The sequence below is a fragment of the Lampetra fluviatilis genome, chromosome 37 (assembly GCF_964198595.1).
Source record: "Lampetra fluviatilis chromosome 37, kcLamFluv1.1, whole genome shotgun sequence".
Classification (NCBI taxonomy): domain Eukaryota; kingdom Metazoa; phylum Chordata; class Hyperoartia; order Petromyzontiformes; family Petromyzontidae; genus Lampetra; species Lampetra fluviatilis.
In genome coordinates, this window is record NC_136311.1 from 12,017,331 (window position 1) to 12,159,375 (window position 142,045).

The window sequence follows — 142,045 nt, forward strand, 5'->3', positions numbered from 1 at the left end:
CCGGCGATGACGCCGGTGGAGAACGACGCCAACGGGAGCGGCGGGGACGGCGGCGGCAGGGACGCGGCTGGCCGAGACGGGAACGGGGCCGGCCTCGCGATACTGGAGCACGAGTGAGGATGCGCACGCCGGTCGGTGGGGTTGCAGTTAGCGCACCGCGCTAGGAACCCGGCGACTCGAGTTCGATTCCCGCTCACGGCCACGATCGTCTGAATCGGTCCTGGGCCTCCCCGACATCGACTCGGCTTTCATAGCTGTTACTCGCTAACAGAACTCGGCCCTGTTTAAGCTGTATGGGGGATCCTTGTCTTCATGGTAGTCGTGAGGGTGCTGCATATATGAACCCTCTGCTGCACGTTCGATTGCTGGCTACAGCTGATATCAGTGGCAACTAGAGTAGGCGAAGTATGGTCGAATAGCCCCCACGATCCGCGCGGCTTGGGGACAGCCCTCATCTAGTAACGGTGGTTGAACTGCTCTTTCTGTTAAGTTTGTTGTCCTTGGGGTGCGCTAAGCCAGGAGACGCGACCGTCGGCCCAGCTGTCAGCCTCTTGTCTTTCACCTTGGCAGCCACCTCAGTGTTGGTGTGAACGTTGAACTTCTTTCGTACCGTACGTAGCCACCCGTGCCAATCGGTGAGTGGGCGTCTCCGTGTCACGCCTCCACAGCGTCGTGCTCTGCCTGGGCGACCTCAACTTCCGCATCGCCGACCACGGCCTTCGCTTCACGCGCGACTCCATCGACAACGGCCGCCTCCACCTCCTGTGGGGCAAGGACGAGGCGCGTGGCCTCCTGAACATCATCGCCATCAACCACATCGACAATATCCCCCTCATCACGCCACCATCGCCACTGCCATCAACCACATGACCAATATCCCTCTCGTCACACCACCATCGTCAACACAACCGTCACCAACATCACCAAATACACCACGACATGTGAGGTGGGGAGGGGTGAGGGAGGGGCAGCAGGAGCTTACAGTCGAAAGTGTGACGGAACAAACAGCAGATTGAACGACACGGCTCGGCTTGCAAACGACGAGTGGTGAGGCTACAAGACGCGGCAGCCAGGCAAACAGACTCGCCAAAAAAATACGCAATGTAGAATAAAAAAAACACAAAAATACAACGTAATGATGAAGCAAAGGAGATGTAAACCGAAAATAAATTGTAATTTTACAACAAACGTCATAACGAATCGTCAATTTAATTAATGTGTATATATATATGCTCTCCCCTTTGCAGCTGAACATATCCAAGGCTAACGAGGCGTTCTTGCGCGACTTTCAAGAGGGGCCGCTCTCCTTCCCCCCCACGTACAAGTTCGACCAGGGGACCAACACCTACGACACCAGGTGGGACCGAACCGCGTGTTGCAGGGCAGCAGTCCGTGTCCCGTGGGGCTCGCAGATCCACCTCCCTCCCGCCCGGGGAACACCACGACTGGCCATTCTCATCCCCCTCGGTCAATCGATCGGTCGGTCGATCTGTTTGTTACGTGACAATGTCGCCCTCAAAAAAGTAGGCATCGATGTACATCACGGCAGAACGGGAACGGTACAGGGGGCATATCATACCCATCACGACCTCGGCGGCATCCCAAGGGTACGGTGAATCGGGGCGACCACCCCGGGCCCCGCGATTTGGGGGGCCCCGCGATTTGTGGGGCCCCGCGCTTCGATGTCACAGTGTCAGATGGAATACTTCCGGTTTAGTGTGAAGAAGTTGGGGGGGGGAGACCAGCACGGTGAGATTTTCCCCGGGCCCCTCACCGCCCCTATGGACGGCCCTGCCCTCGGTTTTAAAGCTGGGGTCACGTCTAGGCCATTGGTGCGTAACTAACCACTTGGCGTCAGTGGAACACGTATCGTTGTTTTTACAACGGGGCTGCTGCCACCCTGGTGTAGTAGTTGAGCGCCACGAGACTTGCAATCCGGACTCCATCTCCTGATGCGGCAGTTTAAACAATGGGGGGCGAGTTGATATAATCCCCCGCCCACCATGGCCTCTTGTCCACCCAGTAGCAGCCATATAAAGGAGCACGTCATGGTTAGTCGATCTCGCGCGGTGAGCTCGTGTGCGGGTTACTTCTGGCCATCGTGGGCCTCATCGGAGCTCCCTCTTTCAGAGGCCCCTTCCACCAGCAGCGGCACGAGCACGCAGTTGTAGGGCTGCACCTTTGCCTTTTCGCTCTAATTTCGTTTTCTTTTGCGCGCAATCGGTAGCGGCAAGCAGCGCAAACCCGCGTGGACCGACCGCGTGCTGTGGCGGGTCAAGGGTGACTCCCGCAACGCCCCGGGGCCAGAGGGCGAGGGGAGGGGGGCGGGCGCCGTTGAGGACCGGGGCGACGGCGCGGCCGCCCCCTCGGCCCGAGTGAAGCTGCTCTCCTACACGAGTCACATGGATTGCAACGTCAGCGACCACAAACCCGTCGCCGCCGAGTTCCTAATCCAGGTGACGGAGTCGCGTGCCAGCTGCCGGGTGTCTCGCTGGTAGGGTACAGGGGTACAGCGCCGCTTAACCGACTCGCTGGGGGAGCACGTGTCTCGCTGGTAGGGTACAGGGGTACAGCGCCGCTTAACCGACTCGCTGGGGGAGCGCGTGTCTCGCTGGTAAGGTACAGGGGTACAGCGCCGCTTAACCGACTTGCTGGGGGGCGCGTGTCTCGCTGGTAGGGTACAGGGGTACAGCGCCGCTTAACCGACTCGCTGGGGGGCGCGTGTCTCGCTTGTAGGGTACAGGGGTACAGCGCCGCTTAACCGACTCGCTGGGGGGCGCGTGTCTCGCTGGTAGGGTACAGGGGTACAGCGCCGCTTAACCGACTCGCTGGGGGGCGCGTGTCTCGCTTCGCGAGCGAGATACCTTCCGAGTTGAATGTGTGTATGTTGAACTTCTTTCGCACCGTACATAGCCAACTGTGCCAATCGGAGGTGCGGGGGAAGGACAACAAACGAAGCACAAAAAGCAGCTCTAAAGAAATGCGTTTTAAAATTAGATTTAAAAGTGCAAAGCTCCAGTGGCTTCCTAATATCGAATCGAAGAGCGCTCCAGATGGTCGCAAAAGCGCGTCTGAAAGCACGCGACGCAGTGACCACCGCCTTTGTTCGAGGTACATTTCAGCCCCAACATTCTCCACTCTTGAACGACTTTTCTCTGTGAGAAGTACAAATTATGATTTTAAAATAAAGTAATAAAACGTCAAATGTAACACCACATGTGAAGAACCGCAGTGTTTGCAGGTACCTGTCCTCAGCATCTGCAGTTCACACTCGTTAAGTGAAACGACCCAGTATCAACGAGTAGCTGGGCCATGCACCAAAGACCGTGAAATACAAACTATGGACCATAAAGTGAACCACGAGGAGGTGGGGCCGCCAAAGATCCCCTGTGTAGCCTTAACAAATTTGCGGCAAGTGCTCTTTGCGAGCACCTATGAAGACTGGCACGGCACACGAGGGGGTTGGTGGCCAGCACCACGCCGCGGCTGCCTTTGTCTCCCTACTGGTCAAATATAAAGCGCTAACTTCCTTTTAAACCTGAGACAACGCTCAATGCACTTTATAAGTTCACAAATAACGTAATTTGTAAGTGTAGGCCATCGTGTTCTGGCATCACCCTCATCGCCCCCTACTGCAAACACCTGGCAGGACCCTGCTGCAAACAGAGCCATGAGACTCGCGGAGGCTGTCCCGTGTACACACGCTTAGTAGTATTAGCATCAGAACATCATCAGCAGGCCAATGCACAAATCTCCTTCGTGAATGGAATATTAAAGACACAAGCCACAGTAGTGCGATCGTGGCCATCCAACCCAAACTATGGACCGTATAGTAAGCCCATCGAGATGCACGGAGACACACAGACACACACAGACACACACAGACACAGAGAGACTTATAGAGACAGAGACACATTGAAGACAAGCCACAGTGCTAGCGTGGCCATCCAACCCAAACTATGGACTGTATAGTAAACCCACAGAGACACAGAGAGACTTAGAGAGACACAGAGAGTCACATTGAAGACAAGCCACAGTGCTAGCGTGGCCGTGCAACGCGCACCGTGGGGCCGGCAGAGGACACTGCTGCGACGGTTGCCGTAACCACGTGCGGTGGCTGCTGTGCGGTGCAGCTGGAGGGAGAGGTGGACGCCGAGGGCCCGGTGAGCGTGGAGGCGATCGGGGAGTGGAGCGCAGCGCGGGATGCCAAGCTCTCGCTCCATGTGCAGCCGGGCTTTCCCACAAACCCCTGGGACTGGATCGGGCTCTATGCTGTACGCGCACGCACGCACCCACGCTTTCGCCGATAAGACATCGGTGTGAGTGCCGCCACATTGCCTTTCAATGGGTGTTTTTACATTTGTGTATTGTTGTAAGCCACACGTCAGGGGCCCGCTGTGTAACACATGTTCACGTGTGTTACACATGTAACACACGTGTAACACACATGTTAACGTGTGCTCGTGTTTGTATGTCTGGTGTGTGGGGAGCGGCCCGCGGGCCTTGCAGTAAATAACAACGACCTACACACACGAAAAGGCCCCCGTGTAGTCTTACAGGCTGCTGAGTGAGCACCTATGTCAGCTGGCACGGCACACGAGGGTGACAAACAACAAACCCGGCCGCCTTTGTCTCCCTAGTGGCGATGTTTACACACATGACTGGGTACTCGTTTGAGGCCGAGTCGACCTAGGAGGGGGAGACCCACGACGCGTTAACCGCTCCACTATCACTCCCCATGACGCGCGCGTTGACGCGTGTGTGCAGGTCGGCTGGCGTCACCCCAAGGACTACGTGTCGTACGTGTGGGCCCGTGACGAGGAACTCTGGAGCCTCTGCGATGACCGGCTGGTGAGAGCCCCCCCCTCCCCGCCCCCCCCCCTCCCCGCCACCCCCCCCCCTCCCCGCCCCCCCCCCGCCCCCCCGCCCCCCTCCCCCGCCCCCCCCACCCCGCCCCCCTCCCCCCAGAACTGATGGAGACGCAGGCTAGCTCTCTCCTCCCCCGTGGAGCGCGTGTCACTGTGTGTCGCCGTGTGTCACACTGAGTCACTGTGACTGCGTCACGGTGGCTGTCTGCGTTGCTTCAGGTTCGCTTCGACTCGGAGCTGATTCCACGCGATGGTGGCGAGCATGTGCTCGCGTTCTACAGCCGCAAGCACGGCATTGTGGGAATCAGCCGCCCCTTCACGGTGCGTAGCGCACTGGACACTGGGCTCGCATGGTCCTCGTGGTTTCGCAAAGTTCGTCCCGGTCGCCCAAAGATTTTCCGAAAACTGCAATTTTCTTCCAGTTTAACAGTTTCTGGCCTCTTGTTCGAGTGATGACGCGAAGGCTGGGGCCACCCGAGCAGCGATAATTGTGTGATTAATGCAAATTATTAGCACCCACTCTTTCAAATCCCCCCTTGTTATTTAATTCACTCTTATTCACTACCGTTCACTCTGTGGTGTGATGTCGTTCTTTGATTCATCCGATTGATCTCTCGCTGGTCTCCAAGTCTCTCATTCTGCTGCTCTCATTCACTCGCTTATCACATTAACCACAATTTCACTCCATGTCTTATTTGCTCGTTTCCTCATTCACTACCTCAATCCCTGTACCTGGTGTCTCATTCACAAAGTTCTAATTAACTCTATAATAGAGTTTTTTTGGGGTTAGATCGCATAAATATATAAATGTGTCGTGGTTAAAATCCGCCACCACCCGACACAGCCAACTAGTAAGGGTTGTCACGTAAACAGAACATGGCCAATTCATCACTCGTACAGCACTAGTGTGTAGTGTATAGTAGTGTAGTGGTATAGTAGTGTATAGTGTAGTGTATAGTGTAGTATACTAGTACAGCACTAACCGGTGTGTTGGAGAGCCAAGCCACAACATTCACAATTACAACCAGCTTGATCAGGCGACAGCCAGATTTGTAGAGAAGTCCACCTGTTTCGTTCCGTATATCGAGGCGTAGATGTGGTGACCACGCTTCTGCGCTCTTACACAATGTGGGGGGGGGGGGGAGGTTACTGAGGCAACGTACATTATGTTTTTCCTGTCTATTGTGTGTATTAAAATAGCCGTACCAATGGTAATCCCTATTGAAGTATGTTGCCCTTTGTAGGCATGCATTTAAATAATGTATTATATGATGATTCACTTCCACGCAGCACTAAGGCGGTAGCTATCCGAACGGTTAAAGTTATTTTATTTCTTTCCATTTCGATAGATTCTCTAATTAGTCTTGGCCAGTAGTAGCTATCATCTTCTTGGTTCTTTCGGTAAAGTCACGTAGAAGGGAAGTAATAAAATAATGTTTTATTTTTATTATTTTATTACTTCCCTTCTACGTGACTTTACCGAAAGAACCAAGAAGATGAATCCCTGCAGTCACGAAAGCTTTAAATCAGTAGTAGCTAGTTTTGCACAGAACTTCAACATCAAAATCAATCGAGTGTCCTTGTTGGCACGCGTGCTCTGCTACTGCTGACAGTTGTATTTGGGAGAATTAAATATTTAGCTGATGTTCTTTTAGTCTTGTGCTGATGATTCGTCCTGTTTACCCAACATAACATTTACCCAACATAACATTCTAATTTACTCTCTCATTCACCGGTGTTCTCTCAATCACACTCATTCACTCTGGTCAGTCATTCATTTGTTCACTATGCGATTATCATCATCTAGCAATCACTCTCTGAATGGGGTGTTTCACTCAATCTCATTGTCTCATTCACTCTCTCACTCAGGGTGCCACGATGGAGAGATGTTAACTACCTCGCCTGGTATACAGGAGGTCATGGATTTGATCCCGACCCTGACGCCTGCTGCTGCTGTATATTTAGAGTTTGCGTGTCTCTCTCCCCGTGGTTGCGTGGACTTTTCTCCGGGTTCTCCGGGTTTTCCCTGCACACTTAGAATCAACGTGCATTTCAGAGTATCTGGCTGCTCTACGTTTGCACGTGATAAGCCACTTGGTGGAAGCGCTATCATTTGTGATCGCCAGGTCACTTCTGCAAGAGAGCGACACAGCTGTGTGGCATAACGAACATTAGTAAATATTAACTCTCCCTTCTAACCCCCCACAGGTCTCCACCGCTCCCTTCTCCCCCCCCGACAGTCCCCCCCGCACCCCCACTGAGGACCGCTCCTCCTGGGGGAACGACTTCTGATGGCGCTCCTCGTTAACGGCTCCACTGACGAAGGGGCGGGAGATGACGAGGTGGGGGGGACGGTCATCGTCGGTGAAGTATGGGGATCGATGGTGAATCTACCGGTCTCCTCATCACAGGCCCGCACCTCCCTCCCCTCATCGCCCCGCCTCGTGAGCGACCATCCCACGTGCTTGATTGGAACCCGCGGTTCAACTTCGCTGCGGTTGCTACGCGGCTGCACTTTAGATCCATATTGGGGGGGGGGGGGGCTTTGCGTGCGGTGCTGTGTGTGTAATGTGCTGTGTGTGTGCTGTGTGTGTAATGTGCTATGTGCTGTGTGTGTGCTGTGTGTGTAATGTGCTGTGTGTGTAATGTGCTGTGTGTGTGCTGTGTGTGTGTGCTGTGTGTGTGTGCTGTGTGTGTGCTGTGTGTGATGTGTTGTGGTGTGCTGTGTGTGTGCTGTGTGTGTGATGTGTGATGTGTGTGTGGTGTGTTGTGTGTGCTGTGTGTGTGCTGTGTGTGTGATGTGTGTGTGTGATGTGTGTTGTGTGTGTGTGCTGTGTGTGTGTGCTGTGTGTGCTGTGTGTGCTGTGTGTGTGCTGTGTGTGTGATGTGGCGTGTGTGTGCTCGCTAATAACACTTGCCCCAACAGTGTGTGTGGGGAGCGGTAGTGTAGTGGTTAGTGCACTGCGCTACGAACCCGGCGACCCGAGTTCGATTGCCGCTCATGGCCACCACCAGTGACGAATATCTGAACCGGTCCTGGGGCTCCCCTAGGTCGACTCAGCCTCAAATGAGTACCTGGTAAGGTGTGTAAACATCGTCACTGGGGAGACAAAGGCGGCCGGGCGTGGTTTCTGGCCACCCACCCCCTCGTGTGCTGTGCCAGCCTTCATAGGTGCCAGCAGCCCCAACAGTCTGTTAAGGCTATATTGAGATATTTGTGTGTCTGTGTAGGTGTGTGTGCTGTGTAGGTGTGTGTGCTGTGTAGGTGTGTGTGCTGTGTAGGTGTGTGTGCTGTGTAGGTGTGTGTGCTGTGTAGGTGTGTGTGCTGTGTAGGTGTGTGTGCTATGGTGTGGACCGCTGTGTGTGGCGTGCAGTGGGGGGCTGACGTGGTGGTGGTGGTGGTGGTATGTGTGAGCCGCCGTGAAGTGTGGTGTGGGTTGTTAGGGTGTGGCACGGGGGTGTCGTGTGTTGTGACGTGGATTGTTTAGCGGGTGGAGTGACGTGTGGCGCGACTCGACAGGTTTGCGGAGTCGGTGGTGGGACGTCATGTGTGGTGTGTGGTGTGGGGGGTGGTGTGTGGTGTGGGGGGTGGTGTGTGGTGTGGGGGGTGGGGGTGGTGTGGGGGGTGGTGTGGGGGGTGGTGTGTGGTGTGGGGGGTGGTGTGGGGGGTGGTGTGGGGGGTGGTGTGTGGTGTGGGGGTGGTGTGGGGGGTGGTGTGTGGTGTGGGGGGTGGTGTGTGGTGTGGGGGGTGGTGTGTGGTGTGGGGGGTGGTGTGTGGTGTGGGGGGTGGTGTGTGATGTGGGGGGTGGTGTGGGGGGTGGTGTGGGGGGTGGTGTGTGGTGTGGGGGGTGGTGTGGTGTGGGGGGTGGTGTGTGGTGTGGGGGGTGGGGGTGGTGTGGGGGGTGGGGGTGGTGTGGGGGGTGGTGTGTGGTGTGGGGGGTGGTGTGGGGGGTGGTGTGTGGTGTGGGGGGTGGTGTGGGGGGTGGTGTGTGGTGTGGGGGGTGGTGTGGGGGGTGGTGTGGTGTGGGGGGTGGTGTGGTGTGGGGGGTGGTGTGGGGGGTGGTGTGTGGTGTGGGGGGTGGTGTGGGGGGTGGTGTGGGGGGTGGTGTGTGGTGTGGGGGGTGGTGTGGGGGTGGTGTGTGGTTAGGCTGAAACTAACACGTGGCATACGGTTCGGACCGTTGTGGTGGAATTATGTTGGTGCCACATAGAGTGCTCGTGTGTGTGTGGTGACGTGGGTGGTATGGAGAGCGGGCGTGTAGCGGTTTCGGGCGCTGCCCTGCGCTATGAACCCGGTGACCAGAGTTCGATTCCCGCTCACAGCCAACACCAGTGACAATTGTCTGAACTGGTCCTGGGCCTCCCCTAGGTCGCCTCTACCTCAAATGAGTTCCCGGTTTGGTGTGTAAGCATTACCACATGCGCAGGAGAGCCGGAACGCTTGGGATGGGACGGTCATCACGTCCGTCTACCTGTGTGTGTGCGGGTATCTGTCGAGGTGCTGGCCACCCACCTGGTATGCCGTGCCGACCTTCATCGGCATTGCTCGCAACAGCACTTGCCTCAGCAGTCTGTTCAAGCTGAGTGGGGGATCTTTGTGGTGGGTGGTGCAGCGTGCCGTGGTTTCGAGTGATGTGGTGTGACGTGGTGTGACATGGTGACGTGGTGTGACATGGTGACGTGGTGTGACATGGTGACGTGGGTTGCTAGGTTGAGTGTGGTGTGATATGACAAGCTCGGTTATGACCAGGTGATGTGTTTTGTGTGATTAGAAGCGTGGGGTGGCCACGTGCTCTGGGGTTGTGGCGCGGGTTGTGTGGTTATATGGTTGGTGCGGTTTGATACGTGGTGTGGTGATGATTGAAGTGGATTTAGTGTTGTTTGATGCGTGGTGTGCTGAGGATTGGGGTGGATTTGGTGTTGTTTGATGCGTGGTGTGATGATTGGGGTGGATTTGGCGTGGTTTGATGCGTGGTGTGGTGTGGATTGGTGGTGGGGTTGCAGTTGTGTGATGTGGCAGGGCCAGGTGTGACGTACCGAAGCTAACGATGTGCACTTCCATGACAATCATACGTTGTTGCTACACATGTTTCTCGCGCTCCCAGCACGGCACTGAGGAGTGACCAATGTACTAAGCTATTGTCCTTATTATGAATAAACAACATTATTACTCGACTGCCTGGTGATCGCTACATTATCAATGATAGCAAATCAATCGGCCTGTGCAGGTGCCACGTGGATCAATAGTTACGTCGCAGGATCGCGCGAGATGGTGACGGCGGCGGCGGCTTTGGGAGGAGGCCCTCATCCAGCAGTGGATTGACCGTCGCTGATACACTTTGTTGATGGTGAAGAGTGAACGTTGTTGATGGTGAAGAGTAGTAAACGTTCGTACCGCACTGCCTGCAGTCGAGTGAACTCTTCCGATCGTCGCGCACAGCCTGCTGTAAACTCCCGCGGGGAAATGAACCCAAGCTGTAACAAGAACTACACTACTAAGCTACACTACTTGTATTTGACCAGGCAAGGCCCACGGAGCCATGTAGTTCTTTTTCAGAAGCGACCCGCCCGCCGCAAATTACAAACCGAACCAAAGTGGCTCAGCGTGTGGCAATGTCCAGCAGCAACAGCAGTAGCCCGCCGCTCTGAGCCACTGACGTTGGTGCTAAACGTGCAGGGACCAGGAGATAAATCCATGGGGAGAACACGCAAACTCCACATGTAGAACAGCAGCAGCAGCAAGTGTCTGGGCCGGTAACGAACCCACGACCTGCGTACCAAGCGAGGTCGTCAACATCTCACCACCGCGGTGCCCGAGTCAGACCTTGAAGACCCTGTGCGGCTATCGCCAATCTCAATCGTTGCTGACGAAGGAGGTCAATTGGCCGAAACGTCATAACGTTTGGTCTCGGTGACGACATTCAAGACGAAATTCAACAAAGGCTCAGCCTCTTAAGCCTCACCTTACCATATTAATAAAAAGTGTGCCGTACTTGGCCCTTCCCCCTCTCCAACCATAATATATACTGAGTGGTAGCTCTTGTAATCTCTCATTTACTTGATACAGCTGTCGTGGCTGTGACGGTTTCACCCGTAGACGGAAGCTTGTGTTGCCTCCGAAACGTCGTGATTTTTATTTTATTTTACTTTTATTAATTTTTATGTTTTACCTACGTGACTTTACCGAAAAAACCTAAGAATATGAATCCTTGCAGTCACGAAAGCTTCAAATCTAGAATTCAAGAAATAGAACACCCTGGTAAAATAATCGAGACGACTGATGAGAGATTTTTACATTTTACTTACAAGTCGACAAAGGTCTCCCACCAACCCGAACGCAGTCGGTAGATCGTGGAGCTCTCTCCTGATCAACACAGTAGATCGTGGAGCTCTCTCCTGGTCAACACACTCAGTAGATCGTGGAGCTCTCTTCTGATCAACACACTCGGTAGATCGTGGAGCTCGCTCCTGATCAACACAGTCGGTAGATCGTGGAGCTCTCTCCTGATCAACACACTCAGTAGATCGTGGAGCTCTCTTCTGATCAACACACTCGGTAGATCGTGGAGCTCTCTCCTGATCAACACACTCAGTAGATCGTGGAGCTCTCTCCTGATCAACGCAGTCGGTAGATCGTGGAGCTCTCTCCTGATCTAACACAGTAGATCGTGGAGCTCTCTCCTGGTCAACACACTCGGTAGATCGTGGAGCTCTCTTCTGATCAACACACTCGGTAGATCGTGGAGCTCTCTCCTGATCAACACAGTCGGTAGATCGTGGAGCTCTCTCCTGATCAACACACTCAGTAGATCGTGGAGCTCTCTTCTGATCAACACACTCGGTAGATCGTGGAGCTCTCTCCTGATCAACACACTCAGTAGATCGTGGAGCTCTCTCCTGATCAACGCAGTCGGTAGATCGTGGAGCTCTCTCCTGATCAACACAGTAGATCGTGGAGCTCTCTCCTGGTCAACACACTCAGTAGATCGTGGAGCTCTCTTCTGATCAACACACTCGGTAGATCGTGGAGCTCTCTCCTGATCAACACAGTCGGTAGATCGTGGAGCTCTCTCCTGATCAACACACTCAGTAGATCGTGGAGCTCTCTTCTGATCAACACACTCGGTAGATCGTGGAGCTCTCTCCTGATCAACACACTCAGTAGATCGTGGAGCTCTCTTCTGATCAACACACTCGGTAGATCGTGGAGCTCTCTCCTGATCAACACAGTCGGTAGATCGTGGAGCTCTCTTCTGGTCAACACAGTAGATCGTGGAGCTCTCTCCTGGTCAACGCACTCAGTAGATTGTGGAGCTCTCTTCTGATCAACACACTCGGTAGATCGTGGAGCTCTCTCCTGATCAACACAGTAGACCGTGGAGCTCTCTCCTGGTCAACACAGTCGGTAGATCGTGGAGCTCTCTCCTGGTCAACGCACTCGGTAGATCGTGGAGCTCTCTCCTGATCAACACACTCGGTAGATTGTGGAGCTCTCTCCTGGTCAACACAGTAGATCGTGGAGCTCTCTCCTGGTGAACACACTCGGTAGATCGTGGAGCTCTCTCCTGGTCAACACAGTAGATCGTGGAGCTCTCTCCTGATCAACACACTCGGTAGATCGTGGAGCTCTCTCCTGATCAACACAGTTGGTAGATCGTGGAGCTCTCTTCTGATCAACACACTCGGTAGATCGTGGAGCTCTCTCCTGATCTACACAGTAGATCGTGGACCTCTCTCCTGGTCAACACAGTAGATCGTGGCGCTCTCTCCTGATCAACACACTCGGTAGATCGTGGAGCTCTCTCCTGATCAACACAGTAGATCGTGGAGCTCTCTCCTGGTCAACACAGTAGATCGTGGAGCTCTCTCCTGATCAACACACTCGGTAGATCGTGGAGCTCTCTCCTGATCAACACAGTAGATCGTGGACCTCTCTCCTGGTCAACACAGTAGATCGTGGAGCTCTCTCCTGATCAACACACTCGGTAGATCGTGGAGCTCTCTCCTGATCAACACAGTAGATCGTGGAGCTCTCTCCTGGTCAACACACTCGGTAGATCGTGGAGCTCTCTCCTGATCAACACAGTAGATCGTGAAGCTCTCTCCTGGTCAACACACTCGGTAGATCGTGGAGCTCTCTCCTGGTCAAGACACTCGGTAGATCGTGGAGCTCTCTCCTGGTCAACACAGTAGATCGTGGAGCTATCTCCTGGTCAACACAGTAGATCGTGGAGCTCTTTCCTGGTCAATACACTCGGTAGATCGTGGAGCTCTCTCCTGATCAACACAGTAGATCGTGGAGCTCTCTCCTGGTCAACACACTCGGTAGATCGTGGAGCTCTCTCCTGGTCAACACAGTAGATCGTGGCGCTCTCCCCTGATCAACACAGTAGATCATGGAGCTCTCTCCTGGTCAACACACTCGGTAGATCGTGGAGGTCTCTCCTGGTCAACACAGTAGATCGTGGAGCTCTCTCCTGGTCAACACACTCGGTAGATCGTGGAGCTCTCTCCTGGTCAACACACTCGGTAGATCGTGGAGCTCTCTCCTGGTCAACACAGTAGATCGTGGAGCTATCTCCTGGTCAACACAGTAGATCGTGGAGCTCTCTCCTGGTCAATACACTCGGTAGATCGTGGAGCTCTCTCCTGATCAACACAGATCGTGGAGCTCTCTCCTGGTCAACACACTCGGTAGATCGTGGAGCTCTCTCCTGGTCAACACAGTAGATCGTGGCGCTCTCCCCTGATCAACACAGTAGATCATGGAGCTCTCTCCTGGTCAACACGCTCGGTAGATCGTGGAGCTCTCTCCTGGTCAACACAGTAGATCGTGGAGCTCTCTCCTGGTCAACACAGTAGATCGTGGCGCTCTCCCCTGATCACAGATCAACGCGGCGCGTGGGTTTTGCCCACAGCCATTCCAGGATGAGTCACCGAGGTCTCACGATTGATCCCTTTCCCCGCGTGCCCAGACGAAGACCCCCTCCCCCCGTAGCCTCAATCGGGCAACATCTTGCACGGCCGCATTTCTCTTCTTCGGGCTGACCATTCTCGATCACGACCACCAACACCGGTGACGATTACATTATCGGAACCGGTCCTGGGCCTCCCCGTAGGTCCACTCAGCCTAAAATGACTACGTGGCGCGGTGTGTCGTAAACATCGCCACTGGGGAGACAAAGGCGGCCGGGCGTGGTGCTGGCCACCCACCCCCTCGTGTGCCACAGTGCCTGCCAATCACGGGCGCTCGCCAACAGCACTTGCCCCGGCAGTCTGCTCGTGCTACACGGGGGAGCTTTGTCTTTGTGTGCGTCTCGGGCTGTTCCTGTTGTGCGAAGTCTCGCGTCACTTCGCGTGAACCGCGTCGTCGTCGTTGTTGATGTTTCCCGGCAGTGACGTCAGCGGCTCCTGCCACGGGACCGCCCCGCGGGCTCGCGGCGACCCCCTCGACAGTGGCGACACCATCACCCCCCCCCCCTTGTCACCCCCCCCCTTGTCAACCCCCCCCCTTGTCAACCCCCCTCCCTTGTCAACCCCCCCCTTGTCAACCCCCCCCCCCCTTGTCAACCCCCCCCCTTGTCAACCCCCCCCCTTGTCAACCCCCCCCCCTTGTCAACCCCCCCCCTTGTCAACCCCCCCCCTTGTCAACCCCCCCCCTTGTCAACCCCCCCCCCTTGTCAACCCCCCCCTTGTCAACCCCCCCCCTTGTCAACCCCCCCCCCTTGTCAACCCCCCCCCCTTGTCAACCCCCCCCCTTGTCAACCCCCCCTCCTTGTCAACCCCCCCCCCTTGTCAACCCCCCCCTCTTGTCAACCCCCCCTTGTCACCCATGGCCGGTTGAAGGGATTTATATACGGGGGGTTCTGCGACGCGTCGCGCGGGAGATTGAGTTGGCTTCGATGTTCGGCACCTTCAACTTGTCAAGCCGCATTGACCAGCGTGGTGAAGTATGGTCAAGCGAGCCACGTGCTCGACACGGCGGGGGGGGGGGGCTTCATCCATCAGTGGATTAACAGATGGCTGTAAATAATGCATCGTAATCATCAGCCGCGGTCTTGGGAGGAGAGCACCTGCTACGTTCGGGTTGCCTGCGATCTGTACCCACACACGCCCGCCCGGCCGCCTTTGTCTCCCCAGAGCCGTGTGTTTACAATGTACGCGAGGCAACTTGCTTTAAGGCCGAGTCGACCTTGGGGTGGCCCGGGCTCGACTTGTTTCCTGCTATGACGAGTTACGGAGCTTTCACGCGGAAGCTGCGAACGAAGCAGCCGAGACAGCAGCTGAGACAAGAGCTGAGACGAGAGCCGGGACAGGAGCTGAGACAGGAGCCGAGACAGCAGCTGGGACAGGAGTTCGCAGACTCAGGCTGGGACAGGAGCTGAGACAGCAGCTGAGACAGGAGCCGAGACAGCGGCTGGGAGAGTCCCCCTGGGACAGGAGCTGGGACAGGAGCTCGCAGACTGCGGCCTGACGAGCTCACAGCCCCAGGGGCCCCACTCGCACGTCCAGGTGAGCCAGAACGCTCGGCACGGGACGGTCAGCGTGTCTACCTGTGACTACCTGTGACTACCTGTGTCTACCAGTGTCTACCAGTGACTACCAGTGTCTACCTGTGACTACCAGTGTCTACCAGTGACTACCAGTGACTACCAGTGACTACCTGTATCTACCTGTGACTACCTGTATCTACCTGTGACTACCAGTGTCTACCAGTGACTACCAGTGACTACCAGTGTCTACCTGTGACTACCTGTGACTACCTGTGTCTACCAGTGTCTACCAGTGACTACCAGTGACTACCTGTATCTACCTGTGACTACCTGTGACTACCTGTGTCTACCAGTGTCTACCAGTGACTACCAGTGACTACCTGTATCTACCTGTGACTACCTGTATCTACCTGTGACTACCTGTGACTACCTGTGTCTACCAGTGACTACCAGTGACTACCTGTGTCTACCTGTGTCTACCAGTGTCTACCTGTGACTACCTGTGACTACCTGTATCTACCAGTGACTACCAGTGTCTACCTGTATCTACCTGTGACTACCTGTGTCTACCAGTGACTACCAGTGACTACCTGTGTCTACCTGTGTCTACCAGTGTCTACCTGTATCTACCTGTGACTACCTGTGTCTACCAGTGACTACCAGTGTCTACCTGTGACTACCTGTGACTACCTGTATCTACCTGTGACTACCTGTGTCTACCAGTGACTACCAGTGTCTACCTGTATCTACCTGTGACTACCTGTATCTACCTGTGACTACCTGTGTCTACCAGTGACTACCAGTGACTACCTGTGTCTACCAGTGACTACCAGTGACTACCAGTGTCTACCTGTATCTACCTGTGACTACCTGTATCTACCTGTGACTACCTGTGTCTACCAGTGACTACCAGTGACTACCTGTGTCTACCTGTGACTACCTGTGTCTACCAGTGACTACCAGTGACTACCTGTGTCTACCTGTGTCTACCTGTGACTACCTGTGTCTACCAGTGACTACCAGTGTCTACCTGTGACTACCTGTGACTACCAGTGATTACCTGTGTCTACCTGTGACTACCTGTGTCTACCAGTGACTACCAGTGACTACCAGTGTCTACCTGGGACTACCTGTGACTACCAGTGACTACCTGTGTCTACCTGTGACTACCTGTATCTACCTGTGATTACCTGTGACTACCTGTGTCTACCAGTGACTACCAGTGTCTACCTGTGACTACCTGTGACTACCAGTGACTACCAGTGACTACCTGTGTCTACCTGTGACTACCTGTGTCTACCAGTGACTACCAGTGACTACCAGTGTCTACCTGTGACTACCTGTGACTACCTGTGTCTACCAGTGACTACCAGTGTCTACCTGTGACTACCTGTGTCTACCAGTGACTACCAGTGTCTACCTGTGACTACCTGTGACTACCTGTGTCTACCAGTGACTACCAGTGACTACCTGTGTCTACCTGTGACTACCAGTGTCTACCTGTGACTACCTGTGTCTACCTGTGTCTACCTGTGACTAACTGTGTCTACCTGTGACTACCTGTGACTACCTGTGTCTACCAGTGACTACCTGTGACTACCTGTGTCTACCGTGCCCACCCCCCCCCCCCCCGCAGTTTTAAATGTGAACACCGTCCTGTATAAAGTCGACTATGTTCAATATAAATTATGTTTGTTCACAATAAGTAATGAAGTGTTTGTGGTATGAAACGGTAGTCACGAAGGCTGGAAACGCATCCTTATCGTTCTGTTCGCTGTTCGCCCATCGCGATGGGAAGTTTCAATAATCGAACAAAGCTCCAGGAACGCCTCTTGCGTCTGCATGGTCCGCCGAGCGGGTTGACGACTCGGAGATTGGCCTCGCACGCGAAGCGCCGCACGGCAAATACTACTGCAGCAGCAGCAGTAGTAGCAGCAGCAGTAGCAGCAGCAGCAGTAGTAGCAGCAGCTGCAGCAGCAATGTTTGTAAAGACCTCGCTTCCTCCCTTAACATCGGTCGTCTTCCTTTAAAAATAGACCCTCAAGTCAAATAGTGCTGGATAGAGTCACATTTGCCAACGCGATTTGTACCTGTGATCGTCACACGTGTCGGTAGTATCGATCGTTCAATGTGAATGTGCCATTGCATTGAGGGTGTGCTGTTGTCCTGGCGTGGTCTACGACTGCTGCTGCTGTTGTTGTTTTACTGCCTTGCCCAATCTGGATCAGTCGGACTATATGATGTATTTATTTGTATTTCGTGACTTCATTAACATTTTCTCTATGTTGCCCTCCTATCGTTTTTTGTCGTTTCCTGTTGTAACTTGCTGACCCACCCATAGTGGGCATCTGTGTAAAGCGCTTCATAGCTCATCGGATTCCTCCTGTCGTCTAAATTAAGATTCTGATTCTTCTGATTCATATTTAGATTTTTTGTTAAATTCACAATGTATTTATTTAAAAGCGACTATTGTCGTGTTTGTCGGGGTGACGTCATTTGTGTGGCTGTGTGGCGTGCTGGAGGGCCACGGATTTACTTGACACCCACAACTCGGGTCGTCAGTCACAACCCCGAGCCGGGTGGCAGTGCACGTGGTCTGTGCACGTGGTCTGTGATCCAGCGCTGTGTGGAGGCAGCAGCGAGGGTTGGTGGATCACCGCACGTGGGCGTCGAGGAGGAGCCGTCCCCCGGCTCGCCACAAGGAGGCGCTACAGGACAGTGCGGCCGAATCTCCATCTGTTCCACCCGCGTGAGATGAGAGAGTCTGGCCCCCACTGCCGGCATGTGGGCACGACCCTACGGGCGCTCTGGTGTCCACGCACAACGTCAAGACGTGTTTGTGGAACTTCTTTGGCACCGTACGTAGGCCACCTCGCTCATCGTAGGTTGATTGCCTGATAACGCCTTCATATACAGAGGACCGCGAAACTTGGAGGTGGGGAGGATTTAGCGCCGGCTCCTCATCACCACGTGGCTGCTGCTGCTGCTGCTGCTCCACGTGCCACCTCTGAGTGTCCCTCTCTTCGAGAGCGAAGACGGATGCTGAGCGGCGGCGGCGGCGGCGCAGTGTTCCAAGCCCTCGTCCTCGTCGTCGTTGTTGTTGTTTGGTATCGGCACTCTGGCAGATTTGGATGCCGAATGCACGAATGGAAAAAGAAAAACTGCCCAGAGTGCTCCTGTGGCCATACAGAGCGGAGCGCGGTGCTACGCGTAGCGGCGCTGTGCCCGACCCGCAAACACGGAGAAGACATCACGGCAACGAGCCACTCCACTGCTCCTCGTGCGGCTGTCTGGGTGGACACCTGCATGTGACAGAAGAAGCTCTCCCTCCTACCCGGCCTGCAGGGAACCCGGATTGTTCTCGCTAGACAAGAGCCCAACCAGCACCCAATCTACTCCAGCAGCCCCCCCCCTCCACATTTCTAAATAAATAATTGAATGTTTCCCACCGGATTTCAGACGCGTGCCCCCTCTATGGGAGGGCGCCATTTCTCACTCGATATTCTCCACAACACCGCTAATAGGCCACTAATAGGCCTCTAATAGGCCGCTAATAGGCTGCTAATAGGCCTCTAATAGGCCGCTAATAGGCCTCTAATAGGGCTCTAATAGGCCGCTAATAGGCTGTTAATAGGCCGCTAATAGGCTGCCTTGGAGTTAAGGGGATTCTCGGCGTAAGGCACTACCACTAGAGTACAAGGCACGCCTATCCTTAACAATCTTGTGTTATTGTAGCCCTCTATTCTGATCGCCCTACGGACAGGTCGATAGGGATGATGCTTTAGAGCAGGGGTCCTCAAACTACGGCCCGCGGGCCACATGCGGCCCACCGAGGGCATTTATCCGGCCCATGGTCACTAATTGGGCTGCGCTTGTGAGCACTAATTGGGCTGCGCTGGTGAGCACTCATTGGGCTGCGGTGGTGGGCACTGATTGGGCTGCGGTGTCGAGCACTGATTTGGCTGCGCTGGTGAGCACTGATTGAGCTGCGGCGGTGGGCAATGATTGAGCTGCGGCGGTGGGCACTCATTGGGCTGCGCTGGTGAATGGTTCAATGGGCCAATTGACTGGACTTGCCCCCCAGGCCTAAGGCTGCCAGCCCTCCCCTGGCTGCGCTTGACTGGCTCTCCCTCCCTCAGCTCCCTCACTTGCCCGTCGGCTCCACTCCCAGTGATATTCCTGTGTGCTGAGTAAATGATAGAGGGGTAATAACAGAGTGATCTCTGATCTCTGGAGGGGCTGCCTGCTGTTTTCCCGTGCTGGTCAGTGACAGACAGCCGAGGAGTAGGAAACCCAATTTAAATGACAGTAAGTGCATTTATATTCTGATTGCTATTCAATTATATGAGGTTATATGTTGTATGTTGTGTAAGCCCCGGTTCATACTGTTGCGATCTCTGAGCAGTGCGAGTTCAGCCATATGCTTGTATGGCTGAACTTGCATTAGATTCGGAAGAAAAAGGCACATGTGCCTTCTTTTTTCCTGCAGTGGAATTGGATCGCATGGGTCTTCTCCCCCATGCGATCCGATTCCTATGCGAGTTCGCAGATCGCACTGCGATCTGTGAACAAAACTGCAGGTGTAATTAACTTTTTAATGGCACCCGCACCAGTGTGAGCCTGGGGTAAAAGCGGAGTTCCCCCAATCAGACTGCATTGATGGGCAGTGCAGTATGTATGTCTCTGTGTGGGCAAAGTTATTGCTGGTATATTGTTTTTGTAGCGCTGTATATATATTGGTATTTTACTAATAGCAATTTTGACTCCCTAGGAAACAATGATGTCAAGAAAGAGAAAAATTGACTCGGAGTGTAGGATATTCAAAAAACAGTGGACTTATGATTACTTTTTCATGCAGTACAAGGAAAGAGCTGTGTGTCTGATATGCCAGAATATAGTGTCTGTGTTCAAAGAATACAATTTACGTCGACACTATGAAACTCAACATAAAGATAAATATGATTGTTTGGTCGGAGAAGTGAGAAAAGATAAAATATTAAAACTGAAAAATACATTAACAACTCGGCAAAATACTTTTGTGAAGCAGAAGCAGCTAAATATTTCATCACTGCAAGCAAGTTTTCAAGTTGCCAAGCTAATAGCGTGCACTGGCAGACCATTCGTTGAGGGAGCATTTGTTAAAGAATGCCTTCTTTCTGTTGCCAAAGAGATGTGTCCAGAGAAGGCCGATTTATTTAGTACAGTGAGTCTTTCAGGACCTACAATTACACGGAGGATTGAAGAAATGGGAGACAATTTCCATCAGCATTTGCAAAACTCCACAAAAAAACTTTCCTATTTTTTCTTGGCACTCGACGAAAGCAATGATGTTCGTGATTCTGCACAACTTCTAATTTTTATTCGTGGGACGAATGACTATTTCGAAGTCACAGAAGAGCTTGCTGCACTGCAAAGCATCAAAGGAACAACTACAGGAGAGGATATCTATGAAAAGGTTTGCCAAACTGTGAATGGTTTGGAGCTGAACTGGGCTAAACTAGCCAGTGTGACAACTGATGGTGCTCCTAGCATGGTGGGGTCTAAGAAAGGAGTAATTGCTCGCATTAACCAAGAGATGGACAAACATAACCATTCTCATCCAATAGCCATACACTGCCTCATCCACCAACAAGCGCTGTGTAGTAAATCACTGAAGTGGGACTCTGTTATGAAAATTGTGGTATCTTGTGTTAACTTCATTAGAGCGCATGCACTAAACCACAGACAATTTCAGGAATTTCTGTCTGAGCTAAATGTTGACTATGAAGATGTTCTGTACCACACAGAAGTCCATTGGCTGAGTCGAGGGAGAGTTTTGAAACGTTTCTATGACTTACTTCCACAGATTACAGCTTTTCTGTTTTAAAAAAACAAAGAAGTACCAGAGCTCAATGATGCAGAATGGAAATGGCACCTTGCCTTTCTGACAGATGTAACAGAGCTACTCAACAGTTTCAATGTGCAACTTCAAGGAAATGGGAAGCTCATCTGTGATATGCAATCACATGTCAAAGCATTTGAAGTAAAATTAGGCCTCCTCATCAAACAAGTGAAGGAGGAAAACTTCTGCCATCTCCCCACAACTCAAAATCTGTTAGCGGAAAAACCATTGGTTGCATTCCCAAACAAAACATGTGTGGATTCACTGGAAAAATTGCAAAAGGAGTTCCAATTTAGATTTAAAGAGCTTCATCTCCATGAACAGGACATACAGCTTTTCCGTAACCCATTTTCTATTGACATTGAAAATGTGGATACAATTTACCAAATGGAACTGGCTGAACTGCAGAATTGTGACTCTCTGAAAGACGCATTCAAGTCAAGCAGCCTTCATAATTTCTATGCATTTCTCCCCTCTGAGACATATCCTCATCTCAGGAACCATGCACTCAAAATGGCAACCATCTTTGGCAGCGCTTGTCTGTGAACAAACTTTTTCCAGAATGAAACATTTGAAATCTCCAACCAGATCTAGACTAACGGATGCACACTTGCATCACTTGTTACGACTAGCAGTGACAAATATGGAACCGGACATTGACCATCTCATTAGCCAAAAGCAGGCCCATAGTTCCCATTGAAATACTGGCAAGTTTGTTGATTTAACTTTACTTGTTCTTCATTTTAAATATTGTATTTGTTCCCGTTTTGTTTCTTCACTTCAAAATAAGATATATGCAGTGTGCATAGGAATTTGTTCATAGTTTTTTTTAACTATAGTCCGGCCCTCCAACGGTCTGAGGGACAGTGAACTGGCCCCCTGTTTAACAAGTTTGAGGACCCCTGCTTTAGAGTATAGAATGAGGACACTCGTGCGAGATGGATGTTTCACGCAGCAGTAGATGCGTTCCTGAAAAGTGCTGCATGAATTGAAAACGCGTTGAGCGAAAACAATTTCTCCATAAATAGAGTAGCGATGGAGTTGGGCGAGGTACGGTGAACTACGCACACGCAGCAGTGAGATGGGGCGAGGCGTCAATTTGCTGACGGTAACGCCGTCACATTACCGCTTCACTCCGCTCAGGCGCGCAGCTCGAGAAAGTAGTTTGTCGTCGACTGCTCAGAAATCGCGTTATAACGAGAGCTCGTGATAACGGGGGAGTGCGTCCTGCGTGATAACGGGCTGGCTACCTGGCTGGCTGGCTACCTGGCTGGCTGGCTACCTGGCTACCTGGCTGGCTGGCTACCTGGCTGGCTGGCTACCTGGCTGGCTGGCTACCTGGCTGGCTGGCTACCTGGCTGGCTGGCTACCTGGCTGGCTGGCTACCTGGCTGGCTGGCTACCTGGCTGGCTGGCTGGCTACGTGGCTTGACGCGGCGTGGCGCCCCGTAGCGTCAAGCCGGTGACGTCGGACTCCCCCAACCCAACAACTCTCCGCCCCGGCCGCGTCTCCCGTACAAAGGCGGCCGGGCGTGGTGCTGCCCATCCTCCCCCTCGTGTGCTACTCACTAACGCGACTTGTTACGAAAATCTGTGAAGGCTACACGGGGGATCTTTGTCTTTGTTCTATCGTGTCTGTGTTTTCAGTGGCTGGGACGAGAATCGCGAGGAGGGCAATGGAGGAGGCGGAGGAGGGGGGTGAGGACGTACGGGAATGTTCAAACTGGTGAGAGCACGCGATGTGTACTCACCCACACACCCCAAACACTCACCCACACACTCACCCACACACCCCACACACTCACCCACACACTCACCCACACACCCCACACACTCACCCACACACGCAATGTGCACTCACACCCCAAACACTCACCCACACACCCCAAACACTCACCCACACACTCACCCACACACCCCACACACTCACCCACACACGCAATGTGCACTCACACCCCAAACACTCACCCACACAGGTGAACTCACCAAAGTGTGTGGGGTGGGGGAGGGGGGCACTCCACAGGTTGGGGTTAGGGGTGGAAACTAAAACTAGGAAACTAGTTTAGTATTTTGCCAGCCATGCAAGGCCCACTCAGCTGCGTCGCTCTTCTCCAGAAGTGACCTGGCCACAGATGAGAGTGTGGGGGTCGCTAGCCCCCGAGATCCCTCCCTCGATAATACTAACGGCCGGACTAACATCATCAATCGCCCCCCCGCTGCTAAGCGAACCGCCGCTAGGCTCCTCACCCAGGGTGTGGGAGCCGTCACCCGAGGGTTCCCCTCCACCGCGGGTCCGCGTAGCAGGCATGGATAACCACGCACGCGCACACCCACACACAGCTCTGCACGGCACTCACCCAACCCTGACCACTCACGTTAGGATCGCGCACCTGTGTTACACACGTCGTGAACGTGCGCGCACACACGCATACAGCTCCACACGCGATACCCACTCCTGCGCCGCTCTGCGCCGCGCTGGCCGCCCACGTTACGATCGCGCACCTTGGGCACGCCGATTACGCACGCCGAGAGCTTACGCAAGTAACGAGCGCACGCAAGCGGGGCACACGCCGACACGACGACTCGTCCCCTCCCCCACTCGCGCGTGCACGTCAACACAAATATCGTACAAGGACGATTCTCCTCTCACACGGCTGCGTAGTCACGCCAACACACCAAAAGTGCTCTCCCCGGGCGTTAACGCACACACCTCCGTACCCGCACAATCGTACAGAGACCACGGCCTTTATGCGTACAACGACCACACACTCGCGAATGCAGTGCACGCTAATACCACGTTCCAAAAACACCCAACAACACGGTTTTGTTACTACGCTCGAGATTTTATTAGCCCTTGCTAACCAACCGAGCCACCCGTGTGTGTGTGCGGGACAGCAAGGCGCTTCTAACCCACACTCTGGTGCCGTGTAGCCCTATTCTATGCTGCGCTCTCTGCTAAACCGCTTTCCTACTCGTCCTTACCCCGAACTAACCCTCTCCTACGGATCCTACCCTCCGCTCTGAGGTGTTGTAAGGCGCGCAACACGATACCGTCTGTAGTCCTTGGTGACCTTGCGGCGCTCAGATCGTCCTGCAGACAATCTAGCGGCTCGCCCGATGACTCCTTCGTCGCTGACCCCGTGTCCAAACTCCAGAAGAAGAGAGTTCCCTACTGCCCCTGCGTTTTCTTTTAAACTATTCACATCAAAGGCTAGGCGCCCCCGTCCCGACCGCCTTGGTCTCTCGACCAATCCTGAGCCTAGGATTTCCCGCTCTTTTGCGATCCCGCCGGCCTTTGAACTTTCGACCAATCAGTCGTCCCGATTCCTGATCCCAGCTATCTGCCTTGCTGACCCGTGTTTGTGTTTGTATGCGTTTCTAACTGCGGGGCTCTCTGAGCTCGCCGTGGTCGTGCGATCTCAAATCCGCCCACGGCGCCGCAGTGTTACTTGGCCTGGGAAGGGTCCTGTCCAATTCCCTGGCCCTGAGAAACCGTGGGGTAACCCCCCTAGGGGGCCCTCGGGTGAAAACTCAGGGTAGGTGACCCGACCACGAGGCCCTACGTGGGTGCGGGTGCGTGTTTATGTGGGGGGGGTGATGGGGGGCAGTGCGGCGGTGGAAGCCGGGCGGCTCCCTGGCTCGGCCGAGCGGCCCCGTCGCTGTGGCACCACATAGCCCCCCGGGGTGCCAGTCCCCGTCCCGGGTTGACTGGAGCACCTCGCCTGGGTTGCCCCCACGAGGTATCGCCGCGGGGTCCGCGGGATTCGCCCGGCCCTTGTGGCTGGCCTCGGGGGTGGCGGCTCCGTCTCCTGGGGCTCCGGCGGTGGTCTCCTCCTCCATTCCAACGGCTCCCCTCGGTCTCTGGCACCTGCGGGCTGGGGAACAAACTCAGAGGCGGTGGGGTTTAAGGGTCGCCGTCCTCGTCGCCCCCGGCCCCGCCCGGGGCCCCTCGGAGCCCGGGGCTCCGTGGGGCCCATATACTGCGCGAGGCCCCCGGGCACGGGGGGTAGGGGGACCCCGGGGTTTCGGGGTACTTGGACGGCGGGGCTCCCCCCCTCGGGGGCTGCTCGCCACGGCTTCAGTCGGCGGATGTTGACCACCATCTCCCGGCCCCTCTCTCCTCCCTGAATCAGCACCGTCCATGGTGAGATCTGCCGTCTCACAATCCAGGGTCCTCGCCAGTAGGTGGTCAGCTTCCCCACCTGTCCGGCACCGACGCGGGGAGTGTACAGCCACACCTCGGAGCCCGCAGTGTAGAAGGGGGGCTCCATACGGGGTCGGGCGCCCTGCTCTTGCCGCTGGTGCGCGGCCTCTCCGTGCGGGTAGGCTCGGCCCCTGGCCCCTCGCAGGGTCTCCAGCAAGTGCTCCACGGGGTGGCTCCCTTCCTCCCGTTGCGGCGGAGGGACACCGAACAGCAGATCTGCGGGCAGGCGAGACTCGCGACCAAACATCATTAGGAACGGGGTCTGTCCTGTAGATGTGTGAACGGCGGTGGTGTAGGCGAACAGGGCATAGGGGAGGTGTTCGTCCCAGTCCTGTTGATTCGCGGCCGCCATGCGTTTAAGCTTCCCGGCCAGAGTCTGGTTCATCCTCTCTACCATCCCGTTCGCCTGGGGGTGATATGCCGTGGTTCGGTCCTTCTGGATCCCGAACTCTCGGCACAGCGCCTGGAATAGTTCGGCCTCGAATTCACTACCCTGGTCGGTAATGACTCGTTCGGGGATCCCGCACTTAAGTACGTAGTTTTCCACGAAGGCCCGGGCCACTACGAGGGCTGTTTTATCCGGGATAGCCACCGCCACGGGGTAGCGGGTGAAGTACTCCACCGCTACAAGAATATATCGGTTGCCCCGGTGGGATCGTGGAAAGGGCCCTTGCAGGTCGATTCCGACCAACTGATTCGTCCGACTGACTCGGAACGGCCTCAGGGGTACCTGGTACCTCGCCGGCTTTTGCCCACACTGCTGACAGGCCCGGCAGCCCTGCACCCAGGCGGCCACATCTTGCGCCAATTTAGGCCAGAGATACTGGCGACGCAGAGTCTCCCGGGTGCGCCGTTCCCCATCATGGCCCCCGAGCGGGTGGTCGTGTACCAGTCGTAGCAGCTGGGGTCGCACCTGGGCAGGAACACAGATACACCCCGGCTGGCCGGCCTCGGTTAACTCCCGTACCACTCCGTTCTGTACACACAACCGGGCATACAAACCGCTCCAGGGTCCTGGTAGGGCGCTCTTTTCCTCCCGCAGTGCCGCCTCCACTGCCGCCAGATCCGGATCTCGCTGCTGGGTCTGTCTCAGCTGCTCGTCGTTTAGGCCCGGGAAGGCACAGCCGACGTCCTCCTGGATCCGTCCGATCGGGTCCCGAGCCGCGGGTCCCGCGCTTGCCGGGCGGTCGACGGGATCCTCAGTGCCACCCGCGAGGGTCTCTGTGGCGCACACTGCACTCTCTCTCGGGGGGGGGAGTTTAGTTTCCGCGCGCTCCTTGGGTTCTGCTGCCTGGCGGCAGCGTCCCCCCGTGAAGCACGGGCAGGCGTCTCCCTCCCTCGTCTCAGCGCGCACCGCGGGCCGTCTTGACAAGGCGTCCGCGTTCGCGTGTGTCCGCCCCGCTCGGTACTCGATCTGCAGGTTGTACTCCTGCAGCTGCGCCAGCCATCGAGCCCTCTGCCCCCGCGGTTCCTTGAATGTAAGGAGGAACTGCAGTGCATAATGATCGGTGCGCACACGACATTTCCTGCCGTACAAGTACGGTCGGAACTGTTTACACGCGAAAATTACAGCATACAGTTCCTGACGGGTTACACAATAGTTCAGTTCGGCCCCGCTCAGGGTCCGACTGGCGTACGCGATGACCCGCTCCGTCCCACCCTGCACTTGCGACAGCACCGCGCCCAGCCCACTGCTGCAGGCGTCAGTGTCCAAAATAAAATCGGTGGTGAAATCTGGGAAAGCCAAGGTGGGGGTGTGGGTGAGGTGGTCTTTGAGTGTGGTGAAAGCCGTCTGGCAGGCCTCCGACCACTGATAGGGGTTCTTAGGGGAGGTGAGTTGGGTGAGGGGGCGTGCAATCTCACTGAATCCCTTTACAAATCGACGGTAATAAGTGGCGAGTCCCAAGAATGACCTGATCTCCGTCAGGTTCCTCGGCCGCGGCCAATCCACTACGGCACGCACCTTCTCGGGATCGGTGCTCACCCCTGCCTCGCTGACTCGGTGTCCGAGGTACCCCACCTCGCGTTGCGCAATGTAACACTTACGTGGCTTGAGCTTGAGATGGGCTGCTCGCAGTCGCTGGAATACTTCCCGCAGCCTGGACCAGTGTTCGGACAGCGACCTACTGAACACTATTACGTCGTCCAGGTAAATCAGGCACTGTTCCCACTGCAAGCCCCGCATCACCAACTCCATCAACCGCTGGAACGTCGCGGGCGCGTTAGTGAGTCCGAACGGCAACACTCGAAACTCAAACAGGCCCATCGGGGTGGTGAATGCTGTTTTTGGCCGATCCTCCTCCGTCATCTCCACCTGCCAGTAACCGGACGCCAGATCGAGGGTGGAAAAATACCGCGCTCCTGCGAGACTGTCGAAGGTGTCGTCGATGCGTGGGATGGGAAAAGCGTCGCCGAGGGTGACTGCGTTCAATTTTCGGTAATCAACGCAGAACCGAGTCGATCCGTCCTTTTTCGTTACCAGTACCACCGGGGCAGACCAAGGGCTCGCGGAGGGCTGGATTATGTTATCGCGTAGCATATCCGTGACTGCCTCTTTGATCTGGGTCCGTTCAGGCGCGCCCACTCGGTATGCGGGGAGTTTGATGGGTCGGGCTGCACCTGTGTCAATTTGGTGCTTGACCAGGTCGGTCCGGCCCACGTCCGAATCGTGCTCACTGAACACGTCGGCGTACTCCCGCAATAACCCGCGCAGCTGATCGGCCTCCCCCTTAGGTAAGGCTGCCCAAGGCACATGTAGCGCATCCTGCAGGGGAACAATCTCGGCTCGGGGGGTCGGGCCGACTCGCCAGGCCAGATCCTGGCTGTCCTCGGGGCGGCCAGGGTCCTCCGCCCAGAGTGCGAACACCGAGTCGTTCGAGTGGCGAGCGTGCAGGGGGTGTACGGTGGCTACCGGGGTGCGTCGTCGTATCATTGCCGGGGTACTGTGTGGGTTAAACACACGTATAAACAGCCGGCCCCCATCTGCGTTTACCAGTGTGGCTGACCCTACCACCCCGTATCGCGATGCCAACTCCGGGTGAGGAGTCAGCATTACCTCGCCCGATGGTCGGTGGGTTGGGTCGGTGGAGAGGGTTGCCACTGGCACCAGCATCTCGGCGAGAGGCCCGATGGTGACGGCCGACACCAGCGTAGCGGCCACGGGTGTGAAGCGTGGGCGATTCGGCTCCTGTCCTAGGAACGGAATCCGCTCCCCGCTGCCCTCCACCGTAGCGCATCGTTGCCGGGGCTGTACGTTAAGTCCCAACTTTTCCAGGAGGTCCGTTCCTGCAATGCACTCGTGGCACAACACACTCGAAACGTAGAATTCCTGTGTGCACACCTGGTTTCCTAGACGGACCTCGAGGGAGACCTTCCCCAGCAACCCCATCCCGGCTCCGCTTGCCGTGTGCAGCGCGCGATCCGGGGCCTGCAGGCAGCCCACGTCCACCCCGAGCATGCTGCAGTGCGCGGCGCTCATGAGAGAGGCCACGGCGCCCGTGTCCAACAGGATCCGGGTGCGCTGCCCGTTCACCTGGCCTTCCACCAGCGACGTGGCTCCCGTTATCCCTGCCACCAGCTCCCGCAGCCAATCGCCCGAGGTCCATGCGCCCTTGGGTGTTGTCGTTGTAACCTGTTTATGGATCACTCGCTCGCCATTATTATTACAGCTGGTTTGGGTCGGGTCTACGTCGATTTCATCCCCTGGTGGTCCCCTCTCTAGGGGGGGCTTAGTGTTTGACCTATGCATCGGCCTCGCACGGGCGCGCTGAGGGCAGTCCCTCATGAGATGCCCTCGACGGTCGCACACATAACACGTCCTGGGAGGAGTGGCGGCTCTGTGGCGAACTTTCTGCCCACTCCCTCCTCCCCCCGTGCGCTGTTGCTCATACTCTGCTTCTAGTCGGGCTATCCTCCCAGTTAATCCTCCTACCTCGGCCTGGACCGTCTCTACCATTGTCTCCAGCGCAGTCATGTGTGCCCGTACTTGGGTTACCTTGTTGTCTACTTGGGTTACCCTGTCACCTACCTGGGTTACCTGGCCGGAGACATCCTTTATACCCGTTTGTATACCGGCAACCCATCCCGGGGTTGTCTCGCGGGACACTGGAGGCTCTCTTTCCCGGCCCCTTACCGTTCTCGCGAGCTCCTGTTCCTCCTCCTCGTCTTCCGAGAGCAGGCTCGCAATGGCGCGCTCTCGTCCCAGCCCCCGGAGCTGCGCGCGTTCGCTGTGAATTCTTTCACACTTACGTGCGCGCTCGACAAGGGCGTTAAAGGGAAGACGTGGGCAGCTCATGTCTGGCTGCCACCACGCCGTGCGAGACAGGTACCGCTGGATTTTCTCGGCGGCCAGTTCCTCAATAACATCAGTTGCGTACCCCGGGCGTGCGATCTTTGTTAACTCGCGCACATCCTCGGCGTAATCACGGAGATCTTCGCCAGGTTGGCGACGGCGCGCCTCTAAGGCCGATTTTGCTTCCTCCTCGTCACGCGTGCCAAAACGCTGATCGAGTCGGCGCATCAGCTCCTCTAGCTGTGTCTGTGCGCTCGCGGGTAACGCTTCTACAAAATCGGCTGCCCGCCCATCAAGATTCATATTAAGTTGACGTACTGCCTGCGCGTCCGTCCATCCATTAATTTCCTTGGCCCCTAAGAGATTGCGGGCGAATGCCTTCCACGAAGGGGCCCCCCGGCCGGTAAATATCAGTCTTATTTTAGCGTGAGGTAACGCGGGGGTCCGTACCGCTTCCGACACCAATTTGTGGGGGTCGCTAGCCCCCGAGATCCCTCCCTCGATAATACTAACGGCCGGACTAACATCATCAATCGCCCCCCCGCTGCTAAGCGAACCGCCGCTAGGCTCCTCACCCAGGGTGTGGGAGCCGTCACCCGAGGGTTCCCCTCCACCGCGGGTCCGCGTAGCAGGCATGGATAACCACGCACGCGCACACCCACACACAGCTCTGCACGGCACTCACCCAACCCTGACCACTCACGTTAGGATCGCGCACCTGTGTTACACACGTCGTGAACGTGCGCGCACACACGCATACAGCTCCACACGCGATACCCACTCCTGCGCCGCTCTGCGCCGCGCTGGCCGCCCACGTTACGATCGCGCACCTTGGGCACGCCGATTACGCACGCCGAGAGCTTACGCAAGTAACGAGCGCACGCAAGCGGGGCACACGCCGACACGACGACTCGTCCCCTCCCCCACTCGCGCGTGCACGTCAACACAAATATCGTACAAGGACGATTCTCCTCTCACACGGCTGCGTAGTCACGCCAACACACCAAAAGTGCTCTCCCCGGGCGTTAACGCACACACCTCCGTACCCGCACAATCGTACAGAGACCACGGCCTTTATGCGTACAACGACCACACACTCGCGAATGCAGTGCACGCTAATACCACGTTCCAAAAACACCCAACAACACGGTTTTGTTACTACGCTCGAGATTTTATTAGCCCTTGCTAACCAACCGAGCCACCCGTGTGTGTGTGCGGGACAGCAAGGCGCTTCTAACCCACACTCTGGTGCCGTGTAGCCCTATTCTATGCTGCGCTCTCTGCTAAACCGCTTTCCTACTCGTCCTTACCCCGAACTAACCCTCTCCTACGGATCCTACCCTCCGCTCTGAGGTGTTGTAAGGCGCGCAACACGATACCGTCTGTAGTCCTTGGTGACCTTGCGGCGCTCAGATCGTCCTGCAGACAATCTAGCGGCTCGCCCGATGACTCCTTCGTCGCTGACCCCGTGTCCAAACTCCAGAAGAAGAGAGTTCCCTACTGCCCCTGCGTTTTCTTTTAAACTATTCACATCAAAGGCTAGGCGCCCCCGTCCCGACCGCCTTGGTCTCTCGACCAATCCTGAGCCTAGGATTTCCCGCTCTTTTGCGATCCCGCCGGCCTTTGAACTTTCGACCAATCAGTCGTCCCGATTCCTGATCCCAGCTATCTGCCTTGCTGACCCGTGTTTGTGTTTGTATGCGTTTCTAACTGCGGGGCTCTCTGAGCTCGCCGTGGTCGTGCGATCTCAAATCCGCCCACGGCGCCGCAGTGTTACTTGGCCTGGGAAGGGTCCTGTCCAATTCCCTGGCCCTGAGAAACCGTGGGGTAACCCCCCTAGGGGGCCCTCGGGTGAAAACTCAGGGTAGGTGACCCGACCACGAGGCCCTACGTGGGTGCGGGTGCGTGTTTATGTGGGGGGGGTGATGGGGGGCAGTGCGGCGGTGGAAGCCGGGCGGCTCCCTGGCTCGGCCGAGCGGCCCCGTCGCTGTGGCACCACAAGAGCCCAACCAAGTGGCTCGTCACGTGGATATGTACAGCAGCAGCCAAACACTCTAAACGCGTGGTGGTGATGTTGATTCTAAATGTGGAGGTAAATCCACGCAACCACGGGGAGAGAGAGAGACACGCAAACTCCAAATATACAGCAGAAGCAGGCGTCAGGTTTGAGATCGAACCCACGACCTCCTGTGTACCAGGCAAGGTAGTCAACATCTCCTAGCCACCGTGATGATGAGAGAGACACGCAAACTCCAAATATACAGCAGCAGGCGTCAGAGTCGGGATCGAACCCACGACCTCCTGTGTACCAGGCGAGGCAGTCAACATCTCCTAGCCACCGGAAGTGCCCTGCCCCCTCCCCCTGTCCTCGGGATTGCGACCCAGAGAACTACCAACCCAGACAAGTCACTGAGCGAGATGAGGAGCTCTGGCTGGCGACCCGCTCACGACTAACACCAGTGGCGGTTATCTGAATGGGTCCTGGGCCTCCCCTAGGTCGACTCGGCCTCAAATGAGTTCCATGGTGCGGTGTGTAGTAAACATCGCCACTGGGGAGACAGAAGCGGCCGGGCGCGGTGCTGGCCACTTACCCCTCGTGTGCCGTGCCGGTCTTGATAGGTGCTCACCAACAGCACTTGTTCCAACAGTCTGTCAAGGCTTTATGGGGGATCTTTGTCTTTGTGTCCCCGCGTCGACTGTGCCAACTGTGCCACAGGAGGGGGGCACAGCTGGTGCACCTGCCGGTTATCTCGGTCAAGCCGTGACACCTGGGTCTGTCCCGTTACGACCTGCCAGTGTGTTTGTTGAACCTCTTTCGCGCCGTACGGAGCCAACCGCGCTCATCGGAAGTGCTGGGGAAAGACAACACGCGGGGAAGGGCAGCCGCTAGCCCTTCGACATTTTACGTAGCCTCGAAGTCCACCTAGCCTGGCACGAGCGCCGTGGTGACGTCACCGCCACCGAGCGGCTGACGGCCGTCGTTGTTGTTGTCGTTGTTGTTGTTGTTGTCGTGTTCCCCGCGTGTCGTCGCCCCCGCAGCCGGCGCCCGATCGCCGCGGCGAGCCTGCTGCTGCACGAAGCGCACTGCGTAGGCCGCCTGGCGCCGTGCGAGCGCTGCGGGGACGCCGTGCCGCGTGGGCAGCTGCAGGAGCACGCGGAGCGCGAGCACGCGGAGGTGAGGTGGCACGCGGACAGCACGCGGGATAGCACTCGGGATAGCACAGGATAGTACAGGATAGTACAAGACGGCATGAGACAGCGCGATGTCGCACGAGGCAGCATCTGCAAGGCAACACCCACACGAGTTACCGCATAGCAATAACCCCCCCTCTCCCCCCATAGCAATAACCCCCCCTCTCCCCCCATAGCAATAACCCCCCCTCTCCCCCCATAGCAATAACCCCCCCATCTCCCCCATAGCAATAATCCCCCCTCTCCCCCATAGCAATAACCCCCCCTCTCCCCCCATAGCAATAACCCCCCCTCTCCCCCCATAGCAATAACCCCCCCCTCTCCCCCCATAGCAATAACCCCCCCTCTCCCCCCATAGCAATAACCCCCCCCTCTCCCCCATAGCAATAACCCCCCCTCTCCCCCCATAGCAATAACCCCCCCTCTCCCCCCATAGCAATAACCCCCCCTCTCCCCCCATAGCAATAACCCCCCCTCTCCCCCCATAGCAATAACCCCCCCCTCTCCCCCCATAGCAATAACCCCCCCTCTCCCCCCATAGCAATAACCCCCCCCTCTCCCCCATAGCAATAACCCCCCCTCTCCCTCCATAGCAATAACCCCCCCTCTCCCCCCATAGCAATAACCCCCCCTCTCCCCCCATAGCAATAACCCCCCCTCTCCCCCCATAGCAATAACCCCCCCTCTCCCCCCATAGCAATAACCCCCCCTCTCCCCCCATAGCAATAACCCCCCTCTCCCCCCATAGCAATAACCCCCCCTCTCCCCCCATAGCAATAACCCCCCCTCTCCCCCCATAGCAATAACCCCCCCTCTCCCTCCATAGCAATAACCCCCCCTCTCCCTCCATAGCAATAACCCCCCCTCTCCCCCCATAGCAATAACCCCCCCTCTCCCCCCATAGCAATAACCCCCCCTCTCCCTCCATAGCAATAACCCCCCCTCTCCCCCCATAGCAATAACCCCCCCTCTCCCTCCATAGCAATAACCCCCCCTCTCCCCCCATAGCAATAACCCCCCCTCTCCCCCCATAGCAATAACCCCCCCTCTCCCCCCATAGCAATAACCCCCCCTCTCCCCCCATAGCAATAACCCCCCCTCTCCCCCCATAGCAATAACCCCCCCTCTCCGTCCATAGCAATAACCCCCCCTCTCCCCCCATAGCAATAACCCCCCCTCTCCCCCCATAGCAATAACCCCCCCTCTCCCCCCATAGCAATAACCCCCCCTCTCCCTCCATAGCAATAACCCCCCCTCTCCCCCCATAGCAATAACCCCCCCTCTCCCCCCATAGCAATAACCCCCCCTCTCCCTCCATAGCAATAACCCCCCCTCTCCTCCCATAGCAATAACCCCCCCTCTCCCCCCATAGCAATAACCCCCCCTCTCCCCCCATAGCAATAACCCCCCCTCTCCCTCCATAGCAATAACCCCCCCTCTCCCCCCATAGCAATAACCCCCCCTCTCCCCCCATAGCAATAACCCCCCCTCTCCCCCCATAGCAATAACCCCCCCTCTCCCCCCATAGCAATAACCCCCCCTCTCCCCCCATAGCAATAACCCCCCCTCTCCCTCCATAGCAATAACCCCCCCTCTCCCCCCATAGCAATAACCCCCCCTCTCCCCCCATAGCAATAACCCCCCCTCTCCCTCCATAGCAATAACCCCCCCTCTCCCCCCATAGCAATAACCCCCCCTCTCCCCCCATAGCAATAACCCCCCCTCTCCCCCCATAGCAATAACCCCCCCTCTCCCTCCATAGCAATAACCCCCCCTCTCCCCCCATAGCAATAACCCCCCCTCTCCCCCCATAGCAATAACCCCCCCTCTCCCCCCATAGCAATAACCCCCCCTCTCCCCCCATAGCAATAACCCCCCCTCTCCCCCCATAGCAATAACCCCCCCTCTCCCTCCATAGCAATAACCCCCCCTCTCCCTCCATAGCAATAACCCCCCCTCTCCCTCCATAGCAATAACCCCCCCCTCTCCCTCAATAGCAATAACCCCCCCTCTCCCTCCATAGCAATAACCCCCCCTCTCCCCCCATAGCAATAACCCCCCCTCTCCCCCCATAGCAATAACCCCCCCTCTCCCCCCATAGCAATAACCCCCCCTCTCCCCCCATAGCAATAACCCCCCCTCTCCCCCCATAGCAATAACCCCCCTCTCCCCCCATAGCAATAACCCCCCCTCTCCCCCCATAGCAATAACCCCCCCTCTCCCCCCATAGCAATAACCCCCCCTCTCCCTCCATAGCAATAACCCCCCCTCTCCCTCCATAGCAATAACCCCCCCTCTCCCCCCATAGCAATAACCCCCCCTCTCCCCCCATAGCAATAACCCCCCCTCTCCCTCCATAGCAATAACCCCCCCTCTCCCCCCATAGCAATAACCCCCCCTCTCCCTCCATAGCAATAACCCCCCCTCTCCCCCCATAGCAATAACCCCCCCTCTCCCCCCATAGCAATAACCCCCCCTCTCCCCCCATAGCAATAACCCCCCCTCTCCCCCCATAGCAATAACCCCCCCTCTCCCCCCATAGCAATAACCCCCCCTCTCCGTCCATAGCAATAACCCCCCCTCTCCCCCCATAGCAATAACCCCCCCTCTCCCCCCATAGCAATAACCCCCCCTCTCCCCCCATAGCAATAACCCCCCCTCTCCCTCCATAGCAATAACCCCCCCTCTCCCCCCATAGCAATAACCCCCCCTCTCCCCCCATAGCAATAACCCCCCCTCTCCCTCCATAGCAATAACCCCCCCTCTCCTCCCATAGCAATAACCCCCCCTCTCCCCCCATAGCAATAACCCCCCCTCTCCCCCCATAGCAATAACCCCCCCTCTCCCTCCATAGCAATAACCCCCCCTCTCCCCCCATAGCAATAACCCCCCCTCTCCCCCCATAGCAATAACCCCCCCTCTCCCCCCATAGCAATAACCCCCCCTCTCCCCCCATAGCAATAACCCCCCCTCTCCCCCCATAGCAATAACCCCCCCTCTCCCTCCATAGCAATAACCCCCCCTCTCCCCCCATAGCAATAACCCCCCCTCTCCCCCCATAGCAATAACCCCCCCTCTCCCTCCATAGCAATAACCCCCCCTCTCCCCCCATAGCAATAACCCCCCCTCTCCCCCCATAGCAATAACCCCCCCTCTCCCCCCATAGCAATAACCCCCCCTCTCCCTCCATAGCAATAACCCCCCCTCTCCCCCCATAGCAATAACCCCCCCTCTCCCCCCATAGCAATAACCCCCCCTCTCCCCCCATAGCAATAACCCCCCCTCTCCCCCCATAGCAATAACCCCCCCTCTCCCCCCATAGCAATAACCCCCCCTCTCCCTCCATAGCAATAACCCCCCCTCTCCCTCCATAGCAATAACCCCCCCTCTCCCTCCATAGCAATAACCCCCCCCTCTCCCTCAATAGCAATAACCCCCCCTCTCCCTCCATAGCAATAACCCCCCCTCTCCCTCCATAGCAATAACCCCCCCTCTCCCTCCATAGCAATAACCCCCCCTCTCCCTCCATAGCAATAACCCCCCCCTCTCCCTCCATAGCAATAACCCCCCCCTCTCCCTCCATAGCAATAACCCCCCCTCTCCCTCCATAGCAATAACCCCCCCTCTCCCTCCATAGCAATAACCCCCCCTCTCCCTCCATAGCAATAACCCCCCCTCTCCCTCCATAGCAATAACCCCCCCTCTCCCTCCATAGCAATAACCCCCCCTCTCCCTCCATAGCAATAACCCCCCCTCTCCCTCCATAGCAATAACCCCCCCTCTCCCTCCATAGCAATAACCCCCCCTCTCCCTCCATAGCAATAACCCCCCCTCTCCCCCCATAGCAATAACCCCCCCTCTCCCTCCATAGCAATAACCCCCCCTCTCCCTCCATAGCAATAACCCCCCCTCTCCCTCCATAGCAATAACCCCCCCTCTCCCTCCATAGCAATAACCCCCCCTCTCCCTCCATAGCAATAACCCCCCCTCTCCCCCCATAGCAATAACCCCCCCCTCTCCCTCCATAGCAATAACCCCCCCTCTCCCTCCATAGCAATAACCCCCCCTCTCCCCCCATAGCAATAACCCCCCCTCTCCCTCCATAGCAATAACCCCCCCCCCTCTCCCCCCATAGCAATAACCCCCCCTCTCCCTCCATAGCAATAACCCCCCCTCTCCCTCCATAGAAATAACCCCCCTCTCCCCCCATAGCAATAACCCCCCCTCTCCCTCCATAGCAATAACCCCCCCCTCTCCCCCCATAGCAATAACCCCCCCTCTCCCCCCATAGCAATAACCCCCCCTCTCCCCCCATAGCAATAACCCCCCCTCTCCCCCCATAGCAATAACCCCCCCTCTCGCTCCATAGCAATAACCCCCCCTCTCCCTCCATAGCAATAACCCCCCCTCTCCCCCCATAGCAATAACCCCCCCTCTCCCTCCATAGCAATAACCCCCCCCCTCTCCCCCCATAGCAATAACCCCCCCTCTCCCCCCATAGCAATAACCCCCCCTCTCCCCCCATAGCAATAACCCCCCCTCTCCCCCCATAGCAATAACCCCCCCTCTCCCCCCATAGCAATAACCCCCCCCCTCTCCCTCCATAGCAATAACCCCCCCTCTCCCCCCATAGCAATAACCCCCCCCCCTCTCCCCCCATAGCAATAACCCCCCCTCTCCCCCCATAGCAATAACCCCCCCTCTCCCCCCATAGCAATAACCCCCCCTCTCCCCCCATAGCAATAACCCCCCCCCTCTCCCTCCATAGCAATAACCCCCCCCCTCTCCCTCCATAGCAATAACCCCCCCCTCTCCCTCCATAGCAATAACCCCCCCTCTCCCTCCATAGCAATAACCCCCCCTCTCCCTCCATAGCAATAACCCCCCCTCTCCATAGCAATAACTCCCCTCTCTCCCTCCATATCAATAACCCCCCCTCTCCCTCCATAGCAATAACCCCCCCTCTCCCTCCATAGCAATAACCCCCCCTCTCCCCCCATAGCAATAACCCCCCCTCTCCCTCCATAGCAATAACCCCCCCTCTCCCTCCATAGCAATAACCCCCCCTCTCCGTCCATAGCAATAACACCCCCTCTCCCCCCATAGCAATGACCCCCCCTCTCCCTCCATAGCAATAACCCCCCCTCTCCCTCCATAGCAATAACCGCCCCTCTCCCTCCATAGCAATAACCCCCCCCTCTCCCTCCATAGCAATAACCCCCCCTCTCCCTCCATAGCAATAACCCCCCCTCTCCCCCCATAGCAATAACCCCCCCTCTCCCCCCATAGCAATAACCCCCCCTCTCCCCCCATAGCAATAACCCCCCCCTCTCCCTCCATAGCAATAACCCCCCCTCTCCCTCCATAGCAATAACCCCCCCTCTCCCCCCATAGCAATAACCCCCCCTCTCCCTCCATAGCAATAACCCCCCCCCCTCTCCCTCCATAGCAATAACCCCCCCTCTCCCTCCATAGCAATAACCCCCCCTCTCCCCCCATAGCAATAACCCCCCCTCTCCCCCCATAGCAATAACCCCCCCTCTCCCTCCATAGCAATAACCCCCCCTCTCCCTCCATAGCAATAACCCCCCCCCTCTCCCTCCATAGCAATAACCCCCCCCTCTCCCTCCATAGCAATAACCCCCCCCCGCTCTCCCTCCATAGCAATAACCCCCCCCCTCTCCCTCCATAGCAATAACCCCCCCCTCTCCCTCCATAGCAATAACCCCCCCCCCTCTCCCCCCATAGCAATAACCCCCCCCCTCTCCCCCATAGCAATAACCCCCCCTCTCCCCCCATAGCAATAACCCCCCCCCTCTCCCCCCATAGCAATAACCCCCCCTCTCCCCCCATAGCAATAACCCCCCCCCCCTCTCCCCCCATAGCAATAACCCCCCCCCTCTCCCCCCATAGCAATAACCCCCCCTCTCCCCCCATAGCAATAACCCCCCCTCTCCCCCCATAGCAATAACCCCCCCCCTCTCCCCCCATAGCAATAACCCCCCCTCTCCCCCCATAGCAATAACCCCCCCCCCCTCTCCCCCCATAGCAATAACCCCCCCCTCTCCCCCCATAGCAATAACCCCCCCTCTCCCCCCATAGCAATAACCCCCCCCTTTCTCCCTCCATAGCAATAACCCCCCCCTTCTCCCCCCATAGCAATAACCCCCCCCCCTCTCCCCCCATAGCAATAACCCCCCCCCTCTCCCTCCATAGCAATAACCCCCCCTCTCCCCCCATAGCAATAACCCCCCCCCCCTCTCCCTCCATAGCAATAACCCCCCCCTCTCCCTCCATAGCAATAACCCCCCCCCTCTCCCCCCATAGCAATAGCCCCCCCCTCTCCCTCCATAGCAATAACCCCCCCCCTCTCCCCCCATAGCAATAACCCCCCCCTCTCCCTCCATAGCAATAACCCCCCCTCTCCCCCCATAGCAATAGCCCCCCCTCCCTCCATAGCAATAACCCCCCCCTCTCCCTCCATAGCAATACCCCCCTCTCCCCCATAGCAATAACCCCCCCTCTCCCTCCATAGCAATAACCCCCCCTCTCCCTCCATAGCAATAACCCCCCCCTCTCCCCCCATAGCAATAAACCCCCCCTCTCCCTCCATAGCAATAACCCCCCCCTCTCCCCCCATAGCAATAACCCCCCTCTCCCTCCATAGCAATAACCCCCCCTCTCCCCCCATAGCAATAACCCCCCTTCTCCCCCCATAGCAATAACCCCCCCTCTCACTCCATAGCAATAACCCCCCCTCTCCCCCCATAGCAATAACCCCCCCTCTCCCTCCATAGCAATAACCCCCCCCTCTCTCCCCATAGCAATAACCCCCCCTCTCCCCCCATAGCAATAACCCCCCCTCTCCCCCCATAGCAATAACCCCCCCTCTCCCTCCATAGCAATAACCCCCCCCTCTCCCCCCATAGCAATAACCCCCCCTCTCCCTCCATAGCAATAACCCCCCCCTCTCCCCCCATAGCAATAACCCCCCCCTCTCCCCCCATAGCAATAACCCCCCCTCTCCCCCCATAGCAATAACCCCCCCTCTCCCTCCATAGCAATAACCCCCCCTCTCCCCCCATAGCAATAACCCCCCCTCTCCCCCCATAGCAATAACCCCCCCTCTCCCCCTATAGCAATAACCCCCCCTCTCCCCCCATAGCAATAACCCCCCCTCTCCCCCCATAGCAATAACCCCCCCCTCTACCCGCATGGCGAGCACCCCCCCCCCCCCCCCCCGCTGGCAGCTGCTACCCACGTGCGCGCCAGCGCTCCATACACATCTCATGCGGCGGCACAGGGACAGCTGCCGCTGGGGGCCCCCTAGGCGAGACCACGACTTCTGCCGCAGGACAGTGGGAACGTTCAAGATGACATGAGAATGATGTAAGGCGCTTCGATATTCCAGGACATTTCAACGCCTGCTACAATTGTCATAGACACGACACGTTCGACAACGATCGAGTCGTGACATAGCCAACACGGTGGCGTGTAGTGAATTATATCGACTCGATTATTGCAACTCGCTACTCTACGGAACGTTTGGCAAAAATCATCACCAAGCGGCACGTGACTTGTCAAGCAAGATCTGACCGTGTCCCTCCAGTGCTCGCAAAGCTGCTTTGGCTTCCAATTCCCGAACGAATATGGTACAAGGTCGCAAATGAACCGAACTACCTTGCTAATATTGTTAAGGAGCATAAACCATCATGCGAACTCCGGTCATCCTCGCAGCGGCTTTTGGCTGCCTGTCGAACAGATGGAACACGTGTGCGTACATCGAAAACGTGATGGTAGTCAGCGTTCATGGCTTAGCGCGTCGCGTGAGACGTGTTTAAATATCATCGGGTGCGTGCAGTGTGGCAAGAGTCAATTTGTACAATTAGTACGTTAGTAAATGTACGTTAGTAAATGTAGGGAAAGGCGGAGTGTGGTCGGGGTTCGCGAGGCCTGGAGTTGGGAAACTGCTTCGTGGGACCACAGCGACACGAGGAGGCATCCAGGTGTAAACAAATCTGTGTCTCTCTCTGCATGTTTCCTCTGCACCCAGGTGAGGTGCCCTTGTGGTGTGGTCCTCGAGAAATGCCAACTCGAAGATCATCAGGTGAGAGGTCATCATTGTAATAACAATTTAGATGGATAGATTTCATTGATTTCAGCAGGGCCAAACGTGCTGTTAGGTTATGGTTTATGGGGCTTTACAGGAGTAGTGACGCACTTCGCAGACACAACATGGGAGGCACTAAAGCCTTCACAGGCACAAGGGACACGATGCTTAGGTGAGGGGAGCAGCAGGCTGCCTGACCCACAGCGCTGTAGACGATGACGGAGACTCGTGACGCTCCACGGGTCCAACAACAGCCCTGAGTCCTCTCTGGGGCCCCCCTTTTATCCCCCCAGCGCAGCCTCGCTCCCCCTTGACAACGCCCCCCTTCTAGAACCTCCTGGAAGGTTCCCGGGCTTCTCCCACACCCCTTCCTCCCGCCTACCCCCTCACCTGCTGGCCGACAGGGTTGCCATGGCAACCGAGCCCCTTTTTGCCAGCAGCCAACGCTACACGCCGTAGTGACCCATTCCACATCACCACACAGGTAGGAACGTCGGCCGTGATACAATCCACGAGTCTCCTTTATCCTTATTCACGGAGGGCCTTCCACGACAAGGTTCAAGGGCCCTTCGCACAATGTATATTTGCACGTTGAACATCTTTCTACACGTGTTTTACGTGGGTTTACACGTGTTCCACGTACACGTACACGTGTTCCACGTCCATGTACACGTCAGTTTAACACGTAGGCTTTCGCGACCAATGTTATTCATAATCAACGTTTTTGGGTTTAGATCGCGTTATTTATAAATGTGTCGTAACCCTCCACCACCCGACACAGCCAATCAGTAAAAATGTGTCACGTTGACAAAAGACAAATAGTTCACTGCTTTAGCCCACCGGTGTGTTGAAGCCACAACATTTACAATTTGAGTACGACATTTCGCTGGTAATTGCATCCAGCATCATCGGGCAATTCGCCAGAATGGAGAGGCTCTGCTGTGTCTCCCGTTCTTATATAGAGCAGCAGCAGGGTGACGTCATCATTAACTCATTAACTCATCAGGTGCAAAGATTCAAGGGGGGAGTGATTGTAATTATATACTAGATTAGTAATCAGGCTATTGTTACGATGCGAGTTGTAGATTAGTAATCATTTGGAATGTGTTTTATTGTGATTATGCTACATTAGTAATCAGTTAGTGTTTGTTTCCCTTATAAGGAATTGTAATGTATCTTATTTAATAATACGCTTCCAGGCCGCACTAAGCCTGTAGCTGTCTGAGCGATTAAAGTTATTTCTGTTTCTCTCAATTTCAATCGATTCTCTAATTAGTTTTTGCCAGTAGTAACTAGTTTTACACAACACTTCCACGTTGTCAAAATCATTTGAGTGTCCCAGTTGGCATGCATGTTCTGCCACTGCCGACAGTTGTGTTTGTGATAGTTTAATATTTCTCTGGTGTTCTTTTAGTCTTACACTAACGTTACGCCCTGTCTGTCCAATATAGCATCTGCCACATACACAATTAATCCGATATACACCTTCTGTTGATAATTTAGGCAATTCGTCTTTAGTGCACGTTACTAGTTGTTGAATTTTGTGTACTGTACCAAATCTTACTGTAATGTTTTGCTTTTGCAAAACGGGCTAATTTGTCAGTTACTCCTGAGATAAATGGTATTTTTATTGTTTTAATGATCTGATCGCTTTCAGCAGTGTTGCTTTGCGATCGTGATTTGGCTTTTAGTGCTCTGTTAATTTGAGCATTATTGTAGCCATTCTGTCTTAGTGCTTCTTTAACATGTTTAATCTCTCTCACTAGACTTTCACTATCTGACACTGTTTTAGCCCGATCTATGAGCGTCTTGATGTGATTTCGCTATTCACTAAGGTTCCAGTGAGCGAGTCGCTTAAATTACTTGATACACTGGTAAAGAATACAGGTTTACCAAAAGATATTCCGAAACTCGCAGACCATTGTTTAAATAACACTTACTTCTTATGGAGAGGCGAATTCTTTAAACTAAGGGAGGGAGCAGCAATGGGCTCTCCTTTATCTCCTGCTATAGCAAATTTGTACATGGAAAACTTTGAAACCAGAGCACTTGCCTCGAGCACATTAAAACCATCCTTTTGGTTTAGATATGTGGATGACACTTTGGTTGTCTGGCCACATGGTAAAGATACACTTAACGATTTTCTAAATCATCTCAATGCACAAAACCCGGCCATTCAGTTCACCATGGAAATGGAGGTGAATAACACACTCCCGTTCCTGGATATTTTACTTGGGCATGGCCTAAATGGTAAAATAACACACAGTGTTTACAGAAAGCAAACGCACACTGATGCCTATCTGAATGCAGATTCGCATCATCACCCAGCTCAGAAATCCTCTCTTATCAAGACGCTCATACATCGGGCTAAAACAGTGTCAGATGGTGAAAGTCTAGTGAGAGAGATTAAACATGTTAAAGAAGCACTAAGACAGAATGGCTACAATAATGCTCAAATTAACAGAGCACTAAAAGCCAAATCACGATCGCAAAGCGACACTGCTGAAAGCGATCAGATTATTAAAACAATAAAAATACCATTTATCTCAGGAGTAACTGACAAATTAGCCCGTGTTTTGCAAAAGCAAAACATTGCAGTAAGATTTGGTACAGTACACAAAATTCAACAACTAGTAACGTGCACTAAAGACGAATTGCCTAAATTATCAACAGAAGGTGTATATCGGATTAATTGTGTATGTGGCAGATGCTATATTGGACAGACAGGGCGTAACGTTAGTGTAAGACTAAAAGAACACCAGAGAAATATTAAACTATCACAAACACAACTGTCGGCAGTGGCAGAACATGCATGCCAACAGGGACACTCAATTGATTTTGACAACGTGGAAGTGTTGTGTAAAACTAGTTACTACTGGCAAAGACTAATTAGAGAATCGATTGAAATTGAGAGAAACAGAAATAACTTTAATCGCTCAGACAGCTACAGGCTTAGTGCGGCCTGGAAGCGTATTATTAAATAAGATACATTACAATTCCTTATAAGGGAAACAAACACTAACTGATTACTAATGTAGCATAATCACAATAAAACACATTCCAACGTCGTACTCAAATTGTAAATGTTGTGGCTTCAACACACCGGTGGGCTAAAGCAGTGAACTATTTGTCTTTTGTCAACGTGACACATTTTTACTGATTGGCTGTGTCGGGTGGTGGAGGGTTACGACACATTTATAAATAACGCGATCTAAACCCAAAAACGTTGATTATGCATGTACACGTATTCCGTGTGCGCGTGTACCACGTGTTCCCTGTGCGCGTACACGTGTGTGCGCGTACACGTGTGTGCACGTACACGCGTTCCACACGCGCGTGTCCTCGTCGTGCCTCTGAGCGCACAGGGCGGTGCTTGCGGCCTGCGCCTGCACGAGTGCCGCTACTGCGAGCTGGCACTCGCACAGCGCCAGCTGCCCCAGCACGAGCGCTTCTGCGGCGCCCGCACCGAGCCGTGCCCGGCCTGCGGAGCCTTCGTCCAGCACCGCGACAAGAAGGCCCACGCGCTCGGCTGCCCGCGAGCGCAGCAGGAGTGTCTGCAGAAGACACTGGAGCAGCAGGAGCTGCAGAAGCAGCAGGAGCAGCAAATCCGACTGCAGAAGCAGCAGGAGCAGCAGGAGCAGCAGCAGTGGCTACAGGAGCAGCAGCAGCAACTGGAGCAGCAGAAGCAGCAGAAGCAGCAGGAGCAACTGGAGCAGCAGAAGCAGCAGCAGAAGCAGCAGGAGCAGCAGAAGCAACAGCAGCATCAGAATCGACTACAGAAGCAGCAGAAGCAGCAGGAGCAGCAGAAGCAGCAGCTGAAGCAGCAGCAGAAGCAGCAGGAGCAGCAGAAGCAACAGGAGCATCAGAATCGACTACAGAAGCAGCAGGAGCAGCAGAAGCAGCAGCAGCAGCAGGAGCAGCAGCAGCAGAAGCAACAGCAGCAGGAGCAGCAGCAGAAGCAACAGGAGCAGCAGAAGCAGCAGCAGCAGAAGCAACAGCAGCAGGAGCAGCAGCAGAAGCAGCAGGAGCAGCAGAAGCAGCAGGAGCAGCAGAATCGACTGCAGAAGCAGCAGAAGCACCAGCAGTGGTTGCAGCAGCAACTGGAGCAAACACCAAACTTAGAGGGGCACCAACAGGAGCAATGGAAGCAGCAGCAATGGCTGCGGCAAGGGCACCCGCATCAGGAGCTGCTACGGCATCGAGCGCAGGGACAGCAGCAGCAGCAGCGCGGGCCCTGCACACAGAGAGAGGGTGGAAGGGGTCCCAGTCGCAGAGCAGGCGCAGGGAGCCAATGGGAGACGCGGCAGCAGATTGGAGCGCACCAAGTCCATTGGAGAGACGAGACGGAGAGAGCCAGAGAGGCAGAGGAGAGAGCGGGAGAGCAAGAGGAGAGAGCCAGAGAGGCAGAGGAGGGGGAGGGGCAGTGGGAGTTGGCGATGGAGACGCAAAAGGAGACGGGAACAAGGGTTCTCATGGAGCAGCGGTGGCAGTCCAGCTGGCCGGGAGGGACCGCGGCTCGCGTGGGGAGGCCCGGCTCGGGCACGAGCCGAGCCAGGCCAGCCAGGAGCCTGGTGTCCTACAGCAGCGGTGAGGGCGGCCCTGCCGTGCGCGTCGTGTACCTGCGCGCTTGCTTTGTTTACTTGCCTGTTTACAGCGTGTACCTTGGAATCACGTGCGCAGGTGGACGGATGTTTAACACGTAGGCTTCCGCGGCCAATATCATCCATAAGAGGTGTTTTTTGGGTTAGATCGCGTAAATAAATAAATGTGTCGTTAAAACCCGCCACCACCCGACACATCCAACTAGTAAGGGTTGTCACGTAGAACGTGCCAATTCGTCACCAGTACAGCACTAGTGTGTAGTGTAGTGTGTAGTAGTGTATAGTGTAGAGTAGTGTAGTGTATAGTGTAGTATACTAGTACAGCACATCGGTGTGTTGGAAAGCCAAGCCACAACATATACCATCCGTACTTTGTGATTACTGAAGGTTTTTTTTGTCTGGCACTCAGTAGCTACTATTGGGTAACTATTCGCATGCCTATTCAAAAACTGGTCATAAGAATTTTATTATTATTTAATTCTCATCAGGCCCCGTGTTGTTAAGTCTCCAATCTGTCTCTCTGGCTTCTCTGTTTATGTGCGGCGAAGATGGCCCATTGCCCAACATCTCACCGGTGACGTTGCCACCGCCTGATCTTGACCGTGCCGCCGCCTTGCCAACAGACGACAGCCAGAGCGGCGAGGAACTCCCCGGCGGGCACGCGCGGCTCCTCGGAGACGCCCAACCCTCGCGACCGACCCCCGCCGCGCCGTCGTACCGGGCCCCGGTGACGCCCGGGGCGGACGGTGGGGACCGCACGTTCCTGCCGTGCGAGTTCTGCGGGCTGCTCGTCGCGGCTGACGAGCTCATCCTGCACCAGGCGAGAGACGGCGCCGGGTGCGAGCGCTGGTGCGAGCGCTCGTGCGGAGCAACCGAGAGAGGGGGGGGGGCCCTCTTCGGGTCGCTCCACGCGAACGTCTCCGCGGCCGTGCCGCGCGGCGCTCGCACGTGCAGCTGTAGCCACGCGTGTCGCGTGCTCTAGCGACCGGTGTCACCATTCATTCATCGTGTTTTGGTGAACTCCCAGGCTACCCCGCCCCACCCCCGTGGTAAACTGACGGACTGCCACCGCCCCCCTTTCCCGAGTAAAGCCCATTGAGCTCAGAAGATATGTTTGGTGTTTTGGTGGACAAGTACAGAGCAGATCTATGGACAGCTGCCTTGTCAATGAGAACAGCCCCGCGGTGAAAACATCTTCTCACATCCAAGGACATTCACCCACCCATGGCCAAGAGGAGCTCACAGTGATGCGTCCTCTATGGGGCATCCACTGCAAATCTTCACACAGCAGAGTAAACCGGCCGCCTCGCGGTGGCGAGATGTTATCTCCCTCGCCTGGTACGCAGGAGGTCGTGGGTTCGATCCCGACCCTGACGCCTGCTGCTGCTGCTGTATATTTGGAGTTTGCGTGTTTTCCCCACGGTCGCGTGGATCTTTATCCGGGTCCTCCACATTTACATTGGACGTGCGCTCAGAGTTTGGCTGCTGCTATAAACTCCCACACGTCTTGATGACGTCAGTCACTTCGCTCGGTGGGCCTTGCCTGGTAAATAAAATAGTTTAATAGTTTAGTCGAAGAGATATCTGTGAAAAAGAGCTTTACTGCTCATCGGATTTCCCCAGTCTAAATAAAGATTCTGTTTGGTTTGATCAGACGTAACTCTGCGGTTGTCATCCTCCGTGTAGAGCGGCTGTAACGTGGAGCTGGCGTACGCGTCTGCGGACTACCGCCACGCCATCCCCACAACCCCCACCAGGATCCAGCAGCGACCCGGTGACCGCCGGGGTCACCGCGAGCCCTCCGGGAACGCCTTCTCCCCTCGCCATCCCGGGAACCCGGCTCAACGCGATCCCTTCGCGATCTCGGATCACCCGAATCCACGTTTGGATGCGAGTTCCTGCGAGCCCTCGCGAGGCCCGGTTCACCGTCTGCCGTGCGAGATCTGCACGGAGCTGGTGGAGGCCGAGCGTCTGCAGGAGCACCAGGTGCGGGGCACGGGCCGCTCGCTCGTGCCGAGCCAGCGGTCCGGAACGCCGCTCCGGGAATTGTGTCCCCCGGCCACATCTACCTCCCGTCGTTGTGTCCTCGTGAAACTGTGGCGGCGACGGTGGTCGTGTGTGTGCAGTGGTGTGTGCGCGGTGGTGTGTGTGGTGTGTGTGGTGTGTGCGGTGGTGTGTGTGCAGTGGTGTGTGTGGTGTTTGTACGGTGGTGTGTGTGCAGTGGTGTGTGTGCAGTGGTGTGAGTGGTGTGTGCGGTGGTGTGTGCTGTAGCCCCACGTGGTTTATGTTGTTCAACTCCGTACCCTGTATCATATTTGTGTTAGAGCGTGTGAACCACTACGCCACCGCTCCCCACATTCGCATAGACACATGCATACACACACGTACAGATATATACATATATTGATATGACTATCGAATACTTATTTATTTAACATGTTATTGTGTGCGTTTGTGTTGTAATGTTAATAGAATGAATGTCTGGCGCAGCAATTCAGAGCCATGACAAGTTTTTCTTCTGGTGAGATGAACCACATCATGTTACACCAGATCATACCACACCGCACCATAATACACCATATCAGACCATATCACATCATATTACACCACACACAAACCATGGCCACTTCATTCTGTTCATAACCGAATGCCACCATCTCCCCCCCCATATCCCCCCTCTCCTCCCCTCTCACCCTCTCCCCCCATCTCAACCCTCTCCTCCCCATCTCCCCCCCCTCCTGCCCATCTTTCCCCCTGTCCCCCTCTCCCCCCCCTGCCCCCCTCTCCCCCCCCCTGTCCCCCTCTCCCCCCCCCTGTCCCCCTCTCCCCCCCCCTGTCCCCCTCTCCCCCCCCCTGTCCCCCTCTCCCCCCCCCTGTCCCCCTCTCCCCCCCCCTGTCCCCCTCTCCCCCCCCCTGTCCCCCTCTCCCCCCCCTGCCCCCCTCTCCCCCCCCTGTCCCCCTCTCCCCCCCCTGTCCCCCTCTCCCCCCCCTGTCCCCCTCTCCCCCCCCCTGCCCCCCTCTCCCCCCCCCTGCCCCCCTCTCCCCCCCCCTGCCCCCCTCTCCCCCCCCCTGCCCCCCTCTCCCCCCCCCTGCCCCCCTCTCCCCCCCCCCTGCCCCCCTCTCCCCCCCCCTGTCCCCCTCTCCCCCCCCCTGTCTTCCTCTCCCCCCCCCCTGTCCCCCTCTCCCCCCCCCTGTCCCCCTCTCCCCCCCCTGTCCCCCTCTCCCCCCCCTGTCCCCCTCTCCCCCCCCTGTCCCCCTCTCCCCTCCCCTGTCCCCCTCTCCCCCCCCCCTGTCCCCCTCTCCCCCCCTGTCCCCCTCTCCCCTCCCTGTCCCCCTCTCCCCTCCCCTGTCCCCCTCTCCCCCCCCTCTCCCCCCCCTGTCCCCCTCTCCCCCCCCCCCTGTCCCCCTCTCCCCCCCCCTGTCCCCCTCTCCCCCCCCTGTCCCCCTCTCCCCCCCCTGTCCCCCTCTCCCCCCCCTGTCCCCCTCTCCCCCCCCTGTCCCCCTCTCCCCCCCCCTGCCCCCCTCTCCCCCCCCCTGCCCCCCTCTCCCCCCCCCTGCCGCCCTCTCCCCCCCCCTGCCCCCCTCTCCCCCCCCCCTGCCCCCTCTCCCCCCCCCCCTGCCCCCCTCTCCCCCCCCCTGTCCCCCTCTCCCCCCCCCCTGTCCCCCTCTCCCCCCCCCTGTCCCCCTCTCCCCCCCCCTGTCCCCCTCTCCCCCCCCTGTCCCCCTCTCCCCCCCCCTGTCCCCCTCTCCCCCCCCTGTCCCCCTCTCCCCCCCCTGTCCCCCTCTCCCCTCCCCTGTCCCCCTCTCCCCCCCCTGTCCCCCTCTCCCCTCCCCTGTCCCCCTCTCCCCCCCCCCTGTCCCCCTCTCCCCCCCCTGTCCCCCTCTCCCCCCCCTGTCCCCCTCTCCCCTCCCCTGTCCCCCTCTCCCCCCCCCTGTCCCCCTCTCCCCCCCTGTCCCCCTCTCCCCTCCCCTGTCCCCCTCTCCCCTCCCCTGTCCCCCTCTCCCCCCCCTCTCCCCCCCCTGTCCCCCTCTCCCCCCCCCCCCTGTCCCCCTCTTCCCCCCCCTGTCCCCCTCTCCCCCCCCTGTCCCCCTCTCCCCCCTCTGTCCCCCTCTCCCCCCCCCCTGCCCCCCTCTCCCCCCCCCCTGCCCCCCTCTCCCCCCCCCCTGCCCCCCTCTCCCCCCCCCTGCCCCCCTCTCCCCCCCCCTGCCCCCCTCTCCCCCCCCCTGTCCCCCTCTCCCCCCCCCTGTCCCCCTCTCCCCCCCCCTGTCCCCTTCTCCCCCCCCCTGTCCCCCTCTCCCCCCCCCCTGTCCCCCTCTCCCCCCCCCTGCCCCCCTCTCCCCCCCCCTGCCCCCCTCTCCCCCCCCCTGCCCCCCTCTCCCCCCCCCTGCCCCCCTCTCCCCCCCCCGTCCCCCTCTCCCCCCCCCGTCCCCCTCTCCCCCCCCCCCCGTCCCCCTCTCCCCCCCCCGTCCCCCCTCTCCCCCCCCCGTCCCCCCTCTCCCCCCCCCGTCCCCCCTCTCCCCCCCCCGTCCCCCCTCTCCCCCCCCCCCCTGTCCCCCTCTCCCCCCCCCCTGTCCCCCTCTCCCCTCCCCTGTCCCCCTCTCCCCTCCCCTGTCCCCCTGTCCCCCTCTCCCCCCCCCTGTCCCCCTCTCCCCCCCCCTGTCCCCCTCTCCCCCCCCCTGTCCCCCTCTCCCCTCCCCTGTCCCCCTCTCCCCTCCCCTGTCCCCCTCTCCCCTCCCCTGTCCCCCTCTCCCCTCCCCTGTCCCCCTCTCCCCTCCCCTGTCCCCCTCTCCCCTCCCCTGTCCCCCTCTCCCCCCCCCTGCCCCCCTCTCCCCCCCCCGCCCCCCTCTCCCCCCCCCGTCCCCCTCTCCCCCCCCGTCCCCCTCTCCCCCCCCCTGTCCCCCTCTCCCCCCCCCTGTCCCCCTCTCCCCTCCCCTGTCCCCCTCTCCCCTCCCCTGTCCCCCTCTCCCCCCCCCTGTCCCCCTCTCCCCCCCCCCCTGCCCCCCTCTCCCCCCCCGTCCCCCTCTCCCCCCCCCCTGTCCCCCTCTCCCCCCCCCGTCCCCCTCTCCCCCCCCCGTCCCCCTCTCCCCCCCCTGTCCCCCTCTCCCCTCCCCTGTCCCCCTCTCCCCTCCCCTGTCCCCCTCTCCCCTCCCCGTCCCCCTCTCCCCCCCCCGTCCCCCTCTCCCCCCCCCGTCCCCCTCTCCCCCCCCCCTGCCCCCCTCTCCCCCCCCTGTCCCCCTCTCCCCCCCCCTTCCTGCCCATCTTACTCTTTCCCCGTCTCACCCTCTGCTCCGCTGCCTGCACCACCTCCTGCAGCTCTGCGTTCGCTGACCCTCTCGTTGTGTCCTCCGCACCCCTCAGACCCAGGATCGTGGACCCCGGACTGGTGATGACCATTTCTCAACTTGGATTGGTGGATGCGTTTGCTGCACGTGCTGGACTTTACAGTAATTGATGGCGACCCATGTCAGATGTGTTTAGCCAGGTGAGAACTCGAGATACCCAGGGAGCCTCATGTGCAAGAGTGGCCTGGGGAGATTGGTCAACCATCGGGGCCCAATTGAGTCACTTGCAGCGTCATTTTCGAATTCGACAAATTGAGACCGTGTCCTGGTCCTTTGCGTTCTCCATCCTGGATACACAAACTTGAACGACCTTGTGGGATCTGAGTCGAGGGAACCAACCGGACATCTGTGACAGGGCACCTTGGGGGGCAAGGTTTGGTGGATCACGTCGTGTTTGTGTCGCTGATGTGTCCAGCACGTGCTGCGCCACGTGTCGTGGCACGTGCTGCGCCACGTGTCGCGCTGGGTACAGCACCACGTGTCACACCACGTGTCGCACCACGTGTCGCACCACGTGTCGCACCACGTGTCGCACCACGTGTCGCTACACGTGTCGCACCACGTGTCGCTACACGTGTCGCTACACGTGTCGCACCACGTGTCGCTACACGTGTCGCACCACGTGTCGCTACACGTGTCGCACCACGTGTCGCTACACGTGTCGCTACACGTGTCGCACCACGTGTCGCTGCACGCGGCAGCTGCGCGCTGCGTCTCTGGGATGTAACGGTGATCAACGACGCGGAGGAAGTTCTGGCAAAAGTTGTTGCTAATGCAATAATAAAACAATATATACCTCGCCAATGTTTTTGTAAACTTTCTTTCACTGACAGCGATGCAGTCTACAGTTTGTAGAACTTCTTTCGCACCGTACGTAGCCAACCGTGCTCATCGGAGGTGAGGGGGAAGGATGGGAACACTCTTGACGAGTTCTGTCAGATAAATACCAACACACATTTGCCTCTCAAAACGCAGCACTCTCACTTAAATTCTATGTAGTACATGTTAAATGTACAATACTATTACATGTTAAGTCGTGTATTTTAATGTGTAGCAGTTGTCACGACCGCCGAGGAATCTCGGACAAAGGGGCGCCACAATGCCAAGATGTTGACTGCCTCGCCGGGTCTACAGGAGGTCGTGGGCTCGATCCACACCCTGACGCCTGCTGCTGCTGTTTGGAGTTTGCGTTTCTCTCCCCGTGGTCGTGGATTTTCTCCGGGTCCTCCGGTTTTCCCCTCCACATTTAGAATCATGTCCTCTACGTATTGACGGACACGTCAACCACGAAGGGGTTTCACATCAGTGAGACCCCTCCTGGGAAACCTGGGGGGGGGGGACCCCGGAAATTGAGGCAGAGATTCAAGAAACCGATCGGGAACCCCAACAAACGGCGCCAGAAGCGGTCGTCTCTCGCTTGCCGCGGGGTTCCCATCTTCACGAACGCGCCCCCTCCGTTTCGACAAAAGGCACAAAGTGTCCGCATGCTTGAATCCTGAATGACAGCTTTTATTTCACGTTTAAAACACGGACCGAAACACGCGAAACACGCGAATCACGCTGTGCCAATGCATCACAAAATAATCGACCACTCCCCCCCCCCCCCGCCCCGCTAAGATGTGGGGGGTGGGGGGTAGAATCCGAGGCTCTGCCTCCCACTTCCATCCCGCACATTGCCGCCTTCTTCCATCACCGAGCAGATTCAAATCCAACCACAGCCTTCTCCCTTGGCTTGCAGCACAGGGTGGTGAATGGGCTCGGGTTCCGGGATTTAGCAACCGAGTTCGGGTTCGGAGTTGGGGTTTATAAAGGGTTTATGGGTTTATAAAGGGTTTATAATGGGTTTGTGGGTTAAGGAACTGCTTCGTGATCGATATTTATTAAGGGTCACCGCATTGCGGCTCTTCAAATATTTAGGTTTATTGAATTCGAAAAATTGGTTCTTGTTATTTTGGTTGCCGATTCGTGGGTTCGGGTCAAGGGGTAGGGGGTTGGGTATAGTTTAGTGATAAGGGTGAGGAGTTCATGTTGGGGTTTAGGATTATTTCCAGTTAACGAGCAGGGATTGCCAATGAGGGTTACAAGTGAGGAGCTAGAAGTTACGGCTTAGGGCGTAGAGGCTTCCAGGTTTAGTGTTTGGGTGACTAACACTTGAGACTGCTCTTCTTTCCCTGCACCTACCGGGGGGGCAGTCGCCTCGGGCCTCACAGAACTCCCTCCCCCCTGGTCCCACTCCACGGCCACGGCTTCCCCCGCGTGCAGGGTCACGTGCAGGGTCACGTGCGGGTCACGTGCGGGGTCACGTGCAGCCGCAACGCTTTGAGAAGAGTTTTGTTTTAAGCACCTTTCTGCTCCGATCGTAACTTCGAACTTAAAAATATCAAAATTAATCTACAACCCTTAACGAGCATTTATATAAAAACGTAACGATTTTTTTGGCGCGGGGGGTTCTCGAGAAGAACTCCTCCTTTTGCATCATCTTGAGCAGCAAGGGGACGGTAGCATGCAAGGGGTGTGCTGCTTCTCCCAGAGGAGATCTACGGAGCGAGGCGGCCTCGTGCGAGACTCGTTGCGCGAGGCTGGGCTCCAGCCAGAGAAGGCAAAACACCAAGGCACATTGAGGAGACGCCGCGCGGGTGCTCTGAGGATCAGAGAGCATTCGTTTGATTTTTCTTAACAAAAAGACTCCCGCAAAAAAAGAAACATTGTCGTGCATACACAGACACGCACACCGAGCTCACGACGGACGGACTGCGGGCGCTGTGAGCGAGCACCCTGGGGATGCCAGCAGAACGCACAAGGAAGTGGTGTGGTTAGCCCCGTGCCCAGCCGCCTTTCCCCAATGCCGACGTCAACACACCACGCCGGCTACTCGCTTGAGGCCGAGTCGACCAATGGGAGCAGCAGGACCGGTCGATATATTCGTCACCAATGTTGGCCGCGGGTCGTAAGTTTCCTAAATGCAGAGCGCCAACCACTGCACTCCCGCTCATCATTTAAGATGAAGACATACAACACGCGTACACACACGCAGTGACACACGTACACACACACAGTGACACACGTACACACACAGTGACACACGTACAAACACAGTGACACACGTACACACAGTGACACACGTACACACACATGAAAGGTTGCACGTACACAGTTTCACTGCGCAGTGATGGATGTGCACAACGCCACGGGAAAATACTGCACATGGCGTGTGCGTACACACACACATACACACACACACAAACACACACACACACACACAAACACACACACACATACACACACGCACCCCGGGATTCCGGTGGCAAGGTGGTGAGCTGCTGGGAGAGCTACTGCATTGTTAGTCTGCAAGCTGTATTGATTCGTAAACTCAGGCGGTACAAATATTGACTCTTCGTTTTCGCGGATTTAAAAAACCACAACCGAATAAATATTGCTAATTGATATCAGCAGTGACATTGCAACCAAGCGTCCGTGTTCTCTGCGAGTTGGCGGTGGTGAGGTGCAGGGTAGACGGTGGGGGTGGTGAGGTATGGTGCAGGGTAGACAGCGGTGGGGGTGCAGGAGAGGTGATGGAGGTGATGGAGGTGATGGAGGTGGTGGAGGTGGTGAAGGTGGTGGAGGTGGTGGAGGTGATGGAGGGAGGGAGGGAGGAGGAGGAGGCTGTGAGGAAGCTCAAGCTGCCGATGGAGGTGGTGGGGGGGGGTCCTTCCCAGCCTGCGTGCACACACACGGCACCGCAAGACATCACTACATTGCATTGTCCAGGACATACTAAACTATATTACTTTGTACAGTCCTAAACTGTATTGTATTGTATTACATGTTACAGTATTCTGTTACATCTTAGCGTTGTATTACATGTTACAGTGTTGTATTACATGTTACAGTGCTGTATTACATGTTACAGTGTTGTATTACATGTTACAGTGTTGTATTACATTTTAGTGTTGTATTACATGTTACAGTGTTGTATTACATGTTTCAGTGTTGTATTACATGTTACAGTGTTATATTACATGTTACAGTGTTGTATTACATGTTACAGTGTTGTATTACATGTTACAGTGTTGTATTACATGTTACAGTGTTGTATTACATGTTACAGTGTTGTATTACATTTTAGTGTTGTATTACATGTTACAGTGTTGTATTACATGTTACAGTGTTGTATTACATGTTACAGTGTTATATTACATGTTACAGTGTTGTATTACATGTTACAGTGTTGTATTACATGTTACAGTGTTGTATTACATGTTACAGTGTTGTATTACATGTTACAGTGTTGTATTACATGTTACAGTGTTGTATTACATGTTACAGTGTTGTATTACATGTTACAGTGTTGTATTACATGTTACAGTGTTGTATTACATGTTACAGTGTTGTATTACATGTTACAGTGTTGTATTACATGTTACAGTGTTGTATTACATGTTACAGTGCTGTATTACATGTTACAGTGCTGTATTACATGTTACAGTGCTGTATTACATGTTACAGTGTTGTATTACATGTTACAGTGTTGTATTACATGTTACAGTGTTGTATTACATGTTAGTGTTGTATTACATGTTACAGTGTTGTATTACATGTTACAGTGTTGTATTACATGTTACAGTGCTGTATTACATGTTACAGTGTTGTATAACATGTTAGTGTTGTATTACATGTTACAGTGTTGTATTACATGTTACAGTGTTGTATTACATTTTAGTGTTGTATTACATGTTACAGTGTTGTATTACATGTTACAGTGTTGTATTACATGTTACAGTGTTGTATTACATGTTACAGTGTTGTATTACATGTTACAGTGTTGTATTACATGTTACAGTGTTGTATTACATGTTACAGTGTTGTATTACATGTTACAGTGTTGTATTACATGTTACAGTGTTGTATTACATTTTAGTGTTGTATTACATGTTACAGTGTTGTATTACATGTTACAGTGTTGTATTACATGTTACAGTGTTGTATTACATGTTACAGTGCTGTATTACATGTTACAGTGTTGTATTACATTTTAGTGTTGTATTACATGTTACAGTGTTGTATTACATGTTACAGTGTTGTATTACATGTTACAGTGTTATATTACATGTTACAGTGTTGTATTACATGTTACAGTGTTGTATTACATGTTACAGTGTTATATTACATGTTACAGTGTTGTATTACATTTTAGTGTTGTATTACATGTTACAGTGTTGTATTACATGTTACAGTGTTGTATTACATGTTACAGTGTTGTATTACATGTTAGTGTTGTATTACATGTTACAGTGTTGTATTACATGTTACAGTGTTGTATTACATGTTACAGTGTTGTATTACATGTTAGTGTTGTATTACATGTTACAGTGTTGTATTACATTTTAGTGTTGTATTACATGTTACAGTGCTGTATTACATGTTACAGTGTTGTATTACATGTTACAGTGTTATATTACATGTTAGTGTTGTATTACATGTTACAGTGTTGTATTACATGTTACAGTGTTGTATTACATGTTACAGTGTTGTATTACATGTTACAGTGTTGTATTACATTTTAGTGTTGTATTACATGTTACAGTGTTGTATTACATGTTACAGTGTTGTATTACATGTTACAGTGTTGTATTACATGTTACAGTGTTGTATTACATGTTACAGTGTTGTATTACATGTTACAGTGTTGTATTACATGTTACAGTGTTGTATTACATTTTAGTGTTGTATTACATGTTACAGTGTTGTATTACATGTTACAGTGTTGTATTACATGTTACAGTGTTATATTACATTTTAGTGTTGTATTACATGTTACAGTGTTGTATTACATGTTACAGTGTTGTATTACATGTTACAGTGTTGTATTACATGTTACAGTGTTGTATTACATGTTACAGTGTTGTATTACATTTTAGTGTTGTATTACATTCATCCACAAACACTGGGGCTGTTCCCATGCTGTAGCGGAACGACAACGCAGGATGAGTGGTAATACCATCTCGTTCGTTATTGCACAATATTATATCATGACTCAAGTAGCGCATTTTATTTTTCCGAAATATTTTTTATAAACGTTGCAATTAAACATCTATTTTACGTTAAACGAGTGTTTTACAAAGCGGGCTTTCTGTGCGTAAGTTACGGCCCGGCAGTTAGGACGCCACCGTCATGGCCGTCATCCACTCCGTTTAGTTGCGTGTCGTGTAAACGGCCGCGGTGCGCGCCGCGTGTGACCAGCAGCCCGCCACGCCGGGGCAAGGTGCCAAGGTGGTGGCCCCGGTCGCAACAGATGGTAACGATGACGATGGCTCTCGTGGCACCCGCCTTATGTGGAGAGCGAGCTTCAGTTGAAGGTCGTCTACGCGATCGTTATGCCCATTGGGCGGTGCGAGCAGAGCGAAGGCAAATCACCAAGTGGCGGGAGGGCTGATATCGTGAAACATTACGTCGCAGAATGCCTCGTAATACACGAAGCTCAAATAATTCAAAGTAAACTAACGGTCGACCGTCAATTTTTGAACCGCACCTCCGAAGTGGTCGATCGAACATTGCATCAGATTCGCGAAAACACCCAGCGTTAGAAATTATGTTTAATTATTCATATTTACACCTGGTTGGACTACCCAGGTTGCGGAATAATCACGCTTGCGTGTAAACGAACGGAACATTGTTGCGTGTGCACGTGGGACCTACCCATTTCCTCGATGGGGGCGTGCGATGTGGGCCCCCCCCCCTCACACGTTGTGCGATCGCGGAACGGATTCTCCTTCCGGACGCATCTGCATTTGCATCTGAGCCTGCATGCGCATGATCATCTCTTGCATGCGCCGCAGCTGCACACACGCACGCACGCACACACAGGCAATGAGTCACTTGTTGTAGCTTTCTATAAATTGGGGCAAAAGGTGCTGCCCTCTAATTGCTTGCCAACGCCACTGCTGGTGAAAGTGCTTCCACTAGGGGGAGCTCTACAGAGTGATGACGGTGGCGTTATCGTTAATGGTGATAATGGTGTCGTTGATAAGTGATGATGGTGTTTTTGTTGTTGATGGCGATGACTGTAGCGTTGTTGGCAACGGCAGTGATTCTGCCGCGAGTCAAGTTGGTTCGGTCGGCGATGGTCACGCTGGTAACCACGATCCCACCAAGGCAGGAGCGGTACAATCTGGCGAGGCGTGGTGAGAGTTGGCACTTGCCGCGTCTCGCGGTGGCAATTTCACTCGATGTGAATTCCCGAGCGACGTTCGAGTGCATTATGATCGTCACCACCACCACGGGTTCAAACGTGTCAGGTCAGGCCCTACCGCTGGCAAAACTACGTCCACTACATGCATCGATGATGACACATGTCCCTGCTTATTGTGGCTCGTCTGATGTTCGGAGGCTGTCAGACGTTGCCAAACGCTTCTCTCCTTTGGCTTAATTCAATTAGAATCTTAACCTCACCGCAAAAATAGCCCACCCTTTAAAGGCCCCTAAACTTTTAAACAAAGTCTTTTGTGTTGAATACGTACACACAAATGTCACACACAGACACGTAAATAACGTACTTACAAGCCCACTATGCTACAAAGACAATGATGCCCCGTGTAGCCTGAACAGACTTTTAGGGAAAGTGCTGTCAACGAGCATCGATGAAGGCTGGCACGGCACACGAGGGGGTGGGTGGGGGGGTGGGGGGGTGGGTGGGTGGGTGGGGGGGTGGGTGGGTGGGGGGGTGGGTGGGTGGGTGGGTGGGGGGGTGGGTGGGTGGGGGGGTGGGGGGGTGGGTGGGTGGGTGGGTGGGTGGGTGGGTGGGTGGGGGGGTGGGTGGGTGGGTGGGTGGGTGGGGGGGTGGGTGGCCAGCACCACGGCTGCCTGCACGTCTCCCCAGTGCCGATGTTCGCATACTGCAACAGGTAGTTATTTGTGGCCGAGTCAACCTGGTGGAGGCCCAGGATAATCGTCGCTGGTGTTGACCATGAGCGGGAATCGAACCCAGGTCGCGGGGATTGTAGCGCTGCGTGGTAACCGCTGCGGCGCTACCGCTACAGACACACTCGCACCCACGTGTGTAAATCCACCCTTCACAACAATGGGGACGTTTGTTTGTGCAGAGCCACCCCCACTCACCCGCTCCCCCGCCGCCCCCACCCCTCCCACCCCGAAACCTCTGAACCTGGGAGGATGGGAAATGTGCAGTGGCAAGCTCCGGCTCTCGTCACATCTCAGAAGCGAACCAGAGTTGAACCCGAGTGTAGTGTTCGTATGGATGTCTACCACCACGGGCATGACTACACCTGGTGCCATAGGCTGCTGCGGAGCTAAGCTGACAGCGGCAGAGGGTGGTGCATCAAAACCCGTTGTTGTACTGCACTTATATGCTCCCGGATCTATGCTTTGCCTTCACCAACCCGCGCTGACTAGCGTGGTGAGGTATGGTGCAACTACCTCCGAGAACAACGTGGTGTGAGCAGCCATTAATCCAGCAACGGAATGACAAAGGGCTTTTACGCAAATGCCTTAAAAGGATTTTTAAAATAAAATAGGCGACATTTCAGGCAATGGCTCATCTTCACAGCACATACATGAAGCGATATTACCTGAAACGTCGCCTATTATGTATTTTTCCTTTTAAGGCCACAGTGTTATTTGCGCTTGTGCGGATCTCGTGAAGGAGCACAAACCATCAGGCAAACTCTGGTCACCCTCACAGCGGCTTTCGGCTAACCATGGAACAAAGACGGTCACTGCATCGGGCGCTATAACATGCGCTTCAACATGCGCTTCTGTGGCCATAGAGAAGGCTCTTCTGATGTTAGAAAGCCACTGGAGCTATGCACTTTTAACTCATCTCGATTGACAAACTCATTTCTTATAACCGATTTTTGCGTTTAGTTTGTTGTCCTTCCCCTGCACCTCCAATTAGCATGGTTGGCTACGTACGGTGCAAAAGAAGTTCAACATACAAACATTGTGCATCGCTGCCAACACAGCAGCAGCATCACCAAACGATCTGTACACAATCGTGGGTCACGTTTACAATGTGGGACATCCACCGGGTGAATGTCAGGCGGTGGTGGCCACACTGCCTGTGGCTGCCTGTGATGCAGCGCTGTGTGGAGGCGACAGCAGCAGCAGCAGCAGCAGCGAGGGTTGGTGGCTCACTGCACGAATGTCGTGAAACTCCCCTCCCCAGTGAGCGTAGAGGAGGAGCCGTACCCTGGCTCCGGTTTTCTCCCACATGTCAACCCCTCATTAATTGGCCGATAACACCTTCACATGTAGAAGACTGCAGGGCTTCGGTAATCAGTGGCGTCGGCTCGCCGCCTGGGTGCCATCAGCCAGTTTGTCAGTGGCTCCTCGTGCCTCTGAATGTTTCTCTCTCGCTCACTTCGAAAGCGAGCACATTATTTACGGTGGTGGTGCATGACAAGTTGAAGTTATACAATTGTAATGTGTCCGTGGGAGTCTGAGAGCTCTGTGTAGGAAGCAGGTACACGGGTGGGTTCTTACAACCAAACCCTCCACGTATACCTCCACGATACAGCCCTCTGCGTATCCGTGGGAGACAGAGGGCCCAAGGATGCGGGGTACACGGAGTGCTCGGTTTTGGGGGGGGGGGATCAGGGCGGGGGGTGAAATCGTTTACCTCCGCCTCCTTCTGCTGCAGAATGCCGTCGGTGTCTCCACCCTCCTCGGCGGGGGGCGCCTGACCCCTAGAGAGCCGCACGGACACGGCGAGGAGGAGGACAGGTGACAAGAACTTCACCCCCTAGGAAATGACCGCGGGCCGCTCACGATTCTTCACTCGATGCCGGACGGACGGAGCCTTCTCGAGCGCAGCCCCAAAAAGCTGGAACACCGTCGTGCCCCCTGCCACATCCGGTATGCGACGCGTGCCTCTCGATTCCGTGGCCTGTGCAAGACCCAATATCTATTCACACTTGCCTTCCCTAACATGTTAAATTTAATAAAACCGCTTTACTTTTCATTTACTTTATTATTTTTTGCTATTCATTGCGCACGGTTGCACTTTACATTGCTCAGTGGGTGTTCGCCGCTGAGGGCGTGACGGGGTTTGTTTTTTCATTCCTGTTGCTCCGTGCCCCCTGCACAGTTCCCATTCTGCTGTAATGTACACCGATGGCCGATTTTATTGAGGCTGACATTGGCACCTAAAATAAAGATCGATTTTAAAATTAGATTTTGTACTTGCTTTGGATAAATTCCAGATGAGAAATTACACATTTCAGTTTGACTGTCACTGACAAACATTACTCTCAGTCGCGGGGAGAGTTGTGGAAGTGCTGCCCCCTACTGTGTGCACCAGAGGTCACTCCACGGGATCTCAGAGGTCACTCCACGGGATCTCAGCGGCAGCTCTGTGACAGTTACTTCTGCGGGCCGTTCCCAAACACGAAGAGCTCTCCACGGACTAATCATCTCACGACGACGCGACTTTTGATGGAAATCTCACATTTGTTGTCAAGATGAATTTACGGTGAGTATGAGGCGAGTGCTTAGGGGCAGGGTGTGAGGCGACTGTGGAGTGGTTGCTTCTTACCGCGTGGCTCGCTTAAGACGCTCAGAGCGGAAGTTCTCGTAGTGGAGGTCCTGGGTGACCTCCTGCAGGTCCTGCATGTGAGTGCTGCCAACATCGACATCGTCGTCGTCGTCATCATCATAGTGGTCACGAACTTCATCAGCAAGTCACAAGAGCATGGAGCACAGCTTGAGTAATGTCGCGTGACGTGTATTATAGTGTAGTAGCTAATGGACGGTAGTGCAGTGTGGCATGTAGCGTAGCGAATACATGAGCATGGTGCGCAGCTTGAGGAAGTCGTTGTGCTCCGGGTTTTCCACTTCCACCACGCCCCACGGGTAGAGCCGTCCGCGCACCTTCTTGCCCTTCACCTCTATCAGCTGATTGGAGCCCACCACCGCAAAGGGGATGCTCAGCTGCGGGAAGCAAGCACAGGGCACAGGGCACACGGGCAAACGATCCGACGATTCGTCATTTTAGAATAGATTCTTATGCTCACGATCAAATCCATCAATGGTGATTTCCTGCTCAAATGAGCATTAAGCTAGTGGCAATTTCCTTCTCACAGCCCGGGGCTAGTGGTGGAAATGTCACATTTATATGGCAGGGGATATAAATGGCTCTTAATGTGCGTGTAAAAGTTTATTTCGATTCCTGTAAAAACAAGTATTATTACTTTTAAGGCCAAAGGTTAGAATGAGACAGAACAGGACAGTACAAACATCGAGACAGTGAACATGAGATAACATGAGACTACAGGAGATAACATGAGATAACAGGAGATAACAGGAGATAACAGGAGATAGCCAGGCGGCTGGAGGTCTGGGCGCCGAGTCAGCTCCGCTGAGATCCTGAGTTCAATCCTCGGCAGTCACCCGGCCTGAGATTACAACACTGGGTTTCTCGAGTGCAGTGAGATTATCATTTCCGCCCGGTCACAAGTGACTTAAATAGAGACCCATAGACTCACATTGAGACCCATAGACTTACATTGAGACCCATAGACTCACACGGAGACTCATAGACTAACACGGAGACTCATAGACTCACAAAGAGACTCAGACTAACAGAGATTCATAGACTAACAGACACGCATACTCACACAGACACCGATACTCACACAGAGACCCATAAACTTACACCGACCAAGCTGTAATTCGACTGGGTTCTCAGGTGCAGCGAGTTGATTGTCACCTTAAGAATGCGAGTCTGCTCCTTGAACTCTTCATCCTCATCCGAGTCTGCGTCAGGCAGGTGATAAATCTTGATCCCACGCTCCTCGATCTCATTCAGGATCTACGCACGCACATGCACACGCACACACAACGGTGGCGAAGATGGACTGTAGACGGACCAAAACTATTTAAACTAAACTATTTTTATTTTTAGGCCCATTGTGGGCTACACAGCTCTTTTTCAGATGCGACTTGGCCACAAATGATAGCTCAATGAAGTGGCTTATCACGTGGAAATGTATAGCAGCCAAATACTCTAAATGCGTGTTGATTCTAAATGTGGAGGGAAAAACCGGAGGACCCGGAGAAAAATCCATGCAACCACGCAAACTCCAAATATACAGGCATCAGGGTCGGGATCGAACCCATGACCTCCTGTGTACCAGGCGAGGTAGTTAACATCTCGCCACCATTGCTCATGGACCAACGAAGGGGCATGCAAGTGGCAAGCACGTCCAACAAGGGCAGTGGACGCATAGCTTCATGGTTTGAATCCAGCGGCCACCGTGGTTATTGCTGCGAGTCAAATAATAATAATGCTGCCTCAGTGGACTTGACAGATCCTGTGACGACAGTCACAAGAATAGGCCGTTGTGTGCCAGCGGGAGGACGAGTGAGAGGACGAGCGTGAGGACGAGCGTGAGGACGAGCGTGAGGACGAGCGCGAGGACGAGCGGGAGGACGAGCGCGAGGACGTGGTGGTGCTGGCGAGCGTGAGGACGAGCGTGAGGACGTGGTGGTGCTGGCGAGCGAGCCATATGGTGGCGGTGCGAGGCATCACCCTGCGTTTGAGCGTCTCCCTCTCCCGCATGGTGAGCGTGTCGGCCTTGGCGATGACGGGGACGATGTTCACCTTGTTGTGCAGCGCCTTCATGAACTCCACGTCCAGCGGCTTCAGCCTGGGACAGCGCGGCAGCGGTCAAGGCAACGCTGAACGACAGCGAGTCGACGCGCGTCGTTGTGCGGCAGCGGACATCGACTTGGGCCAACGCCAGATCACTCTCGCAAATGAGACCCACCCTGGTCCCTCGAGTTTTGGCTCCGTTAAACATCCTTGAAGCTTTTGATGAAAGGAGGTTGTGGGGGTTCCGCGTTTGGGCGAATGACAAAAAGGCAGCGTCCCCATTTGAGCGATGCTCTTGCACCCGGGTCCCAAGGGGAAATAGAAGCAGCAGCGCATGCGGTCGTCGACGATGCGTCTGAGTGGGCGAGTGGGTGGGTGAGTGGGTGGCTGAGTGGGAGAGTGAGTAAGTGGCTTGGTGAGTGAGTGGCTGGGTGAGTGACCGAGTGGCTGGGTGAGTGACCGAGTGGCTGGGTGAGTGACTGAGTGGCTGGGTGAGTGACTGAGTGGCTGGGTGACTGAGTGGCTGGGTGAGTGACTGCGTGGGTGGGTGGGTGGGTGAGTGGGTAAGTGGGTGGGTGGGTGAATCACCCATGTCCGAAGGGCGAGATGAAGTAGAAGCAGCAGTGCACGCGGTTGTCGACGATGTGCCGTCGGTTGAGTCCGCTCTCATCGTGCAGGTAGCGCTCAAACTGCTCGTCGATGTACTGCAGGATGGTGCTGAAGCTGCGCAACACGAGGCGGCACACGCAGGAAACGCAGGATTCCCTCGTTGGTTGCGTCGGCGGGGCAAGTTGCTACAAAACGCCTTTTGGCGTCCTCTGGTCTAACACGGTTTGAGACGAGGCTCTAAAGAAAGATGTCTCTGGTGTAGACCAATCCGTTTCAAAGACATTGCACATACTGTCAGAGCATGAGTTTTTTGTTTGCATGTTCACCGCAAGTATATACGTGGTGAATGCAGACAGGCTTCCTTGCAAAAGGTTTCTGTTTGGTGTTTAACATCTTAACACAACTGTTTCATTGCCAGAAAGGGTAAATCCTATTCTTATATTTTGATACCAGCAAGGGAGGTTCCGTGATATTTTATCGTGTTATAAACACCGCCACACAAGCCGCTCACTAACGCATGCGCACCACACAAGCCGCGCGCCTGCGAGCGAGCGTCAACGCACCAGCCGCGGCTGTCGATAGCATCGCCGTAGCCCGGCGTGTCGACCACGGTGAGGCGCAGCTTCACGCCGCGCTCCTCGATCTCCACCGTCGACGCGTCGATCTGCACCGTGCGCTCGATCTTCTCTGTGGGGGGCGCACGCAGTCACGGGTACGCGGCGAGCCGGCGCGCAGCAAACGCTTCGCCCGAGGAGAACGCCACTCGCCGAGTCCCGAGACCCTGAGGACTCCCACCCTGAATGTGCCCGAGACCCTGAGGACTCCCGAGATCTCGTCCCGTCTCAGAGGGGGCGCAGGCTGGAGCCTCGGGAGTACTTGGATGGGAGGATCAGACTTTTGCATTTCGGGGCGCCACGGTGGCGAGATGTCAACGACCTCGCCTGGTATACAGGAGGTCGTGGGTTCGATCCCGACCCTGGCGCCTGTATATTTGGAGTTTGCGTCTCTCTCTCTCTCTCCCCGTGGTCACGTGGATTCTTCTCCGGATCCTCTGGTTTTTCCCTCCACATTTAAAATCAACATTCGTTTAGGCTGCTGTAAATTTCCACACGATAAACCAATTTGTTGAGCTAACATGTGGCCAGGTTACTTCTGAAAAAGAGCTATATCGGTCAGCGAGCCTTACCGGGTAAAATAAAAATAGTTTAAATAGTTGTACAGTTTAGGTGCTGGTGTTTGTACGTTCGGCATGTGGGAAGGATGCCACAACGGCTGGACACAATCCACAGACACAAAGAAGAGCGCTCACACTCGAGACTCATCGGCAACGCAGGTTACTGATCATTGCGAATGCAGGGAATATTTGACGCCAGTGCAATCTGACAAGATTAACTGGTGTTAAATTGGACGTTGGTTGTACTGCTAATTATACGGTGGCTGTGCTTTCATAGGGTGAACAAGAGATGGGGATACCACGCTGCAGGTCAGACCAAAGTAAAGCAATCGAGCCGACTGCCGCGCACGCTGGGAGCAAATTGTCAAACAGGGCGCCCAACAACCCCACGGCACAACCCGCTAACACGCGGGGGAGCAGCAGCAGCAGCTGCAACTGCAGCAGCAGCAGCTGCAAGATAGCGGACACCTCGGCAGCGGTACCAGGTCGAGGAGCGATTCAACGAAGTGTGCAGGCGACGAGTGAACCAGGGTTAACGCTGCACTCGCGCGAGTCATGATGCCCACCTGCAGCGCCCGGGATTACGCGCTCGGGGTAGAGGTCGGTGAGGAAGAGGCTGTTAATGAGGGTCGACTTCCCCAAGCCCGACTCGCCTAGATGAACACACACAACACACAGCCACGCACACACAACACACAGCCACACAACACACAGCCACGCATACACAACACACAACACCTGTTAGCTGGTTTAGACCGCTTCACATCTCACGCTGGCGAAATGTTAACTCCCTCGCCTTGTATGCAGGAGGTCGTGGGTTCGATCCAGACCCTGACGCCTGCTGTATATTTGGAGTTTGCGTGTTCTCCCCGTGTGTGCATACATTTTGCTCCGGGTCCTCCTGTTTTTCGTTGAGCTATCATTTGTGGCTAGGTCGCTTCTAAAAAAGAGCTACATAGCTCATTGGGCCTTACCTCATAAAATAAAAATAGCTTAAAAATAGCTTTAGAATAAATGGTGCTAGTGAACACCTGTTCAGGTCAGCGTGGCACAGGTGTCTTAAGAAGGACTTTGAGAATGTCACGGCAAGACAGGATGAGCATTGCAGCTGTTTGCAAGAGAACGTGGCAGGTGAGTGCTGCAGATTTGATTTGTGGGAAAAAACAACGATTGCGCTGGGCTGGACGTGTGCGCGAGTGCGTGCGAGACAGCGTGCACTTACAGTGCAAGTTTGAAAGAGTGTCAGTGCGAGTGTGCGAGCGAGTAACAGCGTGGGCGAGTGTGAGCGTATGTGGGTGCGAGTGTGTGTGGGTGCGAGTGTGTAAGAGCGTGAGTGTGCGGGCGCGAGTGTGTGTGTGTAAGTGTGAGAGTGCGTATGTGTGAGTGTCTGTGTGTATGTGTGAGCGTGTGCGAGTGAGCTGGCCTCACCGACCACCATCAGCGTGAACTCAAAGCCCTTCTTGACAGACTTGCGGTGGACCTGATTGGGGAGGTTGGCAAAGCCAACATAGCCGGGATTCTCTGGGTTCGTGAACTGCTGCTCGTGCCGGGAAGGAGAACAACAACAATAACGCAGGCCCACAGGTCAACAACAACAACAACAACAACGCAGGCCCACAGGTCAACAACAACAAGCAGCACTGCGTGCTCCGGATTAAATGGTGCTCCGGAAAGTAATACAGACCCCAAACGTGTGCCCGGTGTCAATAAAGTTACACAAAATGTGGACTCACACACACACACGCGCGCACGCACACACGCACGCACACACACACGCGCACACACACGCGCGCATGCACAACTACCGGATCACACGACGTACCCAAACGTCTCATGTTAAATACCGGGAGGGAAAGTACCGCCGAAAATCCGGAGAATGTGGTCATTCGTACTTTTGGTATTCGCGACATCCTTATGGCACGCGAGGCGATAAGGATTTTCAAATTTGACAAAATGTCAACCGTGACAACGGCTCACACATAACCTACTCTATCGAATTACGCCACGTGATCTTTAACGTCCACTAAGAACCATCGGCGTGGATTAGTTTGTGTAGATTCCTCATCTGCACGCGTTGTTTCCACCCACTCCACTTTCATCTCACATGCAAAAAATCCCTCCGTGAGGATTCTGCCAAATATCCTAATAAACAGGACCCTCTGGTAAAGAAAATAAAAAAAACGCATTTAAAAACTAGACGGGCTCAGTAAATAATAAAGAAAAAGATCGCTACGATAACAAGAATAATAATAAACTTACACAAAATTCCCAGAATTCTGAACCATGTAGGTCCAAAAATACAAGCATTCATGGTGAACATGCACACACTGACAAGTCTTGATGCAAGACCCAAGGGTTTGCAAAGAGCGTGAGACTGACTGCAAGAGACCCCAGAAGCTCCTTCTAAGTCTAAAACTCGCCAGAGGGGCCGTGAGATGGCCAACGACGCCCCTCGGTGCCCACCACCCCCCTGCTGCTGCCGGCTTGCATACCGGAAATACCAGCAGCAGACAACGCAAACGTCGTACACTTGACAAAGGCTTTAGGGGAAACTGCTGTTCACGAGCGCCTATGAAGGTCGGCATGATTGCCCCATGAAGGAAGGAGTGGTGTGGCCAGCACCATACCCGGCCACCTCCGACTCCCCCCAGCGTTTGATGTTGGCAACACCGCACCGGGTACTGCCCTTTAAAGGCCGCGTCGACCTATGCTTTAGAGGCCCGGTATTGGTTTCTATTAGTCACCACCGATGCTAGCCATGGTCGGGAATTGAATTCCAGTGGCGGGCTTCGTAGCATCGTGTGCCAACCGCTGTACCAGCGCTTCCCACGTACTGGACACATGGACAATTGACACTCACAAAACAACACACCAAAAGGTTAAATGAAACGAGGAAGTGAAATCACTCGTATGCGTGGTTTCTGTATAATGCCTTCCAACGTGTCTGATAACGTTTCAGACCGTACGACGAGATGATGCTATCCGCTGTGTTTGTCACCAAGTTTTGGGCAACACTTTGGTAAATGTGGCCGGTTTCTACCTGGTTAGTTGCTCATAGCAACACAACTATAGACTAAATATCACCAAAATTAGACCATATTCACAAGAGCCCTCGTGACCCCCCAAGAACTGTGCTAAACGTGTCTCAGATTGCCACGGTTGGCTACAATAGTTGCAAAAGAAGTTCAACACACACACAGACGGACAGATACAGCACTTGCACAAACACAACACTTTTAGCCTCCGTTTGCTTCCCGACTCGGGGACCTTGCTCTGGGAGGTCTCTATGTTCGTGCCTGTTCTGCAAGGGCTTCCTCCAGGCTGGTTCTCTGGTTTCCGTCCATAGCTTAAACTAAAACCACAAACACTGTAAACGGTATTGGACAAACGTCCTAATGCCACAAAATAAACCTTCAAATGAAACAACTAGGATTACACTAATACACACAGCAGCAACATCGCCTGCTACTGCAAACACTTCGCACGAATCTTGAGACTAAATACATCTTTCCTGCAAAAAGAAATGTAATAATCATAAGAATAAGGCGAGTAGAGTTATCGTGTCACCCCACCTCCCCCCTTGCAGACATGCAGAGATGATGTACGAACGACTTCCCCCTCATCTGGATAGCGTTAAAGAAAAGATCTGCGGCCGCACCACACCCTTGCACCATCTCATCACGTGTTCCTAACACCCCCCCCCCACATTCCGGTTTATCCCCTTTTCCAACGGATCCGCCACACTCCCTGCAGAGCCGACTGGCTCCTCCTGTGTTGTTAGGGGGGGGTGACACGGCCTACGCCCTATGCTATGCTCCTTGGCAAGTGACCAAACGGCGCCGCTTGAGGCTGCTGCGTGAAGCATTCTTAGGAGCCGCAGACCCCTCCCTGACTTACGGTGACATCCGCTTGTGCTGCGCTTTCGCTGAGAATGCCGAGTGGTGTTTACGTTGGTATCTAAACACATTGTGTCTCGACTACACACAATTGATTCTCACAAGGAAAGGGGAAAGGTCAAGGCTGCTGGTCGGGTTTGGTTTTGTTAATGCTGCACATGCAACGCCGCTTTCATCAATCCAAGAGGGCCCATACATTCCATGTGAGTTTTAAGGCGGCAATTTGACAATACTTCACCACGCTGATCAGTGCAGGCTGGTGAGAGTGGGGAGCGTAGCCAGAGGAAAACAGAAATACAGAACAACAGTGGACTTGTCTGCACTGCCCTGAGGTGCCCGCCATGTGCAGACACGGCGAGCGATGGTGACCCGCGCATGGCGGGGACCCAGGCAGAGCGCTATCCAGGCCCAAGCCTTCTCGGCGTCTCAGATACGGCGTGATCAGATGTAGTCGGTGTGATCTGGTCGTAGTAGCGAGCAGAACGTGTTACACCGGCACGGCCTTCCCAACACCGTCTGGGAGCTTCGCACGATATCCTCTCGAGATGAACAACTACTTCCTAGATGGCTCCACCTCCGAATAACAATCAAGCTCGAGGACTAACTCCAACGTGTCGGTCATCTCACCCTCGCCCCCTTCAAGCCCACCTGCCCCAGCCGACACAACCTTCCTTTCTGGACTGCGTCCACAGTACAACTACGTTAACTCATCCTGCCATCACCTCCTATCTCTGCCATCCCCTGTGTTCGCCTGTATTTAGATATTCTAAGGCCAAGAGCTCCGTTCCCTGGCGCATTGTTCAAGGCCAGCTCTCCCGACATATACCCGATCCTCCGGCTTCTCGACATTTTATTAATTTCTCTTTTACAGGTGCCCAGTCCAAGCTGGGGTCAGCAATGATTGGAAATGTACAGATCAAGTTCGGCAGCCAGATCAATTCAACACTCGAACATCACAAGATACTCCAGAATAAAAGATGGAAACTTGTACCCAGTCGTTCAAGATGTAAATATTTGATCACAAAGACAAATATCCCCCGTATGGGCCAAACACACTGTTGGGGTAAGTGCTATTAGAGGCACATATAAAGGCCACAACTCCACATGAATTGGGTGGGTGACAGCACCATGCCTGGCCGCCTTTGTCTCTCCTCAGTGCTGATGTTTACACACCACACCATGTATTAATTTAAGGCCAAGTCGACCTAGGGGAGGTCAGGATTGTTTCAATTATTCGCCACTGTTATTTGTCACGAGCGGAAAGAGCCCACCCCCCCAATGTTGGTTTAAAATACAGGAAAAACAATCAGTGTCATATAAACAAAAAGTCGGAAGACGACGGCTCACTCATGAACATCACTCCTGCCTCGCTGAAAGCAGCTCGACTCGATGCGGGGAACAGAGAGAGCTTGCATCACCACCACGTGCATCGCATTCCAAATCGTGCGTTAGGAATTTGCCCGGTTTAATAAGGGGTGGCCCAAACACCACCTGGAGGCATTCACAACATAACTGACACACACACACAGACACACACACAGACACACACACACAGACAGACACACACACACAGACAGACACACACACACACAGACAGACACACACACACAGACAGACACACACACAGACACACACACACAAATAGACACACAGACACACACACACAAATAGACACACAGACACACACACACCCACACGCAGCCATACACACAGCCATACACACAGCCATACACACAGCCATACACACAGCCATACACACAGACATACACACAGACATACACACACAGACACACACCCACACACAGACACACACACCCACACGCAGACATACACACACACATAGACACACACACATAGACACACACACAGACACACACACACAGACACACACACAGACATACACAAACAGCCCTTTGTCAACCCACTGCTGGATTGAGATTCTCCTCCCCCCCCCGCTTTCACTGTTCGTGGGGATTCATTTGACCATAATTCGCCACTCTGGTAAATGCCGGTTGGTGACAGTGGGGAGCACAGAGACGTGGGGCGTAGACGCACGAACAACGGCAGTGGATGCTGCCGTTCACCTCTGCCGACTGGACAGCAGAGGCCCGCCGCTGCCGCTGCCGACCCGAGCACTGTGCAAGCCCAGCTCTGTCTCGCTTCCTACGACTGACGAGATGGCGGGGGGCGCATTGCGGGTGATTTGGTGATGACAGCGGCTGCCCATGGAACGCAGCGATGTGAGCAACGCAAGCTGAAGGGGATCCTGAGCGCATCGTTGGCTGCCTTCATCTTCTTCTTGTCGTCACTGATGTTGATGGCGAGCAACAACTAGAATTTCACCCTGATAACCCCCCTCCGCCCCCCACACTTCATGGCAAGCGGGCAGCAACAAACAGCACTGTGGAATGTAAGTTAAACTTCTATCGCACCGGACGTAGCCAACTGTGGTAATCAGAGGTGCGGGGGAAGGGCAACAAACTAAACACAAACAGCAGTTCATCATTATTTTTTTAAATCTAGATGATGATGACGATTTAAAAGTGCACAGCTCCAGTGGCTTCCTAATATCGGATGGAGAAGCGTTCCAGACGGCCCCAGGAGCGCGTCTGGAAGTTGCGCGATGCAGTGGCCGTCTTTGTTCGATGGCCGAGACGTGGCCGAGCCCTGCGACCCTCGGGGTTGTCGGGCGCCACGGCCGACGTTCCGCTCTGCGTGCCGGCAGCTTCCTCGGGAACCGATTCGAGCTGCTCACGTTCCCTCCCTCGACTACACGCTGGTTTCCGGCTGCCGTTGGGCGTCTGCTGAAGGCCAAACCGACGTCGTTCATCAGCTCGCGAACAGAAAGGGGGACAAACCCAGCGCTGCGGCAGGCCCTCGGTGGGCCTCCTCGTGGCGCGCAGGAATTTATCAGACAAGCCACCCGCATCCCACCCCACTCAAACCTCTGTGGACACACCCGCTTCGCAGGAAGGCAAACTCGACTAGCTTTGAACGGAGTAGATCTAAACAGAGATCAGAGGTAAACAAACGTGATGTCTTCTCACTACCAACATGAGATTGATGGACAGACTTCAAAGCAGACACACATGCATCTGTACATACAAAACAAATATCCCCCTCGTATCCTTAAAGACTGTTGGGGCAAGTGCTGTTAGTGAGCACCTATGAAGGCCGGTACAGCACAGGAGGTTGTTGGTGGCCAGCACCACGCCTGGCCGCCTTTGCTTCCCCAGTGGTGATGTTTATATGACACACCAGGTACTCATTTGAGGCTGAATCGACCTATGGGAGGCCCAGGACTGGTTCAGATAATCGTCACTGGTGCTGGTCGTGAGCGGGAATTGAACTCGTGTCGCCGGGTTCATAGTGCAGCACGCTAACCGCTACACGACCGAGTTCATCAAAACCCTCAGCACATGGGAGCCAAAAGTCGGAAATCATCCCAAACAACACGAGGCACAACACAAAATTACAGCAGAGAGCTCCATCAATCAACCATGTCTGTCACTGGCAGGTGTTCTTGTTAGCACACTTAACAACGCGATGCCTCGCCATGCTACGGAGTCAGACCTCACTCGCGACTGATAGTCGTCGTGGCCGGGAAGACACATCTTCGGGTTCTGCGCAAAAGTGTGCAGACCGCTGTACCAACACAGCCCCCCATGGGTCCAATTACCAAAGAGGGCATTATCGACGGGCAGTGTTAACACGAGGACACTTGCTGCTGCTGCTGGCGAATTGGTTGGGTAGGCTGTGGGTGAGGAGTGGCTGCGATAGCCCCAGTGGCTTGGCCAAGAAAGAGTGGGGAAGAGAGTCATGTGGTGGTGCTGGTGGTGGTGCTGCTGGTGGTGCTGCTGGGTGGTGGTGCTGGTGGTGAGTGGTGGTGATGAGTGAGGGTGGTGGTGGTGCTGCTGCTGGTGGTTGGTGGTGCTGGTGGTGCTGGTGGTGGTGCTGGTGGTGAGTGTTGGTGGGTGGTGGTGATGAGTGAGGGTGGTGGTGGTGGGTGGTGGGTGGTGGTGATGCTGGTGGTGCTGGCTGGTGGTGCTGGTTGGTGGTGCTGGTTGGTGGTGCTGGTTGTGGTGATGCTGATGGTGGTGGTGCTGGTGGTGGTGATGGTGGTGGTGGTGGGGGCAGGAATTAGGCCAAGCCATCTGGGAACTGTAACCATGGAGGATGGCATCCCAGGAATTCCGAGGCAGGGGCCGCCATAATCTGCCCTGCAGCCCCAGATCACGACAGACCACGAACAACACCAACAAAGTGCCCCCATTGTTGGTGCAAGGCCGTTGGGACACTTTAAGTGTTAATGGCGGGCGAGCCTTGAAGGATGTGAAACCGGCAAAGCACGAGGCGCTTCCTTCTTCTTGTGCACTCGGCACAGCGCCGCTCTCCGTGCGCCTGCCTCGACTCCAGCTCCGAGATTTTAGAGAGATTTGACAAGTTTCCTCTTTCTCAAGTCGTCTATGCACCGAACTACGTGAGCCCCTCCGTTTAGCACGCACGCGAAAATCCCTCCCTGTACCCCCCCCACCTACGTGCGTACGCCTGACGCCCCCCCCCCGAATCCACACAGACACGACCAAGGATTAATAATGGTAACGTGTTAATAACGTAATAATAATGTTAACGTGTTAATAACGTAATACTAATCATGTTAACTCACTTGAAGGCCACTGCAGACAAATCATTATCGAGGCTTCACCCCCCCCCCCATACCGCACGTGAACGCGTTTGGGTTACCCCCCTCCCCCCGCCCTGCGTCCTATATGGATGGCCCCTCACCAGCGTGGTGAAGTATGGGTGGAAAAATCCCATGGCCAACAAGGAGCATGGAGGCCTTCATCCAGCAGCTGACTTGACCAGCAGCCGACTCTTAAACGTGCTGCTGCTGCTGCTGCGTTACACACAAAGTGCGCGTCGACTTCTGTGTCAGCACAACATCAGCGTCAGTAGTCAACGTCTTCGTTCATCGTGCAAATAGATTTGAAGTCACCGTGTTTCTATCGCTAAAAGAATGCCCGTTAAGCTCATCACTTATTTTGCAAGGGAGAAATAAGTAGAGCTATGTCGTATTCATCAGTATTGCTGGGAATTTATTTTTCAAGTTAATTGCGGGAAATCTTCATTCGGAAATTAAGATTATTTTAAAATCTACCAACACCATGGAAAATACGCTTACAATACGAAGTACACTTAGAACCGCCCTCTTGTTAATCCACCACTATGATGAGGGCCTCCCTACACCGTGGGGATCGTGGGGACTATTTGACCATACTTCACCATGCCTGTCAGTAAGGGTTGACAAAGGTGGGGGAGCACAGATGTGGGGGTGTAGTACGGTACAACAGTAACGCTCCGATGCCCGTGATGTAGGCCGCACAGGATAACGTCACGAATATCGGAATTCAGGTTTCGAAAATAACTGGTGTAACCGAGTGCAACAAATACACATTTTACTGGAGATGATCATGGGAAACTGATCTCGCAGAAACCCACAGCAAGAATTTGAGGCATATTCACAACAACGATGCATCGATTCATGGATTTGTTTTAAATGTTCGCTGAGAATGTGCACCCAATTGCGCGTGTGTGGACAATAAGTTATTTACAATGCATTGACATTATATTGCAAACGTTATCGTTGGACTTGATTGAAGACCACGACTATACAGAAGAAGACATAAATACATTGTAAACGTCCAAATGAGATGGAATTACAAGTCGACTATTGGGAGGCTGACAACAACAGGCCAAGCAAAGGGAGTGGTCATTCACAAGTAAACATTGTGAGTGATTGAAGTCCACAGTCATTTAAAATATGCCATCTGCAGCAAGCTGTTGAATGAATCGTGTGTGCAGGAGGCTGATTTTACTAGAGCCGTCTCCCAGCAGCAATAATAGTTCTGCGAGACTCAGCTGGTCGAGACCGGAACAAAGATTGAAACTCACGTCAATATTGAATGTTCAACATCCAATGGCATTATGTGACGAGTGAGTCATGGCGTGCCTGCGGAGACTCGCAGGACGATTTAGCGGCGAAGTTGCTGCTGCTACGTTGGCAGTGGTACACGAGCACAATGAACAAAAACAAAACTCGGCAAGTTCATCAATAATACAACCTTAAAAGAAACAAATATATAACAGGAGACGTTTCAGGCTATCACCCCATAGCATGGAAATGATTGATGTATGTGCTACGGTAAAAGGCCGTTTCCTGAAATGTCACCTATGTTTTTCCTTTAAGACAGCGTTATTGAGCAATGTGTTCAGTTTTGTAATATTAAAACAATAGTATCAGAGCATCTCTGTATAAAACACGTCTCCAGTGCTAAGAGCACAAAGAGACACGTTGGGGCACCCACGATCGACAAACCCCATCCACACGAGGACCAGCGTGAGCAGGACGAGCAGTAAGCGCTCTCCCCACCACATGGCAAGAGTTCCACCATCATCACCACATGGCAAGAGTTCCACCATCACCACCACCACATGGCAAGAGTTCCACCATCACCACCACCACCATCACCACATGGCAAGAGTTCCACGATCACCACCACCACATGGCAAGAGTTCCACCATCACCATCACCACATGGCAAGAGTTCCACCATCACCACCACCACATGGCAAGAGTTCCACCATCACCACCACCACATGGCAAGAGTTCCACCATCACCACCACCACTATCACCACATGGCAAGAGTTCCACGATCACCACCACCACATGGCAAGAGTTCCACCATCACCATCACCACATGGCAAGAGTTCCACCATCACCACCATCACCACATGGCAAGAGTTCCACGATCACCACCACCACCACCACATGGCAAGAGTTCCACCATCACCACCACCACCACCACATGGCAAGAGTTCCACCATCACCACCACCACATGGCAAGAGTTCCACCATCACCACCACCACATGGCAAGAGTTCCACCATCACCACCACCACATGGCAAGAGTTCCACCATCACCACCACCACCACATGGCAAGAGTTCCACCATCACCACCACCACCACCACATGGCAAGAGTTCCACCACCACCACCACCACCAATCTTCCACCTGCTCAGCCCCTCACCACTCTCTCTCATCTGCTCGCTATCACCACCACCCTTTAACCAGTTGACCGCAAAATCCCTTGTCCACACCACTCGTTCAAAACCACAACCCCAAAGGCCATTTCCTCCGTCTGACACGCAACCTCTCATCGCGAGATACCTTACCGACTTGACAACACAATCAATACCACCCCCCCACCCTTACCACAGTCACCAGTCTCTCTCAGCTGCTCATCACCTCCATCCTCTACCTACTCACCACCACTAACCTCATTCGTACTCACTCCTGTCTCCTACTCACCACCACCACCACTCTCAATCCTACTATCAAATCTCTATCTTACCGCGACCACCTTCTGACTAAGGACTAAGCAACACTATCCTATTTACCACCACCACCCTCCATCCAACACTCTCTCCTCCACACCGCCACCACTCTCTCACATGTCCACAGCCACCTCTCCATTGTTCACAGCATTCTTTCACCACCACAACCCCCACTCTACCGTTCCCCTCCATTTCCTCACGCAACTTCCATCACCACCACCCCTGCCCACTGCCAGCCTCTCACCTGCTCAACACCACCATCACCACCACCCCTGCCCACTGCCAGCCTCTCACCTGCTCACCACCACCACCCCTGCCCACTGCCAGCCTCTCACCTGCTCACCACCACCACCACCACCACCCCTGCCCACTGCCAGCCTCTCACTTGCTCACCACCACCACCCCTGCCCACTGCCAGCTTCTCACCTGCTCACCACCACCACCGAACAGGGTGGACATGACGGACGCAGGTGGGGAGGGACCGCCGAGAGACCCAAAGGCAACGCGCCTCTCCGCTTCCAGAGGAGACGAGAAGTCACGGCGCGCACAGGAGAGGAAGCGGCTAACCAGCCAGGAGGGGGTGGGAGTCAGGAGGGGGGGGGGGCAGGAGGGGGTGGGGGGGGAGCCAGGAGGGGATGGGAGCCAGGAGGGGGGGGGCAGGAGGGGGTGGGGGGGAGCCAGGAGGGGGTGGGGGGGGGAGAAACCAGCCGACTGCTTCAGGTTTCACCACATCGCGGGGACCGGCGCACGAGGAAACTTTCCCAGAGCCACGAGCGGGGCACACGGAGCAGACACCAGCCTGGCTCACTGGCCTGGCTCACTGGCCTGGCTCACTGGCCTGGCTCACTGGCCTGGCTCACTGGCCTGGCTCACTGGCCTGGCTCACTGGCCTGGCTCACTGGCCTGGCTCACTGGCCTGGCTCACTGGCCTGGGCTGGCTGGACTGGCTCACTGGACTGGCTCACTGGACTGGACTGGCTCACCGGACTGGGCTGGCTCACTGGGCTGGCCTGGCTCACTGGGCTGGCCTGGCTCACTGGCCTGGCTCACTGGGCTGGACTGGCTCACTGGACTGGCTGGACTGGCTCACTGGACTGGGCTGGCTCACTGGACTGGGCTGGCTCACTGGGCTGGCTCACTGGGCTGGCCTGGCTCACTGGCCTGGCTCACTGGCCTGGCTCACTGGGCTGGACTGGCCTGGCTCACTGGGCTGGACTGGCCTGGCTCACTGGGCTGGACTGGCCTGGCTCACTGGGCTGGACTGGCTCACTGGGCTGGACTGGCTGGCTCACTGGACCGCTCACTCCCACCACCGTAAACACACAAAAATGTCCCCCTCCACCCCTTTTGCTCAACAAGCTTTGGCACAAGGAATGCAGACCCCAGTGCATCTGCACAGCTGCTCAGCTAAGAGTTCCACCCATTCTGGGGATGGGGGGGTTGGCGGTCAAGGAGGAGTGGTTGTGGGGTGGTGGCACGATACGAGAGGCGGTTCGGATTGGTCAGGCCATGGCAAGTGAGACGTCAACAACGTCAACATGCAGGGAAACAAACATGCCTCCTCCGTCCCTCGACATACAAAAAATTCTAGTTTTTTGTTATTTAACACATCCCATTAGCCTCGCGGTCTTCTTGGAAGTGATTTTCTTCCAGCAGCTTTGGTTTCACATTCGCAAAACTCATTCCCCTTCAACCTCTCTCGTCGGATTGCTGCTCTCTGCTGTTGGGAGTTGTTTGAAATGTCAAAAAAATGTTAACATTGAATAACCAATGCTGACAGTCATTGCTATGTCTGCATGCCCAGTCGGTACGACTTTACGGTCCAGTCGAAGCTGGATTAAACATATAAAATGATCAATTCAAGATATTCTCAATCCACCAATGGATCAAAGTCTCTACACACTGTCGGTCCAGATATTTTTGTTGTTGACCATACTTCACCACGATAGTCAGCGTGGGTTGGTGAAAAGGCTGGATATAAGCACACCCAGAAGTAACACCGTTATAAACAACACGCAAGAACTGCCGAAGACTGAGGCCCGGGGCCCATAACGTGGCCAACCCTTGGACCGAGGAAGACGAGAAACAGAACGGAACACAAGCACAGTAGTGATGGCTTCAGCAACACGTGCTTATATTGCACCAGTGGGGGGAGAAGGCACATGGCATCTACACAAGCACAAGGGTGTGTTGCATATATTCAGTTTCTACTGCACGACAGCCATACAACGGTTTAGCACAAAGGCGTATTTTGCATTTTAACGCGTTTAATGCCACACCTCTCAAATCTGATGCCAGACCGGTCAACTTCAGTTTCCACCGCGTGTGTCGTCGTGTAGGCGCTCGGTGGTTGTGAACAAATATGGCTGTGGGCGTGGAAATCATCGGTTTGGTAGCTAACAGTTCTCCAGTTTCTGAGATGCCTCATAATTATCAGGACTTGCCGGTGTGTGTGTGTGCGAGATTGATCTCGAATGCATGCAGAGTTGAGCTTGCAATGCGTCTGAACAAGTGAATGTGCCGCATGCCCAAAGCGAGCGAGCAGCTTGGCAGCGCGGCGTGCATCCCACGCCGAGTTCACACCAACAGCAGCAACAACACCAACAACAACACCAACAACACCAACAGCAGCAGCAGCAACAACACCAACAACAACAACACCAACAGCAGCAACAACACCAACAACACCAACAGCAGCAACAACACCAACAACAACAACACCAACAACAAACAACACCAACAGCAGCAGTCCTCCTGGCGGTGAAGCATTTGGGAAGCGAGAGAGAATCTGCGTGTTGTTCTGTATAGCTACCACAGCGGGTGTCACTCTCCATTCAACTCACCACCTCCCACGTGAGACGCATTCGATGGGTGACGCTGAGGTGTAGGCAGCGGTGCATGAAAACAAACAACAGGCCAACAAACTCAACGCGTCCGTAAAAAACACCGCAGCCTTAAAACATATATACACACATATATACACATATATAAAACAGGCGACGTTTCGGGCATAGGACCTTCACAGCACCCTTCCACACTCTCACATCACTGCTATAGCCAACTTAGACGCATGGAAACTAATGGTGCGTTTGTATGTGGAGATAACAGAGTTGGGTTCTGCTTACCCTGTACTGTATGCACACTGCAGAGGTGTGTATTGTGACTGACATGACGGGTTTTCTCGTCATTTACAGATGTCATTATTCTCAGTATTAGCCAAACGAATGGCCCCAAAGTGTGGACTGCACATAGACGGGTTTCAGAGGCAGCCGCCTTTATTGCGGTGAGCATCAGCGACCAGAGCGTGCTCGTCCACCGCTGCGTCAATCACTGCTGCCCATTCGGTGACATTTACTCAAATAAGGAGGCCCACAATTCAGTTTTGCTAACTGCTGTTAGTTTTTTTGCAGAATGCACAAAGGCCGAGTGTTTTACACAACTCGTATCCCTCGGCAACACTGTGACAAAACCAAATTATTTACAGAACTTTGCCAACCCACTGCTGGTGGTTGTGCTCGCTTTGCCATGCTCAGCAGGGGACGGACCCGCTCCGATATCATTCGCCAGCGATGCTCCCCGTGGCTGGGAGCCCAGAGCAGTGCCGCTGACCACTGTGCCACCGCTCCACCTCAGCACAGGAATTGCCGATTACAGAAGCAACGTTGCAACTAAGATTAAGGCGGCCTCAGCGTGTGGGCAGGAACACCGCCCACCAAATTATGCCGAACCAGCTCCGTGACACTGAATTCAGTTCCTGGAGCTCGTAGGACGTGCAGCGAAACGTCGGACATCTTATCAAACAACACGTGATAACCCGAAAACGCATCGGAGAGCGAGGCAGTATGGTGGTTTGCGATGTTCCAACGTTTTGAGATGCAATTTGCATTACTGACGCAATGTGTACAATTGTAACAATTAGTCGGTCTGCTATTAAGGGCCACGGCCCGAAACGTCGTTCATTATATATATATTTATTTTCAATGACAGTGTTATTCGATTCTAGAGTATGACAATGTTCAGGATATAAAAACAACACGTGCCTATGTCGACATCTGCTAGCGTCGTGGGGACGTGAGGAGTGGAGTGTTGCTATCGCAGCTGAAGACGACGGCGGGTTGAGATGTGGCCCGCTGCTATTGACCAATGCACGGAGTGTTCGTTTATACATTCACACTTTGGCACAACCGACAGAACTTACGCAGCGGCACTTAGAACCGACGATCTCTTGAACGAACTGTGGCACATCTAAAGACGCTTGATGTAACAGATGATGGACAGGTTAATATGGCTTCGAGTGCACTTCAGATACCAACCCTGCTGTCATTCGAGCAAGGGGCAACCACAACTTGTCTTGTCCATCCACCCCGATCGTGTTTTGCATATTTGAACTTTACTAGAAGTACAAAAGGGATGTTATGAACCATGTGCTAAATGTGCAGCACGTACATGATGCCGCGTGTGTGCACAGACACACAAACACACAGACACACAAACACACCAACACACTGCCGAATGAGAGACTCTCCACGCCGTGGCGGCCATTTGGGGGTTGTTTGACCATACTTCACCACGATGGTCAATGCGGGTTGGTGAAGGGGGAGGGGTTGGTGTCTTTTCCGGTGTTCCAGGTCATTGTTTCCATTGTTTAAGTTGTTAATTAGTCCACCACACACTAAATGGGTTTAGTATTAGGGTTTCTAAATGTGACAATTAAATTGTATCCCACTGTACTAAATCCCCATTCCGTTTGCCTCAGTTACATATTCACTTTAAGATGTTTCTTGTTCATGTTTTTTGTTTGTTGCGGTTGCACCCGAATCAAGAGCCGAATGGCTCACAGGGCTCTACCTAATACATTAACTTGAACTCATTATAAAGCATGTGCTGATGCCAGAGCCTTGTCCCCGACCTCCGGCCCGCGCTGCGTGGCAGGCGCCACAGGCAGCAGCTTCCGAGCGCCGTTGCGGGGTCCGCTCCTTTGGCTTCCACATCGAGCCACGCGGGGGGCCCTGGCCAGCTCCACACATCCATCATCCCAATGTAATTGGATCGGCCAGAATGTATCCAAGTCCAGCCGGAAAGTGTGATTGTAGTTGTAATAGTTTAACGAATGTTAACTCCGCTGCTTCAGTCTCCGTGTTACTATTGCGCGTGCTATAGTCGAGGCCACCGTGACAAGTTTCCACGACATGCGATGCTTCAGTCGTCCCTGTACAGTGTCTAGAGATGCGTACGCTAGTAACACACCGATATAAACCCAAATAAAATGTATCATCGGAGACGCGAGTCGGTGCTCCTCGAGCAGCAGTGCGAAGCAGGCGACGATGTCCCGATGCCCGAGTCTGCCACAAACACCCGCAGCGAGGTCACCGCGCGTGCGGCAGCAGCAGCAACAACAGCGACAGCAGCAGCAACAGCAGCAACATCAGCAGCAGCAGCAACATCAGCAGCAGCAGCAACATCAGCAGCAGCAGCAACATCAGCAGCAGCAGCAACATCAGCAGCAACATCAGCAGCAGCAGCAACAACAGCAGCAGCAACAGCAGCAGTAGTAACAGCAGCAACGCAGCCGCTCAGCGATCATCTTAATCCGCCCTCACCTTCGCTTTATCGCCGCCGGGTTGCATCGTGTACTCCCAACGAATGCTTAGCGCCTGCCACTTTGTACTAAGAAACCTTTTGGTAAATATGGCTGCACGCAAAACTTGACGGTGTATAAGCAACAAAACCTGGAGCCAAACTAATCGGCACTGTCTCTTCTTTAACACAACGCGATTCCAAAGTTTACAAGCGAACGTAACTTTCAGAGACGCAAGTTGGACCGCAATAGCACGGACACGACAGCGTCCTCCTGAGCAGGCGAGTCGACTGGCGAGTTTCTGTTCAAACTCGCGCCGCGACTCGAGTCGACCCCCCCGCACACGTGGGGCCCACGGGGGCCACGCCCCACGCCCTCGGTGCCTCACGCCCTCGGTGCCCCACGCTCGGCCATCTTAGGCAAGGTCACCCCAAACACTTTCCCGCCATTCACTCGAATGGGGTCGCAGGTTGATGAAGTAATAACACAACTTACATAGCTATCAGGGATCAACTTCCCTACGGAATATGGCCGCCAAATAGTTGTTAGCTTAATGACGCACTGCAGTCGAGACGATCTATTATTTAGACTCGAGGAATCCGATGAGCTAAGAAGCGCTTCGTTCACAGATGCCCAGTTCGTCGTCAATAACTGTGGCCTAAAGAAACTAATTACAGGTGACATTTCGGGGAATGGATCATTTTTCATAGCACATACAATGAAATATCTGCGTTGGTAGTGGTGCGCGTATAAAAACACTTAGTCCTCAAATTGAATAATAGACGTTTTGGGCAATACCCTCTTTCATATTATTTGGTTATTTCTGTAAAGTTACGTAGGTAGAAAATAAAAATGATAAAAATTTAAAATAATAAAAGCAAAAAAACAATAAAGATAGTAAAATTAAACATTTTATTATTATTAAAATAAACCCTGTTTCATAGCACATCATCCATGCGTTCAGATTATTCGGATGCTATAAATTTCCACATCATAAAATCGTAAACAGGCTGGGTGTTCATCTTCTTGATTCTTTCGGTAAAGTCACGTAGAAGGGAAGTAATAAAATAATAAAAATAAAACATGATAAAATCGTAAACAGGCTGGGTGTTGCTCAGAGGTCGCAATCGGGTACCCGATACCCGGGACCTACCCGATACCCGGCTACCCGTTTGCGACCTCTGGTGTTGCTGTACGGCAACAGCATGTGAAGCTTCGTGTTTAATATGATCAATATCGGCATCATGAGCCGTGATCAATATCGGCATCATGAGTCATGATCAAGAGCATCATCATGATCCATGATCAATCCACTGTGGCCTGCCCTCATTCAACGGTGGAATAGCAAAACAACACCAACTCTCTCTCCTGAAGCCCGCTCGTCGTGGCTAGCAGACCTCGACATTGGCAACGTGATGCCATCACACGCGACAATGTCGTGGGATCAATCGACTGGTAAATGAAGGCTTCCCTCCAAGTTGTCAACATCTCTCGCGATTCTGCAATCTAACCATCCAGCTCACACGTTGTACGGCTACATTTGCAAATGCGATTTACAACTTTCATCCTTTCATGTGCATCGATATTTGAATGTTAGAGTCATTTATTAAGGGATTGTGTGTTATGTTGGTGTGGTCTGGGGCTGTTTTATTTGTGTTTTTGCTGCCTTGCTCAAGCTTTATAAATCGGTCTTATACAAAATTTTCTTCATATTTAGTAACTTGCTTACATTTTTCTCGATGTTGCACCCCTATCGTTGTTTTGTTTGCTGATAGTGGACATTTGAAAAGGAGTTTCATTGCTCATCCTCCTGCAGTCAAAACGTTCAGACAAAAATTATGATTGTGACGCGTGCTGACACCACCACCACGTGACACCACCACCACCACCACGTACTGACACCACCACCACCACGGGCTGACACCACCACCACCACGTGACACCACCACCACCACGTGACACCACCACCACCACGTGCTGACACCACCACGTGCTGACACCACCACCACCACGGGCTGACACCACCACCACCACCACGTGACACCACCACCACCACGTGCTGACACCACCACGTGCTGACACCACCACCACCACGGGCTGACACCACCACCACCACGTGACACCACCACCACCACGGGCTGACACCACCACCACGGGCTATGCGTTAATTGTGTGTTGACCGACCCTCTTGTGTTGCATTGCATTAAGTTTCGAAATTTTGCTAGGTTTTATTTGATTTAGTGTACTTTTTCTGTCTCCACTCGTTTTTTGTCGTTCTTATGTTCTGCTCTGTCTGTGTGTCTCCGTTCCTCGTGTTTGTGTTTTGTCTCTCTTTGGAATTTTCACACTTAAATTCTAACTTAGCAATGTTTGAAATACGTAATCAACCAAGTTATGCGTTAATTGTGTGTTGACCGACTCTCTGTGTTGCATTACATTACATTTCGATATTTTGCTAGGTTATTTAATTTAGTGTGTCTCTCTCCCGTTCTCCTAATTTTCAAGCTTGCGCACCTTACCACGCGTTGTCCTACTCATTGACATGCTAATTTTCTCTAACCCCTCCCTCTCTCCGCCCCCGCCCCCTCTCTCTATTTAAGGCCTCGTCACAGAGACGTTCCCTCTCTGTGTGCCTATGTGTGTTCTCTCTCTATGTATCTCTGTGATATCTGTCTGCTTATATGTCTGTCTATAGTTTTCTGGTTAGATTTTTGTTGCTATTTCATTTATACCTGATGATGATTGCTTGTGTTGCAATCGAAACGTCGTATGCTATTATTTAATTTATTATTTTATCTTTATACGTGACTTTACCGAAAGAACCAAAGAGCCAATGAGTAGTCGAGCTCAACATCACGACGAAGCCGGTTCGGCCTCTCTGCTGCTCCCTACTGGCACGAGACAGTACTGCCGGCTATGAGGAGTGGCGATCATGGTCAACCATGCCACTACATATGGATGAAATACGCCTTACACATGTACATTATTATTGTAGCTATAGGAAGATTGTTGGCGACCTGGGTATAATTCCTAGGCACCATGCACGTCTTTGTAAGGAGTCAATTACTATCGGATTCGGAGCATCTCAGATGTAAATTTCGCTTAACGTTCATGCCAAGTGATGCAGCGGTGTGTTTACGAACATCAACAAGGGATTCATCTTCTTTATAGATTGAAAACTAATTTATTTAAAGCTGCTATTTGTGTTCAGTTTGTTGTCCTTCCCCCGCACCTCCGATTAGCAAGGTTCGCTACGTACGGTGGAACAGAAGTTCATCATACACACAGACAGCTTGTGTGTGTGTGTCTTGTTTAATCCGTGTGTTCCACTTTCTGATACTCAGGGTAATTCCCAAACATGCACCTCTCCGTGCTTCTCTGGGCACTTTTCAGCGGTTGCTCCACACGTGTCGTGAGTGTCCGTGTTGCTGATCCATAAGCCAGAGTCGGTGATACACAATGTGAAACAGGTAATATACAATGTGAAACAGGTAATATACAATGTGAAACAGGTAATATACAATGTGAAACAGGTAATATACAATGTGAAACAGGTAATATACAATGTGAAACGAGCGATATTCTGGAGGCGCACATTGGTATGGTGATTTTCAGGTACAAGTTCAGTTTGATTAATTGTATTTCGTAAATTATTAGGTGCCGCTGCTGCTGCGTGGGCAGTGGTGCACAAGTACAAAGAACAAGAAGAGACTCAACACGTGCCGTGCCAATAACCTCACTGGCCTCCCGACGCGCTATTGATGAGGGCCATTGCCCCAAGCGTCACCTATTAATATACTATAAAAAACAATAGTTACATTTTCTTATTTTAAGTTATTGGTTTACCTTTCCTATACTTTACACTCCTATCGTGTGTTTGTATTGTTTGTTGTTTTAATGTTCTGACCTTCCCCGAATGGACATCTGTAAAAAATAGCTTTATAGCTCATCGAATTACCTCAATAGGTGCTCACCAACAGCAGTCGTCCTGATAATCTAAACTAAGGATAGTAAGCCAGACTCGTTGTTGTTAAGGTGAGGGGTGGGTGGGCAAGTGGTGTATGGGTTGTAATGATGAGGAATGCAGAGGGGGCATGGGTGGAGGAGGAGAGGTAGTCGTGTGGGTGCTGAAAGGAGGTTAGAAAAGAACGAGGTGGTGGGGGAGGGGGAGCTGGATGGTGGTGGGTGCACGAGGGCACAAGAGGCAGGCGAAATGGGACGGCATTCTTTTTAGTACATTGATTATTTATTTCCCAAAGAACCCTATTCATCCCACAAATGCACGCTCAAAGACTTCAGCAGCGACCGCCGTCACCCGAGCGCGCGCACCCAGACTCCTCGCCAACTGCTCAGATTAGAAGCGACTTGTTTTCTGCTCCTCGGTATAATGCTCACATCAGTGCGTTCGGGTTTTTTGCAGCGAAACCCACGTGGCAGCAGCGGAACACCTTAAGCGCGCAACTTTTCTTTGACGAATATCCTCGAGTCAAAAAAAGGCTCGGAGCTGCGTGCATCCCATCCGTTCGGCTCCATGCGTTAGCTTCCGTATCCACATCCCAGCGCGCTTTCATGATGGGCTCAGCCACAGTGGAGGGGCTGGCTGTGGCCCTCTGTTCCATCGGCTGGCTCTGCGACATCATCGCTTGCGCCATTCCCATGTGGCGGGTTACTGCCTTCATCGGGAACAACATCGTGACAGCCCAGGGCATATGGGAGGGCCTCTGGATGAGCTGCGTGTTCCAAAGCACGGGCCAGGTACGTGAGGATTTGTGTATCTAAGGATGGAGTGTGGAGCGGTGGCGCTGCGGTTAGCGTGCTGCGCTCTGAACCCAGCAAACCAAGTTCGATTCCCGCTCATGGCCAACATCAGTGACGATTAGCTGAAGCGGTCCTGGGCTTCAGCTGGGTAGCCTCCACTGAGTACCTGGTGCGATGTGTAAATATCGCCACTAGGGAGACAAAGGTGGCCGGGCGTGGTCCTGGCCACCCACCCCCTCGTGTGCCGTGTTGGCCTTCATAGGTGCTCGCTAACAACACTTGCCTCAACAGTCTGTTATGGCTATACGTGGAATCTTTGTCTTTATTTCATGTAAGGATGGAGTATGGGATGTCATCTCAGTCAGTCTATGCCATAATACATTCTTCTTTGGTTCTTTCGGTTAAGTCACGTCTAAAGATAAAATAATGAATTAAAATAATAGCGACGTTTCGATTGCAACACAAGCAATCATCATCAGGCATAAGAGAAATAGCAACAAAAATCGAACTAGAAAACTATAGACAGACATACAAGCAGACAGACATCACAAGGACACACAGAGAGAGGACACATATCGGCACAGAGAGAGGGGTCGTTTCTGTGACGGTCCCTTAAATATAGGGAGGGGGGGCGGGGACGGAGAGAGGGAGGGGGCAGAGAAAATTAGCATATCAATGAGTGGACGGCAACGTGTTGCTGACTTAACCGAAAGAACCAAATAATAATTCCTGCAGTCACGAAAGCTCCAAAAATTAAGATTGAACCACTTCTACGGGGAAGTTTTAAGCTTATCTTTTTTCTCTCTCTGGCTATTTGTTCTCTCTGCCTGTGTCCTCTCTTTGGAATTTCCACACTTAAATTCTAACTTAGCAATCTTTGAAATACGTAATCAACCAGGCTATGCGTTAATTGTGTGTTGATCGACTCTCTTTGTTGCATTACATCACATTTCGATATTTTGCGAGGTTATTTAATTTTAGTGTGTCTTTCTCCTAATTTTCAAGCTTGCGTGCCGTGCCACGTCGTCGTCTTACTTGCGCAGCAGCAACACGTTGCCGTCCACTCATTGATATGCTAATTTTCTCTGCCCCCTCCCTCTCTCCGTCCCCGCGCCCCCTCCCTATATTTAAGGGACCGTCACAGAAACGACCCCTCTCTCTGTGCTGATATGTGTCCTCTCTCTGTGTGTCCTTGTGATGTCTGTCTGCTTGTATGTCTGTCTATAGTTTTCTAGTTAGATTTTTGTTGCTATTTCTCTTATGCCTGATGATGATTGCTTGTGTTGCAATCGAAACGTCGCTATTATTTTAATTCATTATTTTATCTTTAGACGTGACTTAACCGAAAGAACCAAAGAATAATTCCTGCAGTCACGAAAGCTCCAAAAATTAAGATTGAGCCATAATACATGTCCCGTGGCATCCTGTCTGCGAGCCTTCGACGCGTCACATGCTTTTAAAGTGCACCTAGCCTGACACAAGTGCTGCGGTGACATCAGTGCCACTTAGTGGCGAATGGCGGCTGTTGTTGTTGGAATGGGATGCATGAAGTGCATGATGGGGTCGTGTGAGAACGGGAGATGTTACTGACTGGCTCCAGACGAGAATGACAGAATGATGGCTCACAGTGTTACGAGTGCCGACCTGGGACTGCTACCATCCTCGGTGGGAATCCAAGCAAGTTGTTGTTAGCGAGCTGATGGTCTCAGGCCGGCCACCAAAAACATGCACTGCTCTATCGCGGTCGAAACGCAATGCTGCAGCATCAGGGAGAACCCTGAAGGCAATTTGATAGTTAAAGCCTTTCTGCGTGTCCATTACTCCTAGTTATGTACCGAAATTAGATCTTTCACCTTGTATACGTGCGTCACGCAAAAATAATCAGGATTAAGAAAAACGTGAATAACGATCGGACGTTTGGCATCATCGGGCATGCGTGGTGGTGACAGAGTCAGGAGAAGGAATTTGATATTATAAACTATTTAAAATAAAATTTATATCTGTGTATTTTGTCCAGCCATTGTGGCATCCTTCCCACATGTCGAAAGTAGTCCTGAAGGAATTGCCAAACACCAGCACTAAAAATATAAAACTATTAAAACCAATTTTTATTTTACCAGGGAAGGTCCACTGAGCTTTATAGTTGTTTTTTTCAGAAGCGACCTGGCCACAAATTATAGCTAAACAAAGTTGCGTATCATGTAGAAATTTATAGCAGCAGCCAAATACTCTAAACGCATGTTGTTGATTCTAAATGTGGAGGGAAAATCCAGAGGACCCGAAGAAAAATCCACGCGACCATGAAGCGAACATGCAAACTCCTGTATACTAGGCGAGGTAGTTAACATATTGCCACCGTGGCGCCCCCAAAGAGGGGAGACCCCCCAAAAGTATTAAACAATCCTGGTCCCCTATCAAACTTAATTGCATCCCTGGTCGTGGGAGATTGTGTGCAGATATATTTTTAAATATATATTTATCCTGCAACAAATGACCATTGTTGGAAGGTGAGTTTACTGACCGCCAAGTTTCCAAGTCATCGTTATCGGTGGTGAATTTGATTTAAGCCAGTTCCTGTTTTCTATCCGCTTTTCACTCTTCGGTTAAATCTGACATTGACATTTGTTTTAGTACTTTACAGTTTACCTCTCTTTATTAATACAATTCATATGTTTACAAACTCTTCGGTTCTTTCGGTAAAGTCACGTAGGTAGAAACAATAATAATAGATCACGACGTTTCGATCGCAACACAAACAACCGTCATCAGGTGTGAAGCAAACACAGCAGGAGGACTGCTGACGTAGGAGAAAGAGCTGCTGCTGCAACGAGAGTTTATCTCGGATGTTGGTGGGCCCAACCCAAGGGTACGTGGGCGGAGCTAGAGAAGGAATGTGTTTTCGTTCATCTTGATTTGAAGCTGTAAATGTGAGAGATTCGCACGTCAATGTCAGAGAGCCGGGAAACAGGAACAAAAAAACCCCTAAGAGAAAGAGGTACACATGATGAGAGGGAGACACAGAGAGAGAGACACACACAGAGAGTTGGAAATAACAGCTGACATAGGCAGGTAGGATGGAAACATCACAGTCAGTTAAGGCTTTACCTGGTTAATAATGTCAACAGCCTTCCGATTGCGAGCTGCTCGCTCTCTAGCGCTGAGTAGCCACCTGGGTGTCGATGAGGTGCTGTACTCTGGCTCGCCAGGAGAAGGCAGTAGAGAAAGTGGATTAATCGCCATCTGCTTCCATCTGTACGGGGGATAGAGTGGTTCCCCCCTCGCACAAAGGCGTGGGGTTTCTCCGGGTGCTCCGGTTTCCTCTCACACGTTGTGTAATAAACACACCTCGTCGTTGATGAGCTGAAAACATCTTTAAAATAAAAGGTCTACGAGGCAGCGGCAAGGCCCTCCTGTAACTTGCTGACCCACCCATCGTGTAGATCTGTGAGAAAGAGTTTCATAGCTCAGCGGATTCCTCCTCCAACCTAAGTAAAGATTCCGATCCTCAAAAGAAAGAGTCCCACGACTCAGCGGGGCTGACGGCGCTGTGGACGGCAGATTTGTGACAGAAAGGCGCCACGTTATTTAAGTAAACACTAAATTAACTAACTAATTAACTTTACTGGTTCTCCTGAACGTAAACCCTCTAAAATGTCACGTGCACGACGACACTGTGGGGAGGTGGGGCGGGAGACCAAAAACGACGATGGAGCGTGGAGGGGTGGTGGACGGGTGGTGGAGGGGTGGTGGACGGGTGGTGGTGGAGGGGTGGTGGAGGGGTGGTGGCGGCATTGGTGAGATGGTGTCGTGCAGTTTGAATCAAAGTGAAACCGAGCCATAGGGCATATATTTATGTATTTGTTTCAGGGGCGCCTCGCCTGATGCCTGCTGTATATTTGGAGTTTGCATATTCTGCTCGTGGCCGTGTGGATTTTTCTCCGGGTCCTCCGGTTTTTCCTTCCACATTTAGCACAATGCGTTTCGAGTATTGGCTGCTTTAAAATTCCGAGTTATAAACCACTTTGTTGAGATTTAATTTGTGGCCAGGTCGCTTCTAAAACAAACTAATAGCTCAGTGGGCTTTGCCTGGTACAATAAAATATGGTTTAGTTTATTTGTATTTTTGTTTGTTTACCTTTCCCATGCGCTCCACTCCTCTCGTGTTTTTGTGTTGTTTGTTGTAACGTTCTGGCCTCGTACCCTGACTGGACAGATGTGAAAAAAGCTTTATAGCTCCTCCAGCATTCACACGCTCATTGTGGTTCCGAGATGACAATTCCCAGCGTGCCGCCGTGCCGCAGGTGCAGTGCAAGGTGTACGACTCGGTGCTGGCGCTGGGCCCGCAGCTGCAGGCGGCGCGCTCGCTCTCCGTGCTGTCGGCGCTGCTGGCGCTGCTGGCGCTGCCGCTGGCTCTGGCGGGCGCGCCCTGCACGGGCTGCGCGCGCGGCCACGCGCGCTCCAAGGCGCGCGTCTCGGCGCTGGCGGGGAGCCTGGCCGCGCTGGCGGGCGCCCTGCAGCTCGCCCCGCCCAGCTGGACGGCGCACGCGGTCATCAGGTGTCTCGCACTGCGATGAGCCAGAGTCAGGAGCAGAAGTTTACAATAATAATACTTTCATTTTATATCGCGTCATTCATGCGAATCGCATCCCACAACGCTGTACGTTCATCTATCTATATATAAAAGTCAAAAGTTGTGTATGGGTTTGTGTGTGGGGTTGTGTGTGGTCGAGCGCTTGGCTCTCCAACGGTTTAAGTAACAAAAATTGCCACTTACCACGCCGTAAGCCCCGCGGTGAGCAAGCGCTATTCCTTTTTCACATCCGTCAAATTTAAATTAGTTGAATTAGCTATTTAGTGCTATTTTCTGCGCTTTCATTCTATTTCTTTATTTATTACGCATGCACGACCATGACGCATGCACGACCATACCAACTCACGCGCCTTTGGTGAGGAGGACGGCCCATGCCAAGTCGCACGTCTTCGGTGGGAGTGAGGGGGACATTTTCTTTAGCGTTAAAAATCCTATAAAAATACATTAAACTCTCAGGTAAATTATTCACTGTCTCATGTCCCCCCCACCCCGATGCGTGCAGTTATTACTACTATACAGTCGGTAGATGCTACCACTCACTATATGCCGTAGATATTGTTGCAGAGCGGCCGGGGACATCGTGCCTGAGGTGGGGGGGGGGGGGGTCAGTGGTAGTTGCCCAGCCCCAGCCTGCCAAGGTGCCACCTCGGCCGGCTGGACAATCTATTAGAGGTCGGAGGCTCTGCACGGGACTAGGCCTCACCACGCCACTCTGTCAAGTGAGTGCTTTGTACTATCGAGTCGATAATTACTGCTATAGAGTCAGCATGTGCTACTGTAGTGATAGCAGGTACCACCACAGTCAGTACGCACTGCTGTTAGATTTTTAAGAGTAGTTTTGAAATATGTTTAAGACCCGGGCAATGCCGGATACTTCCCGCTAGTTATATATAAGAACCAAATCCCAAATACAGCCACTACCAAGCAAATTAAAACCATTTAAGAAATTGCACCAACACAAAATGCACAAACAGCAAAAAAGAAATCGCAACGAAGAAATGAGTCCATGAGGTCTACACACCCCAGAGCACAATCTCAACTTCCCAACCAAGCCATGAGACTTCACGGGAAGGGTGGTGGTGGAGTGCCAACAAGTTGCAACTCATTTATATCAATCGGTCCAACGGACAAAAAGTGACTACTGATTTTCAGTGTATGCCTAGATGAATAAAAAGGCGTTTAGTTACGATTTTAATAATTACATGATGCAGTTGATTTGTCGGATGTGGAGTGGGAGGGTAAAGCCCATTGAGCTAAGAAGTTACTTTTTGTTTCAAGAGCGAATCGGGCAGAAACCTGGAACAGGAGGAGTCCGTGAGCTATGACGCTCTTTTGTCACAGATGTCCAGTTAAGGGTCGCGCGGGGTCAGCAGGTTACATCAACAACAAACAATACGAACAGCAATAGAAGAGCAAGATAGAGAAAAGGTCAGACAGTCTCTAAAACTAAATATGTAAATACAGATTAAGGAAGTATAAAGTACTAATTGCACAAGCACATGGATTCCTGCCGATTTGTTAACAGCAAATACTCGGCTTGAGTGGGGCAAGGCAGCAAAACAACAACAACAACAGTCACAGACCACACCAAGAAAACACCGTCACCCCCTCTCTTCTCTTTTAACAATCGCTGAAAGGTGTTCGATGTATGTCTGTACGGATGTTGAACTTCTTTGACACCTTACGTAGCCAACTGCGCTGATCAGAGACGCATGCCTGAAATTTCACCATTCCCGCGTGTCGCGCCAGGGACTTCCACGACCCGACGATTCCGGCGTCGCTCAAGAGGGAGTTGGGGCCGTGCGTGTACGCGGCGTGGCTGGGCGCCGGCCTCCTGCTCCTGGGCGGCTCCCTGCTGTGCGGCGGCGCGTGCGGGGCCCACGCGGAGAGCGCGACGGGGGGCGGCGCGTGGCGCGACCCTTCGCCTGCCTGGGACCCTTCGCCTGCCTGGGACCGTCGTCCCCCGCAGCAGCAGCCACCGCTTGCGGCGCCGCCGCACGCGCACCGCCACGTCCCCACGAGCACCGCCCGCAACTACCTGAAGCGCAACTACGTGTGAACGCGCGTTGGCGCCCCTGGGGGTGCTGGTCTTATTGTTACGTCTTACTCTAAACTTCTAAAGTCTTTGTGGTTCGAGGGTGATGTCTCATTGGAACCGAAATGACCGACTTGGTTAGCGGACCTGTCAGGTTAACATCAGAATCTGAATCTTCATTTAGACTTTAGCAGGAATCCGATGAGCTACAAAGATCTGTTTCAAGGTGTCCAGGGCGGGTCAGCAAGTTACAGCAGCAAACAATACAAACACGATAGGAGTGCAACGTAGAGGTAGAGGTAAGCGAGTCGACCAACATCAGTTGGTTGGCCTTAGACTTCCACAATACTTAATGAACTAAGATGAACGCATGTATAAGAATGCGTGGAGTTGTCCAATTTTAGATATGAGAGAGTCGCCCAGAAAGTAATACCCCGCATTAAATAATATTCCCACTGGGAAACGTTCAAACATTTGGTGCTGTAAGATTGAACTATCCCGATCCTTTTCCGCAAATAGCCCCGCAACAATTAGTCATCAAAATGGCATGGCTTCGTGATGTGCGTCGCAAACAAAGCGAGCGGCAGTTGAGTTCATATTCTTTGGGTCTTTCGGTAAGGTCACGTAGATAGCTTCAAAGAAAATAACAAAATAACAAAAAACTGCCACGCTTGCGTTGCGATCGAAACGTCGTAGTTTTTTATTTTTTTGTCATTTTCTTTGAACCTATCTACGTGACTTTACCGAAAGACCCAAAGAATACGAATTCCTGCAGTCACGAAAGCTTTAAGTCAAGATGCAATTGAGTTGTTGACCGTGGAGATCAAGTCAGTGGGCAACATTCACAAAGAGGTTAAACACCGTCTACGGAGACGATACCGGGGCACTGCAGAAGCCATGTTGGTCACTGCTGGGTAAAACGGGGAAAGACATCAGCAGAAGGTCAAGGAACAGCTGATCTCTCGACACTGTGCTGCTGGCTGATGACACGAGGTTGCGCTTGTAACCAATACATCCGATGGGTTCACTTTTCTTCAACTCATTTTGGCCAAGAAAAAAACCAGTGGGGCATTACTTTCTGGGCGACCCACGTGGTTACAGAAATAACAGATCCCTACTCAACATCGGGTGCAAGCCATATGCCCCCCCCCCCCCCACCTTAACACCTGTAAAATATTCAGAAAGTTATTGTGAAGACAACACATCGGGATGTAAAAGTGCCAAGGCGACACTGCTAACGAGCTCACACGCGACCTGGTTGCTGCACTCCACACCGCCACTGGGTCGCAGCCTCTGCCAGCCGAGCAGCCGCTCGTTTCCTCAACGGGTCACCGCCCAGCCCCGTAGGGATCTTGATGGGGCATCTACCCCCCCCCCCATGCCCCCTGCTGAAAGTTCAGCCCACTTCAACCATAACCAGGGATCGGCAACCCGCATCTCTGGAGCCACATACGGCTCTTTTAGGAATTCTTTGTGACCTTATTCACGTGCATTGTGGCTCTTGAAATACTGTTAATTTTTTTTACCAAATTCGAAATAAATGGCTCTTCTTGTTATTTTGGTTGCCAACCCCTGACCATAATAACCATCACCACAGCCACCACAGGCATATCATGATGTGCCCTAACCACCGCACGTGATAAGATACATTTTCAGGATTCAGGGCCACTATTTGAATCAAGAATCGTTTAGATTCCCAATTGTATTGTCTGGAAATTGTGTTTTTCCCCATTAGCCTAAAACGTTACATTTACATATAATTTACATTTCTAGTACAGCACTGTATAACATATTAAACGTTCTATCCGTGTACATATGATCTGATGAATTTATCATGAGAAAATATTATTTTAATATACGAATCATCACGCACATCACGTAGCACCATAACCATTGCCATTTTCACGGCATCCACTACTACCAGCATCACTACCAGCACCATCAGTACCACAACCATCACTAACCGCAACACCATCACCACCATGCCCATCATCACCACAGCGTCCAGTAGATGTAGAGAGCCTCTACGGGGCTGGGTTCGGTCCTGAGCTCTGGGCAGTGTGTGTGGAATCAAGGGGCTTCGCGGGGCGAGATGTTATCTTCCTCGCCTGATAGACAGGATGTCGTGAGTTGTGTGTTTGGAATTTCGTGTTCTCTCTCTCCCCGTGGTCGCGTGGATTTTTCTCCGGGTTTTCCCTCCACATTGAGAAATGACGGGCGTTAAGAGTAAATGGCTGCTAAAATTGTCCACGTGATAAGCCCACTTCGTTGAGCTATAATTTGTGGCCAGGTCGCTTCTGAAAAATAGCTATGTAGCTCAGTGGGCCTTACCCGGTAAAATAAAAAAATGGTTTATAATTTTAGTTTTAAATTCACAAATCTCAATAAGAACGACACGGACCTGGTTGACCTCTCACACACTACCCTGATACACATTGGCTCGGGATCCACAGGGAATGTCGTGAAGTCAAATCGCTTTCCTGCTCAAATGAGTACTGAGGCGGTGCCCTTCTCCCGTTGACAGCCCTGAGCCACAGGTGCAAACTCCGCATTTCTGTGACACGGATTAGACTATCAATAGGATAACCATTATTTACTTCCAGACAAAGTGGTACTAACTTTATCAACCCCGGGAGAATGATGGACGAGGTCAACCCGCAACCAGTGATTTGAACTCGTAACTTCCCAATGGCGCGTTACTCACTCTGCCGCGGAGCCACCTGGCACTAACGTTACAAACACTGAAATGTTGCCTTAACTGCCTTGAAAGTGTTTTGTTAGTATTACTTGCTATTATGAGTTGGGTTTCTGTTAGTGTTTGCTTACATTTTTCATATAAAGTTACAATATACTAACATTTGCGTGTGTTGAGCCTTCTGTGAACTCGGGTCGTGGCCTGGTAGTGGAATGCAACTGGTGGCCCCGGCTCTTTCGTATCAACCTGTCCCACAAAACACCGAGACGGGCCGAGGCCACGCGGACAGGATCGCACGCTCTGGCTTGGGGAGTCGAACTCGGCCACAGAAGGCAGATTGATAAACAGCTGTCACGCTTCTTGCTCTCTAGAAAAGAGAAGTCACCTGTTGCGTGTCTTAGGATTGAGTTTTGGATTTAAAACGTTGATTTTTCAAAGGACAATTTCGGTGGCGAGATGTTAGCTACCTCGCCTGGTAAACAGGAGATATCGGGTTTGATCCCGAGTGTAACGCCTGTTGTAGATTTAGATTTTGCATGTTCTCCCCGTGGTCGCCTAGATTTGTATCCAGGTCCTCTGGTTTTCCCTCCACATTTATAATCAACATCATACGTCTCGAGTATTTGGCTGCTATAATTTCCACATGATAAGCCACCTCATTGGGATATCATTCGTGGCCAGGTCGCTTCTGAAAGAGAACTATATAGCTCAGTGGGCCCTGCCTGCTAAAATATAAATAATGTTTAGTTTAGTAATAGCAACTCCAAATATATGAGTAATAACTCCAAATATACAGGCGTCAGGAACGAACCCACGACCTCCTACATACCAGGCGAGGTAGTTAACATCTCGCCACCGTGGCGCCCACTTCTTTTCCATTTGATTCCTGAGGCCGCGGCTAACATCCGTGGCCAGCGCGGACGAGGGAGGACACAGCCTCTCTAGAGCGAGCACCTTGTAGAGGGGGGCTCTTCCATCAGCAGTGGCGTGAGAAAGAAATTACAGGGCTGCGCGCATACCGTCACTCTCGCTTTAAAAGATTATCGGCTGAGCAATGGGATCCTAAGACCTTGGGGCTGGGCTCTGCGACACAGAAAGACGCTCATTGCCAGCGTGGCTCACTCAGCACTCTTAATTAGGGTCTAGATTACAATCTTAGGAACACGGGGTGATGGCAGGGGAGGGAGGACAGGTGAAGGGAGATCACAAGAATACAATCCTTTCATGATGTACACTGCTGTGGCTATTGCACGACTCCCATAGAGCTTAGAGTTTATTTATTTATTAAAAACGCGCCGAGAGTCAGATGGGGTGGGGGGGTCGACGAGTGGTGGCGCAGTGGTTAGTGCACCGTGGTATAAATAATCCTCCCACTTCAGTTTGATTTCCGGCCAGGCAAACATCAGTGGCGAGTGATACCCGAACTAGTCCTGGCCAACCCTCCTCCGCACTCCTCCGTCTTTCACCCACCCCCACTGACCAACATGGTGAAGTATGGTCAATCAAAGCACCACAGCGTGGGGAGGGCTTCATGCATCCATCAATGGATTTAAACAAACAACATCCGGCAGGAGCGGGGCTGACTGCTGCTGTGACTCTGCCTGTCGAAACGGTTCGAGAATGTCGCTTGTGCTGAACCATTTCTGCTGAAACGATTCAGCCCCAGAAGGCAGTGGGACGGATGGAGTTGTAAGTGATGTACGTTCATTGTTGCTTCTCTAGTTTATTTGGTGACTGGAAGTCTCCCATCCCGGTCTCAAAGTCTCTCGGTGTCTCATCCCGGTCTATACGCATGTATGTTGAACTTCTTTCGCACCGTACGTAGCAAACTGTTCTAATCGGAGGTGCGCGGGGGTAGGGACAACAAATTAAACACGTCTCCCTCCCCGCCCCCCACGTCTCCACGTCTCCCGCCCCCCACGTCTCCCAGTCTCCCTCCCCCCACGTCTCCCAGTCTCCACGTCTCCCAGTCTCCACGTCTCCCTCCCCCCACGTCTCCCTCCCCCCCACGTCTCCCAGTCTCCCTCCCCCCACGTCTCCCAGTCTTCCAGTCCCCACGTCTCCCTCCCCCCCACGTCTCCCTCCCCCCACGTCTCCCTCCCCCCCACGTCTCCCTCCCCCCCACGTCTCCCTCCCCACGTCTCCCAGTCTCCACGTCTCCCAGTCCCCACGTCTCCCTCCCCCCCACGTCTCCCTCCCCCCCACGTCTCCCTTCCCCCCACGTCTCCCTCCCCCCACGTCTCCCAGTCTCCACGTCTCCCTCCCCCACGTCTCCCAGTCTCCACGTCTCCCTCCCCCCACGTCTCAAAGTCTCCACGTCTCCCTCCCCCCCACGTCTCCCTCCCCCCACGTCTCCCTCCCCCCCACGTCTCCCTCCCCCCACGTCTCCCTCCCCCCCACGTCTCCCTCCCCCCACGTTTCCCAGTCTCCACGTCTCCCTCCCCCCCACGTCTCCCTCCCCCCACGTCTCCCTCCCCCCCACGTCTCCCTCAAACCCCACGTCTCCCTCCCCCCCACGTCTCCCTCCCCCCACGTTTCCCAGTCTCCACGTCTCTCAGTCCCCACGTCTCCCAGTCCCCACGTCTCCCTCCCCCCCACGTCTCCCTCCCCCCCACGTCTCCCTCCCCCCCACGTCTCCCTCCCCCCCACGTCTCCCTCCCCCCCACGTCTCCCTCCCCCCACGTCTCCCAGTCTCCACGTCTCCCAGTCTCCACGTCTCCCTCCCCCCACGTCTCCCTCCCCCCACGTCTCCCTCCCCCCCACATCTCCCTCCCCCCCACGTCTCCCAGTCTCCACGTCTCCCTCCCCGATCTCCCACCCCAGTCTCCACGTCTCCCTCCCCCCCACGTCTCCCACCCCAGTCCCCACGTCTCCCTCCCCCCCACGTCTCCCTCCCCGATCTCCCACCCCAGTCTCCACGTCTCCCTCCCCCCCACGTCTCCCTCCCCCCCACGTCTCCCTCCCCCCACGTCTCCCAGTCTCCACGTCTCCCAGTCTCCACGTCTCTCTCCCCCCACGTCTCCCTCCCCCCCACGTCTCCCTCCCCCCCACGTCTCCCTCCCCCCCACGTCTCCCAGTCTCCACGTCTCCCTCCCCGATCTCCCACCCCAGTCTCCACGTCTCCCTCCCCCCCCACGTCTCCCACCCTAGTCCCCACGTCTCCCTCCCCCCCACGTCTCCCTCCCCCCCACGTCTCCCTCCCCCCCACGTCTCCCTCCCCGATCTCCCACCCCAGTCTCCACGTCTCCCTCCCCCCCACGTCTCCCAGTCCCCACGTCTCCCTCCCCCCCACGTCTCCCTCCCCCCCACGTCTCCCTCCCCCCCACGTCTCCCTCCCCGATCTCCCACCCCAGTCTCCACGTCTCCCTCCCCCCCCACGTCTCCCACCCTAGTCCCCACGTCTCCCTCCCCCCCACGTCTCCCTCCCCCCCACGTCTCCCTCCCCGATCTCCCACCCCAGTCCCCACGTCTCCCTCCCCCCCACGTCTCCCTCCCCCCCACGTCTCCCTCCCCGATCTCCCACCCCAGTCTCCACGTCTCCCTCCCCCCCACGTCTCCCTCCCCCCCACGTCTCCCTCCCCCCACGTCTCCCAGTCTCCACGTCTCCCAGTCTCCACGTCTCCCTCCCCCCACGTCTCCCTCCCCCCCACGTCTCCCTCCCCCCCACGTCTCCCTCCCCCCCACGTCTCCCAGTCTCCACGTCTCCCTCCCCGATCTCCCACCCCAGTCTCCACGTCTCCCTCCCCCCCCACGTCTCCCACCCTAGTCCCCACGTCTCCCTCCCCCCCACGTCTCCCTCCCCCCCACGTCTCCCTCCCCCCCACGTCTCCCTCCCCCCCACGTCTCCCTCCCCGATCTCCCACCCCAGTCTCCACGTCTCCCTCCCTCCCACGTCTCCCAGTCCCCACGTCTCCCTCCCCCCCACGTCTCCCTCCCCCCCACGTCTCCCTCCCCCCCACGTCTCCCTCCCCGATCTCCCACCCCAGTCTCCACGTCTCCCTCCCCCCCCACGTCTCCCACCCTAGTCCCCACGTCTCCCTCCCCCCCACGTCTCCCTCCCCCCCACGTCTCCCTCCCCGATCTCCCACCCCAGTCTCCACGTCTCCCTCCCCCCCACGTCTCCCTCCCCCCCACGTCTCCCTCCCCCCCACGTCTCCCTCCCCGATCTCCCACCCCAGTCTCCACGTCTCCCTCCCCCCACGTCTCCCTCCCCCCCACGTCTCCCTCCCCGATCTCCCACCCCAGTCTCCACGTCTCCCTCCCCCCCACGTCTCCCTCCCCCCCCACGTCTCCCTCCCCGATCTCCCACCCCAGTCTCCACGTCTCCCTCCCCCCCACGTCTCCCTCCCCCCCACGTCTCCCAGTCCCCACGTCTCCCGCCCGGCGCTGCTGAGCACGACGTGCGCGGTTCTCCGCTGAGTTTCCCGAGTTTCCCGGCATCCTCCGCGAGCCGCTTCCACGATGGCTGCCACCGCGGTGGGTGCCGGCGTGAGACGACCCGCGCGCGTTCCCACGAATTCGCTCCCGTCCAGCAGCCGCACAGAGCGGCCACATTTCGTTTACTTCTCTACAAAGTCGCGCTTTAAATGAATCCCCCGTGCAATTCACACATTGACCGACAATTCCGTATCGAACGCCCGAGATGCCCCGGCGGGGCCTCTCCTCTGGCAGTGTGAAGGGCCTCGACTAGTTGACCGAGCCGGGCTGCCTCGCGCCCACACCGCTGCTGTGGCCGAGGTTAGTGGGGGGGGGGGGTCTGTACGGTCTTTGCGTCAAAGCAGCCCATTTGATGCGTTGGTGCTGTGCCCGCCTGCCCACAGGCCGACATCCAGCACACGCTGGAGATGCTGCACATGACCGTGTTCTCGCAGAGCTTCTCGCCGTGCGGGAGACACCTCGCGGCGGGGAACAGCTACGGACGCGTCGCGGTGTTCAGGTGCAGCCCGAGTGACCGACCGATTTGTGTGTTTGGCTGCGTCTCTCTTCCTCCGCACTCCTGGTGTCGAGGTGTCGATGCAGAGCAACAACGACAGTTTAACTTGCAGGTGCTCACGCCGGATAACCGCATCAGAATCGGCGGAGTTTGTGTATCGCGGTCACGTCCCCTTCGCATCTGTGGCTCGGGCATTGATTGCGTCGTGACGTGTTGTAATATTCGCTCTGGACGACGACCAATCGCACGCTGGAGAGTTTGTAGTTTTCTATTTTTGCATCAAAAGTATCGGCATCTGCCGTGGTTTGTGCGGATGCGATTTAGGGTGGGCTGTGAGCTTCGTGGAAGGTCAAACCCAGGGATGTTCTTCTGTGTTGAGACTTTCGTTATTTGTTCGTGAGTTCTTTTGAACTCTATTCAGCTCTCCAAGCTTCAGCAGGGTTAAATTCGCATTGTTTAAGGTACTTGAGTCAAAATGCGCTTGCTTGACTGTTGCACACAGTATGAGGCGCCTTTCACAAAGTCTCAAGGCGCCGTGCATGAATAGGACAAAGATAAAGCGATGGCAAAGTCTGATCTTGCGTGTGACGGCGGCAGCAGCAGCAGCGATGTGTTCAGCAGCTCGATGCCATTGCCGGGGTCAGCGAGTCACTGCGAGACGGCTTCAGCAGAGAGTTCATCCTCGTGCCGTTCCACCTCCGTGGACGGAGCGCAGGCCACAGTAGTTTACTATGCGGTCCATAGTGTGGGTTGCATGACGTGTCTTTAATTTTCCATTTATGAAGAGATGTGTGCAAATTAAGGGCCAGCGAGGATCAAAGATAGTTATGAGAAAGCTTTTGTTTGAAAAGATGTGTTTTAGTGGGGACATATCAACACTGTCGGAAAGGCTGATCTCCAACGGCCGAGAGATCCGCACTCAGTGAGTTCTGGGTCCGTGTGGAATGTCTGTACCCTTCACCTGTACCTACTTCTTCTGGCAGAATTGTTTAAGATATACATGTGTAGAGAAGTTCCGACGGACGTACTCGGAGACGGAGGTAAATTAGGGGCTTCCGCCAGGGTTTATTAACACTTATCAATACTACACAGCAGGGTACACAACTCCCAGGGGCTAGGGATCCTACTCTGAGTCGGGTCCCAGCCGGCTAGCTCTGGTCTCTCTCTCTCGTGTCGGATCGTGGACTCTGCCGACTCCACCGAACGGAGAGAGAAGCACCTCTACGGCTACCACCGGCTTCTCCCCAGACTCACGACTCGATTCCTCTCTCTACCCCTGGTTCCCTCTTCACCTTGTTTACTATCCCCGTTCCTACAGTGACCCCGCTTACGTCACGGGGTATCCCTTAAATACCCTAGGAGACGTGACGTCATCGCACTGAACGGCACACCTGACGTCACGTCCCCATTTTACTCCTCTACACATGTACAGCCCCTGCGTTAACCCACTGCCGTATGGCCGGTTGTTCGACTACATGTACCTCACCAGTTCATTTGCAACAATACATTGTGCTGCACTGCCCTCTGCGGCCCAAACTTAACACCTGCGAGATGCATGATGGTTCCGCATACAAACACTGGCCAGGCTCAACGCCTGGTTAGCTTTCGAGATCGGGTGCATTCGGGGTGATTTTATCAAAAGTCTTGACATTGTTCATTTACGGTATGTACCCCCATATGTACACTTATCCCGTCCCCCCAACTCATTCCCTCCGGCTGCAGCTGTCTAAACTCCATTCTAGCCTTGAGTAGTAGTAGTTGTAAATAAAGAGACAGTGTATGAAATACGTTTTTATACATTAACTATTAAGCCCATGCCTACCGAGATGTACATTCATAATGTATGTATTGTTTCTCATTGATTCAATAAAGTATACACTTTTTGAGTCGTATTGTTAAAAAGTGTATCGACACGATTAGATTACAAGTTATTACTATACTCATTACACTCCTATAAGGTTTATCAGTTTAAATTCGTACCTTGTTAAGTAATGCAATAATTTCTGCCATTTTGCTCACCATCTGCTACCCCTACTGTCTGGAACTGCCTTCCCCCACCTTACGTGCTGTGGACTCCCTGCCCCTGGCTAAGTCCAGGATCGAGAAATAAATATGAGATGTGGTCACGTTCAAATGTTATATCTAAATTGTATGTTCACCTGTGTTGTCATGTACAATTATTTGTACTTGGTTGTGTTTGGGCAGTGGTCCATCCTGAAAGAAGAGACAACAGGGATTTTAACAGATTTATAGTTGCGGACTGCAAGTATAAGCCGCAACGAGAATTGCAGTGTCGGTGTATGCTTGTGGTTTATTCTTGTGCACCAATATTAACACGCGTGTTTTTGTTATTTCTGTTAGAACTAGTTGTTTTGTACAATGCAGTGGTCTACAATGGTACTGGGTTGTTTAAGAAGAAAATTAAACGCATTCTCTTACTCTTCTGCAGTCTTAGCTTGGCGCTTGGTTTGGATGCCACGGAGGAGAGTCGAAAACCCATATACACCTTCACAGGTATTGTCAAGGCTCCTAGTGTTAACAGCACACAAACTCTCGTGTCTTACCATCATCGATGCCACGCATCGGTGCATTTGCTCGTACCTGTACAAATCCTGTTCCTTAAGCTTTTCTTGCCTGTGTGTGTGTAACATAATGTTTGAGTAAGCACGTTGTTTAACACGTAGTGTTTCGCGACCAATATCATCCATAATAGAGGTTTTTTGGGTTAGATCGCGAAAATATGTAAATGTGTTGTTAAAACCCGCCACCACCTGACACAGCCAACTAGTAAGGGTTGTCACGTGAACAGAACGTGCCAATTCGTCACTAGTACAGCACGCCGGTGTGTTGGAGAGCCAAGCCACAACATTTACAATCTGAGCACGACGTTTCGCCAGTTACCATCTCTTACGATCCTGCAATGTAATAATGCACCTCGTGCCCGCACGCAAGCTGACCCTTTGCTGTATCTCCTCCGTGGGTGTCCCCTCAGACACGTTGCATCTCTAGGCTGCCACTCCATCATTACAGTCAGTTCGCCGATAATATAATGCGTGTTATTTTCATAATGAGAATCGGATATATAACACGATTGATGTATTAGGGAACACATTTTTTATAACGCGGATGTGAATTGCCTATAACGCGGTTGACTGAACAAAACTATGTCACGCAAGTAGGAAGCGGCTGCCTCAGAGTAGCATCCCACAAGGCGGGATGCTGCTGGATGTTTCTAGATGCTCCCTTCGCGCCCCAGTCTCTGTTAAACCTGCGTACGCATCTCACGTGTTATCGCGGACTGTGCTTTACCCTATGTTATATCTTATTTATTATAACCCGATTTTTAAATAACGCGGTGTTTTTCAGGAACGTAACTCCCGCGTTATAGGAGAACTGACTATTCTTGACCATCGGCCATCATCCCGTCTTGCAACGTGTCTTTCCCAAGCCCACTTGATTTTCTTAGCAGTTAGAATGATGCTGGTAACCTGCGTATATTTTCTAATTGCATGTGTTCTTTGCAGGTGCTAATGAATTCTTTACAGCTCTCTGTACAAGCATGTGTAACTAAGTGCCTGTGGTGTGTGTGTGTGTGCATAATGGCAGCACATGAGAGTCCAGTGTACAGCCTCGTTTCTACGGATCGGCTGCTCATAAGTGCCGGCAATGGATTGGTGAAGGCCTGGAACTGGAGCGACTTGATTAAGAAGGTAAGGGTCTGAAGCTAGATCAAAAGCTGGATATAAGCACACCTTGTATGAACAGGGCCCCATAGTCTACATGGAGTTCCCCTTGCCAATAGCATCTAGTGACTGGGCAGCGTTGAACAAGTCTTACCCTGCTGATCATACCCACATGTTTCAATGCTCTTCTGCGGTCATCTAAAGGCTCTTCCGATATTAGGAAGCCACTGGAGCTATGCACTTTCAAATCTTGATTGAAAACTAATTTCTTTAGAACTGCTGTTTGTGTTTAGTTTGTTGTCCTTCCCCCGCACCTCCTATTAGCACCATTGGCTACGTACGGTGCGAAAGAAGTTCAGCAAACATACATGAGGGCCTCCCTATGCTGGGAGGCTCGTGGGGGGTTATCTGACTAAACTTCACCTCGCTGGTCAGTGCGGGTTGCTGGAGACGGGAATCATATACGGTATCATAAAATGTACAGTACAGCAGTTGATGTTGCTGTACTGCTTTCTTAAGTCTGCCACCCCTGTAAACGTTGTTTAATTTCCACAGAGTTGGAGCGTCCTCGCATGTGTAGTTTGTTTTTCTCTATAAACTCAAAGTTTTTTTGCCCAACATTCTTCACATTGCAAGCAATAATCTTCCATACAAAGGTCTTGAGGCTGAGGTTCTTAGGGATTAAATGACTATCAGTATTTAAAGTAGCCGCTGAAAGGCAGCGTTTTGATGTGCAAGTGACGATGATGGTGATTATGTTGCAGACCGCAAAGGAGGTGTGGTCAAAGCAACCACCTTACAAGTAAGCCTTACATCCACTAAACACGTATTTCATTTGGTTGCCTTTTTCCTGGTTTTATCCAGGTTATGCTATCGGTATCAGTGGAGGCTGAATCCCAGTGCCGTGGAGGCAGCGAGGGTTGGTGGATCGCACAAATGTTGCCGAATGCCCTTTCCGTGGTCATTGACATCTTGAAAAATAGCTTTATCGCTCATCGGATTCCTCCAGTATAACTGGAAGATTATGATTTTGTACCCTGGCTCCCCAGCAAAATGCATTTAAGCAAATTCACAGATATCGCCATCTGTTCATATGTATGGGGATCGACTGTTGCGTCCTCGCACATGTGAGGTTCCTTCTGGGTGCTCCGGTTTCTTCCAACATGTATAAACTGTTCGTTAATTAGCTGAAACATCTTAATATATAGAGGACAACAGAGCTCAGACAGTTGTTGGCATTGACTCATCACCTAGCTGCCATCCAGCTCGTCTGTGGTTCCTCAGCTTTTGCAGTTTGCACAAGCGATGGTAGCGCGACAAATATAAAACCACACGGTTGTATTATCATTATGAGACAAAGTACCTCCCACTCGGATCACTCGCAGAACATTCCACAATCGCCCGCGGGAGTGAATGTCACAGGGCTACTTCAAATGGCCATCTGCTCTACTTAAATAGTTATCATTTAAAGGATAAAGAAGTATAACATTGATGTAAATTGATTAATGACTAGTTAAATCATGTACATATGGTATGCATTGAAACATTTAAAACTGAAACTTAACTTCAATTGAAAGCTAAAATATTTACATTAAATGTGATGGGTGATTGGCCAAGCCGTCATCTTGCTTGCCTTTAAACTAGTTTAGGCTGAGTTGACAGATTCCCAATAAAACTGCATGGTAATTTATAATAATTGTATATATTGCATAATCTTTAGGTCTTTCGGTAAAGCCATGTAGATAGAACAAATAATAAACAATATCACGACGTTTCGATTGCAACACAAGCACTCGTCATCAGGTGAGACATATCGCAGGAGAGCTGCTGCGAATATATGGTGGGAGCGCTGCTAAAGTAAGGAGTTGTAAAGGTTTGGGATGGGTGAAGCCCATAAATTATTTAAATTGCATCTCAAAAAGTTGAACATTGTGAACTACGTTAAAGTACGCTCTCTACTATATCGTGACTGCAAGGAATCGTACTCTTTGTTTTTTTCGGTAAAGTCACGTAGGTAAAAAACTGCAGCAGGCCACGCTTTCCCACCTGATGACGGACGCTTGTGTTGCGCCCGAAACGTCGTGATCTATTTTAGTTGTTTTCATTTCTTTTATTTTTTACCTACGTGACTTTACCGAAAAAAACAAAGAGTATATATACTGGGCTGTTTTTAGTGCACCAATATTAATCCACAGATATGTGTTGGTGTATTCATGTCAAATAATTTATATTAAATAATTGACACCTCTTATATCGTTCCACTGTTGTATGAAGGTCCACCCATCTCTTATTGGTCATGGGTGTGTTTGACCATACTTCACTATGCTGGTCAGTGTGGATCGGCAGAATCTTAGGACCGGTTCAGATATCGCTCATCACTGATGTTAGCCGTGGCCAGAAATCGAACTTGGAACACCAGTTTCATTGCGCAGTCTGCTAGCTAGCGTGCCACCGCTCCTATCTAAAATCGCAGTGTTAAAATATATATATCTGCAATTATAAAATTAATCACTAACCTTTCTTCTTTGCCTGGAATAAACGTCGTCTTTGCAAAATTAGAAACCCGGATCCAGATTAATGTTTTGGCGGCAAGGAATTGTCCGCTGAATTTGAGAAATAAAACTGTAAAATGCCATAAATGTCCAGTGTTGACAATGTGCTGAGCATCAGCGGCTTTCTTCTTTCTACAAATATGCGAGTCGAGCTTGAGATATCGGCAATGGACTCTCAATGGCACGTTTTATTTTTCTGAAAAAGAAAAATGTCACAAGCAAAAGTGACCATCGTTTGCCTTCGGTGTTGGCAGGATGGGAGTGGACGTACCTGAGATCAACGCTCTTCTGCTGAATGAGAAGGCAAGGCAACCATCGCCCCCTTTGTCTTGTCACTGATTAACCCGTTCCCGTTCAGTTTTTCTTCCCATTCCATTCCGGAACCAGAAGGAAAACTAAAATAAAATAACTTTATTGTTACCGAAGCTCCCACAAGGCCATGCGGGAGGGCATGTGGCAATGTTTGGTGCAGCTGTCATAGAGTGCGACCGTGTCGCTACGCTTCTCTGTGGTGAGTGCAGTGTTTTTAAAAACAGCGGCGCTGCGTGTCGCTAAATAAAATTAACGCTGAACCGCTTGTGCATTGCGAGATACGGCGGTGAACAGTACCCATCCTGCAACGTGCAGTCATCTAGGAACGGGAAAGGGTTCATCTCTTCATGATCAAAATTTTCATCTTTGTGTCAGTGCACTGCTGGGTGAAAGCTTCCAGGGTGGTATGTCGATCATGGGGGGGGGGGGGGGGGGGGGTGTTAACAATGATTATTCCTCCTGCTTCACAGTGGACGTTCAGGGTCCCGTCATGTTATTCGAATATTTAAAGAGAGTAGGCCATTGTGTAAATTGTCAAATAAAAACGTAATGTAATAACAAATTGCAACATCGTCCGCTACGGGCAGACACATGCCCACTTGCAGGCCGGTGCTGCATCGGCTTTGTGCTGCACTGAGGCAGCACTTGCGATGAGTGTGGTTGGCTACGTACTGTGCGAAAGAAATGATACGTACAATATCCACAGTCGCGGTCCTATTATCTGTGGTCCTCTGCTATTTTTTCACGGAAGGCGGAGTTGCGCAGGAAATTCATCCTATTATCTGCACCTATCCACTGATTTTATGTCTGGGATACGTGGAGTAAATTTGCTGATAATAGAATAAGAGGAGTTCTGCAAAACTACATCTGGGCATTGGAATGATTGAGGTGAGATGCGACGCGAGGTGCATCGAGATGCTGAGGCATTTGAACGAGAGACACAATGCATGCGACTTCCAACGCTAATGAGGTCGTGGTGGTGAGCCAGAGCAGAGCTTTAACTGCGGATCTCGCGAGCGCAAGCTCCACCGATCCTGACAACTCCCTCATTCTGCTTTTGTTCGTGGTCTGCTGCAGGACAACTCGCTGTACCTGGGCTGTGGGGACTGCAACGTGTACAACATGGATCTCGAGTCTGGCACATGTAAGGTAAGCAGCCATGCCAGAGCACGCCCACGCAAGTGCATGGTTGTTGTTGAAGGTGAGCAGCCATTCCAAACTTGGCAGCCCAAGAAACTAGTTGTAGGCTTGTCAGCTGGGAAGAGATTTTTTACTTCAAGAATTAATGGGTTATTATTTGTATTTCAGACTTGAGGGCTCGGTAACTAAGAGCTTTGGCGTTTGACTGTGGTGGTTAAGTTACTAACGCGCTCTGCTTTTAGAATTTATATGTTCTCGACTTTCTTGCCATTACGTTTCTTCCCACGTGCACAAAAAATACAAGGAATTCTCCAAATTCCGTGAAGTCTTAGAATAAGCCGTGAGGCTCTGTGAGCTTTCACTGAGTAAAATAAAAATATGCGTGTGTGTTTATATACTATACATAGTGGGGAGCGGTACTGTAGCGGTTAGCGCTGGGCTACTGAACCTGGCGACCCGAGTTCGATTCCTGCTCACTGCCAATAACAGTGACTGCGGATATATTTCAACCGGTGCTGGGCCTCTCCTAGCTTGACTTCAATTGAGCATCGAGTGCGATGTGTAAAAAACATTGGCATTAGGGAGACAAAGGCGGCCGGGCGTGGTGCTGGCCACCCACCCCCTCATGTGCCGTGACGGCTTTCACAGGTGCTCGCTCACAGCACTTGCCCCAACAGTCTGTTACAGACTATGAGGGGGATCTTTGTCTTTGTTGTATATACTATATATCGGTTTATATGGGGATCCCTTGCATGCAGAAATGTTATGTTTATGCTGAGCGCATTTTTTAGGAAAATAAGACGATGCATTATGCCGTGTGTGTGTGTAGGGGTGGGGGCGTAGTGGTAGCCTACGTGTTAAACTGAGTGGTAGCCTCGCAGTCAGTATATCGGGCTACGAACACGACGACCCGAGTTCGATGTTGAACTTCTTTCGCGCAGTACGTAGCCTCCCACGGTAATTGGAAATGCGGGAGAAGGACAACAAACAAAGCAGTTCTAAAGAAATTAGTTTGCAATCAAGATTTCAAAGTGCATAGCTCCAGTGGCTTCCTAATATCGGAAGGAAGCGTGTCTGAAAGCGCGCAATGCAGTGACTAGTGCGGCGTAGTGCAAGCCACCCACCCCGCTCATGTGCTTTGTTGGCCTTCATCGGCCTTCATCGGTGCTCCTGGATAACAGCACCTTCCCCACCAGTCTGTTCACGTCTATCGGGGCGGGGGGGTGGTTGTCTTTGCGTGTGAGAGCAGCTCTTCCTGGAGGGCCACACGGACTACGTGCACTGCCTGGCGCTCCGGGACCACGTGAGCGAGGTGCTCTCCGGCGGGGAAGACGGCACCGTGAGGCACTGGGGTAAGAGGAGGAGCCGGCGCCCGAGGGGGGGGGGGGATTGGTGAGGGAGGTGGTCACTGGGGTGGGCTGAGAAATAGGCTGTGCCACTAGGAAAAAACAAGGCGACCAAAATCAGCTGGAATGCATCCGGTCTCATCCGACCTCAAGCTCAGCGGTTTGAGCCTCGATAGCACCTGGATGGGTGACCGCCATGTGCAGCAGGTGTTAGGTTTGGGCAGCAGAGGGCAGTGCAGCAACATCAAACGTTGCCTCCCACTTGTATGTGCTCGCCAGCTTCAACTATGAGAGCAAGCGGCAGGGTTGATGATGAGAGAGTTGGATGACTCTTGTCCAGAAGGGCCTCCCCATGCCGCGTTGTCCATGGGGGTTGTCTGAGCATACTTTACCTCGCTGGTCAATGCGGGTTGATGAATGAGTCCAGATAAAACTGGCCGCCACCGGGTTCATAGCGCAATGTGCTAACCACTGCACCTCCGCTCCCCCGCCCAACCCCAGTTTTGCTATTAGTAATGACATGGCTTGACACATGCTACCACAAGAAAATGACATGTTTTTGGATATTTCGCCACAACGAGAAGAACACTGTCAAATTCTTAATAGGTCCATGACCTCAACCTTTGCAGATGTCCGGACCGGAAACCTGGTGCAGTGCGTGGAAATCTTCAAGTACCAGGTCAGAGGGGGCGGCACACGGCCTCGTCTGTGATCGCGATTTATGGTGGTTGCGCGATGACCACGGATGATGGCGGCGATCGTGTGCAATCGATGACAATGACACGTTTCTAACACGTATTTCACATCTGGACAGGAATGTGCCCGGCCTGAGTTTGGAAAGTGGATTGGTTGCTTGGCCACGGACTCCGATTGGATGGTAAGAGCAACGCCGCTGGCACCTCGCACTGTCGTCACAACCAACATTGGCACCGTCGCTGTGAGATGTTGACTACCTCGCCTATTATACAGGAGGTCGTGGGTTGGATCCCGACCCTGTGACGCCTGTTGTATATATGGAGTTTACATTTTCTCCTCGTGGTCACGTGGATTTTCTATCCGGTTTTTCACTCTACATTTAGAATCATGCTTGTAGAGTTTGGTTGCTGTAAATTTCCACGTGATGAGCCACTTCGTTGAGCTATCATTTGCGGCCAGGTCGCTTCTGAAAAAGAGCTATACAGCTCAGTGGGTCTTACCTGGTAAAAAAATAAAATTCTAATTAATTTTATTTTGTTTAATTTTACTTTTACCGCAACCAACGTGGCCATCAGCTACACCGTTACCCATGCCGCCTTCACCCACACCTTCAACACCAATGACTCGCCCCTCTGGCCTCTGGCACATGCTGTGAAGAAGATCCGTTGGCGAAAACAGTCACCCTTTATACACATTAAATTTTTAGAACAGTGTTGTTGACAAATGCGATGAGGTGTTTTTGTTTGTTATATTTGTTCTCGGGCACCACTGTCAACACAGAAGCATCGCCAAATCATTTGTTAATGTTGGGGAGAGTTAGCGAGCACCTGTTACGAAGGTCACTGATTTGTCATGGCCATACATTTATGTTAAACTTCTTTCGCACCGTATGTAGCCAACCTTGATAATCGGAGGTGCGGGGAAAGGACAATAATACATGCATCGTCACCCTTGCCCCGCAAGATCCCCCCGGCTATTGCAAAGTCTGACATCCAGCTACAACCAGAAGGGGGCATCTGTATTATGTGAGCGTCATTCGTTATCGAGACTTTCTTGTGGTTACTACCCAAGGTAGCGATTTGTTAACAGAAATTGATTCATTTCCATGGCTAACAAGGGTGAGTTACTTGAAACCCCACTCATTTCAAGTGGTCATCACATAATTCACCGTTATTGGCCACATTAAGAAATTTGAAACTGCGAGAGTGATACCGCCCCAAGTGGAACCGGGGGGTTTGAGTTGTGCGCCTTTTGGCGTCATCTGGTCCAACCCATGTGAGACTAGGCTCTAAGGAAAGCTGTCTCGGGTGTGGACCAATCAACTTCAAGGACAGTGCACATTATCAGAGTTGTGTCTTTTGTTTGTATTATGACTGCAGGTATTGCGGTCTATGCAAACATGACTCCTTGTAAAAAGGTGTCAGTTTTGTTGCCAGATAGAAGGGTAAAAAAACAATTATCATATTTTTACTGGCAAATGAGGTTCCCATAGTAATAGAGAGAAATTGATTCATTTCCATGGCTAACAAGGGTGAGTTACTTGAAACCCCACTCATTTCAAGTGGTCATCACATAATTCACCGTTATTGGCCACATTAAGAAATTTGAAACTGCGAGAGTGATACCGCCCCAAGTGGAACCGGGGGGTCAAGCATCTGCCCTGGGTTCATGGAACTCTCAGCGCCATCGCCTGAGTACTCTGCCTTGTTAGTGCGGGACCACCTATCAAAACAAGATCGCTCTTGACGTTACTTCCAAGTTATGTCCATTAAAAGTGTGCCCTTTGTTAAAACGTTCATACTGACATGCCGGTCATATTTACCCCCCTACTGCTGCTACTGCTGCTGAATGACGCACCTACAGCAACTCCTTGTTTAACGCGGTAGATGCATTCCTGAAAAGTGCCGCATTAAGCGAAACACGCTTTTGAGCGAAATTAATTTCCCCATAAATAAAGTAACGAGAAAGTTTGGTGAGATACAATGTACGCACACACACCGTGAGATGGCGGGACAGATAACTGAGGATTCGCTGCAGCAGTTCTGTATCATTCCACATACCGCATCACTCCGCTCAGTCGCACTGCTCAAGAAAGTAGTTTGTCATCGACCGCTCAGAAACCATGTTATAACGGTGCGCGTTCTGCATTATGAAGATGTGCGTTGTGCAAAAAGTGTTCCCTAATTGAAGAACCGCATTAAAGCAAAAACGCGTCGTGTGAGCGCCAAAGCGTTAAGCGAGGACTTACCGTATGTCTCTGACCCCCCCCGACTCCCTCCTGAACCCCCGTCCCCCACTCCCTCGTCGCTTGTGCGTTGCCCCGACGCTGCGCACGTGCGTGTGAAGATCTGCGGTGGGGGCCCCGCGCTCAGCCTGTGGCACCTGCGCTCGCTCACCCCCACCACGGTCTTCCCGCTCAACGGCTCTCACCATGCAGCCATGTTTCACCAGGACCTGGTGAGAACACGCCGGGGGGAGGGGCGGGGGTGGGTTGGGGGTACCGAGCAATCGTGTGTTCTACGTCGTTGCTTTGACGGCTAGCAAATTTCGTCTGACTTGGAAGCACCTCCAATTAGCAGGGTTTGCACCTCCGATTAGCATGGTTGGCTACGTACAATGCGAAACAAGTTCAATATACACACATACCTGGGCAACTTTGTTTTGAGGTTAAAAAGTCTCAACGCAAGACCCCGGTCCATTTGCAGTACGGTCAAATTCCATGTGTGTCCCCCCCAGATCATCTCGGCTGGTTCGGGCCACTCCATCGACCACTGCCAGGTGAACGGGGAAGTCCGCGCGCGCATCCCGGTCTCCACCCCCTCCGTCTACTCCCTCCAGGTCAACCACAACTCCTCCGAGAACAAGGTGGCGTCATTTCTCCGTTCAACCCTTCCACAATTTCGTCCCGATTGTGTTATCGGCCTCACGTCACACGATGTGGCGGCGTGCAGATCGCTTGTAGACCGCCGCATTCCTTCATGTTTGAGAAAGAGCTTGCGGAAGCAGATGTTGTGGAGCTACCTCTGAGCTCGATTCAATTGACTTCCGGGCCACCTTTCTACGTGCTCTGCGCTCAGGAGTAATGGTTCTTCGCGTGACAGTGGTGAAGTATGGCCAAGTATACCCTACGGTGGGGGTGGAGGCCCTCCTCCCACGGTGGTCCGATGGGACGCATTGTACACGTCGCTCGTGCCCGGGATGGGAGCACCGGGGGGGTCCGTCGTCGTCGCCGCCGTCTCCAGCCGATTGAGACTCCGAGCGACGGTGGCGCCGTCTGTTGCGGTGGTGCCGCTGGTTACCGCGCGCGGTGCCGCTGGTTACCGCGCGCGGTGCCGCTGGTTACCGCGCGCGGTGCCGCTGGTTACCGCGCGCGGTGCCCCGTGTACTCCGGTGGTCTGGTTATCAACCAGAGTCCACTATTCAGTTTGGACGATGAATATTAACCTTGATTTTGTTTTTTGTTGCTTTGTCTGCTACAGGTTCTATCTGCTGCTGGTAGCAGCCACAAGCTGGAGGTGTTTACCAACCTTGGGTACCGGGCCTTCTGCCTCGCCTTCACCTAGCTCACAAATAACCACAAACGCTCAACACATTCGTCGATTAAACACCGTGTGTGGCCCTAGGCGACGTTTTGGGCAATGGCCCTTCTTCATGGCGTTTGACAAAGATGCGATTTGCAACAAAACGTCACCGATTATAGACGCCTCCTCTTAGGACCACAGTGTTATTTGATGAACGTATTGAGTTATTTTGTTATTTGTGCTTGTGTACCACTGCCAATGCAGTATCACGAAATAGCTCACACAGACAAAGATTTTCACGTGCAGCCTCTAACAGACTGTTAGGTTGGCAAGTCCCAACCTAGCGCACATACACACTCGGACAAAGATCCCCCATATAGGCTTACCAGGATGTTGGGGCAAGTGCTGTTAGTGAGCACCTATGAAACCCAATATGGTGCAAGCGGAGGTTGGGTGGCCGACATCAAGCCGAGCTGCCTTTGTCTACTCAGTGCTGAAGTTTAATACACCACACCGGGTACTCTCTTAAGCCTGAGTCGACCTAGGGTAGGCCCAGGATAGGTTTAAGTATCCGTTAGCGGGAATCAAACTTGGGTTGCCGGATTCGTAATGCGAACCACTGTGCCACTGTTCCAACTCAAAGACAAACATCCCCCGTGTGTGACCTTTCACAGGCTTTTGGGGCAAGCGCTGTTTGCGAGCACCTGTTACGGCCACTCCTACACTCACACAACATAGAAAGGCAGATGCCCCAGCACGTGTACGTTTAGCGTGTGTGCGAACACTGACGCTCACGTACATGCACGGGTGTGAAGACATCGACTCGTTATTACGATGGCACCGCGCGTAGACCCCGGGGAAAGTTTGCTACTCTATCATCGTGTTCACTCGAACAGGTAAGTTTAACTGTGCCTTGCAGCAACACACTCGAGAACGTTCACGCATCATCGCTGGGTATGTTCGCGTTTGTGCTTATACAGACCTCGTCAAATGCTAAATTAAAACATTACACACGGGTACGTGTGCACCCTGTTAACTCAAAATACCAGCTGGGATCGGATGTTTTGTAGCACGTGCGTGCGTGATCGTGATACGCCACGTGATCTCTGTGCGGGGGCGTAAGTTAACACGAGAGAGCGGCGACCACTTTCCTGCGGCTACGCTCGGGACAAATGGGGGGGTCTCTATGAGCATGTTTCTCCGTAGCGAGGTGATATCGCAAGTGCTGTTGTGCGCGCGCATACATTACACTTGGACACGCACAACCCGGGGACTGTTCGGCATGGGACCAATGTGATAACCAAGGTTGAAGTTCATTTTGTTGAACCCGGTGTAGAACTCAAAAGAGACCAGCATATCGGGGTCTCATTTGCAAGAGAGATCTGCCGGGTCACGAGAATGACAAAATCAAATACAAATCAGAAGAGAGGTGTGCTTATACGGTGCGTACGAGGGGCCTAACCCTGGATGATTGTAAAAGATTGGCCAATCACTGCCAAGAGTGTGTGGAGCCGTCGTTGCAACGTCTGACAAAAAAATAACGTTTCACTTTCAAACTTTCTGTAAACCAAAAGTGGATGTTCGCCTCGCGATGCCTTCTTATGTCACTCCACAAACTTGGCACAACATTCGTACCCACGTCTGAGAGATCTTCCACCACATCCGGAAAAGCGTACGTTGTTGACACACCACTCGTCAGATTCGTTTTTTTATAATAAAAATGTTGTTTTAGATTGCGGTAGACGAGTCGATACTGTGCAGAAAACCACGAGACGAGCGCACGCACTCGCACAGAGCTGTGTGCGTGCGTGCGATGTGAGCGAGCATTGTTGCGTGTTGGTCCATCTGTGGGGCACCATGGGGACGAGATGTTGTCTCCCTCGCCTGGTATGCAGGAGGTCGCGGGTTCGATCCCGACCCCAATGCCTGCTGTATATTTGGAGTTTGCATGTTCTCCCCGTGGTGGGTTTTCCCTCCACATTTGTAAGCGTGTGTTTAGATTCCTTGGCTGCTTTACATTTCCACGTGATGAGCCACTTTGTTGAGCTGTCATTAGTGGCCAGGTCCCTTCTGAAAAAGAGCTACATAGCTCAGTGGGCCTTACCTGGTAAAAAAGAGAATAGTAGCTCGTTTAAAATAGCGGTATGCGTGTGTAACAAGTGGGGAGCAGTGGTGCAGCTGTTAGTACGCTGTGCTCCCAACCCGGCGACCCGAGTTCGATTCCCGCTCATGGCCATCACCAGTGATGATTATCTGAACCGTTTACTGGATCTCGCCTAGGTCGACGCAGCCTAAAATGAGTACCCGGTGCAGTGTGTTACCATCGTCAATCCGCCGCTGGATAAAACTGTCTCCATCACAATCCTGCGATGTAAGTGACGCGACCCAGCGGTAGCGCTGCATTCGCCGCTCGTTGCAGAGATTCACGGTTCGAAGCCGGCGGCAGCCCTGGTTGCCCCTGCGGTGCCGAATGAACCACAATCCCACGCACTGTCTCCTTCACCCACGGTGGACGGTACAGATCCCGTGACGTCATCATTCGCAAGAGAAGGCCAAGTGTACGGAATGAGAGATGGATGTGGCTGGGTGCCAAAGTAGTTTGCAGAACAGCGGTGTTCTGGACTGTTCCGGATACAACGCAACGCGGGTGACTTGGCAGTCACTCGTATCTGTGCTCATCGGCAATCTCGGCCCAAAACGAAAATTAAATATTTTAATTATTTTACCAGGTGACACCCACTGAGCTGTATTCCTCTTTTTCAGAGGCGACCTGGTGACAAATGGTCGCTAAACGAAGTGGTTTGTGTGGACATTTACAGCTGCCAAATAGTCTAAACACACGGATTCTAAATGTGGAGGGGAAAAACAGAGGAACCGGAGAAAATTCTACCCGACCAACGGGAGAAAAACATGGAAACTTCAAATATACAGGCGTCAGGGTCGGTATCGAACCCACGACCTCCTGTGTACTATGCGAGGTAGTTAACATCTCCTAGTCACCGTGGTGCCCCGAGCCACCTGGGTCTGTCAACCCCCCCCCCCCCCACTGCCGTCCCGTCAACCAGCCCTCGCCGGTCTCCACGCTCCGAGGGCCGGGCGACACGCAGCCCGGCAGAGGCTCTGTAAAGACGACACCACCGCCAACTTCACTGCTGTGGACGGTGGCCGTGTTTGAGTCTGCGGAGGTGTTGCGTTACACGTAAACTCGTTGGTTCTTTCGCTAAAGTCACGTAGGTATAAAATAAAATTAAACACGACGTTTCGGGCGCAACACAAGTGTTCTTCGGTAAAGTCACGTAGAAGGGAAGTAATAAAATAATATTATTTTATTCCCTTCTACGTGAAAGAACCAAGAAGATGAATCCCTGCAGTCACGAAAGCTTTAAATCGAAGTGTTCTTCATCAAGTAGGAAAGCGTGGTCTGCTGCTGAGGCAGACTTTTTTTTAAAGGTTTGAAATGGGTGTAGCCCAAGGGTCGTAAAGAAGTGGCCGGGGCTCGTGATGTTAATGTGAGAAATTAGCAAGTAACTGTAAGATAGAAGGAGAGCGGCCTCCGACGAGGGAGTGCAACCCAACGGGTGCAATCCAAAGGGCCTGTGAGCATGAGAGATCTAAGAGACAGGCATAGAGTCAGAGAGTCGGAAATATCAGCTGACATAGGCAGATAGGATGGAAACATCACAGTCAGTCAAGACTTTGCCTGGTTCCACGTATGTTACGCAGTGGCTCTGCCAATCCATTGCCGGATGAGGGCTCCCTCCCCAGGGCGTCGCACGCGGTGCTGAGATGGCACGATCCATCTCACTCCCGCACGTGGGCGTCGTCTCATGCGCGTTCTCTCCTTGGGCTGCCATTCCATCACCAGTCTTGTCTTTCGGCCGTCATCCCGTTCAGCCGTGATGCATCCGGCCCAATCCCCATTGACTGACGAAGCTACCCATGCACACGATTTGGCGATGCTGCTGCGTTGGCAAGTGGTGCACAAGCATGAGTGACAAAAACAAAACGCAACATGATTGTCAGTAACACCGTGTGGCCTTACAAGAGAACATATAATAGGCGACATTCGGTCATTGCCCCTGCATATGCTATGAAAATAAATACATAATAGGCGACGTTTTGACCAATGGTCCTTCATCGCAGAATGTTACCGATGTATTGTTTTTCTTTTTCAAGGCACAGTGTTGTTTTTGACGAACGCGTGGAGTTGTATTTAATTGTGCTTGTGCAGCACCACCAAATGAGTTGTAGTTGTAATGCTGCTGCATTGTGCTAAGTGTGGGGATGACGAGTTGGGGTGACTGCGGATGAGAGGACTGTCGCGTGAGTAATCTCTCTCAGCAGCAGCAGCAGCGCGGTAGATAGAGGAGTAGGAGGCTGCGCTGCAGCACAATAAGAGCGCCACGTGGCACGCGCACGGCGCAACTGGCGCGTGTTCAGCGCGCAAGCTGCGCGCGGGCTGATAATGCGGCTGTTGAGAATGGGGGGGGGGGGCATAGGGGGTGCAGGAAGGAAGGGAGGGGGCCAAGGTGGGGAGGGAATGGAAGCTGCCGGGGGGGGTTGCACGGGGTGTGCGGAGGGAGATGCTGAGCGGTCGCAATGTGGGGTCGAAGGCGTGGAGCGAAACGTCGGACATCATGCCCAAATACACGTGACGCCACCAGAGAACGCATCGCAGATAGTTTGTCAGCACAGGCGCGAAACGCCTACCCAGCCAGTGCTGGAAATTCCACATTTCCACGGCGGGAGTAGTAATTCCACAGGCCACCGTTAAATTTGCAGTGGGAAGTTGACGGTGACCGCCCAAAGTAATAGTTTATTGTGTTGACCTCGGGAGAGATGATGGGATGAACTCTGACCCCAGCTCCACCGGAGCTTCGGAACAAAGACAAAGGTCCCCCATGTAACCATACAGCTATAAGAAACAGACAGGGTAAGTACCGTTGGCGAGCACCCATGAAGGCCGGAGCGGCACATGAGGAGGTGAACACTTTGAGACTAGGCTCAAAAGAAAACTATCTCTGGTGTGAACTAATCAGTTTCAAAGACAATGCATATATTATCAGAGCATGTTTTTGTTGGCATGTTCACCACAAGTACGTGTGGTTAATGCAGACAGGATTCCTTTAAAAAATATTCTGTTTGGTGTTTTAACATCCTGACATCTGTTTCATTGCCAGAAAGGGTTAAACATATTGTTTAACATGAAGAGGTGGTTGGCCAGCACTACAACTGGTTGTCTTTGTCTCTCCAATGGTGATGTTTACACAATGCACTAAATACTCATTCAAGGCCGAGTCGATCTCGGGGAGGTCCATAATTGGTTCAGACATTCGCCACCGATGTTGGCTGTGAGCTGCAATCGAACTCGGGTCGCCGGGTTTGTAGCGAAATCTGCTAAACCGCTGCACGACCTCTCCACCAGGTTTGCGTACACCCGTACAGCCGTAGCAGCATTCACCGACGAAGGCCCGCACAGCCGACTTACAAACACGATTTAACACGGAGGCGTTCGCGACCAATATCCATAATGGTGTCTGGGTTCGCATAGATATTCACGTGTCGTCAACCCGCCACCACATGACAGCCAATTAGGAAGGGTTGTCACTTAAACAAACGTGCCATTTTGTTACTACTTCAGCACACCGGCTGCGTGTTGGAGAGTAAACTCACATTTACAATTTGAGTTGTACGACGTTTCACTGGTGATTACAACCAGCTTAATTAGGGAATTTGCCAGAATTGTGAAGAGGCCTTCCTGTTTGGATTACACACACAGTTCAGCCACTTTTGTCACTGAAATAACCACTTGCAATAGAAGTGAGTCAACGCGCTCACATGAGAAACGGGGTTGTTGCCGGGTCGAACATATGCCCCTCTAGTACCCGATTAGCGCGGCTTGGATGCTCATAAGCGACGGATGCCAATCGCGTGTGGGCCCCTTCGGAGTGGGAGACGCGCGGGTCGTGCTCGGGCCATCGGCTCCTCGGTATGAGCCGTGGTCGGGAGGGGGGCGCGTCGGCTTACAGAGGGGACGTGTATAATGCATGCCTTCCATCCCCCCACCTCCTTCCGCCGGCGGATCAATCATTAAATAGCAGGCACGCTGGCCAAGCGGGTCTTGCCACGAAACCCAAAACGACTCCCAGCCAAAGACGAGGATCAAAACGGCCAGCGTAGCCATCCAGCCTGCTGAGACCCATTTCTGTCCGCGGGGACGTGCTTGTGTTAGTGTTTCAGGCCGACACGGCGCACGGCGGTGTCCTCTTGATAGCACCACGCGGGGCCGTCTTTGTCTCCCCAGACACTCGCTGGACATGCTTGGGTCGATCCGGGTGAGGCTCGGGGTAATGTCTCACGCCGCGTGCCACTGATGGTCGCCGTGGCTGAGGAATCGAAGTCAAGGTCGCCGGGTACGCAGCAGGCCAGTGCAGGTAAACCGCTGCCCCACCGCTCCCCACGCTCACACACAGGATCACGACCACCCCATAGCAACATCGTGAGCGTACTCGGAGACACGCTAACGCACACGAGAACATAAATACAACACAATTTAAGCACATGCTAACACTCACAGACACACGCTGACGCATCCAGGCACACGCTGACGTATCCAGGCACACGCGTAAACACATTGTCCTACACCACCGCTGCCTTCCCTCCACGTGTTTCTGGCTGGGGGACTCGTGCCGAGACCACAACTGTCAACCTCATCGCTGCGACGCTCGCACAACTAACGGTGAGTGTCGCTGCTATTGTGAAACATTGAATCACTTTAGAATGTTGTATTTCTTTTCCTGGTGCTATGCGTGTGTGTGTGCCTTCATGTGCGTGTGACAATGATGGGCGCCACGGTGGCGAGATGTTAACGACCTCACGTGGTATACAGGAGCTCGAGGGTTGCATCCAGAGCCTGCTGCTGCTGCTGTATATTTGGAGTTTGCGTGTCTCTCTCCCCGTGGTCGCGTGGATTTATCTCCGGGTCTTCCGGTTTTTCCCTCCACATTTAGAATCAGCATCACCACGCGTTTAGAGTGTTTGGCTGCTGTACATTTCCACGTGATAAGCCACTTCGTTTGTGGCCAGGTCGCTTCTGAAAAAGAGCTACAAAGCTCAGTGGGCCTTTCCTGGTAAAATAAAAATAGTTAATTTTTATTCTTTACCCTGACCAAATGATCCGCAATGCTCCTGATCTGGAAAGCGAAGCAGAAATGTAAGCCCCGGTCTGGGCGACCACCGTGCGTGGCAGGTACGAAGGGCTGCATGCTGCGTGCTTGCCGACGTCACGCACAGCAGTGCGACACAATTTACATTATTGAATTGCACGGTACTTGACCATACTTTACCAAGCTGGCATGGGGGAGTTGGTAATGGAGTTGTCGGGGACGGGTTCAAAGATGACCACTCGCCGCTGATTATAATCGCAGTGGCCGGAAATCGTACGTGTACGTCTGTTGAACTTCTTTCACACCGCGTGCAGGCAACCGCGGGGGAAGGACAACAAACTAAACACAAATAGCAGTTTTAAATAAGTTAGTTTTCAATCTATTTTTAAAAGCGCATAGCTACAGTGGCTTCCTAATATCGGAAGACAGAGCGTTCCAGACGGCTGCAGAAGGGTGTCTGAAAGCGCCGGGCGATGCAGTGACCGCCGCCGTCTTGATTCATTGGCGAGACAGGACGACCATGTCAGTGATGTCGACCAAAACATCTGGAAATGCAGGAAATGTGAGAGGGAGTCGTGCCACTCGGGGAAGGCATCCCCGGAGAATTGTGACAGCATCCATAACAGAGGGGCGATGGGCTGAGTCAGCTCTGAAGCCAGCCACAAGACAAAGATCCCCCTTGTAGACATTCTTTTGGGGCAAGAGATGTTAGCGAGCAGCACCTATGGACGCCGAATGGCCTTCACAGGGGTGGGTGGGCAGCGCCACCCCTGGCCGCCTTTGCCTCCACAGTGGCGATATTGATGCATCCCACGTGTTTGCACATACGGGCGGAGGAGTGGAATTCTCTGTATGTGAACATCTCCGTTTGTCTATTCATTAACCACGTGCGCTCGTTGTTTGCTCTATTTGAGTACTCTTTGGGTCTTTCGGTAAAGTCACATAGATAGAAAAGTAATATGTTCGGTAAAGTCACATAGATAGAAAAGTAATATGTTCGGTAAAGTCAGGTAGATGGAAAAGTAATATTCTTCTACCCACGTGACTTTACGGAAAGACCCAAAGAGTATGAATTCCTGCAGTCACGAAAGCTTCAAATCAAGATCTATTGTGAGTCATTTAAATGAACCTAGACCTCATTCCACTCCCCGCATTCCTGACCTCCCCAATCCTACCCCGTGAACACACCCACTGCCTCCCACGCCGCGCGTGGGATCACAGTGTCTGATTGAACTGTGGTTACTCAATTACGCGGCAGCGTCATCACCCCCCTTCGAGGCTTCAGACGAACACCCGCGTGTACCCCGGGTCCTGAGTCGCCTTGCGTCGCACAGAGACGCCTTTCGCCTCCATGGTCTGTTGAAGGCGACACGGGGGGTCTCTGTGCGTACGCAGTGCGCTCTGCCACGCATCCCATTCACATCACACACGTGGACCACGCCTGCGATGGGGAGCGAACTCATGGAGGGCGCCCAGGAGGAGCAGGAGCTGCTGAACCGCGAGTGGAACCCCGCCCTCGTCTCTCTGCGGAGCCTCTACCGCGGGGATCCCTTCTACTCGCTGTGCCTGGCGGACCTGATGCAGGCGCCCCAGGCCCTCAACCACGCCGTCGTCAAGGAGCAGCGGCAGCTGGCGCAGGTACCACAGCGGCGTGCACACCTCGTGCTGCTGCTGCTGCTGGTGCTGCTGCTGTGTGTGTGTCCCTCTCATCTTTGTGTGCGTGTGGGTGGGTGTCCCTCTCATCTTTGTGTGCGTGTGTGTGTGTGTCCCTCTCATCTTTGTGTGCGTGTGGGTGGGTGTCCCTCTCATCTTTGTGTGCGTGTGGGTGGGTGTCCCTCTCATCTTTGTGTGCGTGTGGGTGTGTGTCCCTCTCATCTTTGTGTGCGTGTGGGTGGGTGTCCCTCTCATCTTTGTGTGCGTGTGGGTGTGTGTCCCTCTCATCTTTGTGTGCGTGTGGGTGTGTGTCCCTCTCATCTTTGTGTGCGTGTGGGTGTGTGTCCCTCTCATCTTTGTGTGGGTGTGTGTCCCTCTCATCTTTGTGTGCGTGTGGGTGTGTGACCCTCTCATCTTTGTGTGCGTGTGGGTGTGTGTCCCTCTCATCTTTGTGTGCGTGTGGGTGTGTCCCTCTCATCTTTGTGTGCGTGTGGGTGTGTGTCCCTCTCATCTTTGTGTGCGTGTGGGTGTGTGTCCCTCTCATCTTTGTGTGCGTGTGGGTGTGTGTCCCTCTCATCTTTGTGTGCGTGTGGGTGTGTGTCCCTCTCATCTTTGTGTGCGTGTGGGTGTGTCCCTCTCATCTTTGTGTGCGTGTGGGTGTGTGTCCCTCTCATCTTTGTGTGCGTGTGGGTGTGTGTCCCTCTCATCTTTGTGTGCGTGTGGGTGTGTGTCCCTCTCATCTTTGTGTGCGTGTGGGTGTGTGTCCCTCTCATCTTTGTGTGCGTGTGGGTGTCCCTCTCATCTTTGTGTGCGTGTGGGTGTGTGTCCCTCTCATCTTTGTGTGCGTGTGTGTGTCCCTCTCATCTTTGTGTGCGTGTGGGTGTGTGTCCCTCTCATCTTTGTGTGCGTGTGTGTGTGTGTCCCTCTCATCTTTGTGTGCGTGTGTGTGTCCCTCTCATCTTTGTGTGCGTGTGGGTGTGTGTCCCTCTCATCTTTGGGTGCGTGTGGGTGTGTGTCCCTCTCATCTTTGTGTGCGTGTGGGTGTCCCTCTCATCTTTGTGTGCGTGTGGGTGTGTCCCTCTCATCTTTGTGTGCGTGGTGGTGTGTGTCCCTCTCATCTTTGTGTGCGTGTGGGTGTGTGTCCCTCTCATCTTTGTGTGCGTGTGGGTGTGTGTCCCTCTCATATTTGTGTGCGTGTGTGTGTCCCTCTCATCTTTGTGTGCGTGTGGGTGTGTGTCCCTCTCATATTTGTGTGCGTGTGGGTGTGTGTCCCTCTCATATTTGTGTGCGTGTGGGTGTGTGTCCCTCTCATATTTGTGTGCGTGTGGGTGTCCCTCTCATATTTGTGTGCGTGTGGGTGTGTGTCCCTCTCATCTTTGTGTGCGTGTGGGTGTGTGTCCCTCTCATATTTGTGTGCGTGTGGGTGTGTGTCCCTCTCATATTTGTGTGCGTGTGTGTGTCCCTCTCATCTTTGTGTGCGTGTGGGTGTGTGTCCCTCTCATCTTTGTGTGCGTGTGGGTGTGTGTCCATCTCATATTTGTGTGCGTGTGTGTGTCCCTCTCATCTTTGTGTGCGTGTGGGTGTGTGTCCCTCTCATATTTGTGTGCGTGTGGGTGTGTGTCCCTCTCATATTTGTGTGCGTGTGTGTGTCCCTCTCATATTTGTGTGCGTGCGTGTGTGTGTCCCTCTCATCTTTGTGTGCGTGTGGGTGTGTGTCCCTCTCATATTTGTGTGCGTGTGGGTGTCCCTCTCATCTTTGTGTGCGTGTGGGTGTGTGTCCCTCTCATATTTGTGTACGTGTGGGTGTCCCTCTCATATTTGTGTACGTGTGGGTGTCCCTCTCATCTTTGTGTGCGTGTGGGTGTGTCCCTCTCATCTTTGTGTGCGTGGTGGTGTGTGTCCCTCTCATCTTTGTGTGCGTGTTGGTGTGTGTCACTGTCATCTATTACACACACTTTTATTTGCATTACTACTACACACTTTCATTGAACTTGCCGTTGTATCTGTTTATATTCTTTGGAATCTTTGACGCGTAATATCTTCGGATCTACGAAGCCTAACGAACTGACATTTTCTACACAGACTCATCGTCTAACGTGACAATACAAGATTGCATTACAACACCCGGTCCAGGTCCCGCTGATCCTGGGCTATTCATGTTTTTTTTCTTAACTGTAATAATTCTTCCTAGTTAATTTAACTCTAAAGTACAAAATCAATTGTTTTGACCCCAGAATTAATCACATTTTATGTGCTGAATAAAAGTTGATGGCTTGCATAAGGAAACTTAAACATATTGAAAGGATGCCACCCACTTTTAATCAGCACATGAAATGTGATGAATTTTCGGGTCAAAATAATGTATGTACTTTAGAGTGCAAATAAAACTGTGCATTGCTAAGCTTGCTTTTTTACCATTATTTAAAATATTATTTTGAAGGCCACACTGTTATTGACTAACTCGTTCATGAAGCCTGTCTTCTGCAGGCAAAAGTTTTGAATAAATATAATAATTAACCTGATATGATTTTTTGACAATTTTATATACGATCTTACACTAACTACTACTCTTTAATTATATTTTTCTGTTTGTGTCGTTAAAGCTACCTATGTATACAATTTCAGCTTTCTACCTTGTCCGTAAGTACCCTGGAGGGTTTTGAGACATACATACAGATTAAGGTATTACACAAATATGTTTTGAACCTCGCGAATGACGTCATGGGATCTGTAACCTCCACTGCGCGTGAAGCAGCCGGTGCGCGGTATCTTTCTACGGTAAATGCACAACCGCAGTGTTAACCGGGGCGGCCCTGCTGGATTCCAACCCCGAACCTCTGGAACAAGCCGCTGCCACCACCGCCGTCCGTAATCGGTCATCGTGTGGGCATGTCTGTGATAATCGTAATCGGTCATCGTGTGGGCATGTCTGTGAAAATCGTAATCGGTCATCGTGTGGGCATGTCTGTGATAATCGTAATCGGTCATCGTGTGGGCATGTCTGTGATAATCGTAATCGGTCATCGTGTGGGCATGTCTGTGATAATCGTAATCGGTCATCGTGTGGGCATGTCTGTGAAAATCGTAATCGGTCATCGTGTGGGCATGTCTGTGATAATCGTAATCGGTCATCGTGTGGGCATGTCTGTGATAATCGTAATCGGTCATCGTGTGGGCATGTCTGTGATAATCGTAATCGGTCATCGTGTGGGCATGTCTGTGATAATCGTAATCGGTCATCGTGTGGGCATGTCTGTGATAATCGTAATCGGTCATCGTGTGGGCATGTCTGTGATAATCGTAATCGGTCATCGTGTGGGCATGTCTGTGATAATCGTAATCGGTCATCGTGTGGGCATGTCTGTGATAATCGTAATCGGTCATCGTGTGGGCATGTCTGTGATAATCGTAATCGGTCATCGTGTGGGCATGTCTGTGATAATCGTAATCGGTCATCGTGTGGGCATGTCTGTGATAATCGTAATCGGTCATCGTGTGGGCATGTCTGTGATAATCGTAATCGGTCATCGTGTGGGCATGTCTGTGATAATCGTAATCGGTCATCGTGTGGGCATGTCTGTGATAATCGTAATCGGTCATCGTGTGGGCATGTCTGTGATAATCGTAATCGGTCATCGTGTGGGCATGTCTGTGAAAATCGTAATCGGTCATCGTGTGGGCATGTCTGTGATAATCGTAATCGGTCATCGTGTGGGCATGTCTGTGATAATCATCGACGGCCTTTGTCATGCTCCACCCGAACATCTGTGAAAACTACTGGACATCTGTGAAAAAGAGCTTTATAGCGTATCAGATTCCTCCAATACAAATGACATTCTGATGTTTCGCCCTTCTTGTAACCGCCGCGTGGCAGACCCTGCGGAAGCTGGACACGCAGCGTCTGAGTCGCCTGCGCCAACTCGCTGAGGAGCGCCGCCAGTTCGAGGCTTGCATGCGGCGTCGCCTCGCACCGAGGCGCCCGCACTCCGCGCCACAGGGGCACGGCCCGGGGCACGGGCAGGCGAGCGACAAGCGTGGACACGACTCGGGAGGGCATTTGCATGAGCGGGGCCAGAGGCGCGAGATCCGAGCGCAGTTAAGCGACCAGTGGCCAGAGCCGGAGCGGGCGGTGCTGAAGGTGGAGTGGCAGTGGAACGAGTGTGGCCGAGGGCACGGCCAGGGGCAGACTGATGGACAGGGGCAGACTGATGGACAGGGGCAGACTGATGGACAGGGGCAGGACGACACGCAGGGGCATTGGCAACGGAGCGGGCGTTGCGAAGGGCACGAGCAGATGCAGGACGGCACACGGGGGCGTTTGGAATGGAATGGGCACGGCCAGGGGCAGCGTCCGTGCACAGCGGCCGCTTGCTGCTCGTCCGCGTGGCGCCACAGGGGGGCGCGGCCCTGCTCGGCTCCCGCGATCCCGGTTCCCCGTGCGGTGTGCTGCCCCTGGGCGTTCCCTGGGGGTCCCGGCCTCCCCGAGCCGTCGCCCGCCTCCCGCCCCTTCGTCTCATCCGTGCCACGCTCCGCGTGCGAGCGGCTGCTGCAGAGATGCAGGGTGCGAGGGGCTGGACTGTTGGGGGGGCTGCCCCTCTTGCCCTCAGACCCTGGTACCCCCGGCCCGGCCCGGGAATTCTTATCGAGTAGGGTAACTAGATAAAGATGCAGACAATACTAAACTAAACTATTAAAAAAAAAACATTTGATCAGGTAAAGCGCACTGGGATATGCAGCTCTTTTTCAGAAGCGACTTGGCCACAAATGACAGCTCAACGAAGTGGCTTATCATAACGTGCAAATGTATAGTAGCGAAATACTCTAAATGCGTGATGATGTTGATTCTAAATGTGGAGGGAAAAACCGGGAGACCTGGAGAAAAATCCATGTGACCACAGGGAGAGACACGCAAACTCCAAATATACAGCAGGCGTCAGGGTCGGGATCGAACCCACGACCTCCTGTAGACCAGGCGATGTAGTTAACATCTTGCCACTGTGACAGACTCCTTCATATTGTGTGTGTATATATATACACTATATTCTTGGGTCTTTCGGTAAAGTCACGTAGATAGGTTCAAAGAAAATATGGCGATTGCATGTGTTGCGATCGAAACGTCGTAGTTTTTTGTCTTTGTTATTTTCTTTGAACCTATCTACGTGACTTTACCGAAAGACCCAAGAATATTAATTCCTGCAGTCACGACAGCTCCAAGTCAAGATTCAGGGACCTATTCTCCCTTGACCACTGGCCTCACTGAGCTCCAGCCCTTAGAAGGGCTGCAGAGTTTGGGTTCCAGGGTCCTATTCTCCAGCCCGGTCTTCTGTCTTCGGCGTGTAGATCACCAGTGATTGTGATCCACGTGTGGGCCACTGCCGCTCAACGTGTGCGCGACGACGTATCGGCACATCCTGGTGTCGCCACGCATGCACATTGTGGCATTCATCACTACGAGGCGCTCAGCAATCGGCGAGCCACTGGACACCGGCACTCCAGATTCTCCAGAAACTAACAAACTATTTTTTATATTCTCTGGGTCCTTCGGTTTTCCCCTCCACATTTAGAATCAACATGCGTTGAGAGTATTTGGTAGATATAAATTTCCACATAAGCTAATTCGTTGAGCGAACATTTGTGGCCAGGTCGTTTCTGAAAAAGATCTATACATCTCAGAGGGCCTTGCCTGGTAAAATACAAAGTTTAGTTTTCATTTGGTTAATTGATTAAAAGTCAGATTGCCGCATAGTAAAGACTGCCAATGTTGTGTTGTGCGTCCTCCTCCACCCGATGCAGCCGAATGAATAAAGTTGTTGTGAACAAATGTGTCAGTTTTATTTGATTTCTTCAGCGGACCACCGTCGTCGCTGCAGAGACATCCGCAACATTTAACAATTAGGCCACGACGTCTCGCTGGCATTTACAACCAGCATTATCAGGAGATTGCCACAATTGAACTCCTGTAGTGAAGTCCTCACTAACGGTAGAGATCAATTCTGGTTATCGAAAGTTGATTACAACGCTGGGTTCAAAGCCGCATGAGATTTATGCATGTTGAACTTCTTTTGCACCGCACATAACCAACCACGTTAATCGGAGTTGTGGGATAAAGACAACAAACTCAACACAAAAAGCCATTCTCCGCAGAGATGCATGCTACACGATGAAAAATGAGAGGCATCGCGAGACGATGGCACATACGTAATGATGTCACCAAGGTGAATACTTTTAGCACAGGTTTTTTCATCGTCAGGTTTTAGCCAATAACCCTTCGGTCAATGTGACCGATTTTTCCCCAGGGTAAATGCTTTACAGCAGCACAACTTGATACAGATATTCAATCTATACTGGTCCATCTTTAGGAGAGCTATCGTAATCCGCACGCTCACTATGCGCACACACAGGGACGGCAGAGCCGACGAATGAACTCGTCCGATCTTTATTGTACAGTGCCGACGAAACGGCACGATGCGGTAAAAATCAGACAACCTCCGATGTGGAGAAGGTACTGTTGAGGAGAGAGATAAAATGTTACACGAAATAATTGTAAACAACAAGGCTTGGCATTGTTTGGGTTACCTCCGGTTTCACCCAGTTACTCCCATAGCTAAAAAAACCCAACACAATGTAACCGGTCCTGATGGGCCAACACATCCCATTGCTGAAAACAATTACTGGACCTGCAAATCCCTTAATTGGGATCACACGAAGCAGCAGCAACGTCGCTCACTGCATTGCGATCACCTGGCAGGACCCTCCTGAAAAAGGAGTCACAAGGCTCGGTAAAGATTCCTTGGGTAAACGATTGGAATAATAAAGCAAATGTAATTTGCATGCCATAATCGGACTGTGCCCCATCGAGTAATCATGCAATGCACATTACTAAAGTGCTGCATAGCACTTTAGTAACATTACTAAAGTGCTGCATAGCACTTTAGTAATGTGCATTGCATCCGAAGGGCCCCTAGCAGGGATGTCTCCCCGGTTTCCCGTTGCCAGGAGATTGGCCCGACCCCCCCCCCCAGGCCGGACTACATGGCGGCCCCCCTAAAATCAACTTTAAAAGTCGTAGGGGCGCATAGAGTTTTACAGGCTGGCCGCGATGAAGCACAAACACAACACGGGAGATCAGGCCTCGAGGGCAAACACTCTACGGGCAGTGCAAACTGTGGGGTGGGGAGAAACTCCCTAGGTGCCCTCGGAGGAGGATTTACGAGAGAGACAAATTATCGGTGGATCAGAGATGAGGAACGCAGATACGGGGACAATGGAAAGGGGGGGAAGAGGGGGGGATGACATGATGCCCCCGTAACAACCAGAGCGTTCAAAACCCGGCAGGTGAAGCGCTCGGATTGGCCGCCCAGGTTGACATCGTGTCACCCGCGGGGATTGACGGGCACTTGCACCCCACACTCTCTTTTGGCCTCCCCTCCCCTCTCCGTCCAATACGTTGGCGTGTGCAACAATAGTTGCGTGTGCAACAATAGTTGCGTGTGCAACAATAGTTGCGTGTGCAACAATAGTTGCGTGTGCAACAATAGTTGCGTGTGCAACAATAGTTGCGTGTGCAACAATAGTTGCTTGCGCACAACCACGTCCACGTCGCCGACTCTCGTGTACCACTTCGTGCCTTCTTTTAGCCCCGCCCCCCTACCTCCCGATACGTTCCATTCATTGGCTACCACATGCTGATGAGCTCCCCCCCCTCTCCTCCCCCCTCAACTTGCATTTAAGGGATTACATCTTGAATCCTTGTCTCACTTGATGCAGCAAATCTGGCTGTGACGGTCCCACCTGATGACGGAGACTTGTGTTGCCTCCGAAACGTCGTGATTTTTATTGTTTTATTTTTATTAATTTCATTTTTACCTACGTGACTTTACCGAAAGAATTAAGAGTATAGGATTGACGGGCTTCGAGAGGATGAGAGGGGAGGGAGAGAGCGAATTTGGATCAGAGTTCTGCGACCGTCGAGAATTCCAGCCGCCCTCAGCGTCCGCGTGACGCCTGCCGGGTGTAGCCGCGAACCGTCGCCAGCCTTCTCGAAGGATCGAGAAGGGGGGCGTGCATTGGGGCGGAGCCGGCCACGCCACGGGGGTTATAAGCGGGGGGGGGTGAGAGCTGGGCTGTTCGACCCCGGGATGAAGACACCATCAACGCTCCTCCAGGTTCCGACCTTCGTCCATGACCAGGCAAGCCCGTTAACGGTTAACCTGCCCTGGTCACGTTATGTAGTATTCCCACCCCGAGTGTTAGTGAGATTAGGAACGGTGGTCAACATCCTGTGTATAACGTTCACGTTGGTTGTTATGCGTTAATAAATAGTGTTGCCACCAAGTTGAGTGTGCACCTCAATTGAACCCACTACACATTAAAAGTCCGAAATTTCACTATGCAATTTTGAAAAAAATCAAACAAATACGCATACTCACCTATGTCCATTTATCCAAGATTAGTAAAAAAAAGTTACATATTTATTTTACAACAAAACGTTAATTTTCACATATGCATTTTCCAAGAAAAAGTCAATTCCTTTTGTTTAGCATTATCATGCTATCTATTACATTAAAAGTGAGAAATTTCACCTTGAAAATTTCAATTAAAAAAGCAAATCGCCATACCATGCCGTTTTTTGGCAAAATTGTCTCAATTTTCATAGCTTTCTTTTTTCAACAAAAAGTGCAATCCTCATTTGTACTTAGCCTTAGTATGCTATATATTAAATTAAAAGTGAGACATTTTTAGATTACATTTTTACGTCTCAAAAGATAAAATCAGAATACTAATCTATGCAGTTTTTTTGCCAAAATGAGCCAAATTTCCATAGCTTTATTTTTCAACAAGTGCATGCCTCCATTGTGTTTGCTGTAGTATGCTACATTTCACGTACACAATTGAAAATTTCACGATTCAATTTTCACCTTACATAAAGAAACTAGACATACCCTTTTTGGCCTAAAAGCTAATTGGCATACTAGCCTATGCCAAATAATTGAAAATAATTGAAAATTATTTGGCAGGCGTCATGACGGGTACTGAAAATTCCGTTGAGTTTAGGTCATAACTGGCTGTGATGTTCCCTTCCTACCTACCGATGTTAGCAGTTATTTTCGACTCTCTGAGTTACTTTCACTAACACAGCCACCGGTAGCTGTGTTAGTAAATGGCGGCTTGCCATCCCTTTCCACCTCCATGTGGCGATGGCTGTTTCCGAGCTCTCTCCGAGCTACATTGACAAGCATCTCGAATCCTTTGTAAACAGCTCTCTGATTGCGGTACACCTGTAACGGGTTCCAGAGACACTTGTAGAGGTAACTTCTTTATTACAACACAACACTCCAACAGTCCTGATACTCTGTTACAGCCTTGGTACACAGCTTAGGTACACAGCCTAGAGACACAGCCTAGAGACACAGCCTAGGTACACAGCCTAGGTACACAGCCTAGGTACACAGCCTAGAGACACAGCCTAGGTACACTGCCTAGGTACACTGCCTAGGTACACAGCCTAGGTACACAGCCTAGGTACACAGCCTAGGTACACAGCCTAGGTACACAGCCTAGAGACACAGCCTAGGTACACAGCCTAGATACACAGCCTAGGTACACAGCCTAGAGACACAGCCTAGGTACACAGCCTAGGTACACAGCCTAGGTACACAGCCTAGGTACACAGCCTAGGTACACAGCCTAGATACACAGGCTAGGTACACAGCCTAGGTACACAGCCTAGGTACACAGCCTAGATACACAGCCTAGGTACACAGCCTAGGTACACAGCCTAGGTACACAGCCTAGGTACTCTACTCTGGCTACGCTCTGATCTCGCCCTCACAAGGTCGTAGAGTCGGGAGTTCCAGAGTCCCACCACTGGCTCTCACAGCGTCCCAGGGTCCTCCGATGGCTGGTCTTGGGTCTTGGGTCTTGAGCTACGACTGGCCCTGATCGTCCAGGGAGCTCCGCTTTTATAACTAGTCCCCAACGAGGGGTGGGGCCGTGTGTGCCCCCAGATCTCCCACAGAGCACACACAGCCCCCCCCCTTTGGCGGCGCCAAGGGGATTAAGCGCCTGAGAACCCAACGCCTGGTGCCAAAAGGCTTAAGCGTCTGGACCCGCTTGGGAACCCAACGCCTGGTGCCAAGAGGCTTAAGCGTCTGGCCCACCCAGGGTCCCAGAGCCCCCAGCAGCCCCTCCCTTCTTATGTCACTACACACCTACTGCCGGGTACAGAGAGCTCTCCTACATTAACATTAGCTGCCCCGACCATCTCTAAACATGTATAACAGCTCTTTGATTGGTGTAGACCAGGGGTCGGCAACCTGCGGCTCCGGAGCCGCATGCGGCTCTTTTGAACCTTGACCGCGGCTCCGGGGCGGATGCTAGCGAGGGGAGGAGGCGCACTGTGACACCTGCTCTGGCGTTGCCGCTGCTGACAGGTCGCCGCTCAGCTCCACACTGCCCGCCCGGTGACAGGCAATAACGTTGCCGTTGCTTTGTCACATGTTTGGAAGAAGTAAAAACCTTCCTGGGCAGCAAAGAGCTCACCTTTGCTGAGCTGGAACAGCCAGAGTGGCTGGAAAAATTACATTTTATGGTAGACATGACAGCACATCTAAACACGCTAAATACAACCCTTCAGGGGAAAGGAGGCACAGCCCTGCACATGCTGGAGGAGGTTTTGGCATTCGAGCGCAAGTTGACAGTGTTTGTCAAAGATTTACAGAGAGGTACACTGTCTCACTTTCCCTCTTTGAGAGAGTTCAAACAAAGTCATGATACGATAAATTTGGAATATTTCAAGTCTGCAATCACCACAATGCAAAGTTCGTTTGGGAAACGATTCTGTGAGTTCAGAGAGGAAAAAACGACATTATCCTTCCCTGTCACTCCCCTGGCGATCGATCCATCCCTATTGAATATGACTGCATTTGCAGGTGTAAGTCAACCTGATCTTGAGATGGAACTGGCCGATATAGCCGACAAAGATATATGGGTGTCCAAGTTCAAATGCTTGACCGCTACTCTTGAGGATGTTGCCCGTCAGAAGGCCATTCTGGCTCAGAATCATAAATGGAGTGATATTGAAAACCTTCCCAAACAGGACAAACTTGTATTCGAAACATGGAATGCCATCCCCAACACTTATATAAACATGAAAAAGTATGCATTTGGAATCCTGTCGATCTTCGGCTCCACATATGTATGTGAGCAGGTCTTCTCCAACATGAACTATATTAAAAACAAACATCGATCACGCCTCACAGATGACAGCTTGCAAGCCTGTGTGAAAATGAAGGTGACGTCTTACAGCCCTGATGTGCAGACACTGTGCACTGAGGTTCAGGAGCAAAAATCCCATTAACCAGGTAATTTAGCTATTAATTTGCAAAAATATATTTTACATTGTTAAGTGAAAAAGTCCTTTTTTATTCAGATTGACAGCTGACTGCACGATCCTGTATATAGCAATAAGGTAAGAAACAATATATGCAGTGTTATATTTGTTTTAATAGTTGCAATGGTTTTGCGGCTCCCAGTTTATTTTTTCCTTCGGAAACAGGTCCAAGTGGCTCTTTATGTCTTAAAGGTTGCAGACCCCTGGTGTAGACATACTGCAGGTTACGGAGACCTCTACATGAACATTAGCTGCTCCGGCCATCTCTAAACCTTTATAAACAGCCTGCCTCAGCAGCTTTCCCCATATTTTTTCGACTGATGACGATTGCTTGTGTTGTGATCGAAACGTCGTTATATTGTCATTAGTTTTTTTTCTATCTACGTGGCTTTACCGAAAGACCCAAAGAATACATTGCTGATATCGAAGAGCATAAACCATCACGCAAACGCTGGTCATCCTCGCAGCAGCTTTTGGCTAGTCATCGAATACAGACGGTCGCTGCATCGCACGCTTTCAGATGCACTTTTACAGCTGTCTAGAATGTTTTCCTTCCTATATTAGGAATCCACTGGAGCTACGCATTTTTAAAATTTAGATTGAAAATAAATGTTCTTTAGAACTGCTTTTTATGCTTAGTTTGTTGTCCTTCCCCCGCACCTCCGATGAACATGGTTGGCTATGTACGGTGTGAAAGAAGTTCAACATAAACACCAACGTGGACACTCGCTAAATAACCTAACCAACTTTTAATTTAGATTTTTGTTTTCTATCTACAGGACTTTACCCAAAGAACCAAGAATATGAGAACCCAACCAACATGGAAACTCGCTGCAATAACTTAACCAACATGGTGTTAATTCTAGATTTGAAGCTTTCGTGACTGCAAGGAATCATATTCTTAGGTTTTTTCGGTAAAGTCACGTAGGTAAAACATCAAAATTAATGAAAATAAAATAAAATAAAAATCACGACGTTTCGGAGGCCTCCGATGTTTTACCTACGTGACTTTACCGAAAAAACCTAAGAATACAACATGGTGTTGTAGCGCCACCGTGTGGTCACGTGGTACCACTGCAGTGCCTGGCGCGGTGACAGCAGCAGTGGCGCTGTGCGGCGTCTTCACGGCTTCATCGCTGCCAACCCGCGTGGGACTCACGCCAGGACGCCGCAGCAGCAGCGACTCACAACTGCGGGGATATGCGCGGGGTGACAGCGGCAACTGCTGGCGTACTGTGTTGGCCTCCACTGCACATGTCCACCACATCGCAGACGAAACCACGAATTGAATACTTGTGGTACTAAATTTTGTCCACCAGAGAGCACACGTAACACGTCCGGCGCCAGTAAAAAAACGAAACTGCGGCCGATTTGCACCGCAATTCTTTATTTCTTCGCGGATTTTCAAGTAACACACTACTGCATTGACATCCCAAGCTGTCCTATACGTTTACACCGTTGAATATTTGGTGAACTTCGGTGCTGAAATAGTGAAACGCACTGCATTCCCAAACAGTGCGCTTCAAATCGTCAACATTCACACCCATCATCGACTTCAATGCAAAATGCCGCCCCGGTTTCAGACGTCACACAACAAGTGGTGTGTGCCCTTCGACTCTACTCGACAGAGTCGCGCCATATACGATTCAACTCCTCTCACTGAGACGCGTTTAAAAGCATATTTGAGGCATCTCACTTTCAACCTTAAGAAGTCCTAATTCCCAAAGCAGGAGTCTCAATTCCAAATCTTGGAGCCCCAACACCAAGGAAGTGGTTGTGGGGCTCACGGAAATGGAATAGGGACTCTCAAAATAATCCATATACCCTGTTAGCCTAGTCAGGGATATGGTTAACGGTCATGGTTAGGGGTAAATGAGAAGTGAATTCCTCCATTTAATTTAGTCTTACAATGCTGTATATAAAATAAAAACTGCGGAATTTAACATGTATATTTTTTTGCGTGAAAAAAATCGACATAGCAGTCAAATACACTAAACGCATGTGGAGGGGAAAAGCCACACGACCATGGGGAGAACATTCAAACTACAAATATACAGCAGGTGCGAGGGACGGGGCTGAACCTACGACCTCCTGTATACCAGGCAAGGTCGTTACATTCTTGCCACTGTGAATTATTCCGTTGACGTTAGTCTTACGACGTGATGTATGAAACAAAAACTGTTAAATTAAACGTACTATGTGTTTTTTTGCAAAAAAATTGCCACATTTTTAACATGTCATTTTTCAATTAGAAGCTCATTCCTCCAATGCCTTGAGGCATACTATGCTATATATAAAATAAAATTGGGTGATTATACAAATATATTTTTTCTCGAGAAAAAAATCAACGCACTAACCCAATTTAATTAGGGGTAGGTTTAGCTTTAGGGGTTATGATGGTGCAAAGTTGACCATATTTCAATGAAATGTTCCATTGGAAAAAGTCTAATTGTTGCAAAACATTGCTAAAAAGCCCTTATTTTGCTTGTCAATAACACTGCAACCAAAGGACATGGAGAGCCAGTTGTTGTATTTCCTGATTGCAGAATATGGAGACTACAAATTGTCCAGGGGTATGACGAAAAACATTTCGAAAGCATTTGCAATTTCTGCGTCCCAGAATTGTACTAAAAACATACTTACACATGGTCTGGAAGATCTGTATATACTGAAACTGATGTTGACCGAGTCACCCCTTGTCTCAATGAAGCCCCCCGAGTCAAACTCAGTGGCATTCGAGTCACTGAGTTGAATGGTTTTCCAAAAAGGGGGGCTCTGTGCTCAAAATGACATTCTCTTTCACAGGCTTTCATTGACAGATCAAAGATTGTTGGCCATTGACTACTGAACAATCTAAAGGTCCACAGAGTCAGTTTTAACATTTCCTGATTTCAAAATATGTCAGCCTCAAATTGTCCCGAGGGATTTAAAAAACACTTCCATCGTGAAATGAGCCCCCAAAAAGCATTTGCAATTTATACATCCCCGAATTGTACTAAAAACAGAGACAAACATCGGATAGCATAGGGGGGGGGGGGCGACATTTTTTTTTCAAAATCCCTTTCCTCAAATAACTGAAGTATAGCAACTGAAATTATCACAATCATTGTGGCATGCAAGCCAGATATTCAATTCAATCAAGGCCATAGGGTTTGAGGTGGCTATATGAGCATTACAGATTATGGTCAGGGCTATAGGTTCCACACAAGTCACGTATCTCCCTCGTGTGGACAAATGCACAACTACAGTACACAGTCGAGGGGTTTCAGCGGTTTTGCTTAACTTTATTCCTGTGTCGTGGTCACATCTTGTAATCAACATTTAGTTTACTTCCTGTTGTCCAATCAATTCCAAATGTTGCACACGGACTCAGATCCGGTGACAATGCATGCCTCTTTCAAAATCGGCATCAATTCATAAATTAATTCGCTACTTTAAAGCAATTTACATTTTGTATGGACGCCTTATTATTTATATATATTTGTGTAGGTCAAAAACTCCGCGGTCCCTAAACTCTCGAATCGCGTCGCCCAAGAAGCAGGCGCCACGTGCCTCAGGCGCGCACGCTCCGTGTCACGAGTTACGGGCTCCCTCGCTCCACGCAAACAAAAGTTTTACATTGAAGATTAATTTATAACATTTCGTCGTGAGAATTTTTATTTTATTGTGTTTTATTTTTGTTATTTTATTATTTCCCTTCTACATTGCTTTACCGAAAGAACCAAGAAGATAAATTTATTCAAGTAAGCGTTGATGTGGGAGTAGACGCCGCATCGTTGACATACTTCTCGTACGTGAGTTAAACGAAGTTGTGAATAAAACCGTTTTTTTTTACTTTTTTTAAGGAGTTTATTTAACTTCACTTGTGTTTGTCGTGATCAAATCTTGTAATCAAAAGTTAGTCTACTTCCTGTTCTCCAATCAATTCCAAATGTTGCACAAGTACTCAGATCCGGAGACAATGCATGCCTGCTTTCAAGCAATGTTTGTATGGACGGCGTATTAATTATATATCTATGTGTAGGTCAAAAAACGCCGCGGTCCCTAAACTGTGGAATCGCCTCGCACAAGAAGCCGGCGCCGCGTGCCTCAGGCGCGCACGCGCCGCGTGGTCGAGTTACGGCCGCCATCGCTCCACACAAGCACAGAAGTTGGACATTCAAGACGCAGTTATAAAGTCATCAAACAATTCAAGTCAGCGTTGATGTGGGAGCAGGCGCCGCATCATTGGCGTACTTCTCGACCGTGAGTTGAACTAAGTTGTGAATAAAAGCGTTGTTAAAAAAATAAAATTTAAGGAGTTTATTTTATATATGTATAATATATGTACGATATAGAGATTTTGGGGCTCTAGTTGCGAATGGCACTATTATATGATGGATTAACAAAAGCAATTTTTTTTATTTGCACGAAGTAGTCGGGAAATGAATTTGAAGAAAAAAACGAAAGGCACCCACATCATGTGCCTTGCCTTTTGAGAAAAACAAAGATGCGTACTTTAACGAAAATAAGTGACGAGACCAAAAAAGAAATATTAATTGCCATAATGCATTGCCGCACCTTAATATGCTGCATTGATTATCCGTGCGATTGTTATGATGATGACAAGGTCTGACATCTTTGTATTTAATGTAGTTTCACATTTTTTCTAAACAAACGGTGCGGAAAAATACGTTTAAGAAACCGAGTCATGTTATTCGTTACACGATTTGCATGTATCGGCATTTTTGTTATTTCTAGTGGTATATTGTATAAGCGCAGCTGCATTCACGTGTAACACTTTGGGTAAATAAACAATGTTATATAGATAACTAGCTTTACTACCCGGGACTTGGATTCACCACGCCCGACCGCCTTTGTCTCCCCAGTGGCGATGTTTACTACACACCACACCAGTCTACCTAGGGGAGGCCCAGGACCAGTTCAAATAATCGTCACCGGTGGTGGCCGTGAGCGGGAATCGAACTCGGTTCGCCGGGTTCGTAGCGCAGCGCACTAACCACTACACTACCGCTCCCCCCCACACACACGTACATAGGTGCACACACTACACATACACGCGCTTGCTGCAGACACACAACGTTCAGGGTGCGTCCGGCAGTAAACGACTGAAATAATAAAGCAGCAATGCTGCGCGAAGAACGCCTTAGACCTGCAACACATTTGTATGGCACTGTACCCACGGAGGGTTGGAGGGAGGGTGCGTGACATGAGCAGGCACACTGCGTGACGCTTCCACATGTATTTTTGGAATAAATTTACACGGTTTACAGTCTGGAAAGTACCCACATGGCAAATTTCAAGTTTGTTGCATGTCCGGAAGTGCGCTAAACATTTTGAACAGACACATAATCACAACTTTGCCTTTTATATACAGTATATGGAGATGAATGAAATGCAGATGGCGGTCTTCTCGCACGGCCAGCTCCATGTCGCCTTATCTCGATCACATCGAACCGAACCCCCAGCAAGGCCTTCTACTTAACCACGAGACAAAATTCACGTGAAATGTCCTTTTCAATGAAGTCTTCCAGATGTAAAAGATATAAGCTTTTAATGAAGAAATAAAATTATCTAATTCAAAACATAACACAATTCATCATGGGATCTCCTTTGCCAGTACAAAAATATGATAATAGGGTGTTCCCCTTTTTTCTGGCAACAAAACTGGTGTTAAGATTTCGATTTAAAGCTTTCGTAACTGCAGGGATTCATCTTCTTGGTTCTTTCGGTAAAGTCATGTAGAATGGGAAAAAAAATATAACATAATAAAATAATTCTCACGACGTTTCGGCCACAACGCAAGCAGCCGTCCTCAGGTGGAGAACAGGTCTGTCGAGAAGACAGAGTCTGAATGACACACCCCAGGCTTGGAGCGTCTATTTAAGCTGGGATGGAGGGGGGAAGAGCGCCTTGACAAAATAATTTGCATATCAAGAGGAAATTAGCATATTTATGGTAAATGCAGATATGCGATTAGTACTACTTGTGAAATGCGTAGGAGGTTTGGCGGGGGGTTTAAAGTCATTATGCCCGTGCATTATGCAGGATTAGCAGCATCAAAGGGAGAGGATAGGGGTAGCATTAATAAAGGGAAGGAATGTTAATAGTATGTAGCTGCAGTAACTAAACAACCACGTAAACAACTAAAGTATAAACGACATAGTATCATCAGTATACTAAATATACTCTCCAATAAGCTGAGCTACTAACAGTAAGTAATACATTACAATTCTATGTCGCAAAAAATATAATATGCTTCCAGCTAAACTCTTACATCACACGGGTCTACACCGTACTATATACTGCCATAGACAAACCCAAAATTAAATTATATACTGTATTACTATACACCACCCTATACCTTATACATTGTAATAGTGTATAGTCAATGGTATAGTGCAGGGGTCGGCAACCTACGGCTCCGGAGCCGCATGCGGCTCTTTACGGGCTGCTTCTTGACGATATGTACGTATGTAAAGTATGTACTCAGATGCATTGCGGCTCTTGAAATACTGAATTTTGTACCGAATTGGAAAGAAATGGCTCTTCTTGTTATTTTGGTTGCCGACCCCTGGTATAGTGTATAGCAGATTGTATAATAATAAATAGTATTACATTGCAATGTTTAATACAATGTATAAGGTAATATATAGTATCATAATTGTATAGTGAATATACAGCAGTGGGATATACAGTAGGTTGGGTAGAATAATACATAGTGTAATATTACAATGTATAGTCGAAGGTATAGAGTGGTGTATAGTAATACAGTATGTAATTTAATGTTGGGTTTGTCTATGGCAGTATATAGTACGGGGTAGACCCGTGTGATGTAAGAGAAAAAAGTTTAGCTGGATGCATATTATATTTTTTTCGACATAGAATTGTAATGTATTACTTACTGTTAGTAGCTCAGCTTATTGGAGAGTATATTTAGTATACTGATGATACTATGTAGTTTATACTTTAGTTTTTTACGTGGTGGTTTAGTTACGGGCATAATATGACTTTAAACCCCCCGCTAAACCCCCCGCCAAACCCCCTACGCTTTTCAAAAGTAGTACTAATTGCATATCTGCATTTACCATAAATATGCTAAATTCCTCTTGATATACAAATTATTTTGTCAAGGCGCTCTTCCCCCCTCCATCCCAGCTTAAATAGACACTCCATTACCAGCTCGTTCATGTGGATTACCAGCTCGACCATGTGGATTACCAGCTCGTTCATGTGCATTACCAGCTCGTTCATGAGGATTACCAGCTCGTGTTGTGGATTACCAGCTCGACAATGTGGATTACCAGCTCGACCATGTGGATTACCAGCTC

The 142,045-nt window shown here is 52.2% G+C and overlaps 6 protein-coding genes across 18 annotated transcripts in view; 5 read left to right on the forward strand and 1 right to left on the reverse strand.

The window, feature by feature from the left end:
- Positions 1-8,434, forward strand: part of LOC144945388 (inositol polyphosphate 5-phosphatase K-like) — an 18,354-nt gene extending 9,920 nt beyond the window's left edge. For both annotated transcript variants that reach the window (XM_078873890.1, XM_078873889.1), the window contains exons 6-13: positions 1-113; positions 669-780; positions 1,248-1,357; positions 2,228-2,456; positions 4,134-4,274; positions 4,768-4,851; positions 5,088-5,189; positions 7,077-8,434. The exon at positions 1-113 is cut by the window's left edge and continues 153 nt beyond it. In XM_078873890.1, the coding sequence (XP_078730016.1) occupies positions 1-113; positions 669-780; positions 1,248-1,357; positions 2,228-2,456; positions 4,134-4,274; positions 4,768-4,851; positions 5,088-5,189; positions 7,077-7,160 (975 nt within the window). In that variant the 3' untranslated portion in view covers positions 7,161-8,434. The remainder of the gene's footprint in view (positions 114-668; positions 781-1,247; positions 1,358-2,227; positions 2,457-4,133; positions 4,275-4,767; positions 4,852-5,087; positions 5,190-7,076) is intronic.
- A 6,289-nt stretch (positions 8,435-14,723) lies between these two features.
- LOC144945390 (uncharacterized) lies at positions 14,724-51,734 on the forward strand. 5 transcript variants are annotated; one of them, XM_078873898.1, is made up of 9 exons: positions 14,724-15,380; positions 22,889-22,967; positions 32,776-32,911; positions 40,982-41,035; positions 44,404-45,625; positions 46,188-46,476; positions 47,326-47,625; positions 48,112-48,160; positions 50,999-51,734. In XM_078873898.1, exons 2-8 carry the CDS (start codon positions 22,918-22,920, stop codon positions 48,143-48,145), a joined length of 2,085 nt encoding a protein of 694 aa, XP_078730024.1. In that variant the 5' UTR covers positions 14,724-15,380; positions 22,889-22,917; the 3' UTR covers positions 48,146-48,160; positions 50,999-51,734. The 5 variants fall into 5 exon arrangements, with proteins under 5 accessions (XP_078730024.1, XP_078730021.1, XP_078730019.1 ...); XM_078873895.1 differs by having other exon boundaries at positions 46,188-46,459; XM_078873893.1 differs by lacking the exon at positions 48,112-48,160.
- Positions 51,735-52,476: 742 nt separating this feature from the next.
- Positions 52,477-82,666, reverse strand: LOC144945391 (septin-2A-like). Of its 5 annotated transcripts, none has more exons than XM_078873904.1 (12): positions 82,264-82,666; positions 66,801-66,906; positions 65,939-66,025; positions 64,762-64,885; positions 64,178-64,312; positions 63,527-63,644; positions 62,705-62,806; positions 61,781-61,926; positions 61,532-61,615; positions 60,617-60,683; positions 57,679-57,818; positions 52,477-54,699 (listed from the first exon to the last, which is right to left on the reverse strand). In XM_078873904.1, the coding sequence occupies exons 1-11, from the start codon at positions 82,288-82,290 to the stop codon at positions 57,720-57,722; spliced, it is 1,095 nt and encodes a 364-aa protein (XP_078730030.1). In that variant the 5' UTR covers positions 82,291-82,666; the 3' UTR covers positions 52,477-54,699; positions 57,679-57,719. The 5 variants fall into 5 exon arrangements, with proteins under 5 accessions (XP_078730030.1, XP_078730029.1, XP_078730027.1 ...); XM_078873903.1 differs by having other exon boundaries at positions 66,801-66,909; positions 82,264-82,662; XM_078873901.1 differs by lacking the exon at positions 82,264-82,666 and adding an exon at positions 77,090-77,227 and having other exon boundaries at positions 52,477-53,959; positions 66,801-66,909.
- A 3,789-nt stretch (positions 82,667-86,455) lies between these two features.
- On the forward strand, positions 86,456-94,244 carry LOC144945392 (claudin-4-like). 2 transcript variants are annotated; one of them, XM_078873905.1, is made up of 3 exons: positions 86,456-86,996; positions 91,283-91,554; positions 93,340-94,244. In XM_078873905.1, exons 1-3 carry the CDS (start codon positions 86,520-86,522, stop codon positions 93,647-93,649), a joined length of 1,059 nt encoding a protein of 352 aa, XP_078730031.1. In that variant the 5' UTR covers positions 86,456-86,519; the 3' UTR covers positions 93,650-94,244. The 2 variants fall into 2 exon arrangements, with proteins under 2 accessions (XP_078730031.1, XP_078730032.1); XM_078873906.1 differs by having other exon boundaries at positions 91,301-91,554.
- Positions 94,245-100,695: 6,451 nt separating this feature from the next.
- Positions 100,696-116,234, forward strand: THOC6 (THO complex subunit 6). Its single transcript, XM_078873908.1, has 13 exons — positions 100,696-100,796; positions 101,141-101,256; positions 103,703-103,767; positions 104,860-104,963; positions 105,701-105,738; positions 107,743-107,791; positions 108,878-108,949; positions 110,190-110,292; positions 110,916-110,965; positions 111,101-111,163; positions 113,329-113,439; positions 113,719-113,847; positions 114,462-116,234. The coding sequence occupies exons 1-13, from the start codon at positions 100,782-100,784 to the stop codon at positions 114,543-114,545; spliced, it is 999 nt and encodes a 332-aa protein (XP_078730034.1). The 5' UTR covers positions 100,696-100,781; the 3' UTR covers positions 114,546-116,234.
- A 3,930-nt stretch (positions 116,235-120,164) lies between these two features.
- LOC144945394 (uncharacterized) lies at positions 120,165-129,134 on the forward strand. 3 transcript variants are annotated; one of them, XM_078873909.1, is made up of 3 exons: positions 120,165-120,937; positions 123,065-123,307; positions 127,197-129,134. In XM_078873909.1, exons 2-3 carry the CDS (start codon positions 123,116-123,118, stop codon positions 127,983-127,985), a joined length of 981 nt encoding a protein of 326 aa, XP_078730035.1. In that variant the 5' UTR covers positions 120,165-120,937; positions 123,065-123,115; the 3' UTR covers positions 127,986-129,134. The 3 variants fall into 3 exon arrangements, with proteins under 3 accessions (XP_078730035.1, XP_078730037.1, XP_078730036.1); XM_078873911.1 differs by having other exon boundaries at positions 123,137-123,307; XM_078873910.1 differs by lacking the exon at positions 120,165-120,937 and adding an exon at positions 121,108-121,242.
- Positions 129,135-142,045: the final 12,911 nt, after the last annotated feature.

Bases quoted from the DNA above. Each gene is read 5' to 3' on its own strand.
- LOC144945390 (XM_078873893.1), top strand. From the start codon at position 22,918: ATGGAGGAGGCGGAGGAGGGGGGTGAGGACGTACGGGAATGTTCAAAC. The intron at 32,912-40,981 runs GTGAGGTGGCAC...CTCTGCACCCAG, and splicing joins CGGAGCGCGAGCACGCGGAG to GTGAGGTGCCCTTGTGGTGT. The intron at 47,626-50,998 runs GTGCGGGGCACG...CGCACCCCTCAG, and splicing joins AGCGTCTGCAGGAGCACCAG to ACCCAGGATCGTGGACCCCG.
- LOC144945391 (XM_078873901.1), bottom strand. From the start codon at position 77,122: ATGTCCACCCTGTTCGGTGGTGGTGGTGAGCAG. The intron at 60,684-61,531 runs GTAAGAAGCAAC...GCGGCTCTCTAG, and splicing joins CGTCTTAAGCGAGCCACGCG to GGGTCAGGCGCCCCCCGCCG. The intron at 57,819-60,616 runs GTAAACGATTTC...GCGTGTGTGCAG, and splicing joins TGCAGCAGAAGGAGGCGGAG to CTGCGGCGCATGCAAGAGAT.
- LOC144945392 (XM_078873905.1), top strand. From the start codon at position 86,520: ATGCACGCTCAAAGACTTCAGCAGCGACCGCCGTCACCCGAGCGCGCG. The intron at 86,997-91,282 runs GTACGTGAGGAT...GACAATTCCCAG, and splicing joins TGTTCCAAAGCACGGGCCAG to CGTGCCGCCGTGCCGCAGGT. The intron at 91,555-93,339 runs GTGTCTCGCACT...GTGTCGCGCCAG, and splicing joins ACGGCGCACGCGGTCATCAG to GGACTTCCACGACCCGACGA.
- THOC6 (XM_078873908.1), top strand. The intron at 103,768-104,859 runs GTATTGTCAAGG...GCATAATGGCAG, and splicing joins ACCCATATACACCTTCACAG to CACATGAGAGTCCAGTGTAC. The intron at 108,950-110,189 runs GTAAGCAGCCAT...GTGTGAGAGCAG, and splicing joins TCGAGTCTGGCACATGTAAG to CTCTTCCTGGAGGGCCACAC.
- LOC144945394 (XM_078873909.1), top strand. From the start codon at position 123,116: ATGGGGAGCGAACTCATGGAGGGCGCCCAGGAGGAGCAGGAGCTGCTG. The intron at 123,308-127,196 runs GTACCACAGCGG...GCCGCGTGGCAG, and splicing joins AGCAGCGGCAGCTGGCGCAG to ACCCTGCGGAAGCTGGACAC.